We start from the raw sequence: 127,972 nt of genomic DNA on the forward strand, positions 1-127,972 counted from the left end.
CACATCGAGCTCACACAGACACGCGTTCGGGGCTTATTCCCCCCTCCTTACGCAGGAGAAAGAGCGCAGCCCTCTCCCACAAAGGGCGCGGGGTCCCCGGCACCGGGAGTTGGGGCGCGCTCCCCCCGGGCCGCCCCCGGCCGCGCTCCCGCCGCTCCCGCCGCCCCTTCCCGGCCCCGGCGGCGCTCACACACCGGCACGGATCCGCTCACTGCCTTCCCATTTCCTCCCGGCGGCGGTGGCACGGCGCGCTCGGCACCGGCGGGGTGCGAGTCTGCCTGTCTGGGTGCGTGTGTCTGCCGTGCGTGTGTGTGTGTGAGAGAGAGAGAGAGCGCGCCCAGCAGTCCGGGATCGCGTTCCTTTCTTCTTTCTTCCCTCCCAAACGATACAGACAGCGGAGACTTAGGTAGTTGTTTCCACTAGCCCCGATCGGACTGAACTGGATCTGCCTCCAGTCAAAACACTGCGAGACTAAGACAGAAAATTGGCTCCGGTTTCACGCCGTGAGTTGCGGTCCCACCGGAGCCAAGCACAACATCGGCGGAGCGGGCGGAATATTAAGCAGGAGCGGGGACTCCGGGGCCAGCGCCGGGCTGCGAGCTGCCTCCTGCCGCGCCAGCGGGCGGGAGGGGAGGGGAGCAGGGGGGGAAGGCGGCAAACTTTCTGCGAGGAGCGAAGGATGAGTTCATAGTCACCTACTTCTTGGCAGAGGAGCGCGGAACAATGCGCCCAGACACGGCGCGGCCCCTCCCTCTCCTTCCTCCTCCTCCTCTCTCTAAGAAAGCGGGATGCAGTTTCCCCTCGGCGCAGCCCTCCCGGAGGAAGGCGACGGCCCGAGCGGGCGGCGGGAAGGAGGGGCTGCAGGTGGGCAGGTGGAATTTCAGCAATTGTTTGTGTTAGCAGCTGAGCGCCCTCGAACAAGAGGAAAAAATAAACCGCAGCAGAAGAGGGAGGAAAAATAAATCGTTCACATCTGCCAGTTGTTTTCTTAAATCCTAGCACAAGGCTGCTACTTTATTAAGAAGCGGCTTCCAGCGTGCGCTGTTTGTGTCTTGGCTGCCTGCGTGCACGGATCTGCCTTGTCTCCTCGCCGGGGCAAGAACGGGAGCCGAAGGCACAGGCGGCTGAGGTCCCCAAGCAGTTTGCCTCAGTGAAGGCCACCAGCCTCGCTGCAGCCGGACTGACAGGTGCCTAAACCCCTCCTCAGAGCCAATTTACTGCTAATGCACTGCAGATAGCCCTCAGACATTTTTCTTGCCATCTTGCTTTTCTTGGACCAAGAAACAGCACAGGGAATGGCAAACCACTGCACTGGCCCCTTGAAAGTTATCCCTGACATGGACAATATATATTATTTATTCCCCACACCTTTTCTTACCAGCTGAGTACCAACACATGGAAGGAGTGGTCAAAACAAATAAGTCAGTCTGCTGATGTAACAGCAGGGCCAAGAAGTGACCCAAACACTAGCTAAAAAGTAATATATTTTGTATCTGAAAAGATTACACCGTCATTAGAAAGCAGCAATGGACTCTTCTCATTAATCCAGATGGAGGAATCATTCACAGGGGCACATCAATCTTCTCATATTGGCAAGACATCAACAGTCAGTGTTTGTCCTGAGAGAATAAAGGTTGGAAGAAACTCACTGCTGCTTCTGGAAGTCAGGCTTCCTTTGCTCGTAATGAATTCAGCACCTCTTTTTGCATTTACTTTTTTTAAATGAGAATCAGAGATTTCAAGTCTGCATCTTTTTCTTACCATATTTCCTCACAAACAGGTCTTTCTAAGCTCAAGCAGAAACATGCAGGAAGGAAGGAAGGAAACGTTGGGATGCCTTCTGCCCAGTGCTGCTAATTTATCTTGAAAAACTGAGTTCTCTGGACAGCCACAAAAGTAAATGAACTGTTTCTGCTATTTACAACATGCAAAATTAATAGAGGCAGGCCAGCTCACTTCCATAAACAGCCACTGTCCGCGCACATTCTCCATGTTTCCACACTGTATAAAAACAAGGCATAAATAATATCCCTTCCCTGAGAGAAAAAACCCCAATCACCAGAAAACCAAAGCCCCAAACAAAGCTTGTAAGTCCCAGTTTGTGTTATAAAGATTTAGAGGTGGCTCTCAGCTACTGAATGTCCTATTTTGTGGCAGAGGAATTGCTTCAGCACACAGAAGCTGAGAATGAGTCCTTTTGAAAGGCCTCGTGGCTCTGGGTGTGCTGTTTGTTCCCCTTGCACGTTCAGAAGCACGGATTTCCAGCTGCTGCAGGTGAGTGGGAAGAAGAGAGCTGCGAGCACCCAGCCCATGGTGGTGCCTCCTTGCAGGTAGAGCTGGACACAGCAGAGCTGTGAGCCAGTGTTTGCTGGGGAAGAGCTGCTGGACCCAGCTCTGCAAGCAGGACCTCTGGCTCTGCTCCCCAGGAGCCAGCCTGCTGCTTTTCCCATCAAGGGTGGCAAAATCCATTCCTGAGCATCTTGCCAGAAGTCACACAGCAGATCAGTGTCAGTGCCAGAAATAGAACCAGATCTCATCATGCTCCAGCCCAACCCATTTCTATTACATTATCTTATGCAATGGAGGGATTTCATCCAAAATCCCTTTGGTTTCAATGAGACTTTGCAGAGCAGCACACACATTGTTACAGTTCCATTAGCGCCTCTGGAAATAAAGGATGAAAGATGTACATTTGAACATACAATACATTTACCATATGAAATTACAGCAAAAGGTTGACACTTAGGGCTGGATTCAATTTTGAAAAATCCATTTGGGAGCCTTGTGTGGGCTTCAGTGGCAAGGAAGCCAGGCACAGTTTTTTATTGAACCCAGCCCTCCATCCTTAGGCTACCAGAATTTTTCCATTTTGTCAGCCAAATGCATTCAGAGTGAGGACACCCCGAGGCATCTGCAGCAGCCTGAAGGTTAAAATGTCAAAGTTTTTCCGTGTTCAGTTTCACACAGTAAGACGACTATACATTGCCACGCTGCTCCATTTGCTGGGGTTTTCACTCCCTATTCCTCCAGAGCCATTATGATGTTAATGAGAGAACTGTAATGATGCCATTCACATCACAAAAAGCCTGATGCGATGTCAGAGAAAAGGGCTTTTTATACAGTTCCAGAATGCCTCTAAAAACCCAAACTTAAATATAAAATGCCCATGACTATAAAGCTGCAAGTCTCACGGAGACCAATAAAAGCAAGGGAATAGACTTAAAATGGCTATCCCTTGTTTAGCCCTGGGTTTGTACCCGAGTAGTGCAGCAGGTTCAGTTTTTATCACAGAGTGTGGAGCTTTCCATTGCATAACAACATGGCTTGAGGAGAGAATAGCATTTCTGAGCTGTGCTGTATCATTGTTAACATCTGGATTGCAGTGCTTAGAAAACAAAATTGCCATCATTTTGGTAGCTGTTACCTTTCTGGTGTTTCAGAAAATTTCCAATGCAGAAGCAATAAGGAATCCCACTGCACACAGGCTGTGCAGACCCCCTGTCTAAGGAAGCAATGACAGCTGGCAAAAGGAAGGGGAAAGGCACAAACACATACCCAGACTGAAGTACCTCCCTTAAAAAACCCCGACTGTATCACCTGTAAACTAGTCCAGGCTGATCTCACTGTAAAGCACCTGCTCTTTATGGTTGATACAACAAACTTTGGTGTCACTAACTTAGCTGAGGGAGGCAGCATCCTGCGGACAGGAGCGTCATGGAAAAGGGCATAAAGGCTCCCCTGGGAGCAGCAGATAAAGGCATCAGGACGCCAGCATCACTGGCAAAGAGAGCAGAGCCATGCTGCAGAGACAATGGTGGAGTGATGACAGCTATGGCAGAACTGTGACAACCTCACATGGGGAAATAAAAGACTGGATAGAGGCAAATAAGGAGGACAGGCAGGAGGTGGCTTGGCTCTGACCACAGCAGCGGACAGGGAAGAGGATGTTGGGAGCTTGTGTTTAAATAGATCAAACTGGCTGATATGTCACAGGTTCAAGGAGGAGGAAGTTACAAACAGAGATGGGAGATAATAAGGGCCTGGAATAAAATGTTTATTGTTTGGATAGATATGTATGTAGCTGTAGTAATGTTATGAATGAAGCAGTGGAAATGCAAGGGACACCTGACCACAGCACACTGGGGCAGCACACTGGGGCAGCCCAGTCATAGGAAATTAAAGCAAAGGATCAAAGACAACCCCTGCACTCAGGACTTTGGAGACAAGCTGGGCAGCAAGGCTGCAAGAAGTGGAAAAGCCTCTGGAATTGGCCATGATGGATTTAAATTGAAAACTGGACTTCCAAGAGACAGCCCATGGCTGGGAGATTTCTTCCTTCCCTTACTGGTATAAGATAGCTGAGGAGACTGAAACTGAATATTGCTGAAACTGCATCATGCCAGTGCAGAGCAGTCCCTGGTCTGTGGTGAGGGAGAGTCACCAAAGAGGCAGCAGGGTGAAAGGGAATGAGGACAGGTGCAGTGAGATGGTCTGGGCCCAAGGCAATGATGATTTTCTGTTTCTTCAGCTGGACCTCTACCAGGAATGTGTAAAGCACCATCTAACAGAAGCAGGATCCAGGGGCAAAATGAAAGGGTTAAGGCTGGCTGAAATAGCTAGACTGGTAGAACAACAGGGTCTGTGTGCCAACAGGGTCAATTCAGCTTTTCATCCTTTGGAGGTATAGATAAACTATAGACCTGCCAAGTCTAGTGTTTATCCCTGTATTTCTTGGCCCTTATTTCAGGGAATTTCAAGGAATCCACTGGGTTTTTTCTTTTGCTTGCCTTTTTTTTTTTTTTTTTTTTTTTTTTTTTTTTTTTTTTTTTTGTCTCTCCATTTTCTAGAGCTGGACTTACTGTTTGGTAGAAAAGGAATTAACTTGAAATCAGAAATTGATTCAGTGTCAAGATACAGCCCTTTCATGGGAGTTTTTCAAAGGTATCTTCACTTAACTTCTACCCTAATTTAGATTATGCAGCTCCAGATGCTTAAGTGTCTCTTTCTCCGGACAGCATTTGAAACAAATATTTCTCTAATTTTTCTAATTCCCATATTCCATTTTTTTTTTTCTTTACATACTTTTCAGTTGAATTGTTCCCAGAAAGACTTTATGCAGTTAACCTGGACTGGTATGTCAGTGTCCCCTGGGTTTAATTGAAAAAAAAAACAAGATTTAAAAGAAAATGTCCTTTTGGATTCCTAACACTTGTAGTTTCTCCTGCTTTTGGTTTCTATGAGGCAGAACAAGAGAAAGTTTCTGTTCTGACAGAAAAGATGTTTCCTCTTTCATTTCTCTGTAGGTATATGTCACCTATGAGAACTCTTGGTAGCCAATATGCAGTGATCTCTTAAATGCTGGTTCTAACAGTTAAAGTTTCCCTCAGAATTTATGCAAATATATGAAAATGCAAGCAAAATTGCAATTTATTTTGCCACAGGGCTCTGGCAGACATGAGAAAAGGTGCCATCACATTTACTGCAGCCATCTCCCTAAGGCTGCTTTGCCTGCCTGGTCTGGGAGAACAATAAAGCCCCATGGCATTCATTTCAGTAAGCATAAATATTTTTTCCAGTGTTCTTAGCCAAAATGTCTCGTATGCTCTCTGCCTCCACCCCGCTGGTGGCTGCGTGGCCTTGCTCCACATGAAAGCTCTGTCCAGGATGCACTTAGCTCAGAGGGGATTTAGGTTTCAAAACGCTCCAGTGTCCCGAGGGCAGAGGGTGCTCCCCTTGCTGCCCCTGTAACCGAGAGCATTTCGGGTTAGTTAACCTTTGTGAGGGGTTCCACACTGAATAGGTGCTCCCCGTGCTTTATTGGGACTGAGGCAGGAGAGAAAAAGGCGTGCCGGTAGGCAGGCGGGGCTGGGGGAAAGCAAAGCCCTGCTCCTGCTGCACAAGGAGACTTCCCAAAGCACCAGGCAGTTCTCCTCACTTGCCCGGGAAGAGAGAGGTACCAATTAAAAGCGCTCCCCCACTTAACTTTCACTCCCGTGCACAGCACATGCATGTCACCGGCACCGTAAATGAGATGGTTTATGGAGTTAATTATATTGCATTCCTCACTTTTTGTCTGCTGAAGAAAGTAAACAAAACAAACACTAAAGTGTTTTGGAACAAAGAGCGAGTTGTCTCCCACTTTGCTCTGTGCTACTTTCCACGAAGAATGAGAGCTATTGTTATTCTTTTACAAGTTTCCTTCTAAGGGAAATAAACACCAAAGGTAGGATTCCAAGGAAATGACTCACAAATATTGGCAACAGGCTCTGAAAATTGGATCCAGTCTTCGCAAAAGCCTTTAGCAGAATACTAAACCCTCTCATTGCAAAATAAACTTTTCCCAGATGAGCTCCACATCAGCTCTGCGAGTGTGTGAGAGTGTGAGTGTGTGTTAGCACTCGTAGACAGGAGCAGAACCCATTTCTCACGTCTCCCCTTCTTCCCTCCGGGGCACCGCTGCCGATGCCATTTTTAGCTGGAAGCTGGAAATCTTTAATAACCGCCTGAGTCATCCCGGGGAGCGGGAGGGAAGGGATGTGCCTCACCTTGCCGAGCAGCCGCCTGCCCGCTGCCTCCCCACCCAGGCACCCCCGGCCGAGGGGGCCGCTCTCCTGCAAGCCCCTCTGCAGGAACATTTACCCTACAGCTGGAGAAATGAAGGGCGGAGCAGAGAAAGGACTGGTTTTCTCCTCAATCCCCTGACATTGAATCGAATTCAGGAGGGCAAGATCAGCCTCTAATAATCTGTTTTCAGTCACTGAGTTAGCCTTTCAGATGTGCAGAAGGTAACCATGCACCATGACTCATATTTTATTTCTTAATCAGGAATCCCAGGGACCAGGAATGCAGACACTGAAAAATCAGACAGCTGAGCAAAATCAGTGCGGCAGGATTACCATCTGCAAACAGAACAATCTACTTTGCATATTTATTTCTCAGCTGTTTAAAATTTTGAATCATAAATGCATATTCTGTATCACTTGTAATGCATACAGTCTAAATCGCTCGCACTCGCTCATGTTGGTTTGGGGGGTTTGTTTGTTTGTTTTGTTTTTGACTATTTAAATCTGGTTAGACAAGAGCAACAGAAATTGCAAACCTTACACAGAATTCCTTTGTTGCTTGCTTCTACTTAGACAAGCCTATTAAATGAAAGAAGCTGGTCCCCTCATTCATTTCCTTTGCAAATTCCTATTTAACCACTCCAAATCGAGATGAAACAAACTGTGATGCTGGTCCAGAGTCAGATTTTTTTTTCTTTTTTTTCAGAGAGTCCCTTTACAGTGTGCCTGAAAGCAACTGGCAGCCAAGTACCTACTTAAGACTCTAAAGGTTGCATTAGTGGAAGTTTTGTGTCTGGTTCAAGGCATTGCCAGGTAGTTTCTAAAGCCTGTAATTCACTAAGTGTCCAACAGAAACAGCTTCCAACAGGACCTCTAAGCAAGGAGCCGTGTTTATATAGACTGTCTGAGACATTTGAATTGTGCTGAACTCCAGCCATCGCTCAACCAGTTATAACCAGCTGTCAGGGCTGGGAAGGAAACCAGGATAAACCAGTGTGGTGTCGCCTTCCCGAATCTGCTGGCAGGGTGGCACAGCAGGCTGGGAGGTAGGAGCTGCTCAGACCCCACCTCGCTGCAGTGTTAGTGGGTGAATTTTAATATTCATCATTCCAAGGCTGCTCATTTTAGCGACAGAAAGGAGGGATCAGCTGGGAAGCGGCGGCCGCTGCGGGGAAGGCAATGCAGAAGGATAAAGCCGAGCACATGATAGAAAACATTCAGAGATCCACAAGTCAAAAATCACTGTAATCACTTTGGCTGCCCCCGTTCTCAGCCTTTTGTTGTGCTCAGCTTTTTCCACTTTCCGGAATCCTCCTGAAGCAGCCAGAGCAGCCACAGCCAGAAGAGGCCAGCCAGGATCCAATGCTGCTCAGGCACCACTGCTTCTCCCCCTCTGTGTCCTGTTTTTCTCTGGACAACAGAAAATATCCCTGATTGTCTGCCTGGGTTGAGGCATCTGCAGGGAGCACCTTCCAGGAATGACTCTCACACATTTTGTAAGATTAGGCACAAAAAGTTTAGTTACAGGATAAAAAGCTCCCAGCCACAACAACGTGGCACAGCTGCAATGAGGAGCTGGAAAGGAAAGAGAATGGAGAGAGCCCACCTTGCTATGGGACAAGGGGGGTTGATTTAAAAGCATATTTTAGAAAGTTTTCATTCCATAGTAAATACTTGCAATGCCCATGAAACGCCTTAGGAAAGGAGAAATGTCTAAGTAATGAGAAGATTATAAAATTATGGTACCTGTGCTGTTGAGTATCCATGCTTTATGCACAAAGTAGCTCGTGAGGCAAGCAGGCAGCACACATGACCTGTAATCAGCAGGAGATTAGTCATTCACCCCTGTGCTCTGGTGACATCTCCTCAGAGAAAGGTTTTTTGGGGAAGCCTCACAAGCTCCAATGCTAAGAGAACATAAAATTTTGATGCAGAACTTCATATTTGATTGAAATTTTATTTATTTTTTTTTTTTTTTTAGAATTTCAGCATTTGGGTAGATTCTTACTTACATGACTTTGCTTATTCATTTTTCAGTCTCCTTGCCAGCCTCCCTGTTTTCAGACTTCAACTTTTACAACCCATAAGAGCAAGCAAAAAAAAGATCAATTTAATCAAAATATAACAGTTTTTTTTTTATTTTCAATTTACACTGCAGACCCAAAAATACTAAGTTTTTTAAAAATTCAAGCATTTTAAATTCACTTTTGATTTTAAGCCCAATCTATTGATTTAATTGCTAAGGGAAAAAAATCTCTAAATATTTATATCATATGAAAAAATTATGCAACCACTGTCCTTGGACGGATAATATTCAGCTAAGATCTGCATTCAATTATTTAGCTGGTGCTACAGAAAGTGATTATTCCTTTTACTTGAGCAGTAGCTTACAAAAACTTGAAGTTGTTCTGAGAATTAATTTTCAACTAGAGAACTGTTTTGAGACGTGCGTCCTCATGGAGGCTGGGAATGCAGCTCAGTGATCCACACCAGTGGTTCTTCCTCCAGCACTCACAGTTGGTTTTATTTAAAACTTCATTTTTTAGGAGTGCTTTTACTGCCATGAGCAGGGTCTGTTTACAAGGGCAGTGCAGTCCAGTGTGGATGACACTCCCAGGGGGCAGGAAGGACCAGGTGTCCTGGCAGAGTCTCCAGTGCCTGCTCCGGGCAGGAAGCGCAGAGCCAGGCGTGTGTGGAGAAGGGGAACACATGGATGTGCTCCAGCTGGAGCAGCCCAGGATATTCCCCCTGCTCTGCAGGCGAAAGGGGTGCAGGAAACCAATGCTGGGCCCCTCACTGATGATGAGAATTTTCTTTCCTCTGTCCCAGACCAGAGTAGTCTCCAATGTCCAGAAAGGAAGACAGTGTGATGTGTGGGAGGGACAGCATTTTCAGAGCAGGATCTGGTGCAATGGCACTTACCCAAAGCTGTTCCTGCTTGGCTGCTCCAAAACCTCCTCACAGCTCCTGCACAGCTGTGTCAACCCTCTTGTTTATCCACATGGTGTGTCCTGGACTGTATCTAAGCTCCAGGGACTGGGAGATGCCTAAGCTAAGCCCTGTGAAGTTTTCTCACTGCTGTGAGTAATGGCTAGGGACAGGCAGTTGCTTTGGCTTAAGCAAACCTGTGCAGCAATACTCATGGTTTCAATCAAACGCACTACTCCCCAGATATAACAAAAAAAAAAAAAAAAAAAAAAAAAAAAGAACCACAAAAAACCCCCCCAAACCCCCCCCCCCAAAAAACCCCCCAACCAAACAAAACACCCACAAAACAAAAAACAAACATACAAAATACAATACAAAACAAAAACAGAAAAAAGAAGATATGGAGAAGCAGTTGTGTATTCCTTTATATTTTCAAGGGTTTAGAGTATATTGATACTCACTCCAGTGTCCATATCCACATTCACCTACATCTGCAGCAGCAAAGACATTGTATATCCAGTCCTTCTCATGCATGCACTCTGGAGCAGAACAGCGACTCTTTTTTTTTTTTTTTTTTTTTGCTAAAAGGAGAGAGATTTTTAAACTTCAGTATCAGTTCATCCATCAAACCACCAAGAAAAACGGAACAATTATCAGCTTCAGTTCAATTATTCAGTTGAACATTTTTGTCATTGCAATGAAATTGCAGCATGAACTCTAAAATAAAATTTAGATCTCATGTTAAATCTCTCAAGTATTTTTTGGCTTCAGCTTAGCTGCTGTTCCATGATAATGAATCAAAGACTCATTTCCTTCCCATGTCTACTTCTTCTTGACACATTCCTGCTCAGCACCCCTCTCAGTTACACATGCTCTCTGCTTTTCACAAAAGCAGGAAAAGACTTTCCTCTCTCTGCTTCCAAGGGCCAGGCAGTGCCAGCCCAGCTCCCATTGAGCAGCTCCTGGAGCTCACCTCTCTCCATGAATAGTTCCTCTGAGCTCAGCCCCAGTGGAGCTGGCACAACCTGGCCTCCAGGAGAAGATCCAATCAGCCCAAAGACAAAAACAAGCTCACAGCAACGGTGCAGGGCACAGCTCTGAGAGGCACCAGCCCAGCTTGGGGACAGCCAGAAGAAGGTGCCAAGTTTCTGTTACATCCCAGGAGAAGTTTGCACAAGGTTACTGGAGGATTACAAAAACTCTAAGGGAGATTTTTTGGCAGTTCTGTGCTTGGGCAACTTATTATTATGAGCTTGGGAAATATATCCTAGCTGTCTTTAATAGGAATGCATGGCAACCTCTGAAGGATTTATCATCTTAAAAGAGAAATCACAACAGCTAAAAATCTGGATGCTGAGAAATGTACCATTCAATTACAAAGCAAATTATATGGGTCTCCTGTGTGTGGTTCTGCTCTCAAAAAGCATCAGCAGCTTCATGCTACTTTACAGACATGTTATTCCTTTACTTAGAGAAGAACACTGTAAATCAGAAATAAGAGATCCTCAAGAAAAATATTTTGGCAGTAATTCCAGATCTGAGGGGCACAAAAGGAGTTAAAAACCAGCAGAGCATAGCCAACAGTTGAGAAATAAGTTGGTAAAAGTTATTCTGGGAGCAGTGGGTCACAGTAAGTTAAACTGTGTTTGTTGTCTGAAATTATTCCAAAAGCAAAATTATTCCAAGGGAGAAGGATAAATATCCTGGAATAATCCAAACCAAAAATCAAATATAAAGGGAAGAATAATATTTCATTGGATTCCAAGTCCATGTAATCTTGAAGGAATTAACCACTTGCCTAGGTTTTGCTGTCTATTTGTTTCTAAGGACTGAGACTGGAGGGGAAAGCATTAGGGGAATGCAGGGAATCTCAGACAGGGCACTAAAATTGAGTTACTCTGTTTACATACTGTGTATGCTTTTAAACAAAGTTGATTTTACCTTCCAAAATCTAATCCCAGTAATACAGAACACATACTGTGTTTCAAAGGATGCTTGTACAAAGGAAGTACTCTCTTTAATAGAAGCCCAAAGTTAAATATATAAATTTTAATGCAGATTTTGGAAAGGAGGTTCACTATACTCTGTAGCAGGGCGCTGGTTGGCCTAAGTATGATTCACCCAGTACCGCTTGAGCCATTACGCACACAGAGGTGTAAATGTTACAGCTGGTAATAATTCCAGAGTTTCTGGAGATAACTTGATATGTCAGATCCTTCTCTGTCAGTGTGCTGGGAACTACACACCTACTATGAGCTTTAAATGAAGAGTAAATGCATACTTAAAGAAGGCACAAATAAATCATTACCTCTGCTAGTTTAGCAAGAACTTCAACAGGTAGCATTACAAACCCAGCTGCTCTGGGGGGCTGTCCTGATGCAAGACAGCACAATGTATCCAGAATTTCAAGTCCCATATTGAAAAATTTAGGCACCCATATAAAGTTTGACTTGCATATTTTTTTAATCTCTGAAGTAAATACATTCCTAGGCATTTTAAAGGCTGTTTCTTTTAAAGGGACTTCTCTGATTCAGCTGATAAGGTATCCTGCACTAAATAGGGTTTAAAACAACAAAATGCAAGCCCCTCTGAACACACAGTAACTTATATTTGGGCTTCAGCTGGCTGACACAATTCTTTTTACTTGGAGAGCTTCAAAGGCAAACAATTCTAGTATCTGTAAGGCATCAATTTTCCCTCATGTTTAGGCTGTCAAGGACTTTTCCAGTCATGCCCCTTTTTCCAGCCTTTATCTATATTTAGAAATAAATATCCTGAAGAACTTATGGATATGGATATACCTATCTGTGGAAAATAGCAAGTCAGGAGACTGTCTGCTCACCCAGCCTAACTGAAGGGCTTAATAAATTTGTTTGGAGTTATTCTGCAAACCAGCAGATTGTTTGAGATTAAAAAGCAGGCAAAAAATCCCCAACTTAGTTGGTTCTAATGTAAGTCAATTCAAGTTAGTTAAGGATTTCTTTACTTGTTTAGTGGTTATTTCCCAGTACTGATGTGAGGGTTATTCCTAAAATACATGGGCCAGCTACTCCTCCTACAGGTCAACACACTGAGATCTTCAATGGTAAGAAAATGGTTCTGGTGTTTCAGAAGGTGGCTTTTTTTTTTTTTTCAATGCCCCAGCCTGATTACAGGCACCAAATTATTTCTGGAGGCAAAGCAGCATTTTCTGCTATCCCTTGCAGGAGAGAAAGAACCATGATCTCAACTGTTTGTATCATTAAAGATCCTCTAACACGTTTCATAACCGTACGTTCTTTAACCCCAAGGCTTTGGCCAAATTCCAACTCAATTACTGTCTACCTGAAAATTCTCCCGTTAAATTAGGATTGATGGATTTGTCTCCTCCCTTTAACTGGTGAGCAGCCATGGCTGTGAAGAGCTTTCTAGGCTTCATCTTCAAACTGATTTCAGGGTTAGGTTAGGAACATCAGTACACTCACGTGACCCAGGACTATACACCAAAATTAGTACTTGTTAACATTTCAAAAGGACAATTATTAATTAATTAATTAATGTGAAAAGCACAACTGCACACTGTATCAGGAAAACAAACGAGAAAAGATCACATGCAATAAACTTGCTGAGAAATCCACTGGCAAATGGAGTTAGTGTATACAAGTGAAGGCTGAAGATCTAACTGCAGACCAACACGATGTGTTAACATTGTTTCAGATCCACTCCTGGGATAAACAACAACATTCCCGGTTTTAGTAGAAGGCAGAAATGTTTGTCATCCCGTCGTTACATGGACTATAAATTCATTGAATCACTTTACAGCTTTTGTTCTTTGATGGCAGCATTTGCTGGGGATGCTTAATTTGGTTTGTCCAGAACGACAAAAACAGTTGAAGGCATGTCTGCCTACTGAGAAAGCTTTCAGTGAAATGTTCTGCTTAATTAGAGAGGGTGGGAGATGCACTCAGAGAACAACTCCTTCAAACATTTCTGGCAATGAAAGGCTTGCTTAAGTGTGGATCACCCCATTCCATGGAAAAGCCAAGAAGGGAGCAGTGCGTCAGGTCTGTGAGAGATGCAGGGGTTTGGGATACCAGCATCCTCGGAGCTTTCACAGGTTGTCTGGAAACACCTGCTCCTGATTTACCTTCAGTAATTACTCTGTCTCAGCTTCCTGATGCTCACACTCAACCCCACCTCCTCCCAAAAGGCTCCCCAAAGGGTGTCCAAGCACCAGCAGCTGCAATCCTCCTGCTCTCGTGTCAGATGGCAAGGGCAGCCTAGGACCTTGAAGGGAGTCCTGCTGTGGGATGAGTATTCTGGGAGTGGAAAATGAGGAAAAAGGGGAAGAAAAGAGGGAATGTTGTTGGAGGCTTAGGAGAATCCCCAAAATAACATCAACTGTATTAAAAGGACAGAATTTTAAAATATGACAATGCTATACATTTTCTAATTGATTTTTTAAAAGGATGAATTATTATACTAGAAACAAGTAGTGATTTCTGTCCCATCAAAATTACTCTCTGGTGTTCCAAAAATATTTAAATCTGCTTCTGCCTGCACCTATGGATTTAACTTTTAACAACTTTTACAAGATTTATTTTCAAAGTAAGATGAGAAGCATTTGGTTGTATTCCACTAGGCAACAGTCAGCAGTGTAAAATGCCTCCATGCTCGGCAGAGCTTCCTCAGGTAGTGATTTCCATGTCGTATTCAGCTGAGATAAGCATGGATTGGGGGGAAGGACAGCTCAGCTCCAGCTGTGCACTCCCACCCCCCTCCCTGTGCTGGCACTCATTTAGGCTCCAATTCAGTCACACTGGGGAACTGATCTCACTGAAAACTAAAGAAGTCTTTTTAGGTTTTATCATGGTCCTTCAGGGACTCTTGCTGATAGTAAGCATAACTGAAAGCCTGCAGAACTGAGGTATTCAGCAAATGTATTTGGCATGTTTAAGCACAAGCAGAAAAGCATTCCTCTGGATATAATACCACGGGCTGCAATTTCCATATAGTAATGCTTTACAAACTACTTCATGCTATGTTTCCAAGATGTGCATCAGTTTCACTGATTAATTTACTAGTCTGACAGGTCATTGACTGCCTGGATAAATCAATGATATGGCAGACAACAGGAATTTTAGCGATGAGAATAAGAAAGGCAGTGGTGTGGGTGACAGTACTTGGTGTTTGCTGGCAAGCCCCACGTGAAGAAGCTCAGTTGAAAACCCAGACGAGGAGACACAGAAGGACTCCATCAGAGGTGTCTGCTTGGCTGCACGGTGACAGATGGCAAAGGCTGAATGGTTAATGCCATTTCTCAGCCTACTGGCCTGGCTTGTGCTCCCAAGTGCTTTATGCGGTCTCAGGAAACTGCAGCAAGCGCGTGTGATGATTTGCCACTGAGGCTTACTAAGATCTAGCTACATATTCATGACCTTTAGCCTAGCTGACTGATTTGGAGCTTTATCAAACAGCTGATTATGTGGCTTTTCCTTTTCCTGCCTTTTTTTAAAAAATATAAATATGAATGAAGTCTGCATTCTGTATCTCCCTGATTTCCTAAGAATGCCAGACATTTTCTGGTGAAGGCATTAATTAGCAAAGGGTTGTGTGACTGACGTTTTAGTCTATTGGTACTTTAGGTCTCTACAGAAGAAAATGCTGTGGTGCCATGGGAAATGTGTACTTAACTCTAACAGCAAAGGGAGTACAACTCTGGTCTCCTTTGGCATGTTTAGGCTGCTCCTTTTCTGAACTGTTGAACCACTGCAACAAGAACCGATATGACAGGATATCAGTTTAGATTTGATTACTATTATCTCTTATACCCACACTCACTACATTTGTAAAGCTCAGTCAGCCTGGTATTCTGAATTTCTGTTTGCAGTTAACCTTTAAGCGCAAACAGTGGGCCACAGTGACTGGACTCTCTTCATTACAGTTCTTGAAACCAGGACTTTCTCAGACAGGAATAGAAGAAGAAGTTTTCTTATTTCACATAGCAAAATTAAAAGCAGAATATATTTTTTTGCATAATGCAATGAAATAATATGAAAGGCTAGGAGGGGAAATTTTATTCTGCCTCTAAAATATATATATTAGTTCAACATGATCTTACACAACTTGACAAGAGGATTTTCATTATTAATAAGATGAAATGTAAGGCTTCTAATTAAGTGGAAAACAAACCAGTGTAAACTACACTCAGAACACACAAACCAATTAGGTTTTAAATTTAATAATAAATCATTTATCTAAAACCCAGCTGACTTGTTGCATGATGTTACCTGATGAGGTTTTATTTAATTTCTGCAATTTTTCTTCCTTCTATCCTTACTATTCTTATGCCAAAACAACAGTAAGTTTGTTTTTGAATCCCTAAGCTGAAATGCTACTCAATAAAATTATCAGGTAACAAATGCCTTAGCAAGAGTATCATTCATTTGGGAGGGCTAATTTACAAGTAAAATGAAATGTCTAATATGAATAGAACATTAAATTAGAACTGCACAGTTGGACTGTAAAAACAAAAATACTAGAGAAAAAAATTACAAATTTCATCCAGAAAACTGCTAAATAGCCCTTGCCCACAGGAACCTTCAGAACCAAGTAAGTAGTTACTTGCAAATGATTTTAAATACTATCTAATGTGGAATTTGCCACATAAAGACAATTACTCAGTGAAAACCTTTGACAGGTAAAGTAGTATCTGCCTAAAAGTGGTGTAACTTGGCTCTACCTGTCTGAAGCAATTACTGTTTCATAACAAACTAATTACCAACTATGAGCATTACACATAATTCTGAGCATTACATTACATTACAAGTAATTCTCAGTTACTGGTATGAAGCATGGGCGACTGCAAGGTACCACACATGCAGCTGAAGCTGTTAGTGACTCTTTTTTCTGTGATCTTTGAGTAGAACATGGCCATTCATAATTGGTGACCAACTACCAATCAACAGCTTCTATTTCACTTATTCTGCCCTGTTCTCATAGCTTCATAAATCCTCATTTGAAAGTGAATATTTTTCATATTATCACCTATGAACGGGTCTTATATAATCCAGAGGCAGACACTCCTGGGCTGCTATTTTTTTCTGACAGACAAGGATACCGAAGGTCTTGGGACATCTTCTAGAGAATATGGTCACAAGTGCTCCAATCAAAGTTTCTCAAACACCAAGTATGTATCATCTGCATATGGAATGCCACGTTATTTTTTGCCGTACAGCCTTTGGAACATGCTAGCCTTAACAGCAGTAAGTACTGTTTTATCTTATTTGCAGGAGTCCTAAGATTTGCACAGATGGTGACGGTCCAGAGTCAGGATCATATGGCAAGGAAATGCATCCCTCTCTCCATTTTCATCTGATAAGAGTCACTGGGCTATGCTCCTTTCATCTGCAGAAAGGGGAAGAAGCAATAAAAGCTTTTTATACTAGGTGTTCCCACATTTAGGATAGGAAAAAATGCTTTAATTGTTCTAACAATTCTTTTTTCATGCATGCTAGTAGGTATTAAAACATACATATATTCATTCACCTCCTAAAGCTGAGCTTCCATGAAAGCCCAGAAACCTTTTTCCTAATAGGTATCACAAAAATCATCAGAGGAGAATACAGATGATCTAAGTTGGGTCACAGTAAAATTATCATTGTTACTTGTGGCAAGCGTTCTTTCATTTTAAATCAAGCCTCAATTATCTCATCCTACTTATTCTTTAGAAAACAGAAGTTAAGCATAAATATGCTGGATGAGATCTTTTCTGAGAAATGCATGTGGGACAAAGAAGCAAAGAACCACAGATGACCCCAGAAGGAAACTGTATGAAGTCAATCAGAATGATCACCTGAGTGTGTCTTTATTTGCCAGTATACACATCATATTTGTTAGAACATTGTCACACTGGTAAATTTAAAGTTCTCTAAGCAGAAGATTCATGACATCAACAAGGACTGTGGGGGACAGAAAGGGAATCAGGGAAACTTAGGAAATTTGTAAACAGAGCCAAAATGTGTGTGAGGGCTAGGATGCCCTTGCCAAAAACTAAAAAATATTTTTTCTTTAATGCAGACAGCAGTTCCAAAGGTTGACCAAATGTTACTATCATCTGAACAGTGAAGTCTGGTTTTGTTTACAAGGTAATGAAATCCAAAGGAAAGTGACAACAAAAGGTTTTAAAAGTGATTTTTCCTTTTTTTTTTCAAATACTTTCCAGTAATTAAATTCACATGCAAAAAGCTGATTTCACGTACAGAAAATACTTTGAAATATCCAAAGTCCTCAAACTGACAAAAATACATTTCACAGAGATAGAGTAAACAAAATACAAATCCACAGCTGCAAAGTTTCAGATATGCAAAATGACTATTTTAATGTTGTGACAGATCCAAGGTTGGAAAATATACTATAGCATGTTTCAATCAAACTAACATGGGACTGAAGTTACCTGTGCCGTACAGGTAAATACAACTAAAACCAGCTGGTGGCATTCTGGCTCTCCCCAGAAAAGGAATGGATGTGTATGCTGAAAGTCCAGGGTTTTTTTACAGAAAGAGAACTGACAACATTAAACTGATCTTGCACACTGGAAACCCTCAAGATTAATATACAGTAGCACAAAAATGATAAAAGTAGTTTTTTTGCTAGGTAATAAGAAAGAAACCAAACCAACAAGTATCTGACAACACTCAACTGGAGATACTGTAGATACAATGTGACACTTAATTATAAATCCCTCTGGGGACTGAGAGTCTGACACACCATGTGCAGATCGGCACACTCATCACCAGAGCTCCTGCTCTCACCTGATGTGGGCTGAAATGCCATGAAACGTATGTCTTCATCTGGATTGTAATGACAGCTTCAAACAAAGTTCTCAGGCTTTAATAAGCTGCATAAACAGCTGCAAACAGTCATTTGCTCTAATTATGTTACTGTCAAAATGTAAAAAAAAAAAAAAAAAAAAGGCAATTTTTAGGGGAATTTTAATTACGGCTTATTCAATTTTAAAAAGGAACAAAAAGAAAAGCAGTTCAAGGAATACTGAAAAATCTGTATGAATTCAGTCACAGGTATTAATTAAGGGCATCAAGGTTCTGTACAGAAATGAAATATGAAAACAAAAACAAATTCAAGAAAGGAAATAAGCACTGATACTTCACCTCTAAAACTTTTAGCAAAAATGCCTTTTTTTGTGTGTGTGCATATAATTAGGAGCATGGTTGATAACACAACTGCAATGTACCCATTTTCTACAATCTTTGACTGCTATATAAAAATAATTCTATGACTTCTGAGACAAACAGGACTTGCAAATATAACTTATTCCCGTTAAAACTGTGCTTGGTGTCTTAGATGTTTAAGGCTATACATGCATTGAAATTTAAGGAATTTCAGGTTGAAACAGTAGTCGAAAACTGTGTTATATTACAGAAATTGTACAATGAAGGGACACAGGTAGGAAGGGTACATATGATGCAGCATCAGCCTGTTCCTGTGAGACCAGCATACACCAGGTAATTATTGTACAACACCAGGACTTCAGACACAGGAAAGCCAAATCTGTTTTTAAAGCAGCACACTTCAGATATAGGTAGAACATGGTAAACCAAGCTAATCTGACAGCATTGACTGATATTTTTGTTTGTGATAGGATTTTGATTAAAATGCACCAAGAAACACAACCCAAACACTTTGCTACTGATACAACAATGCACATCCAGTCAGAAAAGAGGTATTTGGAATTCTCAGCTGGGAGTCACATTTACAGAAGCCTATTTTATATTTGTTAACAGAGATCCATCATATCATTTTTGTCTTTAAGTAACTGCAAGTCCAAACATTATTTGTCCAAATAATTAGAAACAGGCTTGGTTCTTTGGTTAACACCATGTGACTTACATCAGACACAGGAACCAATTAACAATAAACAGCCATATGAGGAAGTTTTTTGGATGGGGGGCGGGGTGGGGGAGAGGAAGGAAAGGGGAAAACTTCAAATTCAAAGAAATGCATTGTGTTAAACTGAACTGCCCTTCGAAACCTCCTGGACTAGGAATAATCAGTTTAAGACATCTCTTGGGTTGCAGTGACATTGCTTACACACCATAACTTCAGTTTCTCTACAGATTAAGTTTCATACAAAAGAAGGAAGGCACCGAGTGCATCGGTGACGTACAGGCAGTATAAAAGTATGCAAGAAAATGCTACATACTGTATATTTCATACCTTTTAGAAATGTGGTGAATGTGTGCTATCTCTATGCAATATAATGCTTTACAAATCCAACTCCTTATATCCCAATGAAAGAATGAATTAAAATGTGGAACACATTTTAATAATCTTGCTGGTAACAGCACAATTCAATATTTGTATTCACTAAGATCAGTTAATAGCTTATAGCCACCAGAAAAACAAGTTCAAAATCACTGAAGATCAAGGGAACTATAATCTAAAACTATATTTTGGGACAGAGCCAGCAGCCTTTACTCATGACAGATGTTCCACTAAGAATGGAGAGGAGGCTCAGTTTTACCACTGTTATTCATGTTAATAGTGCCTTTCTCTGAGACATCCCCAGGATTAGATGGAAGTGCTTACAGGGAAAGGTCCTACACAGCATGAAAGACATCTGGTTAAACCAGGACCTGAGAAAAAGGCAGAAGGTTCAGGCCCTTAGTCATTATATTAGCACTTTTGATCGCGTTAACAGTGATATAGCTTGCTCATAGAGCATTTAATTTCACATTGTTAAATCATCTTATATAAAAATAGGTAAGAAAGCTCTGTAAGAAAGTATATATACTATATAAGGAGAAATCTCTCCTTAAAAAAAGCAAATAAAGGGAAAAATTGAATAAAAGGTTTCACTAATTACACTTTGTCATGAAAATCACATTAAAAACATTTATCATAAACGAAACAGTACTGAGCACTAATGAACCTTGTGGTTTACTGGAAAGGACAGCAAACTAGCTGTATAGGAAAAAAAGGTCATTGCTCTATGTCCTTTTTTGTAAATATTCCTAATACATTCAACTGCTTAGAAATTTTCTTAAAATGTCATAACAAGCCATTTGCAAAATTGACCATCAAAATCGGTTCAAAGCCCTGCTCCTTGCTTGTACTATGGCCTAGACATTACATCTCAAAGCTATGAGAATGCTTCTAGTTAATTCTGCAAAAGCATTCAAATTCACACTCTGGAAATGAAAAGTTAAAAAGCAATCCACTTTAGACCCTCAGCATGCAGTCAGTGTCCACGGAGTTTGCAAAACACAGAAAAAAAATTAAATTGATACAATGGGCAAGACTCTTGTTCTCAGATACAAGAGAGAAAAGGATGACATAAATTACATCCCTGAATGTCCATGAGGTATTCCTTCAGTGGTATGGTATTACTGCTTCTGCTCTCCTGAGTAGGGCCTTTATGCCAGCTCGACCAGCAGATGCTTCCAAGGAAAAGAATTAATCCTTCTTGCTATAAGACAGCTTTGTCTGGGCAGAGCTGTCTCCTGATCTTCATTCCTACAGGAGCAGAACCAGCCACTTGCCTGACTCCTGGCCCATTTTCAGCACAAGGACCATGTATCTATATCCATCCAGCATAAGCCTGATCCAGCAAAACCTGATCCAGCATGTACCAGGCCCATCCATTACTTCAGTCACACCACAGAGGAACTCAGCTTGCCAGCACTAATAATTGTGCCATATTCAGGTAGACATAATATAAGCAGATACTCGTGCATAAGATTTCTGCATAGTCTGCAGAAAGGAAGAAACCCTGCTTGAATTTAAGGAGGGGCAGTGATAAGTTCTTAAGGCTAAACTAATCCATGTCACTGTAGGACAGCTGGCACTTGCCCTACACACCCAAGGCAAATAAAAAACCATCTACCCTCTGTAAAACACACTGGTTTAGAAGCCACACAATGTCCACAGAGACCAGCACTGCTGTGAATGCATGAACTCCACAACTCACACATCACAGTTTGTCTGAGCAGGGCCCTCCAAGGGCCACAGGGTCCAAGAGAGGAATATGAGTCACTGCTGCTGCCGCTGTAAGGAGCCATCTCTTATTTTAATGCTCTTGCTCCCAGATGACATCTCTTCAATGGGTGTTGGTGATTCACGGACAAGGAAATGCTCCTGTGACTCTTCCCTCAAGAACTACCATCAGAACAAAGTGGTCTGAAATCCAGCTGTGATGTGCTACAAAATCTAGCAGTTGAGTTAAAGACCAAAAAACCAGAACATTCTTGATGGCTCCTTCTAACAATAAACATTGCTGAATATTCCAGTTAAAATGATCAAGATGTTTAGGGACTGCTTTAACATTTTTAATAATAAGTTTAAAAAAAAATTCAAAAGCTGAGGAAAAGAACAAACAAAAATAAGAGATAATGATTAAATAACAAGTTTGTGACAGTACTGGATGATTGTTTTTTTGCCTCTATTCATAACTGAAATAATATTTGACTGTGTTGCAGGTGCCAGGCTGTATCACCCCTCTAACCCACCAATCCTATTGCTCCTCACACCTTCAGGGTGAGATCTGCTCCTCTCACTAACATTAATGGCAGGCAGGCATGCACAGCAGTGGGAAAATGAAAAGGATGTTTACCTGTTACTGAAAATTCAGCTTCAGAAGGAAGTCAGTCTGCCTTACAACCAAGTGACAAGCCAGAATTTTAAAGACTACTATAAACAGGACAGGTGTTTTTCCTCCAGAAAAATGTCATAAACAGAGAGCTAAACACAACTCTGAGTTCAGTGAAAGGGCATTCATGTTGTTAGTTTCAAGCTAGAACAGCTCAGGCCAGAAGGCCTGCACTCAAACCTCATTCCCTGACCTAAATCCACACTTTTTGTTAGGATTGGGATGTGTAAGAGTGATCTGTACTCAATTCCTACATGAAAATGTCTCCCTCAAAGAAGTTTTCTTCTTCTGGTTTGCCATATTAAAACTGATGGTTTGCATGTTAGAAATCTTTGGGAGTTGGAGAGGTGACGGAAGTTTTGCACCAGTACCTTAAAGTTCAGTATCCCTTACCTCTAAGGTCCAGTGACTGCCACAGGCAGTTTTTCAGAGACATGGGGAGTTTGCAGGAGTGAGCCATTGGGGAGAAAAGAGAATACATCAGGAACACTGTAAACACGAATTTTAGACAACAAAAGAATTGCTCCAAATGTGTGAAAATGGGAGGGTACTGATGCTGACACTGCTTTTGCCATCAAAAGTCTTTGAAAATTTAACAGGTAAAAGAATTTCCAATAGTAAATGCCATAAAATCTTGCTTTCAGCTCAAGTATTTTCTAAGTTGATAACAATGTTTAGCTCCCACAAAAGCACAAATGTTCATTCCAAGGGCTCCCCAAATTTCCAAATCTAATTTTTAATGAATTTAGTGGACTTCCATTTCATTTAGAAATTGTCATATTTCTCCTATAGTAGAGCTTACACCTTTCCTTGCTTCTGCCTTTGCAGTCAGACCTCACCGTGCAGCTACAGCGTGGACATCTCACATCCTGAGCCTGAGGCAGCAGCACAGGGACCAAGGTTTGCATCTTCCCAGTGCTCCCCTGGTTCCCTGTGCCCCTAGCTGAGCAGGAGCAGCAGGATGGCTCTGCTGCCCTCCTGCTCCACAGGATGGGAGGCAGCGATGTCCTGCAGGCGCTGCACAACCTCTCCGCCTTCGGTGCACTGATTCCCTGCTTGCCTGTCCTGCCCTTCACAGCCTTGCCCTTAACAGAAAGGAACTGAGCAACTTTTTGACATTTATAACACTTTAGGACGACTTGTATGAAATATTCTAAGCACTAAACCAAACAGATCATATACAGAAAGGATGCAATACTTCCAAGAAGAGAATCTGTACGAACGTCACTGTTCTACAATTATTTAAGGCTACACTGACAGGAAACAGATTCAATTCAAGATCTGCAATTTCTACATGGTTTGCTGGCACACAGAAAAGTAATTAATTTGATACATTTTTTTCAAGTACTTACTGCACTTTTGAACAAAGGCAAACAACAAAAAGCTATGAAAAAAACACAGCCAACTCTGGGGAAAATATAAGTGCCTCTAATTTGTTAGTGATACTTTGTTCTTCATCAATTCTGTTCCATGTTTAAGACCTAACCGAATGCACAAAACCACACTGTGTGTGCAAGCCCTTATGTACGGTTTAAAAAACCCACAATAGATGAAGGCAGATTTCAAATACAAAGGTGTAGGTTTGCATAAGCAATGAAAAACAAAATTACAAACAAATCAAATAATAAGAATAGGTTCTAGAAAGAAAGAAACATGAGAGCTATTGGTACTACAATTAACTCACAAAAATCCCAAGGTTGAATCCAATTATTGGTTTTGCACAGCAAATCAATGTTCTACTGTGTCAAAATTAAACATTCATTTCCATTCTTTAAACATTCAGTTTCTAGCCTCTTATAAATCCAAGTAAACCATCCTTCTCTGAAGCACAAACTGGTCCCGAATACTTTAGGAAAGTCCTAGAGAGAGATTCCTCTTCCCAAAGGAGCCCAACACAGAGTACCATAAATCTCTGTTGTGTCTAAATTAAGATTTCAGTGCCTTGGAAATCTAAATGGTGAAATGCAAAGCTGAAGCAATGCAACCTACGAACAGAAACCCACATCATGACACAGTTTCATTTAGTTTGGTTCTGTAAAAGGTTATTTGCTGCACCTTCCAAACTGACTTCTTCATTTGTTCAGGGATGATGTTAAGTATGTTCTCCACTGGAATTACCTGATCCAGTTCTTGCTGTTCAATATTGTACATTATTTTAAATAACAAAAGCTGTACAAAGAGACAACCATCAAGAGACAATTTTCAGTTTTAGGAAAGAGCATCTAAATATCCACAAACAGAATAGATAAAACCACCTCCACATCCCATGAAAAACTGCTTGACAACAGCTTCTACGTCATTGCTTCTATTATATGGAAAGCTGAAAAGATTGTGAAAATCTGAGCATTTTTCTTATGCATATTAAATTAATGCTGATTTTGTATTAAATTCTACAATCAACATTACATTTCTCAAACTGGACTAACAAAAGTGACTGAGAGAGACAACCTGCATTGTATAACTGCAAGACCATTTCTGTTTAAAGAAAGTTGTTGCATTATTTGTATTTAGTAAATAAAGCTTCTGTAAATGAAGCAGCAGTGCAATATTAGGAGGAAAAAACCCAAAACACAAAGGTCTGTAATAATGTTTAAGTCTTTAAATCAATAAAAACTGAAAGCCTGGCTCTGCAAATAAATCAGTCTAATGACACCAAATAAACCAAGTCATGGAATTACAAAATCCTTTATAAAGGACTTAATGAAATTGTTAAATAGTGTGAGAATTTGAGAACCATGTGAAATATCTTTATTACAGCATACTCACCATCCCCAGTCCCACTGTACTTGACTGTCTGTATACCCCAAAGTCAGGACTGTTCAAAGGTATTATGAAGGAATTCAAGAGGAACACATCGGTCCTAATGAGAACACTTGAGACTAACACTAATTGTCTCAACAAAATCCAACACTTTTCTACCCACCAAGTGCTACAACAGTCAGTGAGGTCTCATATTAGTAAGACATTATCATCATTTATAATAAAAAAGAAATTGCTTGTTTTCTTTACAGGAACAATTCAACAAAACTTGTAATTACAAGCAGAAAGAATGTTTAAATTGGGAAGCTTTTTTAAAAACACATCTACTCAGTAACTCATAATTTTAGTAATATGAATTGGATTCAGCAGTCAATAAATTGGTGTGAGTCCAGCTAAAGGCTTTGGGACAAATAGGAACCTCAGAAGCACTGATATTTCCCCAATTTTGGTGGATGCCAGGAGTGTTTATCTGGTGATACTGCAGCTTCTCAACTGCATCATTAGCAAGCTGTGTTTCCCAACCTGAATACAAGCAAAGCAAACTTCTATTTTGTGTGTGAACATTCTTTCCGTTGCTGGAAAATCCCTAGAAAAATAACTTACTGATGTTCTCTTCTTCAAGAAGAAAGGTAAAAATCCCTGGTCTGCTCTCTACTTCCAACAAACAGCATATGGTAATGCCTAAAACAGCTCACAAGAGACCCGAATGGATACCTGTCTCAAGCAAAGCCACAGTACTTTGCATTCATCCAGAGTAGTTCAACTGCTGTTACTTCCTTCACAGTCCTTCAACCTAACTTCCAACTGCTGACATTTTAAAGAAACCTGTATCAATTTGTTTAATGAAAATATATTTTAGTAAAGTCGTGCTCTATGAGCTTCCTACATTGGAATACATGAGTAGAGGAAGTGCTTTCAACAGAAAGTTACACAGTTTTACAGTACAACCTGTCTAAGGAGTTTTGGAAGGGACCAAACGAATGGTCTGGTCTCTTTGGATTAGGCAGAAGTACAGGCAAGAGGGAAAAACCCAATTTTTGCCATATATAGAGCTTGTTCCTGTCACAGACTGAAGAAACATTAGTTTGATGTCAAAGTTCACCTGATGCCCAAATGCCAGTATTTTTCAAACCAACTGCATATCAAAAAATGAAAACTTACTTTACCAAGCTCCTGGAAAGAAACTCAGTGCAAAACAACAGTATATTTCTATTTGCTGTATTATTAAGTGTTCTTTCACCAGTGGTTTTTCTTTTTTTTTTTGCTTTTGCTTTACAGACCATTAACATTTTCTGAAAGTGCAAACTATTGACCTTTAATCTGAATGCAGGCAGGTCAGCAGCTACAGTATTAAAGCAATACAAAAGGTACACAAGGAGGAGCTTACATTAATTTGGAGAACCTCGCACAAAATGTTTCTGAATTGAAGACCACAAAACAAACCCAAACAAATACAGCATCAGGTGGATGGGAAAGGGACCGCTATCGTATCTGTGTACAGCAAGGATCCTCTGACACCAAGGAAGTTCATGACACCAAGTGAAGATTCTGTATTAAATCCCACCATTTTGCAGGTTGCGCATCCTTTCCGATGGAATGTTGACTGCAATTTCCTTTTTTTACTCCCCCAACGAATCTGCTGATTGCGACCAGGGATGATCGTCTTCCCGGGAGAACAAGCTCCCTTAGAACCACGGCTGCACCTTCTACCATCCATTAGGATTCCAGTAGAGTATGCCATCTACAGACTTGCTGTCCTTTAGACTCCTTCATTTCAGTCCAGTGGTTGAGTTCGTCTTCTCCTGAGCTGTTGAGACCTAAGGAAATCCAGCCTATCATCTCTTTCCGCTTCATGCTGCGCTTGTTGTAGACGGAGAGAATGAGCGTCACGTCCGAGAGCTGGAACAGCGCCACCTGGAAAACGAACGTCTCCTTGTACACCGGGTTCGGCTGCCCTCGGCGGATGGAAGTCTTGCACTTGGACATCTCCTGCCCCATCGAGTTCAGCAGTGTTAACTTAACATATGTATCTACAAAAGAAGTCACACGGTGGAACGTCAGAGAGCTTGGAGCCAGAGATTTGGAGAAGGAGGTGACTACAGAGAACGAGGATATGGTGTATACCAGGATGGCCGAAGGCATGGAGACATGACAAGTAAACAAAACATTACAAACACACTAACAAATGAACTAGCTCCAGCACTATGGACATGGGTTAAGTTAAAGGTATACCTCATAATCCTCTTCCCATTGACCCCTCCCACCCTGTTTAGTCTAAAAAAACTTAAATCGCATTAACACTTAGCAAGCTCCAACTAGCCACAACACTGTAAAGCATACCACTGAAATTTCAAAGAATATGGATAAACAAAGTGGAATAAAGCCAATTAATAAAGAGGAAAACAAAATTATGTCAAAATGCAGCAATGATATCAAAACAGCCAGGATAAAATGCTTAAGAATAATCTCTGCATGGATGTGGTTCTCATTTTGGGCTTTTCAGTTTTATTTATCTTGAAAACCAAAATGTAGCAAAGTGCATTCAAAGATGGAAGTTTACACAATTAAAAAACCCCTATTTTTTCCTAGATTCATGAAGGAATACATTTACTGTGTGTTTTAAGAAAAGCAAGATTTTGCATAATTCAAGATGATTGTTCAAAACGTAGCTTGTACGGTGCTTTTAAGCATACATTTTAAGAAGCTGATGCAAGTAATGCAGTAAGTGCACATTATGTGTTAGCATTTGGGTATAAACCCTTATTTTTAAATATCTATTTTCATTGGACCAAAAGCACCAAATCATGCTCCTGCAGAAGGATGCACATTTCATGAAGTTAACTAATGATAGGAAATACAAAATTGTATAAAACAATCTCATATTTAGTTTTTATTCCTATCTTTTCATATTAATGGATAATATCAATTAAAGGTTGGAGTTTATCCTAAAAAAAACACATTGAGTATTTTCACTTTGCAAGTACACTGAAACCCCAACATCCATAATCAGAGATAAATGCAACTTTTGCATTAAAGAGTGCCACAAAAAATAAACATATACTTTTATAAACTGGCATGGTAGGCAGCTGTGGATATTTTACTGCTGGCAGGTTTCTTTTGCATGAAAAAGACAACATCCAATTAGTTTCTACAGGAACTCACCTCGGATTATATAAACCTGTCCACCTATCAAGTGTTTTAGACAACAGAACAGTCCGTCTGACAATGGGGTGGAAAGCAGTAAAAGAAATAATGACCAGATGTCAATAGTTGGGTGAGAGAGGATCAAAGGTTAAAGTTTAAGAGGAAACACTACTCACTGCAGTGGAAGAACATGAAAGCTTAGCAGCACAGATCAGAAAAAGGACTGAACAAAAGGATTGTTAGGTAAAATTTAATGAAACGGAAATTTTGTGCAGTTTTTGTGTAATCTTTAACAAAAATTACATTACTTACATAATAGGTTATCTTAAGACTAATAGACACTGGATTCTAAGCCACACTTACCATAGCAAGAATTGTGCAAATTATTAAATCACAGCAGATTGGGTAAAGATCACTATATCCTTATCAAACCTTATGCTTTTTCATGCAAACTCCAGCATATTTAGAAAAACTGCACATTAATGTAATTTAACTTCATATATTAAGCAATAAAATGAAAAATAATTGAACTGAAAATCAAGCTGGTTTTGCCTTTAGCTTTTCTAATTACAGATATTTGATTGTAATACTTCAGCTCTTGAGTAGTGATGAACTGGGGCACAAGAATGACTCTGATGTTATCATGAAAAGAGCTGAGGGTCACTTATATCTAAAATTCAGCAATGGGTCTCTGTTTAGGATTTAAAGACCTTGCTTATTAAAATCCACATATTTATGGATTTAATGTGTGTGTGCATGCATATACACACATGCATTTAATATGCAACATATTTTCAACTGAACCTCAAGGAAAACTGAGAAGCCTCTTTTTCTCAGGCAAAATATCAACTGTCGCACAGAGAAACAAAGAAGACACATCCACTGTTACTGCCTGCAGGATCTGGACCATTTGCCTGTACTCAACTGCTAAATGAGTTACTATGTAATATAAATATGCGGTAGTGGAGCATGTACTAGTAAGAAGTAAAAATTTAGTATTCAGTTCATATTTTCTGCAGAGGCACTTCACAAAAATTACCAAGTTCCCAAGCCCTAGACTACAGAAATATGGGAAAGAGTAATTGCTTCCATTTCTATAACAGTTCCTCAATGCATGAAAGAAAACTGAACTGTGCATATACTTTCCAGAACTTCTCAGGATTCTGGAGCACTGATAGTCCAAACAACAATTGTGAACAGGACATTTCTTCATCATCATCATCATCATCATCATCCCTACAGGCCTTAGTTTTCATTTTGTGGAAATGCTGGCACAGATTGAGGCTGGCAGACGTCCATGATGTATGGGATTAGGATATGGCAGTGGCACGGATCTGTGTCCAGGAGTTTAAAAGGTTCCACCACTGCTGGAGGCAGGGGAGGGGGATGGCACAAAACAGCCCAAAGGGGAAATCTGGATTCCAAAATATTCTGTGCATGGTTTTACCAGACCCAGAAAGTTCATTAGTTTCGAGCTTTCTAGAAACAACAGAACTCGGAACCCACATTTGCCCTAACAGGACTGGACCACTGCTATTATCAAATCCTCCCCCTATCCTTCACAGGGACAAAAGGTAGCATGGAAGCTCTTCCCTCTGAAAAGGTTAGACAGACCATGATTTTACAGGGCTACGTGCCATGTTCTCTGCTCCTTTCTTGCAATCTGAAACAAATTTTTGACCTCAGTGACACTCACAACTGTTAGCTACATAGCATGAGCCCATTGAGCACATTTTGGGAATTAACATACTGGGGAATAACATCTCTGTTTTCAAAACAAGTACTAAACCTCTCCTACCTTGCATATTCTAAATATTAAAAAAAACTGGCCATCTCTGAGATTCCAGAAAGAAAAGCATCTGGTTTTGCTTTAAGGGAACAGGAGATCTCTTCTCTCCCTTTAATTTCTTCTAATACTCCAGTGTCCTCTTTGGCTTTCCCCATCTGTTTCTACACTTCGTCTCCAAACAGGTGACTCTGGGGCAGCTGCCCAATTATATAGAAGTATTAGATTCATCTATTGCCTTCCTTCTCTGGCTGTGCTAGCAAAGTCTGGCTCCATCAGTGTGAAAAGTATAGAGAAAGCAGAGCAGAGTAAGGTGAGCCAACTATGAATAGAACAAACATGGGTCAAGAAAATGAGGAAGAGGAGAGAGCATCAGTATCAACTCTGGCTTACTTCCTAAACTCTGAAGACAAAGTGAGATGTGCAAACCACTTACAAAATGTTGGCAGCCTAATACATAATCCAGTAGCAGATAATCTGCTAGTGCCATACTGATCTGGGGCTTAAAGCCAGAAAGAGTAGCTAAAACCTGAGCCTCCTGACAAAATCAAAAGGAACAGGTAGGTATTTCTTATTAACATTTACATAAATCAGACCCACCATCTTAAAAAACAATAAAAATAAAAAAAAAAAAAAGAAAAGAAAAAGAAGAAAAAAAGATAAGCTTGTTATTGAACTTTCTCAAGCTATATCAAAGAGCTACAGACAGTAAGTAATAACATTCTCTCCCTGTGACATTCCATCTGGCTCCACTTAAGAAGTATATAAAGTTCACAGATATTTCAGACATATATTTTTGAACAAATGCTTGAAGACACAATTCAAGTCCTTTCTGATGGTGAACATTCCTCCTGTACAGTAAATATGCCAAAGGCCTCAAGTGGTTGCTCCTTGCTTTACTGACATTCCCAAATTACATATATTACCACAGATATACAGGCACATAGGCAATTAAAGACTGCAGCATCAACCCCTCCAGGAACAGCAATAACTGTTCAGAATGTTTATATTAATATTAACTGGCATGTACTTTCTCTTTAAACACTGACTTTTTTATTCTTGGCCTGTGATGTGAGGCATTAGTAATTTAGCAATTAATCATTATGATAAAGGTAATTTATTAGTCAGTCATCATGAAAAATTAAAACAGGCTTGTCAACTTACAATTAATATTTTGAATTTTAGATTTTTTGCTATTTCCCAACTGACTAGAAATATAAAACATGAAACAGATTAGTTGATGATTGCTCTATTTCATTTTGATTGGGTAAGACTAAGTGATAAGATTGAAGTCCTTGCTACTGAGAGCCCCACCAGTACAGAAGCATTAGGATGAAAAAAGATTTTCACTCACTGGGTGGTCTGTTCGCTGCCAAGTTTTTGAAGTGGCTGCCTTTTATCACTTCTGCTGATAATCTTCCAGTTGTAGCATTATAGAGGAGGCCAATGAGGATTTCTGGAGCTGAGCCATGTACCAGAGACTGACAAGAGGAGGTACTTTCACTGCAGGACATTTCTGACATGCTCATTTGAGAGTCACAACCCTATAAAAGAGATTAAAAGTTCTGTGTGTCTTATGGAACGATGTTACTGGGAAGTCAATTTTTAGAATAATGCATAGAAAATTCTGAAAGCAACTTAGTCACAATAACAAGTTCCATTCAACCACTCAATATGATATGTACATTCTTAATATATGCTTAATTTGCACATGTTAGAGGTAACAATAAAATGGTATGAAATTAAAACAATTATTAGGTGTTTTATGATTAAGGAGAAATAACAGCAGAAGATGAAGAACAGCCTTTATGAACCCTATTTATTTCAATTTCTAAGGTAAGACCTGTAACATAATTTGTCAGCATCCTGGAAAACATTAAACCTTGGATATTTTACTTTCCAAAAAATGAAGAACACCAGTGGAACCTTGAAGATAATAAAACACAGAAAATTCTTATTCATCCTTTATAAAGATTATTCTCTAGCCTGAGAATTTATGAGTAGCAAAGTAACAGAACACATGCAATTAGAAAAGTGCACTCTGTCTAGCATAAATTAGCTTACAAGGAATTCAACTGGATCCAGGGACACAGAACTGCAATACTCTCATTGTCATGGGCGGGAAAGGAAGAATGCCACCCAAAGCTCGGGAAGCAATGCTTTCATTTCCACCCTGAAAGCTTCCAAAAAATTTAGATCTTTCATGCATTCTCACTATATCACATCTTTAATGGGAGTTTCTATTACTAATTTTTATCATTTTAACTCCTCATTATTGGCATAAAACAAAGGGAAAAATACACTTTCTTTATGCTGCCATAGTAATCACACCATTGTTGTTCCTATTCTAATTTGCACTAGCACATAAGAGTGGTACCACAGAAAACAAAAACTGGATGGCAAGTAGCCAATGGAATGACAATGTACTTGGTAACTGAGGAGAGACTTTTTAATTATCAGCACATCCCTTTATGATTCTCTCACAAAAAGTGTAAATTGGATCCACAGATTTTTCAAATATGGCTTGACTCATTTGGGAACCTGGCATCACTCTTCCAAGGAGTCATGATGATTTTGTGAAGCTGATTCTTCCAGATTCCAAATGTCTCTATCATTTCCAACAACAGCTGACATGGGCATAAGATCAGACCTAAAACCTGAATAGCACAAATCATCATCAAGATAAATGTTAACTTTGTAAGCTACTTTATAAGTAACTTCAGCTGACATACAAATCCCACATGCACTACAGAATCTCAAATTATAGAAGACATGATACCTACAATAATATCCCTTTTACTGACAGTTTAACTGTTTCTTTTCAAGAGAACATTTTCCAAAAGTCTAGCAGAAGTTTCAAGCAGCAATCCAGTTCCTCATTAATAAACATTAACTGTTGTTAGCAAATGCATTCTTACTACTGAAGAAGGACTTCAACAAATTTCTTTGACTTCCCTCTCCCAAGCTGCAGATTCAGAATTTTAAGTCTTTGGTTATTTCTCCAAAAGCTCTTTATTCAGTGGCAAGAATAAATTTCAAACTGCTGGCAAACTGTTAATTGCTGAAAATTAATTACAAGTATACATTCATTCTCTGATTCTTGTCATTCATAGAACAGGAAACTTTTGATTCCTAACTTCAACAGAAGGAACAAAATAGAAAGTTTAAAAGAAAGATGACTTGATTCAGCAGTCACAGTATACACTGCACGCTTGAAAGCCTCAGCCTATCACAACTGTAGCTATTACTTAAGTTTTCTGGTCTTTTAAAATTGTAACACATTATCCCCATGGTACTTATTCACCTTATCATTTTTTGAGTCAGGAATTTTAGCACAGTCCACCTGACACTGTTCAAAGCTTAGATCTCAAATTTGACTGAGATCATGCTGCAAGCCCACAAAAAAAAGAGATTTAACACAAAGAAGGCAGCTGGGTAACATTGTCCCCAAGTCCTCCAAGGGCTTTGACATGCTGAGAGAAGGTGATGATAATGCCTTTTCCTAACTGGGATTTATTTGTACAGTTTACTGATGACCTAAGAGGGACTTAGAAACCAATTTATGACAGAGTCAAACTCACTACAATGGGTATCAGAGTAAGGTTTAGCCTGTTGGAAACAGTGAATAATAAATGAGTGACTACTGAGTGGAAATGAGTCCTGAAGTACCAGGAAAGAGAAGACAAGAAGCTTCTGTGGTAAAATAGAGAAGGAGGAAAACAACTGGAAAATTCAATGTGTGGTGTTCCAAAGCTACATAAGCATGGGCTACAAATATCTTTTCTTTACAGCAGAATCCCGAGTAGACAGGAGAAGGACAAGACTGCCTTTTTCAAGGCCAAGTAAAAGGATCTCACCAGCTGAAAAGTGGGGTGAGAAGATGAAGGTGATGCTTCAGAACTCTAAGTGGATGGAAACGCAACTAAACTACTGTACCTTAGAAGTGTTGCACAGAAAGAACTGGTAGATGTAAGCTTCATGAAAATCTGGAGAGCATTTAAATTAAATATTCTACTACAATATTTTCTAAACCAAAATATTTTTACAGGTTTGAGAAAAACAAATGAATGTGTTTAATCCTTATTTTATAATAAACTTACGGATCTCCTTCCTACAAAACTGTGGGGACATGGACAAGACATTAAAATAAAGCAATCAAATTCACAAAATTAAAAATCTAAACAGCATTTTGTTTTCCCTTTCACTCTAAAAGTACCTCAATTTCAATTCATTTTGTTTCATGCTGACCCAAATGAATTTAAAAAATACTCTGCTTCTTAGTTATAAACTGGAAAATCCTAATACAAGAGAAAGTGAAATGTTAAGAAGGAAAATGAAGCAGATTAGAAGACAGAGTGATGTTACTGGGTAAAAAAAGATTAAACAACATTAACCAAAGTATACTTTCTGTGGCTATAACAAGGAAGAAAACAGAGGACTTAGGGACAAGTGTGTAAAAGACCTGAGGAAAAGGGGAGAGCAAGATCACATAATTTTCTTTTAAAAGAAAACAAAAATTTTATGAGGAAGAGAAGAAATCACAATCAGGAATTGTAAGAGACAGTTGAGATCAACTGGGCTCAGATCAACAACTAAAGAAAGACTTTCCCTTGCAGGGCAAAGTTAAAAGTAGAGATACTGAGTACTATTAGATGTCTTTTCAAAAGCATTTTCTCCAGCACATTGTTCACATTGTGGAAATCCAGACATTGTTTTAGGAAGATATTCCATGATAATGACTTCTGTGGGTAAGTAACCTGGCTTTGTGCTAAGTCAGATGCTGCACTAAAAGTGGAAATAACAGCTTTAATAAAGTTTCTGTTTAGAGGGTTTTTTTCTGTTTACACAAGTTGGAATTCTGGAAAAGCACCAACAAACTCATCAAGAAAAGAGCAAGACAAGAAGTTACACTTTCACCTGCTCAAAATATAACCTTCAAAGCCAAGTGCCAAATTGTAAAATATTAACATTGAAATTGCTCATTGGTGCAACATGAATATAGATGGAGCTCCAATGACATTACAGTGCAACCAGATGCTTTTCACCTCCATGCAGGTCGGCATTCAATCTGTCTGTAAAGCTATCCATAGCCCACTTTGCTACTGCTGCTTCCCTGTGGGAAACTTAAGATTCAGACCAAAAGTTACTATTTGATTGAAATCATGTCTTGGTAAGTTTATTTTCATAAAGCTTCCCTCTCATCCTCTATAAACACTGTGTGTAATTTAACAAGCAAGGAAAAGAAGGACTAAGGTTCCATAGGAGCAAAGGCTTTTCAAGGTCAGTGAAGCACCAGAAGAGCTAAGTGAGAACTGTCACAAAACCTTCTATGTGGATTTTAAAGAAATTAGATGAACAGTCAAAGTGTTACTGATCTGCCCACAGTGCAAGAAACAGTCTCTTGAGGCTGTCTCCAGGAAATTAATACTAAATCCTGACCCTTTTTTGTCAATTTGACCATAAATACATTATTAACAGTAAGCACTGCAAAAAAAAATCATGAAGTCTATACCAAATATTTGGTTCATGCAGTATATTAAAAGTGTTCAGCCTTTGAATTGTCTAACACAAAGCTGTGTGCAAAGGACCAAAACCTTTCCGATATACACCACAGGATAATACTTTGTAAAAAAGTTAGTCTGATTTTATTTGATCAACACTTACAAGAATCGCTGCTTTCTACTGGATTGTAAAAGTAGTATGTGTCATATTCTACAAAAGCTTAATTACTAATTCCTCAAGCTATTGTCCTTGATGACTTCTTTGCATATATTATCTGGGGAAGAGACATTATTTCTTAATAAACATATAACAAAAAACATTCCCGTTAAGCAGCCTTTGTATGGACTATGTTCACATTGTACAAAAGTTGGCAATCACAAAAAGAACACTCTTTTCTCCCCCTCATACCACATGAGGGGACATGGACACATAGAATGCACGATGTCAGACTTCAGACCCTGAGAAGCATTTTTAATAGTGTTTTTCTCTCCCCTCAAACAACATAGAGAATCCTCTATTTGCATCCATGGTAATGTATGTAAAACATATTTATTTGTCTTCCTTCCCCACAATTCCATGGAAACACAGTATTTGTTACTTACATATTCATTTCCTACTGTTATTTTTCTATACCCTGAAGTTCTGCTTATAAATTCTGCTCTTAAGCCAACTGGAGTTAATGACAGGGAATAATGTGGTCATGCTCTCAAGGCAGTTAAAAGTTCATTTTCCTCAATGCACAGGTTACAATGTAATCTCTGTGGGCTTATGAAACAAGAGCATCTGACTCTTTTGGCTTTTCAAAACATACACAGAAGAGATGAAACCTTGCTGACAATCCTTCAGCAACAAAAATCTGATTCACAGCATGTTACTTGTCTAAATGTCTCTCTCCAATTTTAAATGTTAATGTTATACCACTAATCTCTTAAAAAACTTTTTTGCACATTACTTTTTCTACTTCTAGATCAATACAACTGAGAGGTTAGGGAAGAAAATGTGAATTCTAGCAGGCAAAGGGGGGGCCTCAATCCAGGTCTCCAGCACTTTTTAGATGACAGCATTCATCTCTCTCAATCCCCACGCTAGGGCTGAACCCTGAAGCTCCCGTTCCCTTCTGAGCTTGCTGAGGTGAGGAGAGCACCCATGCCCCACAGGGGCTCCAGACCAGCTCCCAACAGGAGAAAACCAAACCTGGGGGCTCCACATCCTTCACGAGTGGCTTCAGCACCACAGACTTCACACATTCCAAACCTAAAATGCTGTTGAAAAAATTTTGAGATCGTTCCTAGGAAACAGAACTTAAACCACCTGATGAACTCAGCCCTGAAAATGGAGGGATGCAAAATAATTAGGAATCTCAAAGTTTACAGCCAGATGTCCTGTACTGTAAAATTAGGACAACACACAGTTATCAGTATTTTGCTTTAAATTTATAACCTGAACTTACAAACATTGAAACATATAGTTTTAAGCATCTCACAAAGATTCAAGTTTAGGAAAGTATCATTATCTATGACAGGTAATTATTTGGGTTTTTGCTTAATAGCTTCCTTGAAGCATGTTCCAATTAAGTATAATGTGCATTTTTATTCATGTACTTAACACTTTACAGCATTACTAAGTCAACTTAAATCACAAACATGAAACTAAATAGTCTAATAATCTTTCCATTATGCAACTTGATCTCAGGGAAAAAAACCCATTTATTTGGGTAAAATGGCATGCTTTAAATATTACCAGGACTTCCTAGTTAAAAATTCCAATTTTAGCAAATAAATCCACTCAACATCAGTGGTATTCACATCAAATATGGATTGTTTTGATTATTAAGTACTATTAATGTAGTTGAAAATCAGGTTATCTGAAATAATAATATTCCCATTTCTCATCAAAAGCTTCGGCTCTACCCCATTTTTCACTCCCAAGAGAGAAAAACTTCTGGATGCAGAATTCTAAAACCCACATCATTTTCACGCAGATCGAACACTGAAAAACTGAGATCAAATTAAAATTCTTTGATTCACTACATTCAAAGTTCTAAAACCTTAAAAATTCTATACAAAGCTTTAATTTACCATAGACACTACAACACACTTCCTAAGATACATTAGGATAATACAGAAATTTTAATTTCAAAATAATTTAAAATAATCAGTAAAAAAAATTAAAATCCAGTAAGAATACTGTACTGATAAAAAAAGAGGCTTGGTTTCAAATTTAAGATACTATAATTTAGCAGTAATATTAAAATAAAAAAATTAGATATACATATTCTTAATAATGACAAATCAACACTCAACTTTTCTGAAAGATTCTGAACAGGTTTGAGAGATTTCTGTGTTGTTTTTCCTCTCTCATGAGAATTTGCTGTTAGTACTTTGTGCCTAAATTTTTTTTTAAATTAGCAGCTCTGCAGAACAAAACATTAATTTTCCTACTGAAAGAGAAACACTTTAAGTTTTCTGTAAGTCTGTACTGAAATAACACCCTTGGCAGATGACAAAAGGTCACCTGGTTGTTCCACAGACATAATGGGCTTGAAATTTGCAGAGCAAACCCAAGCAGCAGTTGGAGAAGGCAGTTGGAAACGAACCTACAATGGAATCTACAGCATTTGCAAAAGTACTGTTTTTACACTGCAGAAGTCTAGCAGCTTTTTATACGGCCATGGGAGGTAAAAGAGGCAAGAGGCCTTTTATTATCCAATTCTGTTTTCTGTGATAAGACAGGTACATAAAGAAACATTCAAGCAGTAAAAGCTGTTAGGTATTTGTGTTAGCAATTTAGGTAAGAACATTTGACACAAAATGCAGACATTTTACCTGCATTCCTGATGAAGCTACACTAACAGCTCCCACCCAGATCCACTCACACATCCCCCCTCTCTTTACCCCCAGTCAAATATGTAAGAGCAAGGAGATGTTACTGTAGGATAGCTTGCAACACCACAGACTTCTTTAAATGACAATGCTCTGTCCAGCTGGATTGAGTCTATGCTCATTGGGGAGATCAATAGCAAATAATTTCATTTTTCTCTTGATTACACCCTTTCAGTCTGGGAAAAGAGAACGATTCAGCAATCAAACAGTACGTACAATTTATGAGTAGTCAATCTATGGATTAGTATTTGATTGCATAAACATATATGCAGTTATTTTTCACAATGAACAAACCCATATCATTAACTGTACATTTAGAATGTATTTGTCAGGTAAACTCTTTGTGATTAACAATTGCTAGTGGTGCCCTTTTGATTTGCTGAGGTTGCGTTTAATCTCATGATCAGAGGACCACCAGGTGTTTCCAGTCAGAAGGGATCTGCTTCAGTTCTTAGAGCTATCCTACACAAAAAAAAAGAAAGGGAAAAGATAAACTGGATTCTCCTGGGGCCAGCTGACAGCTGATTAAGCCCAACAGAAAGACAGGAGTTGTGAAAGATTCAGCTGAAGGTCAAATGATATAAAGGGCAAACCTGACAAGAGGCTGAAACACTTCGACTAAAAGGATCCCTTGCTAGGGGCACCCTGTGAACAGAAATGCTTATCTGATACCAAATACAGGCTGCTTGAATATACAAAAGAAATGATTACCTGAAGATCCTCAAGTCTGAAATGAATAATGATAATGAAGAAGATTTATGTTATACTGTAAAACCCACCAGAGTAATACGAAGAATCATCCAGCAAATAAATCAAAAACTAATTCAAAATTTCCACAACCACATGCATTATGAATTTGCAGACTAGGTGACTTCATCTGTTCTTGCAAAATCTCTGATTAGGACTTCCCTCAATGGAAATAAATTGAAGGAAAATGGTGCACATGCATTTGCTGAAGGGTGCTCAAAATGGCCAACAGAACCAATTCTGTGTTTTGATCCTTCCAAGTTTTCTTGACAGACACTAACAAATGTGAGAAGATATTTGTGTGTACATATATATGCAAACAAGAAGAGTCAAAATGATAGGAAAACAAAATATTTGGGAAATTCAGCATCTCTAAGGGGAACCAGAAATTTCACTTGGGTTGGCAAGTTAAAAAATGAACCTCCACTGAAAGAGTTGCTTGAGAAAGGTTAAGCAGCAGCTCATAGTCTTCAAAAGTGAAAATGTCATACAAGGGACAACCCTGACAATCTTTACTTTTACGTTCTAAACTTTCACTTCTGGGAAATGTACAGTATGATTATTTTCTTTACTGCTCTTAGAAATCACAGTCCAGGTTGGGAGACCATACTTTTACAACAGAGAATGAAATAATCTCACAGTTACCTCACTTTTTTAGCTTTATGTATTGATAAGGTTTCTCTATTTTATTTTTTTAAAGATGATCAAAACGAGACATAGAATCCTGGACAATATGTTTGCCAGTGATGGACTGGCTTTTCTGATTAACTCACAATAATCCTCTTGAGCAATACTCTTAATCTAGAACAGTCATTCACAGACTGGAGGCACTTTAGAGGCCGAAAAGCATCATCGTACGTTCAGAATAGTAACACCACACCTGAAATATAGCTTCCATAATTTGCAAATATCAAAAACTACAGGGACCAAACTGAGTAAGTAACTTCTTTGAAGCAACTCATTAATTGAAGGCAAAGCATGCCTGTTTTTAAATTGTTATTTTACTCTGTGTGACCAAGTGATGATTTTGACGTCTAGAGGAAATTCTTTACATTGCTGACTTCCAAAAATTCTGTCAGTATCCTGCATTCAGGGTTATGGCAATAGACCTGGCTACCCATGGAGGAACTTGCTTCCCATCTGTATCAGCAAGGGAGATGAAAGTCAATGTTTGTTTCCCCCAGCCACAACACCATGAAGACAATGACTGCTGCTTGCTGGTACTGCCATGTAATGTTACACGAGCAGCCAAACACAGGGAGAATGCTTTGTTTGCCAAGTACTGCCAAGTTCTCCTGCAGCCTCACTAACATTATCACCATCCTCCAATCACCTTGTAACTTTCTCAAACTTACAGCAAGAGTCATCTTCCATATTGCATCAAAGGAACAATTCTGATTTTCTGCGTATTACTACCACTAACTCAGATGAATTGAGTAAGTTATTCCTGAGATAAAATGTGCTCAGGGTTGAATATAATTGCCCCTCACTTTGATGGATATAATTTATACAAGCTGATCAAGAGCATTTATATATTATCACGAGGAAGTCTTCATTTTAGGTAGAATTCCAGTTAAAATACTAAGAACAAAGTATTTTGTCTTTTTGTTTCTTCCCTAGACAAGTGTTAGTAATTTTTCTTTTTAGCAGCCTAAAGTATCATGCTGGTATCTAATAAAGCTCTGTTTATACATATGAATTTTAGTATTTAGCCTTCCAAATACAATCCTGGATACATCATGCTGTAAGAACACAGTAGTAAGGTGAATAGTAGTGACTCTTCTACTTCATTTGCACAAAACCTGACAGCTTGACTCTAAAATGGACAAGAAGACCCAAAAAGGAAATGCCACTCTGAAAGCCTTTATTTATGCAAAGTTTATGAACTGATAAACATACAAGGAATACTCAAGACATGCCACACCTAAAGACCAACATGAAATCAAAGGCCTTTATTTCATGTTGGCCTTTAGGTGTGGCGTGTCAGTGCACACTAAATGATTAACCACTCTCCTCATAGTGGAGTGCATGTGTGTGTAAGAGTGAGCATTTTTATACACTGCATACACAATTGCCATCACTAATTAAAATAATTATCCAGACACTCTGGATCTTTATAGTAAAGATGTACAAAATAATATTTTAAACACTTATGACTGCCTTCACCATTGGTTCTTTCTTATGGGGATCACACTGGGAGTTCAAGATGTTAGAAATTGAGAATGCTACAGAAAGAAAGAAAAATAAATTTAATTCTTCCCAGCAAACACCTTGTAATTTGATGATACATAATGAATGATTACTAGATTTTCTTAGCAGCAAGAGGTATGTTTTGGTCACCCAAAACAGTACTTCCCAAATCAATCACAAAATAAAAACCATGACTGATTGATTGTTGTTATTCTACACCAAAAAGCAACCTATGGGATGGTGAAGTGGATTACCATGTTACTTTGATCTTTTCCAAACAGATTTCACTCAATAAACTGCTTATATGTTTTTATAATCACATCGTACTAGAGGCTGTTTTTCACTGTCAGGAAAATTTCTCTGGGTGAGAACGAAGAGTAACTAAAAACAGGTCCACAGGGATTTCCTGAAGAGGAATAAACAGCTTTTCTGAACTCCAAGATGGGTGAAGAAAAATTTGTCTTCTGCTGTACTAAAGGGAAAATTTCTCTGAAAGCATTGACAAATATCTTCCTACACAAACTATACTCTGACAAAACCATAATTTTGTCACCACTGAATTACACCCCTGAATATTAAACATTTGATGCAATGGACCATTTCTATTAAATCTGAAAGGGACACAGTCTCAGATAACAGTGACAACTGCATTCTGCCCAACTCATTGGTTTCACTGCTTCCTCCTCATTTGCCCTGAACTTGGGAGAAAATGTGTGATAAATAAGGAGGCTGATGAGGATTTCCCTGTTACGTGGGAGAACTGCAGCAGCACAGGGCTGTTAAAGACAAATGGCAACGGGACTGGGGATAATAGCTGCTAATGCAAGGCATTATACACAATGTGGGAAGGAGAGAAACGGGGTGAAATCTTGAGTGAAAATGATATTTTTGAATATATTTGTAAATTTGAAGCCATGAAACCTATTTAAGGAACATACTAGTATCATGTCTTCACCATGGCATTCATTTGTTAACACTAACAATAACCTGAGACTTGCAGGCCCCACTCATGTCAAACTGTCACTATGTTTGAAAGGCACTGGACTTGCTGATCTACTTTTAGCCAGATTCCTTATGCACAGCTTTAAGGTATCACTGAAAAAATACTGAACTTCACAGGATAAAAACTGTTCTTATACAATCAGAAGGCATATGATTAGCTAATAAAATACATTAATAAAATATCAGGCCCAGACAGAAGGAAATAAAATACATTTCTGCAGAAGAGATTAACATAGATATTCCAATGGATCAGGAAGTTTCAGTGACAGAAGGTATATTTAATATATAAAATCCATATAATGAGAAGCAGTTGAAAAAATAGGACACCTGTCATGTGTCCAAGAAATATCTTCATAAAAAAGCTGTCACATATAAACACTTCTCAGCAACAAAACCCTCTGCAACTGAACAAGGCAAATTTAATTCTGAATGTAGAATGTGCCTCAGCATGGATCTTATAATTACTAATATCCTTGAGCAACTGGATATCTCCAAATTCAAACAGCACTTACCTTTTCCTGTTAAGTAACTCCTTCCTGACATTTATGATTAATTGTACATAAAGGCTGTTGGTTTATCCTAGCAAAAGGACAGTTAAAAAGGAATACAATCAATGTGTATAAATATACCCAGAGGCAAACACCTGAGAAGGATAGGAACCAATTAAGCTCAAGGCCAATGCTGGCAGAAGAACAAATGGTAATAACTTGGCCATGAAGAAATTCAGGTTGCAAACAAAACAACCAAATGTTTTCAGATGAAAATTCACAATTTTGTGATCAAGATGACCTGGCTCTTTTCAGTAACCAGGGCTTGAGCTCAAGAGCCCAAGGATGCCTCTTACTTCCAGTCACACATCCTAAAAACAAAATGAATTTTAACACTCTTGCAAAATAAATAGATGTTAAATCCTGCAATAAATCTGCTTACTGAAAAAATATTATAATGGCTATAAATTATAAGATAAAAATACCTATAAACTCAGAAGTTAATCAATTCCCAAAGGTGTAAAACCTGATTTGCGTAGTTCCAGAAGACTATGGCTCCTCATTCAAGCTGTCATGACTCTGAAGGATCCTTTCCAGCAACAGTTAGAGCTGCTTAAATCCTGTTACAATAACGAACTCTGAAAAATCCCTTCACTTTCTAACAATATTCCTTACTCTTGCTCCAGCCCCCAAACACTGAGGGGCAAAAAATGCTGACACACCAGGCCTTACCATACCAGAACATAAGGAATAAGCTATAATTTTTCATGCCTTATGGAACTTGTTTCTATTCTGCCTATCACAAAACCTCAAGAAAATAATACTGAAGAATAACCAGTGTGCATGTGGGATACACCAATCAATCACATGCACGGTCCATTCACTGCCCTTTTCCACTTATTTTAGTAAATTTTATACACAAACCTATGGAAAACACGCAAATTAAGCAAGTACCTTTAGAATATTCAGTGTTTTGGGTCATGGGGTGCTTTTTTCCAAGCTGTGAAATTAGCAAACTTTTCACTAAGAAAGTTTGTTCTAGAGAGGTGAACCATTTCATCCTTAGATTAGATCGATTTGTGCTTCTTAAGGAACCATGAGGAATTTGCTCTATTGTCACTTGATCCTCCACCAGATCCATGATTTAACTTCAGCTTTTACTAATAAATATATTTTCAGTCATTAAATACAACAGCCTTTTATTTTGAGTCTTTGGCAATACTCATGTTCACCAGAAATGCCATTTCAATCAATCCCAACTTTTTTTTCAAAATGCAGAACAAATTAATTGCTTTGCTTCACCTAAAAAATATTTTCCTTTCTTTCCCTTTTTCCCCCTCTTATTCTTTTATTGATTGTTAAAAAACCCCCAAACCACAAAATACATACAATGACCAAATATGGATCGTCCTTGATAATCATAATTTTTTTCTCCCCAAAATATATCTGTAATATATCACACATGCAATTCTTAAGCAAGGAACACCAAAGCACTCCTAGTCCAGGATGCCCAGACCACAACATGACAAAATTCTTCTTCTGAACAAAAGCATAGTTAAATTCTTAAAAAAGAAGATGGTGATCACTGCCAATTTAGTGATCTTCTGTGTTTATTGATAATGATACCTATGTTCATCCTTAATTATTGTTGCTTTGCTTTATTAGAAATATTATTTGGGGGACAAATAATTTTGTTCATCAGATAGGTAGGGTTGTTTTTTTTTTTCAGAAAAAATCCTTTTCTATTTCAACTACTTTTCACTTCAGACTGAATCAGAAATCAATTCTTTACAAGGTTCTAAAGTGAAGTTATTAAAAATTGCTTTATACACTCAAAATTCTTCTTTCCTATCTTTCTTTCTTTCAAGGAAAATACCTATTTTCAACCAAGACTTAATAGCAACAGATGGAGGACATTTGCTAGTATAGCTTCTTTTTTTTCCACTCTGGTGTGTTTTTCTTCTTAAATTGAAGTGCTGCAAGTGATAAATATAATATTATTACATACATATACATATCTATATGCAAGGAAACATACATTCACCGCTATATCATTATTTATGTACTGGAAATTTCTAAGTAATTAAAAAGAAAAACAGGGCCAGCTTTTGCAGGTGGAAAGTGAATGTACTTACAGAAGCTCTAAGGAAATTTTCATTGTGCTAATGCAGCGCTATGATTGTTCAAAAAACTGAGTGGATGTGATGACTCTATAAATACACGCACTATTCTTATTCAGAATTCAGGACACTGTATCTCACTGCATTCTTATTCTGCCTCATTTAATACTTACAGGCATACTGTAAGAGGGTTCCAGTATCACTGGCACTGACATCTTCCCTTGAAGATTCAATTTTGTCAAGTAAAAAATCTTTTCTCCCACAATCCTCTCCTTTTTCATGCGCCGTACGCTGTACAGTCGAAAGCGAACCGCATAATTCCCAATCATCTCCGACTCGACGTGATTAAATTTGAATGTCTCTGTGAAGACAGGGCACGGTCCCCGCTGGATGCTGGTTTTTGCTCTCTGCTTCTTTATAGGGAGAAGAACTAGGTGTACTTGCCACGAGCTTCCACCTGTCCTGCTGTATGTTGGAATGTCTGTGACAGCTGTCACTGTCACCAAAAGCTTCTGTTCCTGTGAGTCATAGTCAAAAGTCACATCCAGTGTGCCATATTTAGCTACTGGCTCAGGATCAAAAGGTTTAGGAAGCTGTGAAGATGATCCTCGAGCTGACATATCCTGAAGAAGAAGAGAAAAAAAAGACATTTATTTATTTATTTATTGTATTCTATTATTAAATCTGGCATGGAAATTATGGTATACTCCAGACAATATGAAGCCACTATGATCTTTTTGTTCATTTCCTAAACAAGGTTATTAAGCACTGAAAGCCCAAGGAAGTGGCTGACTGGCAGTCAAGATGAAATCAAGATTTTACCTGGCCAATACCACCAAAAGCCAGGAGCCAATCAGTCTGAACTGATTGAGTTAAGCTGTAGTGACCTCTCCTTCTGTGCCTCACATGTTAAAAAGTATATACATTGGTTACAAGATAAAATCACCTTATTTCACCTACTTCACACATACATTTTAAAGTTCACCTATTACACTGCTTGAAGAGACAGCGAATGATTGAGAGCACAGTGAGATGCCAGCAAAGAACACAGGAATTACAAACCTTACACACACAGCTCCTGTTGCAGTCCGCAAGAGTTATATGAATATGCCAAAAATTATCATAGAAACATAAAATCACAGAAAATTTTGAGTTGGAAGGGACCTTAAGTATCTTTTAGTTCCAACCCCTCTGCTATGGCCAAGAATGTCACTCTCAAGGCTTCATTCATGTAATTTTACCAGAACTGTACAAGATGTATCTGTTTTGAATTCATTTTCTGAGCTCTCTGTAAACCATGTTCAATCCCAAAATTGTATTTTAAACTTAAAATTCAGATGGTTTATTGTCACTTCAAATTTTGAATAAAATACTGATCCCCTATAAAATTACAACAGCCAGTTTGATAGGGATACTGAAAGAGAAAATATTTAGAAGTACAGGTCAACCCACTGCTCATACAATAAATTATTCTGAGTATGTAAAACAATGGTATTTCAAGTGTGTCTTCACATTATCAAAGATAAGCTTGTTTACATGAACAAACAGATGCCAAAACAAAGCCTTCTGGGCTAAGAAATGTTCTTATTTTAACCTGGCTGCCAGATAGCTGTGGGAATACATTCCTGTAAAGGCTTCACTCCTGAAGCTTTGAGTGGCCATAAAAAAACATTGGCAGCATTCTCAGTTCTTACTGAATATGCTTACATTAACGTCTGGAGTAACACAAGATGGGAAGGGCTTGCAGCTGGGCCTTCCAGACCTTGCACCAACACCCCAGGTACACATCATCAACTACCAACAGGGCTGCTTAGACAGAAACATCAGGGCTGCGCTCTAACACGTACTCCAAAACTTCTGGTAGCAACAAAAGACAAATTTGTAGCAAAAGAGCTTCTTCTGCACATGGCATCACTAATTAGACTTCACCCATAGATGTCAGTGCAGTAACTGGTTGCTAAAGGCATTTCAATGAAATACGCGTCAAAAAAGTTGATTTCTTCATATAAAAAATTACATATATATGATTACAATCTATAGCACAAAAATAGGAACATTAAGTGGCCCAAATCACAAGAACAGCATCAAAAAAAACCTTTGCAAATTTTTTTTTTCATAAAACTTATTTTACATTATGGGGTGTTCAGTTTGAAAAAGTGCTGGGATTCATAAAATTAGAGGGTTTTTAGAAAAGTGGTTAAAAAGGGCATTAACAGTAGTTTATTTATGTTGTCTGAAAAACCACGTGGAAGAATTTTGACTACAGTCTTTACAGTGTGATGAAATTTTCTGACTGGTTTAAAATGGTTTAAAAAATAATTCACTCTTACTGGGAGCTGGTTTGAAAGCTAAGATGCCACAAAGGTAACTACAGCAATCTGAAATACTAGGGTCCTATTTTCCGACAAACTACTTTTTTTTTTTAAATTAAATGAGCAGGAGTATTACTGCCTGTATAACTGTGCATTGATCTTTAGATTAAAGAAGTGTTTCACCACGCTCAGCTATTTCCATTTACCTCTGGACTAAGAACCGCTGTGCTGTCACTGGGAACATCCTCTTCGTACCCTTTGTTATGAAAGCTTTCTATTTCGTGTCCCGTGCTTCCCTCACTTGGGCACTTATATGAACACCTTGGGCTGTTGCTGCACTGGGAATATTCACATTTGCTGTCTCCAACTTCAGAAGGTGTACAGGAAAGATGAGGGGAGCCACTGTCATCCTGGTATGGAGGCGGCTGCAGTTCATCCAGCGGAGGTGTTCTTCTCATCCTCTGAATGCAGTTTGCTGAGAATAAGTGAAAATGCTTTGCTTACTTTCTGATTGTTCACTGTTCAAACAGTTCTGTGGAAAATGTAAATCTAAATGCCTGGACAGAGAATTTAAAAATCTATGTATGGCTTTTTTTTTTAAACTTTACATTTCAAATCTGATGAAAAATACTACTGAAAAAAAAATGTTCAAAACTGAAATGAATGATCTCTCAGATGAAAGAAATTTAGATAAAAGCAAAGTTTTAAGTGTATAGTCAGAATAGATTGTGCAAACCACATGGAAATAAATATAGCACGGATATGACATGACAAAAATTCAAGGCTTGAATTTCAGGGATGCTTACCTTGCAAAAACCTTTGGATATCTTAATTCAGATTCCGTGCAGATGGAATGTAGGCCAATTATGGAAACAAAATGCACTCCCTAAAGCCATGATATCAAGCTGATTACCTCCCATGCAGTTGCCCACCAGGGAGATACTAAATTAAACTCTGAAGACAAGTAAGGTACTAAAAAAGACAACCTTTCACACAAATGAACTCTGCTCACCAGTGAATTTAAAATGTGAAGCAGTGTCTCAGATTCCTTATTACTTGTTAAGGACAACTAAAGGGTACATATCCAGTGTCTGGAAGTTACACACTACCTCTAGTCACTAAAGACAGTGGAAAAAGGATCAAGTATTCATCCCAATCTTGTGTTTGGGATGAATACTTGATGCTGACCATCTTTGCTTTTCACACGATAGATAGATAGATAGATAGATAGATAGATAGATAGATAGATAGATAGATAGATAGATAGATACAAATGTGGTTATACATCTCAGAAATTAAACCTGATGCATGGCTACAGACACTGAAAGTTAATTCAAAAAAATTACATTTCAATTTTTTATCTCATATTTTACTATGCAGCATTACACAGTTGAATAGAATAGGGAAAAGACAGAAAGGTGTGCAGCAGCTGAAATGAAAGGAATATCAAGGACAGGTAAAGAACTGTCTCAGATTTTGTTTACATTTTCTGTAGAGGTTTCTATGAAGATTTCAATGCCCCTGACATAAAGAATTACCTTATACATAAAAATTTCAAAGCAAAAATGCTTTCTGGTGTCAAACATACCATTTCACACACAGAAAAACCTACCAAACAAGCAAGTTAAAGAAAGTATTAACTGGGGAATGCAGGGCTCTTCTCTATTTCAACAGCTCCTAAAAGAACCATAGCAAAAAAGTAATTAAAACACTCCCACAAGATGAAACCACTGTCAGGAACCCTCTCATCTCTGATAAACCCATCAGAGCCAGCCTGCCATTCAGAATGATTCCAAAATACTGTTCCAGCACTCCTGCAAAAGGTTTTCTGCTGTTAGTGAGCCAGTGCTACTAGCTCTTGAAATTCCAGTCCCTCAGGGCTGGAAAACAAAACAGACAGCAGGGAATTCTATACTTGAATTGTAGTCATCTGTCTAGCAGAAAAACATGAAACCTCACCTATGAATATTAGACAACTCATGCCCATGAAACTGGATACACATAGAATCTAAACTGATATTTTAATCATAATAAAATAAAGATGTGCATCATTTGACTGCCTATACCATGAAAACTTTGTCATAATCTATATCATTAAATATTCTAGAAAATTCAGAAAAATAGCATTTCTTCTCATTGTTGCCAAAAGGCAACAAACAGCATTAAATGAGACGGTAACAATCCGGCAGCCCTGAGTTTCTTTCTGTTCACTTGTCATCAAGTCTGGTAAGAATTTTTAACACACAGCTTTTCCATAATCTAATGAAATGAAAATGTGTCCAGGTAGTTATCAACACCATTATTGTCTTACTTGAGTAAATAAATGACTGTGTGACTCACTTTTTTCACTTTGATGAACTCCATTATATGTCCCTATGGGAAAACTGTACAGGCTGTGTGACAGAAAAGGTGCTTTTAATGCAGGCATGGGAGAAGTGAAAACAAAATTCTTATTAACCAACTATGACTCAAAAATCTCAGAAAAAGCTAAAACACTGGGGCAGGTTTTAACTACATATTTTTCAAATTTCAGTTTAACAAAGTGAAATAGCATGTAAATTCTTAAAACAAGTATCTGGGATCAAAAATCTAGAGACACCTCTGTCTAGATTATAAACTGGTTTTGAACAACAGCCTTCTGTAAAAAGAAAGATATGAAAGTTTTCAAATTAATTCTCAAGGTGAAACTGTCTCATTTTAATTTCCCCCTCCCCACAGTAAATGATGCAATAAAATGAAATTTTTTTGCTACGGTTCTTTGAAAACCATGAAGATTTGAATTCCATCGAGACATTCTAATGACAGATTATATCAAAGACAAGTGATATCACAGACAGTAGTGAATACAGCAATACTAAATATCTGATCCTGGGTATTTTCCTTAAAAATTACTTAGAAGTAGTGACAACCTGTCTAAAAAAATTTTGCATATGTATCTAAGTTTAAAGTACAAAACCACTGCTAGGGCTTGCTGGCTTATCACGAATTGTATTGGAGAACATTTGGAGCTGAAAGGCAAGATGATCTGAAATGTGTGCATATTTACACGTGAAACCCCTGTGTGTTATATACCTCATACCTTTTATTTAAGGTGCAAGTTTTGGACACAGCTATGTATACTTCTGTACTGTGACAAAGACAAGGAATACCTCCCAAAGACCACTGAATGTGACTAATAACAGCTGCTAAAGAGTTACAAGCAAATGGGTACACTGAAAATCTAAAATTAATCATTGCATTGCTTCTATGCAATTTTCAAATCACATAGAAAATACCTTTTGTAAATTCATTTGTAAATTAAATAATCATATTAAATAACCACATCGCCTTGGACTAGATAGGGTAAAAAACAAGCCAGCATATGTCCCAAAATTGGAAGTAAGATACAATCACGGAGAAATCAAATCAGGTTTAGTCTGAGCTTCCTACCAGCCAGAAAATGGCATAACAGAGAAAAGACAAATAGAAAGAAAGAAGAATAGAAAGACAGAACCTTACATTCAGTTCTCCACCCAAAGTATGTGAAAATACTTGGTATTCTCATGATATGAGTGAAACTAAATTTGTTTAGTAATGAGTATTTGGTAAACTCTAAATTGAGAGTACAGTGTATTAGTGTCAATAGCAAGATTTGAATAAACACTTTTTAAAGGGGTAACTGCTTTAATAAACGTTTTCATCCTCCCTCAGTCAGCTGGGAAAATAGTCACTTCATGGTGATAGTAAGGACCTTGCTTAATAGCTGAAGAAACCAGAAATAAACAAAATACCTGACAAACCTGAGCAATTAGCATTTTGCTGGTAGACTCAGAGATTACAGCATGTAAACTGTCATCAGCACATTTAAGTCAGAAGTAAATAAATATCTTCTTTTTAGTATTGCTTGTTAAGCAGTGAAGGGTCATCTGTTTTCCTAAGGTCCTGTAGGACAGGTTGCAAGGGAAAGGGGCTGATACATACCTTGCCATCAACCTCAAAAGACTCACAAGCTAAATCTGACAGAGCAACCTAGGCCAAACTGAGCATTCCTGGAACATACAATTGGTAACTATGAGAAAATTCAGAAAAATTTCAGTCATTTTGCTGGGAGGGAATCAAAGTTTAAAGATGCAGAAGTTTATCATAAGAAATGCTTTAGGTTTTCAGTTACTACTTGAAATTGCTTCTTCCAAAGCTGCTCATTTCTCCTCTCTGTTCTGGTCTCTCATGGACCAAGCCAGGCTGCACATCCCACTGTGCAGCTGGTGATGTCCTTTTCCCATGTTTACAGCATTAATACTTTCCTATTGTAATTATGTTTCCCAAAGGTTCACAGCAGCAGCACCAACCCAGTCCCCCTTAGCCCTTATTTCCTGAGTAATTCCAAGAACACCCATCTCTTAACATGGAAAAAGAAACTGCCCTTGTGCCTTTAATTCCCCTGTCTCATAAGCCATAATTAACTACACTTCTGCAGCTTCAAGTTCCTCATGTACAGTACGTCTTTAAAAATTCACATTGTTGTGGGAGGCAACAGTATCACAACACCCCTATTGGAAGCTGGCTTCCAGTTCCTTTAAAATAAATAATCACTTCATAAATCAGTAATTTTTGCAAGTCACATTTTGTAATTGTCAGAATATCTTCATACTCCAATGGTACCTTTCCTTTCTCTAATATATCTCTGCTCATACTCTGCTACATAATTATTTATTTTTTAAATCAAACGTAAATTTCAAGTTTTCAAGCCTTCAAGGGGTTCTATGTAAATGCTAAGACAATTTAAATAAAACATAAAATGAAATACATGTTTAAAAATTAAACAAACCTTTCTTATTCTGAATGATTAAATACCCTTAGAGATTTCTGATAGGCAGCACAGACAGTCCAAATGGAATTTTCATGTTTGAACTTTTCTACCATCCAAAAATATTATGTTGACTGAATTACCCCACATTACAGGGAGTATAAATATAAACATTAAATATTGAATGAAACCTCAGGCCTCTCCTTCCTTTAAAATTAAAAGCTTACATGCATTTTTGTGAGGACAAAACCCAAATTATTTCACAGAATAACAAATTACCTTGGCATTATTCTATTTCTTTTCCAAAAGAGTTGTGGCATGAGTCATGCTTAATGAAAAAAGGGGAATATAGGAGGGGTATGAGGTTATTGTGGACAACAGAAAAAAAATTATTTCTTTTGCATCTGCTTTTCTCTTGCATTTGCCACATTTTAGACTTGTATTCACAGCTATCTTCTACATTAGACAATTCACTGTAAACAAGAAAAAGTATAGTATCTGTGCGACTGGGTTTTTTTTCTCCATTAATAGATATCTCTGCTTCCTAAACTTTAAAAATTCCATACACTAAGAACTTACTTCCAGATCTGTGGAAATCAAAACAGCATTGCTGTCATTTACACCTGATGTCACGTGAAGCTTTTAGCACTGCATTTTCCTCATTCTCTCAAGCTAATGCTACTGGTCATTCATGTAATATAAATGTTCTCTTTTGCTTTTTAAATAACGAAAATCAAAATTTTAGAATTATCTTTATGTCCAGTTCTTAAAACTTCAATTTTCTTCCACAGGAAAGGTCTAAGACCAACTGAAACACACATAGTATTTTTTTTTACTGTGTCTGTTTACATCTTGAGCTTGGAGAATTACAGCAGTGTTTTGTTTTCCTAAAAAAGAAATTTACTCTTTGCTCTCTGTACTTACTAAAGCACTTCTTATTTGTAAGAATTTATGGTCTGTTTTACGGAGCAATACAGAAAAGCCCAGCACTAGTGAAAAAAAAGTCTCTTTCCAAAATTAGTGCCATTTATAACATTTTAAGTACAAATACATTATTAAAAGCATTATCGTGAACTAGCTGTCAAAGACATTCTTTTGTTTCCTTCCCAAATATTTTGGTTGTCTTTCAATGAAAATTATACATTGCCATCTATTGAATTAATTTGTTTTCAATTGAAGTATCATTCTCTGGTTCCTTATAGAGCATTGATATTAATTGGAATAGGAAGGATTTCTGCTACCTGGCTCTATATTTCTACTTTTCAGTTGTCCAGAATACATCTAAATAATACTTAAATCTAATGGTTCAATATTTTTAATTTTTTATTGACGTGAATATCAATATATCAAGCTCCAGAATACTTTTGTTTTTAATTTTAAAATCTCTTGTTTTCTGAGACCCATTCAGCTCTAAAGCTTTTTGAAAGCTGTGATCTTTAAGAAGTGAAATTGTTTGCCTCCCCTTCCATAATTTTATTTCCTCAGATAAAGCATATGCCCATTCAGGTAGAAAAATGTATTTTCCTTTCCATTTAGATGCTGGTTACACTTTTACTATTTTTATAAGCAGCCAAATTTCCTTTACAATACTTTTCAGATCACTATGTTGACTAACTTAGTAAATGAACAGGTATTCTTATGCAGCTCTGCTCACTGTTTTTTCCAAGTTATCAAAATTGTTAGAAAAATATCACTTCCAAAAAGGTAATAAGTTAAATGAATCCACAGAATCTTCCTTTTATTTATTCTTCCCTCTTTTAAAATATGCTAGAAGTCCTGCTTGCTGAGGGTGATTGACAACCAGCCTTGAAATCTTAGGAGTATCTTGGTGACAAGGAAATGCCTTTTATCATCTCTGTGAAAATTCTCCCAAATTCGGCTCTCTCACCAGCATTTATGGATGCTTTAGGGAAATTCAGAGCTTAACAGCTAAAAGCTTTGAAAACTCCCCCCACTATAAAGCATCCTAGGCCTATGAGAACCCCATTTTCTCACCAGTATGTGCACAGCAGCACCTCCCTCATACCTCCAAACAGTAGCAGCAGGATATGGGCATAGGAAATATTTTCCTGTCATTGCTATACTTCTTTTGAGTACAGTTATCACCTTAAATTAAAGCTCAAATTCCAGTCCAGTTTAATTCTACTACAGCTGTGGTATTAAGCACAGGAGCTGAGCAGCAATGAAGTACTGAAAAGGTGAAAAAGATCCCACAGAGGTCTAAAATCAATTCTCAGTGAAGTATTGTAACACACAGCTAATATTCCTGTAATGTTCCTGCTCTCACTCTATTCAGTCTCAAATGAGGAAACAAAGCATGATTAGAAAGCAAGATTAACGTGTTGTGTGGATAATTTTCTCAAGCATTTTAAAGTTTTTGCATCTTATTTCAGGCACATTTGGTTTTATTTGACAAAAACCAAAAAAATACAAAGTTTTCAAAGTGACACAAAATTCCCCTTTCAAGAACTTAATTCATTTACTGATATACACAAGATGTGTTCAGCAGTATATACAATACTTACAGTATTTAACTATCAGAATTCCATCACTCTTTTTTCCATACTTTTATTATAGGTAAAATAAAACTGCTCTCTTATTGAGAACTCCTTCTGCAACTTAAAATGCAGTAACTTCATGGTTTCTTAAAAATACCTCTACCCTGGTAGCTGCATTTTGCAATTTAAAAAAAGGACGTAAAATTCCTTACCATTTAAGCTTTCTAATAAATAGAAACAGGTGAAAATGAACAATAAAAGGTACTTTGCATCAAGAATTGCTTACAGAATAGGAACACAATGCTTGATTCCTTTGCCTTGTTTTCACAGCATTTTTGACTGCAAAGGATTCTCTCTTGGAGTGGGTTACTAACAAAGCAGCACTACAAGGATTATGCATAAAACCTTTCAGTTAGATTTAAATTTTCTGCCCATCTACTTCAGCTAGCTATATGATCACAATTTGGCTATCTCACAGCTGGTAACACAGATATAAGTGAAATATATATTATGGTGGATTATGGTAGTGTTATAATAGTAGAAGTTAACAGGTTTGGCATTTTATGGATGGAGAACTGAAGTACAGGGTGAAAACAAGACAATAAAGATTGCTGCGAATCTAGCTCAGAAGTGCCCCTCATCACAGAAAGCTTTCAGAGAACTGTGGAACAGAAAAACAGAAACCAAGTATTTTACAACTAGTACTCTAGCCACTTCTTCTGTTGGTTTTTGAGGGTTTGGTTTTGTTTGTTTGTTTTAATTTTTATTTTTTATACTTCAGGTTTTAAAATTGTTAATCTAAAATACACTTGAAATTAATACCACAACCAAAATGAAAAATTCCCATAAATATAACACCATCAACATGAAAACCTCTCATATATATACACCCCCACAGAATTTTCCAATACCATCAGCTTTGCAGTGGAAGAGAAGGAACAGAAAATAAAAATTAAATCATGCAGGTGGGGAAAAAAGGTACAGGGAATAAGGGAAAAAAAGGCAAAAGGAGAAAGTAGTGCAATGATTCAGGGAAAAAAGAGTGGTTTGTTGTCAAATAAGCAAAGAAAAGAAATAAAGAGAGAAAAGTTTAGTAGATCTGCATAGAAAATGAGAATGTGCAAAGAGAGAAATAAAGAACAGACAAGATGCAAGCAGGAATGAAAATTTACAAACAGGTAAAATAACAAAGCAAAAATGACAGAGGAAGAAAGGTGGAGGAATGGGAAAATAAAACAACATATGACATGCAAAAAAGTAGTTCAGATCTGAGAAAAAAGCAATGTCAACAGAGCAAAGAGATAAAAGAGAAAACAGTGATGTCTGATGAATGGAAATATCCATATTTGTAGGTGAAAATCTGCACAACCTTGAGAACACAGCTAGTTACATTCCAGGAGAGGCAAGACACTTCCCACAATTAGCATTTATTTCTGCATTTATATTTTATATTTATTGTTATTCTTCCTTTAGGTGGAAAGACAGTGGTAATTATTTATTCAGATCCTAGAATTGCAAAGGACCTTGATTTCTCTTATCTCTTCAGGCACTTTCCTTGACACACTGGCTCAGTGACTTGCTCTAGCAAAATGGACTGCCTTCCCTGCAGTATATTAAAGTATTTCTGGTAAAAACATTCTAGAAAAATCAGATTTTGTTTTGTTTTGAAACAGTTCTCATAACTTTACTAAATAAAAAAGCAGCTAGAACCCAGAAAAAAAAATCTACTATGATCTCAGTTTGCAGGAGCACCTAACAGGTCAACAATAGAAGAAAATTGTCTGTGTAGGGTCAAGAACTCCTCTTAAACCTTTCAGACATTAGCATCTGTAGAAAGTTCGCTTAGGAATGGTTCTGGTATCATTTACAGAGCCAACTCTACAGAAAAAGAAAGGCAAAATAGACACTGAAAAATCACAGGAAATGGATATGCTTCGAAACCAACGTATCTTTCCTTCACACACCCAGTAAGAGGGCTAAGAATTCACAGAAAAGGCACAGATTAACCAGCAGGGAGCATGTCAGTCTGTTCTGCTCACTCCAGCAAGGCCTCAAACAAGTTTCTCCAGGCATAAAGAAACACAATTATTCAAAACTAAATTTCTTGCACTTCTTTGCGGCGCTTCTGAGACCTCCTACGGTCACAGACGAGCTGCTTTACTAGGCTTACATGCAATGTATGAGGTAGGTGTTGCTATGTTTCCACAGTTGTCATACAACTCACAAAATAGGTAACTTTCTGCATTTTGACAAGACCAAATGAATATGAGTCTGGCTGGTAAAGATATTTTCACTCAGCCACAGCAGCAGCCGTAAGAGCTAAGCAAGAGCTTATGAGGATGAGAAAGCAGTGGTCCAGCTGCATAAGGGCTCCTGAGAGCTACAGCACGGTGCTTCAGCCCACAGCAAACAGCAGGAGAGGAGCTGCTCTCCCATGTCATCCACCCAAACAAACAGCACTGAACAATCGAGGAACAGTCACTCTCAACACACTGAACTTCCCAAACAGCATCTGGAAAATGGTGTTGTCATGGTCTCATACTCACAATAACAAACCTACTGGCCATTGGCACAGAGTGAAAATATGCCTATCCATGAAATTTTTTTTCTCATAGACCTTTCTTACACTAGGAAAAATTTATATATCTAATTTAAAATTAAAGTTTGATGCTGCTTGCTGAATAAGAAACTTAAAGGTGGTGCAGAGCAGTTAATTAGTAATCAAAGTCTGACAGCTACAGCTGCAAAATGTTTGTATGATAATTTCAAAATTGAAAATTATTTATTTCACTCTACATGAAATTAGTGTACGCTCATTAGAAAGTCAGTGATTATCCTGAAAAGTACTGCAGGAACATTTTGGTAGCTGTGCTACAGCAGCAGAAATACACAACACATGACTCCAGGCCAATTACCATCACATCCTTGCTCATAATTTGGTGTCAGTGAAGTTTTTAGGTCTTAGTTTTACAGTTGAAAACATATTCAGCAGAATGATGTTTAACATGGTTCAAAATCAGAACGTTGCTGCATCCTGCATTAAATACATATGACCTACCAGTGTAGCACTTCCATTGTTAGAAACAAGCAGACAAACAAAACCACCAACCAGCCAAAAAAAACCACAAAAATTCCCCGAAATCCACTACTACTGACACTAAAAAAAAAAAACCCCAAACCTAATTGCAAATAAACAAATAATACAAGAAGCAAAAGAGATCCAGAATATTTTGCTAACTGGTGGCATTCTACTATAGTATCATTGAAAATTTTATTTCAACAAAATGGAAACATCAACACATATACTTTATGTTAAAAACATCTTAAAAATAGTTTACACACACATATATGTAAACACACATATATACACACATACACACACACAGCCCCATGGCCATGTACCAGTAACCATTTAAGGTTGATGTAATATTAAATATAATTGAGATTACAGTGAGGAAGTAATGTGCATTACCAAATGCTGATGTTAGACAGCAAATATTGACCTTTGAAATTTAACAAGTGAAAAGAGCCTTAATTTGCTTGTTATTCCAACTTTCTTTAACAATAAGTATGATAGCTTAGATAGCAAAAAGAAAAAAAAAAAAAAACCAAACCACAACCCCACAGCATTTGCCATCACTTTGCATTAACATTTTGACCAGTCAACAATTCAGCAGTGATGAAATGTGCAGTTTGATTCAAAGTAAGACAAGGCTATTTAAATAACTCAAAATAAGAAATGGTTATTGAAACATTAGAATTTTGATAAGCGATCACAGCTGCACTAGAATTAGTTTCTATAGCAACAGAGGAAATAATGTGGAGAATTGCACTGCAATACAAGATGGATTCCTTACAAACACTGATGTTCAAATAGAAAACTTCAAAATTATTCACTGTGTTAAAATATTTTTATTAAAATAGATTTTCAAATATCCTCTATCTTGTACTTCATATATTGCACTATTTTTGTTCTCTGGTATTCCATTCTAGTCTATCCATTCAAGTTTTCACACTTTATCCCAATGTTTACCTTCCTATTTTAAAATTAATTAAAGTGCCTTATTCTGAAAAACACTGGATCTTTAACCTCAAATTAATCTTCATTTTCAATTACTTGTTTGTTATCCCTACATAGAAGCCCACACTACATTTATTTTTCAAGCAGAGCTCTTGTGAGACAGCAGAGAATGCCTTGCACATCTATTCATAAGAAGATGCATCACAGCCATGAGAATTAACATCACCATGGAACTTCAGAAACTTACACTCATGTGAGACTTGCAGGAGCTTTTATCAGTGTGCACTCTCATGTCCTAAGCATGATTAAGAAACCAGTGCAGACCTATTAGTATTCATGGACTGAATACCCATAAGATGGTAAGATAAAGCCTTTCATCTGAGCACATCTTTTAGATTTCAAGTGTTGCTCATTTCTAACACCAAGAATTATTGTTTCATTGCATCATCCCTGATTCTGGCTATTTTTGGCAACTAATTAAAAGCATATGCCTGAACCTTTTATGTATTTTGCCCTTATAATGAGACCTATTACTCTGGCTTATTCCATCCTTTTGAGTTCCAAAGTATCTTTCGAGTTACCATGGATACAAGTGATATGCTTTCTCCCACAACTGCTTTGTGTGCCTTATCGAACACCAGAAAACTGGCACAGTAGGAATCTAAGCCATCTATACAGGATGAATATCTAACCCCTTCAAGTGTTTGTCTTCGTCTTCCCACCCAAAAAAATAAAAATCAAACATGCCTACAGTACCATTTGTAATGAAATAAACAAGCAGGGGGTTTTTTTGTCTGAAATCCAGGACTTTTGCTCAAGGAAAACAAAAGAAAAAAAGATCCAGACATAAATTAATTTAATCTGACCAACACTGAAACAGTGTTGAAATGAAAAATGGGAATCATTCTGAGTTTGCTGCTTATTTTGAGTTGACAGAGTTTAAGTGTTTCTACATCAATATATCCACAGAAGATGGAAAACACGGCAAATCTCAATGAGCATTTCTAAAAGGAGTCGCAGAAACATTACTTGCAACTCTGAGATTATGCATAAACTAGAGTAAATAGAACTCCCATAAACTCCCTCTTTATACCAATTTCTTATGGACATTTTCAAATGCAGATTGCTTTCCAACAAGCTGGGAATAATTTGTACTTATTCAGTGGAGAAGAGGGCAGTTAAACAGATTTTCCCATTATGCTTTTTGTATTCTGACCTCTTCTCAAAAACAAAAGACTCTCACTGAGACAGCAAAATTTAACAGTATTCAAAAACCAAGTGCTGATAGCATAATCTGAATTTATGTGTGAAAAGTAAAGGGGAATAACCAGAAGGAAAAACAAATTATTGTAATACAAACTTGACAGAAACTCAGAACTGTCTCCCAACTTTCAATGCATTAAATCATTGGAAAGACACCAACTGCATAAATGAGTGTCATGGTGGCAACTAAGAGCAAGAAAGACAGTAAAGGCTGAGTAGACAAATGCTGCTCTTACCTCTTTTCCTCAGTTATCTTAACTTGTCTAAGTATTACAACAAAACACTTAACAAAAAAAATACTTGGCTTCTTCACATCCACAGGCTCAACCCTGCTTTAAAATACAGAGAATTTGAAGTATAATATCTGAGCCAGAGCCATACATAAGCCCCAGACTCTTACCCTTGATAGTATTATGAAATAACTGTACCATTCTGCAAGTTTTCCACAAGTTTTCTATAAATTTCTTTACTTTATGAAGTAAAGAAACATTAAATATTTTCATTTTTCTAACACTGTCAATGTAGGCTAGACTTGTATTTCCCTGGATTTCTTTTAACCTTTAAATTCAACTTCTAACTGTCTCAAACTTCCTTTTGGGAACAAAAAAATCCACACAGTGCTTTTACTGTGAACTTTCAACTAGAATTAAATCTCACTTCTTTTTTTGTCCTCTGAAAATTTCTTTTAAAAGAAAAAAAGCTAGAAAAGCAAGAGAACAAGGAAAAGGAACTCAAAATTGACATTGCTACATTGTGGCATTTATGCTAAGTGGTCTGTGCTACCAAAATACTACAGTTTTATGTCAGTGCCACTTACAAAAAAAAAAAAAAAAAAAAAAAAAAAAAAAAAAAAAAAAAAAAGAGCATCTGGAACAGTGGAGATATTTACAGAATGGCTCAATACCCGGACTATTACATTCACTGCTACAAATACTATTATTTCTCCTCTGTATAATATTCTCCTGGACTATCTCCACTAGGCACAAAAACACACAAGAGATTCCCCCAGTCCTCTTGGAGAAGAATTAAAGAGCAAAGTACTCCTTTTTTGAGAAATAACCACTATTGTTACTATCCCTCTAAAGTTCCTCCTTTTCAAAATGTTGAAGTTCTCTGGAAATTGCCACAGTAGCTCCCAAGACTTATGCGGCCAACGGATTTCCTTTAACATTTATAACAACTACTGTTGCTGTTTCAAAATATTTTCTTCTTCTAAAGTGCCTTTTCTTTAACAGGAAAGAAATGGCACCAGGAGAAGCAGATGATTGCTTCTTATTGCCAGTGAAGGGATTTCACTCTGAAAACAGTCAAGAGAGCAGCCAGTATCAAACAGCAGGATGATGAGTTTCTCTGAAGGAGAGCATTAGATGCCCATCTCTTAACAGATTAACTGTTCCTCAATTAAGAGGGAGAATGACCACCAGCACAAAGCGCCTCTTCAAACTTTACCAGTGCTACCCAAGAATTATCTGCTGGCCACATTTTTGTGTGGATATACAATTCCTGAACCAAGAGTTGAGAGAAAAGAAAATAATAGAGCAATATTATCATAAAGATAGAGCAAAACATCATAAAGAACAGCTTTTAAGTCATACATACACTTGCAAATTTACATGGGATTATTGCTATATTAAGATGTAAGTAAATGAAAATTGTAAAGTCCAAGGAAAAGACATCATTACTCTCTCTCATTCTTATAATCTAAAGCTAGTTCCATTCTGGCATTGTGTATAGCATTTATTAAAGCCAAATACAAAGGATTCTAGGCAAAATAGTTTTGAGAAGGTGGGTAAAAAATAGTGCAAAATTAGTCTAGTTTTCTGGTTTGTATCAATCAGATGTTGAAAATAAGTGCAGTAGTATTTTTTAAAATTTTCATTTAACTCATCAAATTGCCACAAATGCTACAGATGCAACAGAAACACTTCAAAATATAATAAATCTTTAAAGAATGCAACATAGATGACATTGTAGTTTTCACTCCAGAGTAGTGGGTTTTTTCTATTAAAATTCACAGGAAGAACTTAGGCAAAATTCTAAAAAGATACTATTTTTAAATCTTACTAGCACAGTGCTGAGGATTTAAAAGCAAAGTTCAGAAGTCATTATTTCTGCTACCAAACTACAGACTGAGCAGAACACAGGGATAACCAAAAAACTTATTAGATTAACCATGAAGAGAAAGGCACAGAAATTTTGAGCAAAATCAAACACCATTACAAATCATATCTTCCTAGAAGATGTGAAGAAATTGGCCTGATCCGCAGAGTAAATCTTGACCAATCTGAACCAGAACAGACACAATCTCTCTTTTTTGGCCAAAAGCCACAGGGTTGGTCCAGGCCTTTTGGTTGTGAGTGTGTTTTCTGGTACAGATGTCAATGCTTTGCAGCAGCCAACAGCAATCGTGTCACCTGTTCAAATCACACACATCAGCTGTATTTGTTCGGGCTGAGCAGTTTCAAAGGAAAGAAATTCACACCTGAAGTCAGCCTCTTGAAGACATGATCCTTTTGTAGTTTCATTCTCCAAGATTTGGATTTTTCAGATACACATGCTCTTATCAGCTCTATTTTTAACCTGCTGCTCATATAGGATACTTAAAATTCTGAACATGTTTACATTATCCATCCAGCAGGCTAATGGAACTGCATACCAGACAGTCATGCATAATTCAAATCAATATCCTCAGGCTTGCAACTCTAAGTCAAAGCTGCCTTTAAATAAGCTGGGTGTGACTTTAACATGAATAAAATGTATCTAATTTTTAACCTTTATCTGACAAATTGATATATTTGCAAAGGAATGTGATAAAACTTCTTTAAAAATTAAAATAATTAGGAAATCATGATAATTGAAAATCTTTTACAAAATACTTTGAAGGATAAAATTAAGAATGGTTCAACAAGACTGAAACCAAAGGTCAAAATGGAGAGCTGGGTCAATTTTTTCAAGCAAACTGTACAAATATATACACAAAAACACATGCTGCTGAACTACAAAGTGGTGAGAGGGTGAATGCAGCAAGATTTTCTATTTACAAATTTAAAGACCAAGGTTTAATTGAATTGGGCATAGGTGACCACGCAGAAAATCTTATACCCAGTTAACCATGTCTGCTAGCTTCTCTCAAAGGACCAGAATCAGATTTTCCATAATAAAATAATTTTCCCTTTAAGGTTTCCTGTGTGATTTCATGAGACTATGATTCCTTCATAGCAGATAATCTTCAGCTGCACCAAAATGACCAGAAGCATGGCAATGACATTAGCTAAGGATCCATTTCCAGCTTCTAAATACAGTGGAGGAAAGGTAATTGCAAAAAACCAATCCCACCCCCAAAAAACCCAAAAGCTTGCCTCAAACTAAAAGGACAGAAACCAAAAAACTGCTTCAAGTTGTATAACATATCATGCTTACCCTTTCCCCAAGGAAAATATTCCAACAAATCCTAAAATTTAGGATAACTTCATAAGACAAGTGTTTCAAATAGGAAATAACTCCTTTTGCAAGAAAACAAATTACGTATCTTTGCCTCCACAGAAGCTACAGACCCAATTTTATACTGTTTACTCAGATACAATATAGTCTCCAATAATATACTCAAAGTAGCCATGAAAATAGTTATCCTAACAATAAAATTCATGTTATCAGATTAAAATGGTAACACCGTTCAAGTTGTGTAAGGGCAAAATATTCATTAAACCATTCCAACAGAATACTTACAAGATAGTTATAGCATGTCTATGAAACTTATACATATGCATAAGGAAAATAACCTACATTAGGTAACCAAAGAGAAAAAGAGTTCAGTTACAAAAAACCCCTAATGTATTTTTACAAAAGAGAAGGTTAAAATGTAATGTGCTTAGAATATAAACAAACAGTCCTAATGGTAACCTCTCCTTAACCTACAGGGAAAATGCACAACTGGGAGGCAAACTTTAGCTTCAGACTAGAGTTAAAAATCCTCTGGTTTTAACCTTTAAAGGTGAGAAGAATGCTCCATTTATCCACAGCTGCTATGGAGGAAGAACTGGTAAGCCATTCTTTTGTAATATTCTTATGTAAAATTCAAGATCAGGCTGGATGGGGCCTGGATCAGGACAACCTGATCTAGTGGGTGGAATCCCTGCCCATGGCAGGGGTTTGAAACTAGATGATCTTTAAGGTCCCTTCCAACCCAAAACATTCTATTATTCCATGTTGTGAAATCTGTTCTAGTTTTTAGTTCTCATATTTGCCTAAATTGCTCCATTGTGCTAATCAAGCAGCATGACTATTCTCAGGAGGTAAGCAAAGTACTGGGTAAAATTTCTTTTCCCAAGGTACCTAAGAATGTCTACACAGAGATTTACAGTCTACTGTTCAATCTCCTTTCTTAGTCACTCCTTCCATGATAGAGCCATGAACTCTCAGAATCAGCAAAAGCACTTGGTTCATCAAGGAAATGGTCTTTACAGCTGATACAGTACTATCTGTTGTGATAACAAAACAGTTCTACATTTTATGAATGTAGAGCATCTATTTTAAATATAAACTATTTCAGTCACTATTTCAGTCTGTTAACTTTTCCAAATCAATGATCTTTAAATTCCAGATTCAAATAGGAAGAGAGGTATTAAAAGAGTAAGTTTACCATAAAATGAAAACTTTCCTGTTATCATTAATGTATGATTTACATCACTTCAGAGATGTCACATTGCTAAGGGTGACTTTCTTCAAAGCCCTCACATCAATGCAAGGAAATTTCTTCAAAGAACTCAAGATGCTGGCAGGAGGAACCTAATCTGAGAGATTGCTTTGCTTACTTGTACACATCATGAGAAAAAGCCCATTCCCATTCGAAGACAGCTTTTCCTCCTCTTTGGAGCTGGTCCAGCTGGAAAAGGAATTTTTTTCTATGGAAAATCTTGTCATCATCCCTAACTCTGAGTTTTGTTACTAGGGTTTCTTCTCTCAGCAGTAGATGACATGCACACTTTAAACAGCATCTTTTTCTCCCCAGCATGTCTGCTGCTCTTCACAGGGTAAACTCATGATTTCAGAATTACCCAAATTCATGCTATCAAGCACTTTCATGCGCTTCCTTTGGCTGAAAAGATTGCACAGCTTTGATACTACCTATCTGGCTTCTAAACTCACAAGTCCTCTAAGTAAATCCTTTCTCTTCCAAACTGTGTTTCAACTCAGACATGGATCTCCTTTGCATTTCAATCCCTGTTTATGTCTTGCCTCTTCCATAAGATTCCTCAAGAAAATGCCATGAGTAATACTGAATTGCACACATACTTTCTACCCCCATCTGTGAATTCAGCCTATTCCAGGACTCAAGAATTTGTAAGCATTATGCATACACATAAAGAAGCTAACCTCAACATGATCATACCCCAGTTGCTTACAAGAAAAGTTCCTTTCTATCAGGAACTTCTCACAAGACAAGCAGTTATACTTTCTTGGGAAGGAAAAAAATATTTTAATTCTGTAACACTGAATAAAAGACAGAGCAAGAGTTAATCTTTAAATCACCTTAGTCTCTGCAATGCTCAGTTGAGTATATTTTGTGGAAACACGCATCGTAATTTCAAGCACTTAAGAGAACTGTCTTCCACTATTACAGAAGAACAATAGAGATCTGTCATAATGCACTAGGAAGCTACTGTGGAACTCAGAAAAATCCCACTAAACCCCAAGCAAAAACCTGGGTAAATAAAAAACACAAGAAAACCCAAACCCACAACATCACAGTCACTAAGTAGAAAGCATTGCAAATCAGGTTAGACACGATTCTGCGTGTCCTTGAATTACAAAAGTATCTTTTCTACAAAACTACCCTTAAATATTCCCTTGATATGGCAATGGATTCAACAGCCACACTCCCCAGAAACTTCAAAGTCACAAGATACCATCATTCCCCAATTTTTAAGGGCTAGGAGCCAATGAAAATTTGTTTCAATTAACCAGAGGAGGCAGACACACATGTTCAGGAATCAGAACTTTGTATCATTTGCATCACTGCACTCTCCTGTACACTACAGGAAGATTTTTAATTACTCCTAGAATAAAAAATGTCAGGGCTATATGCCCACATTAAAAAAAAACAAAAAAAAAAACAAAAAAAAAAAAAAAAAAAACAAAAAAAAACAAGAACGAAGAAGCTGGACCAATTAAAGAAATACTGTAACTAAAAAATCCCCCAAAATCTCCAAAAAGTACATCAGTAATATGAATTGATGGTACGCAAGTACTATCACATAAGATACACAAGTAGGAATATCAGGAGTATTCACAGCTGCAACATGACTCAGCCTTCAAAATACACTCTGAAGCATTTAGAAATACAGCTCTGAAGGTGTCTTAAGACTTATTTTAAATCTCTTCACTAAAGAACCTTTTAAAGTACCTTGAATGTACTATTTGAAGCCCTAAGCCTATCCAAAGTTGCAGAACAAAATGAGTACTTCCTTCCAATAGGTGTTACACCAGAGAAATCTCACAGGTAATTTGATAAAGACACCTAAGAAAAAAGTGGGTGGCCACCTTTTTCCTAAATACTCTTTTCACTGAATTTATTTATTTCTTTAACACCTCTTAGAGGAAAAAGAAGATAAATAACTATTTATGACTGAGTATTCAAATGAGCTTTCAGTCCTTCAGTGTGACTACTACTACACAATTCTTTGCCACGGCAGACATATTTTTTGCCTGTAATTCTTATTATCTGAACTTTACTGAGATCAATTTTGACAGAACTTCCTTATTTTGCTGAACACAATACAGCCATACAGAGGCCCTCACTCTATAATTTCAAAACAGTCAGTTTTCATTCACACTTGGCTTGAAAAGAGATCTACTTACGTGCAAGGAATAATGATAGAAACTAAACTGCAAAACGTAGAGTTATCATGGAATTCACTGAATTCCTCTCTGAGTCTGTCCAAAGACTTTCACCTCAGCTTGGTAAGTCTGAACAAGTAGGATCCTGCTTCACAGAATGTATTTACTAATGAAAACTCGTCAGGTTGCTTGAACAGACTGGGGAGATTCACCTCTATACTGCTTCTGAGATGCTTGTGAAAGAGCTTTTAGTGTTTACATTGGAAAGATACTATGAGGAAATCTCTATATATACTTTAAGTAATTCAGTGAGGAGACTTTTCCTGAGACATGAAAACTAACAAGACAGAAAAAAAAAGGCAAAAAGCCGCATAAAGAATTAGATCCAAGAGATTCCAGAAGAACAGTCGCCTTCACGTGCAAAGATTGACACTGAGGAACAAGGCAAACATATGTCCACAGACACATCAACATAAAGTGCCGAAAGCCTAGAGAAGAATAGAAGGGGAGAAGACATACTACAAAAATAACCATATTCTACCTTCACAATATGGAAAAGATGGATAAAATCCAGTAGCATATGCCTGCTAGAGCAGCAGATTCTCATTTAAGAGAACTTATGTTTTCTCGCTGCCGTCTTTTAGTGCTTCCATATGTTTCAAAAAAACCTTGTGAAATCTAAGGCACTTGGGCCAATCTCAGAAATAACATGTCTTCAGCCAGGGGGCTTTACCAATTGAGAAGTTGGAAAAAGATTTTAAAACAGGCTGGAGATGGAACCTGTGGTTGTACTGAACTGGTAAACTATAGCTAAATAAAGTATATCTAAGTATGCTAAATAAGCAAGTGAGCTTACTCCTTTTTTCTTCATAATGTGACTTATTTTGCCTCAAAATGAGATCAATTCTCCTTGCTAGCTCCTAATTAGTAATTTTGCACAGTTTTTAAAAGGTAATGCTTTAAGCACATCACAAATTTACTATGAAAAAAACCAAATTGTTTTCTTCTCCTCTTCTACCTTTCTCATCTCAGGGGATTCAGACAATCTTGATTTCAGAAACAAAGACCTGTCAAATGCCTGCAAAACTGTGATTTCAATATATTTCAAAATATAATCAATACATTTCAAAATACAATCAATAGGATATATTGAAATGTAATTTCAATATATCCTAACATATCTAAGTTTCAAAACTTCAATTTTTAGGAATTTAGATGACACCTTCCTTAGAAAAAATACATTGCCTATGAAGCTTATGGAGATACTAAAAACACAACAACTTGTCAGTATAATGCTTGGCTATTCAAAGTTGAGGAAGCAGCCACTACTGGAGACAAAGAGGCCAATTCAATATAATACTGTATGTATTTTTGAAATTCAAATTATTAAGAAGGTATGGTCCATTTAAGATCCCAATATAGATAGTAAAAAATATTTCTATAATGAAATACAAAGTTTGCCAATTTTAAATATAAAATTTTTACACTTCCTTATCCCTTAGACTCCTTTTTCAATTCATAAACTCTTTGTCAACAGAAATATCTTATGGTGCTGTTTTTCCTTGCCTTTTTCCCCCTTTATTTTTATTCTTTATTTTCTGAAACAAATGTATAAATATTACAGTCTATATTAATCCCCTCTTCCAAAATATTACAAACAGTTCGAACACATAACGACAATACTACATATTCAACACTGAAATGGTAGGAAATAATATAAGAAGCAGAATACACATTATAAAAACCTAAAAGGAAGTTATGTCAGGAAAAGCGGAAAAATAGGTCACTTCAGCAAGTATCCATACCTGACTGGATAATATTAGAAAATACGAACCCAACATTATTGGCAAAATTAAGATTTCAAATTTCAAGCTGACCCTGGAATTTTGGACTTAAGCACAGAGATTGAGCCACACATTCTGTAGTTGCACAGGTTTTTCTTTTCTTAGATTAAAAACTTTTGGTCTTTTGTGCAAGAGTTGAAAATTTCAGGTGTAAACCTCTGTACCATTTTAAATGTTGACATTTCTCATCAACTTGATTTTCCATTGAATTAGATTTTCCTTTAATACTCTGGAATTAAGCCTGTCCATGAGGAGTTCACTGCAAATGTTTTATATTTACAATGGCCTACAGTCTGTAGAAATACTTGCATCCAAGAACAGTAGTAATTTATTTTTCATTTTGTGCATCTATATATAAACATGTAAAAGTCTAAATGCATCAAATGTGCAGTACAATATATTAATTAGGTCAGACACTGGCCAAAAGCAGGTATTTGTGAATGAAAATTCAAACCCCTGTATTGCAGAGAATCATCAAAAGTGCTACTAGAACATTCCATCATGAAAATACACCAACAAAACCTGCAGAACATATAGCTTTCTTCATTTCAGTATGAAAAACATTATACAAAACGCCATGCGGGTTCGATACAAATATGCTGAAAAGAAAGATTAATATGGCCATCTAGAGGAGAAAAGAATGCTATGAAAACATACAACACAATTTTTCAGACTTCAGAATATGATGCTTTTAGAGGCATGCAGCCAGAAAAAGGATGTAATAAACAAATTGCAGAATTGATAACAAGCAAACCTTAAAACAATACGTTCAGACATTCTGGTGGTCTGAATGATGCAAACATATTAATATTAAACACGTTGTTAGCAGGACAAGCAAAACATAGAGGGTGTATTAATAAAGACAAGATTATGTTCCTGTCTCTGTTAAATTTTGTGAATGCAGAGTTAAGTACACACACATCTAAACAAATGAATTTTAAAAGGCAGAAGTTCAGAGTAAACAGTTATCAGTAAAACTGTTTATTGACTCCTTTAAAAACACACAGCTCACTACTGCAACATAGAACATGTCAGAGAGATTAGCTGCTGAAGAGAAAATTCAGCAGAAAAATACTAAATTTTCTGAAAACTAAGTATCATTTCCATTACTCATACTACTCTATCTTTGATGGAATTCATAGAGTCATGGAATCATGGAATGGTTTGTGTTGGAAGGGACCTTACAGACTACCTCATTCCAACCTCTCTGCCCTGGACAGGGACACCTTCCACTAGACCAGGTTGCTCAGAAATCCATCCAACCTGGCCTGGAACACTGCTAGATGTGCAGCACCCACAGCTTCTCTGGGTGATCTGTTCCAGTGTCTTGCTACCCTCACAGAAAATATTTTTTTCCTAATATCTAATCTAAATCTACTATCTTTCAGCAGATCTTCCAGATCTCCTTAAAACAACCACTCCCCCTTGGTCCTTATTCTTAATGATCAGGGGCTGCTTTACTGGCAACGAGCAGGAGGAAAACAGAGATGAGACAAAAATTAATTCTGTCCTCTCATCACTTCACTTTAACACTATCAAGTGTTATATGCTCAACATATGGACTGATCAGTGCCTTACTATGGAAGCACAGCCAAAATGTTAAAGACTTAGAAGTAGAAATGATAAAGCACATATGAGAAAAAAGAAGCACACAAAGTCAAATGCACTGACAATTTTTTCTCATATTAAACAAAGTGCATAGGAACACACTGCTTGTTCCACAAAAGAGTCAATAAATGGTTCAATCATCTGTCTTTACACTTCTTATAAAAATAATTCAATACCCCTAAAAGCCGAGTATTTAATAAAAAAAACTCAGTGTTCCTGTGGCATTAAGTCTTCTACAGATTTTCTTCCAAGTTTAAGGAACAGTAAAGCTTTGTATTTTTAAAAATCACACTGAAACATCTGGAATGCTGATGCTTCCCCCTTGGAATCAAATTTTTAATGTCTTCTGTTAAGTGAACTGTTTCTCTGAACACAAATGAACAGCTTGGTAGTAATAATCTCTCCTTTATTTCTGATTGCAGGCCTTCATGAAGTTGTCACCTCTTTTTATCAAAGTTCTAGGTTGGGCAGCTTTCCCTCTGTAATGATCATCACATAAGGCATACGCTGTCTCTTCCTCTATTCTAAAACATTTTTATCATTGTGCAAATATTCTTTGAAGTAATTTAGGAAGAACATAAAAAGTACTAACACTAATTATTCCAGCATGCAACCTTCAGGTCACTGAGAAGTGAAAAATGTTAGGTTGTTAATCTGCTACCACGCCCAAAACTTTTTTTTTCATAGTATTGAACATAATTTTGTTGAGAATAATGGATTAATAAAATGAGACAAACTCCTCAGTCTAATTTGCAAGCATTCTGCCGAACATACGGTGTAGAATGATTGCAGGCTGTCAAAAAAATAACACTGTTTATTCTCCATTCCTTGTAAAATGTGGGAAGAGAATGCTCTCATAAGGAGCAGCAAAAGCAAAATACTGACATTATTAAAGTTTTGTGCAAGTAGAAGTATGTGGTTAAAAAAATCTAAGTTTTTAAGTTAGAATGTTGTGATAGCTTTTGTTTTAGAAGGTTTTTTTTGCTTCCAAACCCTGAATGCTCTTTTATTACAATAAATTTAAAAATGGCATTTATATTCAGCCTGCTTCCAGAATGGACAGAGCATTGAAAAAGAATAGCACCTGGTGACAGATATATTTAGCAATAGAAGAACAACAAAAAACAAGGAGGGGGTAACAACTGTAACTTTCTGGATGCAATATTTGGAGTTGCCAAAAAAGTTATTTTGTCTTAGGTTGTAATCCTGATACAGATTTCCAGACTGGAAATTATCACTCCCCAGGATAAAAATCAGTAAATATAAATTCTGATGACTTAAAAGGATGATAAAGAACACAATTATTTAAAAAAAAATTGGATACAGGCTAGCACAATGCCTTTGAAGCTTAAATCCTATAGGGCCAAAGTAAAAGGCTCAGATGAACTCAGGACTTTTCACTGAGAAGATGAACTAGATTGGATTTAAAAAATCAGAGCAATTAAAAAATTGAAATAGGGATGTCGTATAACTACGGCTATTTTAACAACTAGCCTCAGCAGTCTGCAGAGAGAGAAACACCTTATTCTAGATATCTGAAAAGAGTCTGCCTGTGTAATTCTCTTATAATTCATATCTGGTATTATTTGCTAATCATTTTTCCATCTCCTGTTAATATACATCATCACTCTTTCCCAACAGCGACAGAAGCCATAAAAAAACCTTTCACATTCCCTCCACCAACACTGTTGAGAGATCTCAGTAGATATCAAAACCAAACACACTTTTAATATCGCTATTCCTTCTCCATCACAGTGTTCAAGAATCAGTTTTTACCACCTGACCTCACCTCTGCATCTCCTTCACTGTTTGTTGGAACTCAGACTACCTGTCTTCCTGCAATTTAACAGCAAAGGAAAAAAATGAATTTTCTCATGATCAGAAGAGAATCCTTTTACTCTGCAACTTACTTGAAATATGGTTTTCACGTCCTTCAAGTTTTAGCTTAGAATCATGAATGACTGTATACTAATTTCAAATTTCAAGGGCAAACAGACTTTTATATAATTTAATTATATCAAATTGTAGAAATTGTAAATTTTTTCAAGCCCTTCTGGACTGTATAGAATATTTAAGGTGAAATATCTTGTAATTACATATACCCACTTTTTATTAGAAAACATCAAACACCAAAAAACTTTTGCATTTTAACATACTAAAGAAAGACCAAAAATACCTTACTATAATATAGTACCTGTATCAGAATGTGACTTTTTCCTAGCTCCAGGAAAAACTCACTTTTCATGCTTGAAACTGGCTAGGGACGCAGTTCTCACACAACTACTTTCAAATACAAAAAGCACATTGACAAAATATCGACAGCAGAATTCTCAGCCTCTACATCAAGCTGTCACCCCAAGTGAAAATCAAGAAATATATAGCATGTAAGAAAACATTCACTGTTTAAATCCAACTTTTACCAACATGGAAAAATACATTAACCTAATCTTTGTAGTAATTTCCTTGTGTCATTTCAGGAGAAGAAAAGATACAGAACATTCCAGCAATGCACACTGCAATGACCATATGCACTGTAGCCAATAACCAATTCCATTCACTTTTTTGTTAGAATAACTTATCAATACAGAAATAACATGTCTTCTTTGTATTTATAATACCACAAATTCAACAAGAGTTGCCATGTTTCCTTCCTAAATAAAAACAGCTTAAATTGCCCCAAAAATGAAATGAATAATGATAAAATTAAATGAAACTTAATATAACAAGATATTGTATCATTTGTAGCATCTCTGGAAGAATGTATACAAGTGTGTGCTTTTCTTATTTTTTTTTTTTGGGCATGCACTAATAGAAGAGGTGTCTGGATATTTCTTGCAGACATTGACTATTTGCTAGCCAAGCTGCTCTCATCTTGGACTTACTTATCCAGAACACAATTGTGAAATTTGGAATAAAAGGAAGGCTTTTAAATAGCTCTTACCTTCATCTATTGAGGCTTCACTACTGTATCCATCATATTCTGCAGACAGGGGACTATATTTTTGTCTGGTTTCCCATATATAGTTTTTTTGCTGTCTGCCATCCACCACTGGCAGCCTGGAACTCTGGGTTCTAGACAGGGCCTCATGATATTTACCCAGTGCTTCATCTTCACTCTCAGATGATGAACCATGCTGGTCTTTACTCATATAAGAATTGTCTGTTTGAATAAAATAGAGCAAATCGACTACAGCTCAAAATAGAATACAAGAAAATAACCATAAGAGGTTATCATTGAAGATATTTAAGCCATTTCAATTAAAATTTCTGTAATATTTTAAAAATACCTTGTTGTAATTACAAGCATTGTGATTTTGTAATTGGTGAGAGCTGTTCTCATTTTCTAGAAGACCTGAAAGATTATTAAGCCCAAAAAACCACACTAGCCCTTATTCAACAAAAAACAGATCAATTCATGTAAGGTGGCACATGGACATTCTTGAAACCCTTCATGAAGTAGGAAAATGCTTAAAATAATTTATGTCAAGGAAATCCAACACTGCTGCAACATTACATTTGGATACCTTACATATCAAGCAAGCAGCTCCTGATCCTAGCTGATTCCCAGCTGATTTTTGCTGTGAGCATGTAGCATAGCATAGAAATGAAACTGATTCACAAAAAGAAGCCTACAACAAAATAATCTTTAGGATAGTTATGCCAGTAGTGCTTAAACTCACAATAACAAATGGGAAAATGCTAGTGAAAGATGTTTGCATGCACAATTTTATTTAACTTACAATAAACAGCTCCTTGTTCAATAACTGAAATTAATGCAGATTTTTACTGCAGACATCTGGCAACAGCAAAAATTACATGGGAAAAAAAAAATCTATCTAGTTAATTCTTTTATAGCAGTTCTGCAGTGCCTACTCCTGTGGCCAACGTTTTCCAACTACATCTCAAGCATGACTTCCTCCCAAAAATCCAAGATTTGCTGTATTTTTATTTCTGTAAAGGGAAGATTTCCTCCTCCCTTCTTCCAAAGTTCAATTGGATTCTATCCACATTTAACATGCCTTGCAGAGGTTCTGTAGATCTCAGACTCTAATAGGCATTAAGAGTTCATGTGAGCTCAGAAGTTAGCATTACCTCCACTCTGAGAGCAAACCTATGGTATATGATTTGCCACTGCATTTCCATTACCAGCAGAGCTTTGAGGTGCCCATAATGCTGTTTCTCAGCTCCTGAATCTGAGGGAATGTTGTCTAACATGCTACCCAGCCACACTCAACTGCTTCTCCCCTCCCTGCTTTTATGCCCTCAGCTCCAGATCTGTGTTTCCACTCCCATTAGTGTCTGTCTTCATGCCCAGTCAGTCTCACTCATCTGGCTGAGTATTCCTGCTGAAAGAGAGATTCAGCTTATTCAAAAGCTAGCCAGTTAAAATTAAATTAACTCAATGTATGCCAGCCATCTAGATCTCTTTTACTGTCAAGTGTTTGCCTCTTAGTACTACAGAGGTCTGTCCTTCCTACTTTTAGGAATCACTTCCCATAGAGGTCTTTTTCTCCCTGGTACTCATACAGAAAAAACTCTGCTGTAAGTTTAGGTAAGGAATCTTTTGGAAAGCTACATTTATACAAGCAGAATCCTATGCCAAGTTCCTGTCTCCCAGCCACACACTCCAAGTTCTTGCTCCAAGCACCCACATTTGGTTTCTTATGGTGATTTCCTCTGTTCTCTTTGGCTGTTCAATCCCAATGTCTTTACTTGCACCTAATCATCTACTCATGTAACCTTGGTCTTTGACCTTTAGTCTCTCCACCTTCATATGAAGTTCTCAGTTCTCTCCATAGCTGTCACCTTTCCTAGTTTAAATCCCAATCTACCACGTGCATCAGGTCCTATTGTTCATAAGTTTCTGTCCTCACATAGAATATGTTTATTCTCAATTCTTCGGTTCAAACTCCCAGAGTCCATCAGTAACCATAAGCATCAAAGACAGGGTAAAACCTGCTCTGCTCTTCAATCCCTACAATGAAGCATATGAGTGCAAATGGGATGGTCAGTGAATTTCACAAGCAAAGTATAAGAAGTGTTTACCATGTCTTTTCAAAAAGCAAACTTTCCAAAAATTTACAACTTTGTCAGACTTAGGTGTTTTTCATAGAAGAACATGGGCATCTCTGACATGGGAGAAGTGCTCTCCCACATCTCAAGCACATATTCCAATACACAAAAGTGCCACAGCATCTTTGTAGACCTGAGGTGAAATCTAATTTTTTTTTTTTTGCACAAATACCCAGCATGTTTTTTTCCCATAACCTATTTTTTGGAAACAGTTAAAGATTTTAAACTATAACTTAGGAAAAAACAAAAAAAAAAATAGGATTTCGGACAGAAAGAATGCCTAATTTCCTCAAAATTCTTTCAAATTTGGCACATGATTTAGGAAATTCGTAATTAGATCTTGCAATGGAAATTGTCAGAAAACCTTATCTGGATGTGGGGCTACCAGCTCTACACACAATGTGTACAACAACTTATTTTACTAATTATAGGAAAAATGGTGCCTTAAAAGACCTCTAAGGAGAAACTAGATCTTTCAGCTCTAGACTATTAATTCAAGTCTAGCAGATATGGTTCTTCCCATTTATGGATGGCTATAAAGCAAGTTCAATTTCAGTGATCATTTACTGAAAATATCACACCAAGTAGGATATATTCTGGCTAACATGTTCACTGCAAGAGGCTGCCCAGAAAAAGGAATCTCCAAGTGTTTTGCTGTAACACAAGGTAAAATTTTGTATTTCATATAGCCCTCCAAGGGTTGAAACCTGCCACATTGGAACTTCTACAGATTCACACAACTATAATTAAAGTAGAGCATACCAGGCCTAAAATACAGTGTCAGACATCAGTATTAGGTGCCTCCTTTAACATTACAAGAAATGTATTCACAAATAGGAAATCAGGTTCATTAATCAGCCTGCATAAAGAACGGAATAGTATAAAACATGGCAGCAACATGTTTGACAGAAGAGTTGAAAGTTATGTCTCTAATAATACACTGATTTTTCTAAGCATCCAGAAGTTCTCAGTGATAGCTGGTTTTTATTTTTTCTCCAGTTCCTATCATAAAAGAATGAGAATGTATACCATTATTAGAAATCATGAAGCAAGACCTCCTCAGAGGACTTAAACACCTCCTCAAAGTTTAAACATAAGCTATTCATGCAAATACTTTTTTTTTTTAATTACAAAGCAGATAAGTTTCAGTTTCTTGGGAAAAAGTAGCTTCCTGTACATTAAGAAAAAAAAAAAAAAAACCACAAAAAACTCAGTTTAATGCCTTTGCTTGCCACTTCTCATTTGATTTTTACACCTTATTTGGAAACTTGGCTAAGACAATTTATGTTCTTAGCAAAACCTTTCCTTTATTTGGCTGACACAGGTCATGAGCAATTATTAATCTATTGAAAGCTACTAATTTGTTTATTATGGACCCTAAAAGCCATTTTTGAGAGAATATACTTTACAAATCTATTATTATGTAATGAAATAGATAAGATCATAGTTTATCATACAAACATGGAAAACACTCCTAATTCAAACTTAAGAAAACCAAACAAACAAAACCAAACCAAAACTCAACAAAGCAGATAACTGAAATTTTCTGATAAGGAAAACAGACACAACTGAAGGAAAAAAATGGGTTTCTATTAGGAAATCATTCATTTCTGTACAGAATCAGCACCTGGAAACATGGAAAAGCATGTGTTGCTTTCTAAAATTTTAGTATGCAACTTGCAAACATATGTAAAATTGCAAGGTTTTACTTCTTCCTTACAAACTGCTATTGCAACTCCCTTATCACACTAAGACTGGATGTTGAAGACGGCACAAAAAGTATCCATAACAACAACACACAGGTTTTCTTAAAAGAACAACTTTAAGACAACTTTAAGACAAGCCTCATTCACTTCTTCCTATACTTAAAATCACTTAATTGCCATTTCTTATTGAGTTTCTCATTTCTCATTGTGTCTTGAAATCATTATCTCACATATCCCAGAAATATTCTGAAGATCTACTGTAATGTAAATGCAAAAGAAGTTATTCCTTTTACTGTCATAGCACATTTCATGCAATGCTTTTAAAAGAAATGAAATAAAAATAACTTTCACAGAACAAGTATTAACTTCCAGTATTAATTAATTCATAGTTTTCAGCAGAAACCACACAAGGCAGAGAAGGCAAGAAAAACTGTATAAAGAAAGAGTAGAGTTAGAACATAGAAAAGGCATTTATTAATCAGTTCCTTTAAGTTATACTGTGGAAAGTAATTAACTTCCAAGAAACATCAACATAATTAGAAAATGAAGCACTGAAACAAACCTGGCCCTTTCACTGACAGGAAACACTATTATTAAATGTGTAAATTAGGTGAAAAAAGCAGGAAATATCATAAGTTTCAGGAAAGGCTGAAGAATGCAGTTTGCTGACAGACTCCTCACCTTTTCCTGCTGTCTTCTTATTACATAGCTCTCTTTCTAATTTCTTTGAGTTTTTCCTTTTGCCCTCATTTGCAAGTGTAGTTGACACATTGCCTTCATCCTTTGAGATGGGTTTTCTTTTTCTGTCAAAGAAGGCTTCAGATTTCTTTTCTTTGATTTCATTAAGGCAACTGGGATGGTCATTGTGCATCTTCTTCAAGCTGGAATCTGTTAATTTCTCCTTCTGTACACGCTTTGTTTCTACATCTTGGGGAACATTCATACTGTGCACTTTATCAGAATCTTTAAAATCAGCTCCAGGTGAATGTGGTTTGATTTTTTTATGCTCACGATTCTTAGAATTATCTGATACTGCATATAAACAATTATCTTGCTCCTCTATAGATTGATCCACTGTAAGTTTTTTACTTTTCAGGTTACTATCCTTCAAGAACTTATCATTTACAAAACACTCATTTCCCCCTACTACTTCCCTTTTAAAAGGTCCTCCTACAGTCTTCGAATCCTGATGTTCTTCTGTATCACTGAGAGGATTATTATGATCTGTGCCTCTTAACTGGCACTGGTTTTTGTTCAAGGCATGGTCAGATACTCCAACTTGACTTGTACCACTTTTTACAAAATCTAACGAATTAGAATTATGAGCCTCTTTATGTTCTGCAGCACCTCTCTTAGTTTTCATATTAATTTCCTGAGAATGAGTTAATGAGGGTGTGTGTTCCTCTCTGCCTTCCACAGGTTTCTCACTCTGCGTTTTGGAGCTCTCATCCTCTGCCCGCAGGCCATTGATCATGCTGGTCACTTGCTCTGTCACTGAGTCAGCTACAGAGTAGCCAACCTCGCCAACAACACTGGCCAGGTCATCCACAGCACTGCTGAGCGTGTCCACCAGGGAAGACACCGAGGGAAGGCTCAGATTTTGCTGAAGGTTTCTAAAAAACGCCATTTGCCCAGCCTATCCAGCAACAGATCTTAACACTGACAGGTCCTCTCTTTCACAAACTGACCACCTCTGTTTCTTCAATTTCAGAGCTATTTGCCTTCTCTGTTTCAAAAGCCAATATATTTACCAGGGGAAGTTGCAGCTTTTCTCTTTTCATTCAATTATCATTGCAAACAATAAGAAAACAGCTAAATAAAAATCTTGAAGACACAATCAACCAGCAAAACCATAGTCTTTCATCAACTGCAGCATCAACTAGCCATAATAAAATTCATTATTTTCAAAAACAAGACACCTGTGTGAAGTGGAATTTTTTTTAATTCTAACCTGTGAAGAAGAAGTTGTGAGACATTTAAATTTTCATCAGTGTCATGTCACACTAAAACAGGCTTTTAACATAACACAACACACATCGTAGAGACTTCTTCACCCCAAAATATCTGTTGTCTTTTGCATAAGCTAAGATGCTTTGGAATATCAAGACTTGTTTTGTAGCAAAAAAGAAAGCTAATATGACAGACAATTTCTGGGGAGAACATTTTTTTTTGCCTCCTGGAAAATTGAAAATTAAAATTTAGCTCCATCTTTTAGAGAGGTAGAAGGGAAGAAGGCCTCTTTGATTTCACATTCTGTTTTCTGGTGCCTGGCTCTTTCTCTCTAGTTAACTAACAAAGCCTGTTCAATTTTCACAGTACAAACGTTTTACCAACCCTCAGTATCTTTTTCAAGGTCTAATTTCTTTCGTTACACATGATCCCTAAAGACTTTGTATTAAAAAATATTCAATAATGTGTTAGTCAGATATAAGATATCACTAAAATTACTCTTTAAAATGATTTTCCGGGTGAATAAAATCAAGACCTTCTCCAAAAGTATGACGAAGGATTTTAACAGGCTGAGTGAAAATCCAATAATCCCATTCACAAATTTACCTGAAAAGATTTAATTATACAAAATTATGGATTGTTTAAAGTAAGTTCAAGAGTATTCTCAGAGTGCAAGAGAAGTATCTCTCCATAAGTAAATGCAAACTCTTTGGTTAGATAACTGTCGAATTTCTGTGGCTTGTGGATACAAAGGTTTGCTCCTTTCAAGTACTGCAGTCACAGGCAAAGCCAACATTGTTGTGTTGCTATATCCTTGTAAAAATATGCACTCTTATAATTAAGTTTAGTACACTGTATGTTGGATACTTACAAAGTTTATCTTGTGAATTCTTTCTTGTAGTGTATCCTGAATCAAGATCTGGGAAACCACTAACATTTTCAATACACATCTTCTTATTAATATATAGGAAAAGTAGCAGCATGAGAATAATGAACACCCCAACTGCAGACAGGAATCCAATTGCCTCCGGAGATACTAAAAGAAACAAAAAGAAATGAATTTTTTAAAACTTTGTAAAGGCTTGCAAAGTTGTAATATTACCAGAATTGATCATAAATAAATACCTCAGAAGATGCAAATATATATGCCATATATAATTAAAACCCCACCATTTAAATCTGAGTTAATGCTTAATCATCTTTTCAAAGAACAGAAAGCATGTGGTCCTAATCTGAGAGGGACAGACACTGTGAGCAAGAGGTTCTCATGGAGGACTGGACAGTCTCTGCAGAAGAACAGGGAGATTATCAGAAGCTGCCAAAACCAATGAATTCTAAAGGAACACCTGAGACAGCACTGGAAAGGAGCTAAGAGCTCCCCACCTACTGGAGGTTTGGCTGCCTCTGCTCAGGGCCAGCTCTGAGACAGTGCTGTTGAGGAGGGACTGAGCCTTGGCCCTGCCCACCTTGTCATGTTCAGCACCCGGCTCCTCTTCCCTCAGGGACCAGCTGGCTCACCCAGCCCTCTGACAAGCAGGATGCTTTATGAGCAAAAAACAGAGTGAGAAAAACCATGTATGGTCACTTGCATATGAACCAAGAAAGAGCTAATAGAAAATGAAATAGAGGTAAAGCACACTTAAACCCAGGTGGGGGAAAAAAAGGCCAAAGTAGACTGACATGTCATAGAGAATGTGTAAAATAAAGAATATGTAAATGCTATTAAGCAGATAACTGCAAGGCAGTATTGGGGATCTTTGAAAGGTTTAGCATCTTTGACATCCACCAGCATCTAACAACATCAATTACACCATTTAAGACTAAGATTGTCAAGGAGCACGTTTTAGAAATGTGAAATCTGCAAATGAATGTGGCAAATTGAAGCAATGGGAAAGAGTATTTAAATGGCCATTTGTTTATTTGAAAGGAGAGTGGGCAGGGAAAGGGATATAGAAGAGGAGCAAAAACAAGAATCTGGAAATGTGAGAAATAAGTACCAACTTATAAATGCAGTTCAAGACCAAGAGAGGGCAGATCTTTTGAAAGGAGTGCAGATGCCCACAGACTATAATGAAGCTGAGCTGCTTCTTTAATAAAGGTTGCCAGGATTTCACAGGGAAGGCCCTTAGGAAACCCAGTGGAGTCTCCACAAGCCTTATATTCAAAAAAACTTGAAGCAAGAAGTTAAAATAGTGACAGGATTGCAAATTTATTATGAAGTAGTGTGGGAGCTTAAAGTGAAGGGTTATAAAATTGCAACTCAATAGCATTTGGATGCAATTTATAGGCAAAAATGTAATAAAACTCAAACTACACGCAATTAAAAACCATGTAAAGCACTACAGAGCTGTGATTTCTAGTGATATGTAACAGATTAATTAATCTGTTAACTGGTTCATTACTAATGTACTGATAATTAAGAAACATTATGTCTCAAACCTCCATCCTAAACAGGAAGAGTAACACCTAACAGTGGATTTTATGGCCGTAACACACAGACAACACACATTTCAGAGCTGAACACAACTGCGTTAATCTGGATGAAAACTGGGATTTCACATATCACTTTTCTTCCTCCTGACTTTGCAAGACTACACTCAACTACATAAATCCCATTCTTGGGGGTTGATTTTTTTTTTTCTATTTAATAAAGATTTATGAAGCTTTATCAGATTGACAAATTCTGTTTGCCAAGATCTCGGCACTTCACTTTAGGACTACAATGCTACATGGTAACATCTTTCACTATTTAAAAAGGAGTGGAATTAAAGAACATCTGCCAACAGACTCAGCATTCAGAGATGCAATACAAAAGGACAAGATGCAAGAGTCCGAAATAACTACAAGAAGAGTTCCAATTGGAGATGAGGCAGGAAAAATCCAGAATGAGAGGAGTTTATCACTGGAACAGATTGCCTAGATCAGTTATAGAATCCAACTTCAATGTTATCCCTGCTTTGAGCAGGGGACTGAACTGTAAATTACTTTCCCAGGAGCCTTCCAAATGAAATCATTCTCTGATTCGACATATGCCCTTTGTAAATCTGGGCTCATGCATCTATGTAAAAGTACTGACTGAGAAACACATGCAATTCCACAACCTCAGTTAGTTTTGCAGGATGACAGGGAACATTTGTGTCCATGGTGCTGTTCCTAAATTACTATACAGGTGTCTTTCAAATCTGACAAAGAAAGAAAGATCCAAAGAAATGTGCCTTCACCGTGAAAAACAAATTGGACAGATTTGCACTTCTGTTTTGAGCTGGACATCCAGACCTATCTAAACCTGGAAATACTTTTTTTTTCACTTCTTACCTCTGACCAGAAGAGACCATGTAACATTTTGCCTAAACCACCCCTGAAAATTTTCCCATGAATAGGAGCTTGCCAACAACATCAAATGAGACATCCTGCTGCACCAAGAGGGGTAACAAGGTGAGAAAAGTGAATTTCTATTCTGGAACAGAGAAGAAAGTCAGCTAATTTTTTCTCAATTAATATTTTAATTGTCATGAACTTTGGCACGTGTTCAGGCATTTATTCATTTATTGTTTGTCAGGTGTCTATTTACCATTTTTCATGGAATCTTTCCACACAGGGGAACACTCTGAGTTTTGACAAAAGCCTCAGTTCATATATATTAATTTTTTACCTCAAAGCTTAACAGATGAAATCTCCCCAAGTTCTGCTGGCAGTAGGCATACTCCCATCCCTTCCAAGACTGCATATGGATAACTGAGAATATCTGAGGCTATTGAAACAAGAGCCAGTTTTCTCTGCATTATTGATCCTCACCCAAATGAAACCAAGGACTGGACCCAGGACAGAAAACCTTCATTTTCAGTAAGTTCCAGCTATAACATCTATCAAACACAGAGGCAGGGACTGCAATTCATGGGGGCCAGCAGAAGTGAAGGAGCAGCAGAAGGTGGCACAGGTTAATGATGTTCAGGGAGGAAATCAGTGTGAGACATGAAGAAGGTGTGACACCAACTTGGGGTACATGGAAAAAGTCAGAAAGTGAAGGGAAGGCAAAAAAGAAGACAGATCAGAGGGCAGATAAAGATCATGGGACCTTTGAATGAACTATGAGAATGATTGCTTTATTATTGGAGCAGGCTGTCCTGAGCAACTTCACCTGAATTCAGTGTCCACACTGCTTTGAGCAGGAGATTTAACTGAATTCCAGTCATGGAATGATTCTCAACAAAGAGCAGTGACGGTCTACTTTAAATAGGATATATTAACTGTACAGCATCTTCAGGGAAAAACACTCTCACATATGTCACATTTGATCTTTTCAAGCTGTAGGTTTAAATTGCATTTTTAAAATTTTTAGTTATGCTTATGTTGCTCAGCAATCATCTGCCTTGATCCATCAAAATATGTGTTTAAGGAAGTTAACCACAGCCTAAAAGGAACTGAAAGCTGAGTATTTTGGGGGTTTTTTTCTCCAGTACTTGCTGGATACTAAGTAGTTAAAAAAGGCACTATCTGAAAGCCTTATAGTTCTCTATGGAAACACAGTATCTGATGACATTTTTCTGGATGAAAAAAGAAACATTGGCTGATACCTTACAAAAGAAATGAAACTTTAGCTGTAGCAAAACTAATTAATTATTTATGTAATTCAGTGTGAACATAGGACTTGAAAATTATATTTCTGTATCAATTTGCACTCATGTAAAGAGTCTTAGAATACTTGTTCACAGATTAGGTAAATTATCAAGCTGAAATCCTGTAAAGTATTACCATTATAAAGCCAGGGGGAAAAAACCTACTTCAATTTTCCACATGAAATGTGCACAGATTCCCATCTATGAATTCAGGTTTTATACATCACATTAATCCTTCAGTTAGTTTCTCACAGCTTAAGTATCAAGCAGGTATACTTCATAGACAGAAAAAAATTAGAAGTTCTTTTTTACATAAAAAATTACATCTATGCCACATTCACCACCAGAATTACTTTGATTCAAAACATTTTGTAATAAATTCAGAGCTGTCTGGGAATTAATTGTACCATGAAAAGCATTTAAAAACTCTCAGAGGTTTCCAGTGCTTCTACTATCAGACAGCAGTAGGAAGGCAATGTTTTCTCAAAGTCATCCTTTAAATTCAAAGGTCCTACCTCTATAAACTTCATCATTATTTTTGCTTCTTAAGAAAAACACCAATGAAATTCTGAATTTATGTTTGAAACTCATTATAATATCAGGCTGTTTTAGAAATACTAAAAGAACAAACATCTTTCTACAAAGCTACCAAGACTAATTGAATTGCTGGCAATGGAAGTGGCATAGAAAGTCATAATCATTACAGAAGTATTACCTTAACATCACTTTAATTCCATTTTGTTGTTATCATCACTAGAATCAGAAGTACTAGAACATAGAAACTTACCATCTCTTCATCTTAAATATCAAATTAGCACCTCTTTCTCAAATAATAACTTCTTTGTTATGACATAATTTTTCATTTCAAAAAGTTGTTTCAAACTCTTCAGAAAATTACATCTTCCAATATCTACCACCAAACAACACAATGCCTCAGACATTTTAAAAAGATGAAATGTTTTTTATATGAAATTTAAAAGCATTTCATATTTTAGTATGTATCTAGCCCCAAACTTTATTTAATATAAATCAATTCTTTTTGGATCTTTCACACTCTACATCATACCAGTCACTTAGCTAGTAATGTACAAAGCCACACAGTTATCTTAGTGATGTTTCAATTATTCATTTACAAATGCAATACTATCTCTTCTGTACACAAATAAAGTAACCAGGGGGTATGACCTGAAAAATGCCAATTACCTTTAGGATCCTAGCATAAAAAACATTTGAAATGTAATATGTAAGCTTGGTTTTATTTATAACTTGGGTTTTGGGGTTTTTTTTTTGTTTGTTTTTTTACAACTTGATCTAAGATACTTTAGCCCTTTAAATTCTTTTAAATATACAGGACTGTTGTTTTGTATTTAGTCCTGAAGAAGAATGATTTACTGGTATTCATTTTTTACACCATTACACCTTGACATTCCATGAAAATAATTTGTGCTGTCCAGCTCAAAATATTTTCATCCAAATGCCATTCACTGTTGTTTGTCACTTCTTTCCAACTTTGCCACTATCACAAGAAATTAACATATTTTTAGAAAGCTGAGCAGGTTACTAAACAAAATAACAAGTGTGTGCCTTTATTGCTTTCCTCCATGCTTGAATTATTTACCTCCAAACAGGATTTATTTCTTTCTCACAGACTTGTCATGACAGGAAAAAAACCAAATGAATCCCTCTACACCTGAGTCTGCTCACAAGTGAAATACTTTGGTCTGATTACTCAACAGGAGTAGGGACTGTATTTTCATATGTGCCAATTTACATGTACATTTCTTTTACTAACTACATAGGGTTGTCTCTTCTTTAAAAGCAAGTAACTGAACTTGAAGGCTACCTAAGATTTCATGGTCTTTCTAAACAGCTTTTCTTTAACAATGGAAACTCATTACTCAACATTTCACAGCAATTTGTGAATTCCTATACAATTACGATCTTTCTGTTTGCTGGGGTAATTGAAGAAGCAACAAGTGAACAGAACCTTCTAAACAAAATGCTACACCTACATGGGTTTATCCACTGTTGAATTAGAATTCTGACTAAAAAAATTAAATTCTTGACTACCTGCACTGTTTCCAAAACATGAACTATATATGGCAGCATCACTATTAGAATACTTTCCCATATAAAAAACAAAAACAATTGGACCACAAAAATTGACTAGCTGGTATTTCTGCTAAAAAGTAGTGATAGACAATGAACTCTAAACATTTTATTGAACAAGTCAAAAGACAAAATTCCTATGACTCCTGTTCTATTCTTTCTTCTATCTCCCATATAAAACACTGGATTATGTAGTTCCCTTCTAAAAGTTTACCTATTTCTTCTCTTTTGCCAAAAAAAAAAAAAATCAGGAAGTCTTTTAGCTCAACTTAAAACACACAATTAGATCCCATATAGCAATGCTTTTATAGTTACATTTAGGTAACATTAAAACTGAAGTTTTTCTGTAGAAAGATGCTGCCCCCTCCAATTCCAAACTGCATTTTGCCTTTCCTGACACAGCACAGACTTCTTACCTTGGCCCACTACTGATGGCTGCACCTCTCAGCATGCTATGCTGAATACATTTTATTCTGCCAGTCCTCTGATGTTCCTCACTCTGGGTTTGTTGCTCCTGCATCTCACACTTTGTTGGACAGCAAGTTTACACGCTCTCCAGCACAAATTACAAGCCCTGCAACATGAGCTACCTGCACTTCAACACTTCCAGTATCAACATCCAGGACACAACCCTGAGCAACAGCAATTTCAAACGAGCACAAACTTGAAATGACAACTCAATTCAATTTCAAGGCAAAACTGAAAAGAGTGCTGCTTTTCCTCCAGAAGAGAATTAAAAACAATTCTAGCAACATGAACCTCTCAGAAGTTTTTCAAGACTGACAGAACGAGACAAGGATGGAAGTGGTTTTATTTGGAATAACAATGCCCTTTAAATGGACCTTTCAAAGAAATACTGAAGAAGACACAAAATTTATATTTTCTGAAGTAATACATGATGCCACTTTTGGGTTAATTTCAAAAACATGTCACATTAAGCAAAAAATAAATGTGTTTGTTCACACAAAAAGTCTACTGGAATTAGTGTATCATGAAAGTAGCACTGGTCTAACTCCACTGTCACTCCTATTCCAGTGGAAATTTATCAGAAATAATAATAATGTATTTAACATTCCACTTCTGTCACTTCACCCTGGCTGTGGGATACTATGCACTGCTACAGAGACAAAGCAGAACTTCTTTTTCCCTTTGTTTCCTTAATATCTAATTACAAGGACTAACAAGAAAAACACATTTTAACATCTGGATTCCAGGAATTCTTATACACAGGAAGAAATTCTAGAATGTATTTTAATTAACAAATTCAGTTTATTTGATTTTATTACAATCAATTAAATTACTTGACTAAATAATTACATCAAATAGAGTTCATTTACTTCATAAAATATTATTCTAGAACCACAGAATACCCTGAGTTGGAAGGGACCCAAAAGGATCAAAGTCCAATTCCCAGCCCCACACACACCATCCCAAAGAAGTGCATTGTCCAAATGCTCCTTGAGCTCTGCCAGGCTTGGTGCTGTGACCACTGACCTGGGAAACCTGAGCCAGTGTCCAACCACCCTCTGGGGGAAGAGCCTTGTCCTGATATCCATCCTAACCCTGCCCTGACACAGCTTCAGGCCATTCCCTCGGGTCCTGTCACTGTCACCACAGAGCACAGACCAGTGCCTGCCCCTGCCCTTCCCCTTCCCCTCGCAAGAAGTTGTAACTGCAGTGAGATCTCCCCTCAGTCTCCTCCAGGCTGAACAAACCAAGTGACCTCAGCCATTTCTAACTCACATTTTATGATAAAACCAGCTTGGTTCATTACATTAACCAATCACATCCATAAGTGCACAAAGTTGCTTGTGGCAGCTCTAGTACTGCCTCTACAGATTGTCTTTTCCAGGATTCTTTCCCCTTTCTTTAAAAATACCATGCTGAAACTGTCTTTTGCTGATAAATTTAATTACAGAAAAAGAGGACCCTTGGTTCCAAAATACCACTGATCGAATACAGAATTTAGGAGTAACTGAAGCCATACTCTGAGATGGAGATTTAAACTTTTGACAGAAATCTTTTAATTCCTAAATCCTTATGTGCTGGAAAAGTTGTCAGCCTGCCATCCCTGCTGATTTACCAGTCCCTCAATGCCTTTTCTCTCTTACATGGAATTCATCTCTGATTAAATAGTATCTCACAACAGAAATCTCTGAAAAGAAACAGCAAAGGAAGCATCACACTTGCCACTTGGAATAGACACTGATCATGGAATCATCTTGATTACCTCCAAATCCCAATAATCTGTTGCAATTACATAGCATATTACATGACTATTATCCACACAGTGGGAAAGAGAACAGCAGTGATTATAATTTTTAATGGTATTCTCAAATAATCCTCCCAAAGCAAAAGTATTAAAGACCCACAGGGGTCTAGAGACTTGCAGTTTAAAAGTTCATACCCATCACAAAGTAGCTGTCCACTATGAGGAAAGAAAAATAATCTATGTAATAAAAATACTTTAAAACCTCATTTTCCCCTATCAGACACTACAATTAACAACAAAGCATGAGACAGTCCATGTAATCCAACAGTAATTAACCAGGATATACAGCAAAGTACTGCATGGTAAAAATGATTATATGAACATGAGAACTTGAGTGAAGGAATGCCAGGGTTTGGATATAGCAAACTTCTTACATACAAAACTTGCCATGGAAGAAAAGATATTGCCATAGCTGAAATTAAGTCACCCCAGTAGCTGCTGCTTTCCAGAAGACTCCAAATACAGGAAAACACACAAAATAATATTCTGCTTCCTGTAAGGGCATGAGGAAGCTCAAAGAAAAGTATTTACTCTGTATTGAATTTTCTCCAATCCAACACATGTGCATAGAGATTACTTTTCCAACAGAGTGCAAATTCAGAATATATATTCTGCTGGCGTTAATTTTAATATTATTATTTTTTTAACATGTAGCAATATGTCTAAATATCTCTCAAGTGTATGAGGTTTAGTATCCATGGGATAAAAATTTTTTTCAAGCCTTGAAAAAAAAAGTACTAATTACTATTTTCTTTATATATTATAAAAGTAGCTTTAATTTTTAACAGTTTCTAAATGAAGAGTTTTTTATTCCTCTTTGTAAAAAGAGAAAGTGCACTTTATTTGGTACTGTCCAAATCTGAACCTCTAAATGAGTATAGAAACAACATATATTTGCATTTTACATTAATATGAGGGTATCTAATACAAAGAAATTTACTGCCATCTCTGACATCAACCTTCTCTTGATGAAGAACAAGTAGTTCTACCAACTGGATGACAGCAGCCAGAAAGGGGAAAATTATTTTAATTACTTAGTGTAGATTATCACTAATACTGTAAGATAACTTGAGTATCAGATGCAGTTGACTTTCAGCTTAATAATGTTTCTACTCTAAATTGAAACTAATGAATAAATGCTACTTTTTGCCATTTGGAATAAGTGTAGTTGGCAGCTTAACATTCAGACCCATGCAAATGGTGAGGATAGCTGACCAGAACATTAAAGAGGAATAGTTCTACTTAAAACATACTTCTGACAAAGCAAAAATTCACACCTTCTTATCTTTTCAAAATTATTATTACAAGTGACATTTTTCATTGTCAGACGAAGACATTGTCTTTTTGCAACTTCTCTTTTGCATATTAAAGAGAGCACTTCTGTTCCATTCTTAGTCACAAAGTCAGTTTGCTGAATAATTTCCTTTGTTTGCAAAATTGCCACAACAATAGAAAGGAAAGAACATCTTGCAAAAGAAAAAAAGTGCTTAAAAATAATTTTTAAACTTCTGTGCAACTCAGTCCTTACTTGGATACTCCATCTACATTTCCAAGAATTAAATACAAAACACACTGCTGAGTTAGAAATATCACTTTGCACTACTTCAAAAATAAACAAGTGAAAAATGTTGGGTGAAAGAAACCTAAAAATAATATCGCCATATATATTTTCTCATTTAATGTCACTTCCATGTCACACAATGAATACATAACAGAATATATTAAAGAGGAGTTTCTTCAGTTACAGTTCAATATCGTAAACACTCATCACAAATCTGTCTTGCTTGTACAAAGAGAACCTTAAACAGCCTTAATTAAAACATTACTAAATCTAACAACAGCTAATTCCAAGTTAGACTTGCATCTGCACTAGACAGCTAAAAAAGATACATTGTTCTCAAGTCGGATCTCAAGTTCCCTGAATTCTTTTATTTCCATAGCAAATAACCAAAGGAACAACTTACACAATTTTATATCCTGACTCTCTCAAAAACAGCTGGATACTAGGAAGATATCCAGCAAAAAGACAAACTGTTAAATGAGTCATTTCAGAGAAACTCTGTCACCTTCCACTGTCAAAAACTAAGCAGGACTCTTCTTTCCACAGCCAAGCCTTCAATTTGTATTGTCAGACACTAAAGAAATGTGTGAACACAAACTTGCATTAAATAACAGAAGTAAACAAGATGCTAATTTATAATAAAAGCAAGAATCTATTTTTTCATTTTTTCCAGTTTTCAGATTTCAATAATGTGTAAATATAAAACCACACAACACTTCAACTACTTGACTATGTTAAACATAGGAGACACATATTGCAGTGATTCCCTAATAGCTGACCATCCATAAAGTTCTTTTTACAAGCTGGAAAGTGACTAGTTCAGTATCATGTAGCTATTAGATGTTACATAACAGCCACAAAATACTCCCATTTTCAAGACACACACTCCCTATATTTATGCATTTAGAGGAAGCCTCTTTAAAAATACATAAGAATTAGTTTTTAAGACTTTTCTGGAAAGCCTATTAGTCTCCTTACTCCTGATCAGCTCTTTGCAAATTCTTCTCAAAAATGTATGAACTTGCTAAAAGGAAACCAAGTAAAAAACCCTATAAAAGTACTGCAATCCTTCTTGGGCAGCATAGAGGGGAACCCACCACAGCCTCTCTTGGGCAACTACAAAACTATAGCAGCATTAATATGACACAGGAGGAGGCCAGTGCCAGACAACTGCTACATCTTTGGGTAGCAAACCTGAGTCCTGTATCAATACCACACTGGGATCATATTTGCAATAGAACTGACATAATCTCAGATATTCAATGAACGTTATAACTGGTACTTGCACACCTCTGAGTCTATCATTTAAACTGATATAATCTGAGAAATACAAAACCTAAAAAACAGCAAAATTGAGGTTTCAAGATATTTCATTTTTACAGCTGAATAATCTTAGAGCAGATGTTTCCTTTTAAGGCTTAGGTTTTGCTTTTAAGCTATGCTTTCAACTACAGCTAAGAAGTTTTCATTATGTTATTTGAGCTAAATGGTGTAGTCACAGCTTTGAAGACCTTTCTGGTCCCTTTCCACATTTCACCATCTGATACTCCAAGGTTCCCATTTTCCTAGCAAAAAAAAAATGAAAGGGCAGGCAAGAAAAATACAATTTAGGAATGCATTACTTACACTGACTAGAAAGAAAAATTAACTACCAGCAATAGGTGTTCTTCAAGTCATATAATCCCCATATAAATTGTAATTACATTCCATCACTTGAAACCGGAAAGTTTTCCCATGCATTATTCATAGAAGACACATGCTTGCTTGCATGCTTACTTTCCCCTTTTCCCTATTCAGTGCAGGAAAAAATTGATGGAACATCACTGTTTATCCTATTAGTTGCTTCTCAACAGCCATGTACTTGGAAGCGCTGTAAGAAAGATGGACAGACAAGCAAAGCACAAATGTACAAACTGCAAAACTCCAGTTCCTTAATGCAGGTTATTTACTAATGTTTCCTTCAGAGGTTCCACACAGGCATTCCAACTCCAGTCACAGAGCAGTCACACTTACCCACCATCCCCTGGCTGAAAACATGAGAGGCTTTCAGGCAAACAGCAAATGGAGAACCATTTTGTCAAACACCACCAGCTCTCAACGCCTCACAGCCAGAAGTCGATGAAAATGAGGGAGTGGATGAATGCCAGGAGTGCTGCAATGTCCTCTCCTGGTGCCACAGTCACACAGACACCAGAGAAAAAGGAGAAGGGCACACTGCAACCTTACCCAGCACCAGACAAGACTGACACCTGTGTGTCAGTGTGAACACTTAATCTGCCCTTTCAACTTCTACTGTGAGCTCACAGACCAAAAAGCAGCTTAGCTTTCAGGGCACGGCCAAGAGATGGGAAACTCCATCCTGTATAAGCTTGACATGAGCCCTCAGTGACATTAAGGACAAAGCTGGAAGGTCTGATTTGACCAGCTCGAGACTGCTGGCAGCCAGGAACTCTCAGCTTGGAAATGCCTTCCTATTCTGAGGATATCAACAGAGATCTTCAGTCTGCAATCTCATCCTGGCAAGCAAGCAGGGCTGGACAACTGGCAAATAAAGTAACCTTAGGAGTCTTGATCAAAAAGCATCTTGAATGTGCATCAGAAGATGTAAAGTTTTAGGCAAAGTATCCAAAAGTCCACATGACCAGAAGATTGGCAGTACATGGCAATCTCCTCCTGCTTTAAAGGTACACATTGAGTAGGGAGTGAAAACAGACAGGAATCCACCAAATCCATGCACCACAAGGAGAAATTTGTCAGTAACACAGGGACACACAAGGTTAGAATGCACGTGGAAACTCACATGACCTAAAAAGGAACCCAACATAATGCAAGTATAAATGGCACTAAATGGATATTTCTCTTTTAATCACACTTATCTATCCCTAGCCTAATTTATAACCACCAATGCTAAAACACAAGTTCTTTGCTCTTTTTATTTAATTTATTGTATCAATGGCTAACAGAGCTTAGAATTCAATGCTCAAATATAACACAGAATCTTAAAAAAACAAACAACACATCTTTTCAATTTAAGTTCCCAGCAATTAACGTTAAAATCATACAGCACTGTCTCCAAGAACATGATAAATTTGTTTTTCTTAAAATCAGTACAGCATCCTAAAATAAATAAGGATAAGCAAGATTAACAGCTCTTGAAAGTTCATCAGAAGGCTTTCAGAAATTCCAATGAGTTTCCCAATTCAGAAAGATAAACAGCAGCTATTATAGAAGGAATACAGAGCACTGTGTGTACCACCTTATCTGTCAATGGAAAAAGAGAGACGGCAATAAAAAGAAAAAAATCACCTCCCCTCCAAAATGAGAAAGAATTTTATACAAGCAAGATCTAAATGATTCACAGTTTAGAGAAGCGGAGAAATGTTTTTAATTACAGTACTGCAACACATAGACACTCAAAAATCCTTTCAACAGATATTTGGAAAGGTTTACTTGTGACCATAAAACTATTCTGACCTTAACTGGTAGACTTAATTCTGACGTTAGGCATTGTTAAATATATGTTTCAACACACCCAAACAGTTTTACCAAAATGTCTCAGTGAATGCAATGGAAACAAAGAGGACAAACAAAATTTCTTCCCACAGAGCCTACTCTGTGGTTTGACAATACTACAGAGGCAGTCTGAGACTAAGTTGTCGTCAAAAGAGTCCTGCAGCTTTACTCCTCTCCCACCACGTTTTCTTACTCCTTCCTTTTGAAAGCACTGAGACTTTTCTGACCTAACCCAGACTCATTTCAAGGAACTAATCCTTGAAGAAATCCTTTTTTTTGGCTTAGCTTTCAGATGAGAAGACAGAAGTTCAACAGCAATGCTGCAGGAGGGAGCACAGGGCTGCCAGAAGGGACAGAAAAGTGTATCTGGCCTTTCCATCAGCTGAGCTGCTCTGTGGAGCTCCAACTTCAGCCTGTGCAGCTCAGCTCCAAGCTGTAAGAGCCCTCCCTGGAGCACAGCTCTGCTCTGTGCTCCGTCAGCTGCTGGTCTCACTATTGCTGCAGCTGATAGCAAGGAAGTTTGAGTCATTAGGATCTCACCTGAAATCAGTGGCAGAGATTGCCAGTTCATTACATCAGTTTTTCGGAAGATCCTCACAACTTTCCATTAATAATGAAAATCATATAATCACACAAATATCCGGATAAAGAGAAGATCAAAGTTTTCATGGTTACCCATCACAGCTGAACAGCATTAACAAATTCCATATAACTCAGGGAATTTTGGAAGAGCACATTTTTCCCTCTTGTGAAAAATCAAATTTTATTTTATAGTTTCACTATTTTTTCCTATTGACATGGTCAGCATCAAAAGATTCTGCAACACAAAGATGCAGCACTAAGATCCACAAAAAGTCAGAGCATAACACTGGGCAGTAGATTTCTTACCAGGAATATTCACAAGCTAAGGAGTTCACTTCCACAAATCATTGCTTACCTTTTCTGATGCAGATCAGTTCATGTACACCACAAGTTCGTTCTCCACCTGTGTGGAAATGCACCATTAGAACACAGTAACAAATAAAATGTATTTCATTTCTTTATAAGGCTTATAAGCAGTGAAAGTTCTAAAACTCTGTCAATTAATAAAAATGCAGAAGATTGGTTTAACAAATTTTCAAATTATACATTAAATCCTTTGGAAAAAACAATAAACATAAATTTGGCTTAATATTGCTAATGGTGGTACAGTTTGAAGAGCTTTATACTGAATTTATACAGATAAAATTATAAAAGCAAGATCCTTAACTGAAGCCACACTAATATTTCCCAAGTATAAACATAATTTCCTGGAGAGAATTACCCTATAGAATGGCATCTATGAAAGAATTGTGAAAATATTAAAAAAAATCCAATATAACAAAATGCCAAAATAATATTATGATTATCTTCCACATTAAAAAACAAACCAAAAAAAACCCCAAAAATAAAACCAACAAAAGCCTAAAAAACAACCCTATTAACAAATACTTGGTTTGCCCAGAACTTCTCCTTTAGATATTTTTTAAATTAAAAAATCATCTGTATAGACCTTGAGATATTTATTCAAGAATAATAAAATTGTTGCTAGAAATACTATGCTTTTTTCACATTTTTATAAAGACCATTTTAATTGGAATTACAGCTTGTAAACAAAACACCAACACATAATATCTAAAATAAAAATATTTTGGAGTAATATGCCCCATGATCAAACCTCAACATTCCAAACTACATCAAGCTATGGCTTCTCTTAAGTACACCCTACTGACAACAAGAGCGCATGGATACAAATACAGAACTGAGGGGAACTCTCTGGGATTTCATACCCAGCTCTCTGCAATCTCATGAAAATACAAAACAGAGTTTCAAAACCTGCCAAAACATTTATTTCATATCCATTAATCACTCCCTGGCTCCAGACACTTCAAAATGCACTAAAACAAGCTTTAGGTAACGAAATTCTCCCCATCTCAAAAATATGGAAATACATTATACAGCACTGATTACTCTCCTCCATTCCATAATAAATTAATTATGACATGCAATACAGCATGTAATGATATCAACCAATACTTCAAACTCTTAACTGGTAACACTAGCAGATGGTATTGTAAAGCTTTAGGAAAATATCTATATTTCTATTTAAATTTACACTTTAAAGAAATAACTGTAGGAAATCCATATATTGGAGTGAGAAAGGATAAAAGGGATCAAATAAATGGAATAAAATGTAACTCTACTAAAATAAAATTAAATGTCTGTGAAAGTAAAAAGAATCCTCATTTTATGTCAACATACTTAGAAATATGAAATACAAGCTTCAAATATACTCTTGAATGGGAAATTAGGTATCAGTGAGTCTGAGGATCCCAGGAGTTTTGTAGAGTCATCACCCTTACAAAATCCTGTGTGACAGCAATATAATTCCCTCTTTTCGGCGCTTCCTAGAAGCTAGGCAACATCATTTTCATTCAGAAAGGATTTTGACAGGAAAACATAAGAAAAACTAAATTAAAAATATAATCCGCTTTTATAATAACAAGGCATTAGAAAACACGCAAACAAACCCCAAAACCAGACAGAGGGAGGAGATTAAAATCTTCTTTAAAGTCATTGCAATCATCTTTAGGGGACAAAAGATAAAGCAGAAGAGTGACTGGATGTCTTCTCCCTAGAATTTCTGACCTGTTAGTTTTAAATTCGGCAGTGAAGAAAAAATAAAAATTATGGCAAAAAATAAAATTATTTTTCATTAGAGAGATGCCAGACAGTTAAAAACAAGAATTCACCTAAAACTCAGTGAAGGAAGAGAGCAGCAGTAGATTTTAATTATATTCACTGCTCTCAGTGAAATCAACCAGTTTGAAATTGTATCACAAAATACTAATTCTAGATTCAGATTCCACATTGCTACCTCTTGTTTTATAAAGCAAGAGGTCTTTACTCAAACATTCAGCTTCTAATATAAGATGGTGTTCCACCAAATAAAGCATTTACATTAATCAACATGTTGCTTTTTATTGACCACAAGGTTGCAAAATAAATTCATACCATTTAACAGGCATACAGTCAGGATTTTATTCCTTTTCATTTTCCTAGAAAAATGCTACAATGTTATTTCTTTTTTTAATAGGTGATTCATTTATTACTTTTTTTTCAAACTGCTTTTGGATGGAAATCAACCATTAAATAAAAATACATCAAATGATATAAAAGTTAAAGAAAGTATCTTTTATATTTTAAATTAACATATTAAAGATGTGAAATTTTATCCTCAATTGACTTGGACTGGTTCTTCTTTTTCTCTGTGGTCCTCAGAACTGTGAAGCTAATACATAATTCACACCTTGCTATTATTCATGGATTAACAAATAAACCCAAGTTTTTCCACCTTTCCAACTCCCAAGAATTCTCTCAGCTTTTAGTAAACTAGCTACTGAAAAAACCAAACTGAAAATATGGAAACATTTTGCATGACAGCAAGATGCCAACCATTAATTTAGCATTTCAGTCTGAAAATAGTGGGTTTGTGTTGGTTAGCCCACAAATCCCAAAGGTTCAGTGGCATGACACACTTAAATTTTATTCTTTAAATATTATTTTTAGGTAATTTATCATAGTATAGCATTAGTTCACCATACTGTTATGGTTAATTAAAATTTATGCTTGATTTAGACACAAATTATTATTAGTTCAATTCCATCTTGACTAGGAACACAATCTCCTATTTAAGATTTTAAGATTTTGAGTGAGTTTGCATATAAAACTACATAATACTCTGTCCAAATTGTAATCTGAGAAGAGAAACAAACCCACTTGGGTACAGAGAGCTTTTCATAATGTCAGACAGTGGAAGTAAAATGAAAAATAATGAAAGATCAAATAATTTTAAAACTCCACATTCAACAAAACATTTTCATTTTCTTGAGCAAGAAGATCCACCTAGTGGTCCTAAAAATCTAAATCATTCAAACATTTAACACAAAAGCATTTAAACATTTAACACATCAGCTGCCAGATGTTTTCCAGAGGCAGCTGATGAAGTTTAATTTTCTCAATTAAAGACAAAGGTTTTGTATACCAAGTCTCCATTTGCTAAAATGACTATGGCAGCAACAAGATGAAAAGATGTACATCAAAGATGAATACTGAACTTTGTATTAACTCAAAATTTTATGTCTTTCTAAACTAGCACAATTCAAGATTCAAAGGTCTGCTATGCTCAGAGTTTAGCTGGAATTTCACCACTAGATGCTGATAATAATGGTGAAGAAAATCTAGCACAGGCATTACCATAGAGGGCTGTGGGTTGGGAATGAATGACATCTGGTGTTCTCAAAGCCTTCAGCCCAGGACCAGCGTTAGAGAAAGTTCCTCTGAGCCTCAACAGCCATGCTCTGCAACAGCCACAGCTCCAGGAGCCCTGGGGTACCAGTGCTTCTCGGGGGGAAGGTGTCACCGCCGTCACTGTGAGCAGCTCTCCCTGGCAGCCACCAGGACTGCCCCGATGTAGCTCACAGCCCCTGCCCACAGGCTTTCACTGCCCATCTCTCAGACCCCCCTGCACAATGAAAGGCTGCAGGAGTGCCTGTCAGATCTCCCCAGGCTACACCAATGTGTTTCCTAAGCCTCTCCTCATGTGCCAGGTGCTCTAAGCTCCCTCCCAGCTTAGTGGCACTGCTGAGGTCTCCCAGTTTGCCAGCCTCTCATGCTGGATTAACACAGCTGGATCCAGGCCACAGACACGTGGCTGGCCCACGTTCAGCTCGCTGCTCACCGGGATCCCCAGGTCTCTGCTCAGAGGTGCTCAGCCAGCCTGCCCACAGCTGCTGGAGCAGGGCTTGGGCTTCACCCCTGCTTGTGGAAGCTTCTGAGCATCCTTCAGCCCACTCTGGGCTCGCTGAGTGCTTGCCAGCCCTGCCCTCCAGTTTATTAACTACTCCTTCCCTGGCATCATCCATAAACTCAGCCAGGGTACACTCCATCCCACCAACACAGAGCACAGTCCCAGTTCCAGCACCAAAACTGTGATGCAACTTAGGCTGCTGCATATAAAATTCATTATTCTTCAGGAAAAAATCCACATTGGTAGCTGCAGCAGAACATTGCACTGTATCACAAAAGCCTTTTGTCAGCAGGTGTAATTTTTCGGATGCACTTTTTACATGATAAATTACTTTCCTGCTGAGAATTGTTTTTTAATTAGCATTTTCATAAGTTTGGATCACATTCAACAAACGTTTACTTAACATTTTATTCAACAATAGACAACTATTTTTTCCCTTGGCAAACCCACGACATTCCAGCATTGAACGAGAACACTGAGCAGGTTGAGTAGCAGGAACAGGGTGCTACAGTGTAGAAACACAAAACAGGATCCATGTGAAAAAGTCCAACACAATGTTAATGCTCCTGTGTCTAAGCATGTGGAAACACTAATGCTTCTGCTAGGAATGCAAGAGACCCAGGAAAACCATTTTTGTGTTAAGGGTTTCATACAACATGCTGCAAATTTATTTAAAAAGACAATTATAATGAAAGACTTCTGGGTTGCATATACCAATAAATCTACTGAAAAACTGCTTCATGCCATGAGCTGAATTCTGGGTTTGGATGAACAGACAGCCAACTGTAATGGAAAATAAGCAAAGTGAAGACTTTTGCACAGGAACAACCCTGCAGCTGCCATCCGTGTTTTTCCTGAAAAGGTTACACACAATCATTAGCCCATCCTCACCCATGGTGTAAAATCACCTCTGCGTTCCTTTAGCATCCTTTTTCACAAGTTTAGTCTACAAATCATACTGCATACATAAAATAGAAATGTTTAAAGGTGAATGCTGAGAACTAGTCAAAAAGCAAACTAAAAAGCAAACAACATCTGAATTTATAAGGAGAGAGACAGCAAGGTAAAAAAAATTGCCATTATATATAGTTATTTACATGTTTACATCTTTTACGTTTTGTGCAGTTTTGGTCTCCTCTTGGTCCTACAACCTCAAAGAATAAAACAGAGCCATAAAAGACACAGAGAAAGACCAAAAAAAATAGTTACAAAACAAATGGTTTCCATATGAGGAGTGACTTAATAGACTAAGACTCTTGGACCTGAAAAAAACCCACAACAGATGGTGGGCTTAAACAGGTGAATACAGAACAATTACTCACTGTCTAACCCACTAATAAGAGAAATAACTATCAGACTAAATTAGCAGCAGACATGTTCAAGACCAGAAAAGCAAAACTCAGAAATCTATGTTCTGATTTTATGATTCAAACTCTAACTGTAAAGAATATTATTCTTTGCTTGCATGATTTAAAAAAATCCCTATCTAGTAATTTCTTAGCCTAAGGATAGGTTATCTACCTATCCTAAGAATATTTTGGGTTTTGTTATCCAACTATAAAAGTAATGGTAAACATCAAAACATTTTTTCCATGGGAAAAAAAGAAAATTTTAAATTATATTTGTAATCAACAGAACCAATGGCACTGACCAATGAATTAGCAATCAGTGACAATTGATCAAGAACAGCATAGCCATTTCTGTTTCTCAAACAAATGTTGCATCTACTCCTACCCACACTAAAATAAATAGAAGCATCTATATGGAAGCAGCTAAAAAGAGTCAGATTTTCTAAGCTAAGTCATAAAGTAGAGAGGTTATTTGGGACTTTCTCCTCTCATCATGAAAATAGTCTTATCTCTGCTTCCTTTCTATCCAAAATGACCACAAACTTCTATTTTCCTACTCTTCTGACAACTGAAATATAATTAGCACTAGAATAATATTAGTAAGTTCTTTATTTCACTTTGTTCTCAGTCAAGTATTTCTTCAGGTAAGTCTTACTGGTGGAAATGAAGAAATACAGTAAATAAAACTAGCAACAGAAACATCCAGTATAAATGGCTCAACTCTGACCTAAAACCTATAATTTTCTTTTTACTACAAATAGAAAGAAAACCTGAAAACAACTTCATTGAAAATGACAAAAAGATTAAACATACATTGAGAAGCAATGTACAATGCTATCAAATGTTCAGGAAATAAAAAAGAGGATGTCAGCAACAAAAGATGAAAAAAAAAGATGAAAAATTAGTATGACTTTTAGCAAATTCTTACAGTTTTTAATTAACAACACTAATCACTACTCTAGAGCAAAGTTTCACAGGAGAAAGTAAACAGAGAAACATTTCTTCTTTTAAAATGACTCTATGATCTATGGAGAAAAATATACTCCTGGAAATGGTTTCAAATATTTCAGATGATGCAGTAAGTTTGTGATACAAAAGGAAATTATTAAGAAGAATCTGTATTGCAAAAGATTCCACTTGGTAGGAAAACTGCTTATTTTAGCCTACAGAACAAAAGTACCCATAAGATGTGTCAGTCATACTGAATTTACCCCTTTTCACATCAAAGATTATTCTCCTCTGCAGAAGGGAACCAATTAGCTCACAAACTCAATACTCACTTGCTGTCTTAGAATTAACTTTCAAAATCCTCCCAAAATTTCCCCTTCTTATTCTACAAACAGATTTACACAGAAATCAGGAAACATCTCCCATCTCCAAGAGTGAAACGCACAAAAATTAGGAGGTTCAGTGATTAATTGCTGACTTGAAATCCACTCCAGCCTTTACATGCAACATGGAACCTTGGCCTTAAGCAGTTCAGAACCTGACAATATTCAGGAAAAGGTTCCAGAGTATCAGCTGTGAATCCCTTGCATCAGTCACTACAAAAGCTGGAAGGGGTATAACTGAATAAGCTGGATAAACTGAATAAGTTACAACAGTTGGAAGTTCTCTGGAAGAGAGCAAAACTCTTTCCTTTCTAAGAGGTTCCCAGTATTAGGATGGCAACATAGGCAAACATTCTTAATCAGGTAATGACTCCATGTTTACTCTCCTGCGTGCCTATCTTGAAAACCAAGAATTCCAATTTGCAGAAGTGCTAGGCATTAAAAATTAAGAGAATTCGAGAAAAATTTCACTCTGAACACATCAACTGTTCTTATATTAAGTATGATAGCTTCATCTCAGCCCACGGGGAACTTGTCAAAAAGAAGTCTGTAAAACATTAGAGATTAGGTGGGCTTTTTAAAAACGGTTGCCCCTTTGTTATCTGAAAGATAAGGGACCTGCCAGTTTTCTTTATTTCAATAGATTCAATACTGCAGCAATGATGGTGTAAGACAATCCAACCAGCAAACTGGTGATTTTGCCTGTGGCACAAGGTTTCACTGTCATCAGCACATAATGCAGGCAATCATCCTTACAATGACAACACCAGGCAACACTCACTGAATAGTTTGCAGTCACTGGATAAGCACAAGGCAGCATAAACCAATCCTGTGTGGCTGATCCAATATGATACCTTGACATGTGATCCACCACACAGTTGACAAATGTGTTTAAAAGTGGGCCTAAGTATAAAATATGTCTTCTTATATTCAGGCTTCATTAAATACTGATGCTGCTGCTCAACCCCTGCCCTGGCCACCCCAGCTTGGGTTCAGAAGCACTACTGACATTTCAGGTCAGCACTACCTTGAGGATGTCCCTGTCACCTTCCACCCTTCTAGTGCAGCCTGCAGTGACACCTGCACAGCCCAGGTAACTGGGAAGTCAAGATAAAACTGTTCCCCTGGCCAGATTCAACCTACAAGCTACACATGATACTCCTACTTAAGCTCTGTGAGCAGCTCATTGCTCTGTTGTTTCCTTTTCTAGATTCTGGAAATTTGCAACTAGGCATAGTGTTTTCATGTGACCTATATGAAGCAGTGTTCTAAATACTCTCTCTTTTTGTTTCCATAAACAAAAAGTAGGTTCATTCCATAATTTCTTTGTTTCCCAAGGAAATAAGGGTTATATAATTACACAGTTCACTTCCTGCCTCATCCTTGTATTGTTTACAAATTCTCTGGCTCACTTAAGACAAAACAGTCAGAAAGTTTTAATTTTAAACTAACATAATATTTCATAAAAATCAGCAGTCAAATACAACAGAAACACAAATCCCACTGAGCACAAGGACAGCCCACCAGCTAATAAATCCCTGCACAGCACACACAGGTGCAGCTGCCTGCTGCAAACCAAGCTGCTGGAAGGTGTGGAAAAAGGAGGAGACAATCTTCTCAGAAATCTCAGAGAGACCAGGACACTTCACAGACACTCAGGAACAAAATTATCAAAAAGGTATATATACTTGGTAAAGACCTTGACCATCAGGAAGGAGAAGTGTTAATCTGACAGGAGCACAGGGGGAAAATAGAGGAAGCCACGTCCATCAGTCTCATTACTCTATCAGTAACTTACTAGATGACAACACCACCACCACAATTCTTTCTTCTCTGCTAAATTCCTTTTATCTGTCCAGCTCATTATTGTCTTTAATGCTACTTCTCATTTGTTAGCACTAAACTCCTCACAATGGAAACCATATGAAAGAGTTTAAAATCAAAAAGATTTAGCTTGGTCTGACAAGGTTCATCTCCAGATGTTTTCCCCTCCTCGGGAAACATATAAATTTATATAGCCCGCACTAGATTCATGTTCAAGTGTGGCTCAAAAATCTGGTAAAAGTAGATTCATGGGGATATACAAGACACACAACTCTGCCTTAGGTTATAAAACATTCCACCTGTGACCTGTAACATTTCTTTGCCTCCCCCACTCCATGCAATGCAGTGTGGCTTTCATTGCTGGTTCCTCACCCAGACCTCAACTCAAAGGACTTCTCTTAAGGCAGCACCAAAGCTTTGCTATTGCTCAAAAGAGAAGCAGCAAAGAGCAGCCAAGTTGTTGCTGCCATGAGGAACATCACCACAGTGGTGCTGAAGGAGTCTCAGAAGTCACTCCTCAGCTTTTCTCCCCACTCCAAGCAAATTGCCACCAGACCCCAGGGCTGGGCAGCAATAGATTGGAAGATTTTAATCTCAGGCTGCCCACCAGTCTGGTTTTACTATTGCTTTCAGTTTGGCCTTACTCTCTACCACATTTAACAGCTCCCCGTTCTCATGCTCTTCATCTCAATCCTGCCCTATAAAAAGTGGAAATACTAAGCAGTAAATAACCCTGCATCATAAAGCAGAGCTCCCAGTAAATGCTAATTGTGTTTAGGAGGATAACTATACAGAAACTTAGAATTGCAAATACAATTCTTTAAACTCATTTGAGCCAGAATTTTTCCAATAGACCTGCTGTCTGTTGTTTCCTCACAAATCTGAGATTACCAGACCTATGCAAACTCTAACTGGATGTCTTTATAAAGATATACAAAAGCAACATGTTTTAACATGACATGAACTTTCTAAAGAAAAAGATGTCACAGTTCCTGCAATCACTAGATCAGGGCTATGAACTTGGTTACATGAAGATACTTGTGTTTTAAACATCTGTCAGTGAGCATAACAAACCACTAATATTGACCAAAAGGCCATGGCACCCTGCTTCCCTGTAACACGTCACACAAAATGCCTCACTTTTGCAAAAACTTTGGGGTTTAGTGCTAGAACCACTGGAAGCTGGCAAACTGAAAAAGTGACACTGGAAATGGTACTTGAAAAGATTTTTAAGAACAGGAAAAAGCAGCTAACAAATTCTATATTAATTTGAGCTCTTTTAATTTTGTGCACTCCTCACATCTGTGTCCTGCTTTGAAGAAGTTTTGAACTATTTTATGTTTATTCTTCAAAGAGAACTTTTCAATCTTGCTTATTTTCTTTGCTTCTACCAAAAACAAAGGAAAAAAATTAAAAATCTGGCCAAATGCAGTGTCCTTTAAACTGAGCAAAGTATTTTCTCCGTTTACTTAAATACATTTACAAATTTAGTTTGACACAATGCACATTCTGTATTTTGGCAGTTTATTCTAGAAATCCCATGGTTTGGTGCTGCCTTCAAGAGCTAATATTCAACCCAAACTCATATTTTTTAACTGCTGGCTAGAACACGGTACTGCTAAAAATTACAGTCAAGGCAAGGCACAGTTGCACTACAGGAGGGAGAGATCATCAAGGAAAGGAATAAAAATTGTAACACCTACCAACAGCCCTACAGCAACCAGCCAGTCAGCTGAAAACAAAGAGGAGGAGGCATGCCTGCTACAGGCTACAGCAGAAAAATACATTGCATTTGCTGTCTTCAGGAAGAACCTAGCAGACCACTTTCATGACTGGAATGGTTTTTAATCCCACCTCACATTTAAATGTTAACTATGCACCCAATTTTCTCAGGAGCTTAAGTCCCATTTTGGATATTCCAAATAAGCATCTACAGGACAGTTGAGCTGTTTCTGAAGTCTGGCCATAATAAGTGTTGCATTCTTTTCAAAGGCTAGATTGCTTTATTCATCCATGGCTATTTGCTTTATCTTTAAAGAAATAATACTCTAAATCCCCTGAAAATATTACACATGAATTTCACATATTATGAATATTTTCAGATCTAACAGATCCTCACAGATTTCTGGGATAATGCTGCCTAAAATGAAAACAGAGACAGATTTTGAAGGATAATTTTTTTTCTGAGCTCAAGTTATGTAAAACGTCCAGACCCAGCAGAATTTTTTTGCTATTTTCTTGATAATATTAAGAGGACTTTTCAGCAGGAAAGAACCCAGCCAACACAAAGCTGGCCAGCTCAGACTCCTGGTGTGCACAGCTTCCAAGACAGGGTGAACACGCAGCTTTGCTTGATCAGTGCAACTTCTCCTTACAGAGGCCTGAATTACTAATCCGGGGAAACTGACAGCAGAGAAGCATCCCACATGCGAAACAAACCAGAACAGTTTGTTTCCCCCACATACCCACTGTTTTCCTAAATCCTTTAAGCTATAACAACAGATGCTTTCAGAAAGAAACACCTCGGCCGAGGAAGCTGTGTACTTTAGGTCCTTGTCTGGCTAGAAATAAAGTTCTGTTTGGTTTTTTGGGGTTTTTTTAAGGATTTTTAACGAGGTGTAAAATTACTCTCAGAGTTGAGAGGAGAGGTTTCAAAGCAAAGCTCAGGAGCCCTGCCTTTGAAGACGAGCATCCCCAAACAAACCCAACAAGTGTCTAGTACATCTCGCTGCTTTGTTGTTGTTTCTAAGTGATGACTAGAAAGATCTGCGGACAGCAGCTCCCGTGGAGCCTGTTAGCGCCCAGCAACCGGCGGCGAGCAGGGAGCATCCCCCGCCTGGGGACTCAGTTTCCAGAGACTCCGGGGCCCGGAGAGTGACAACGACTTTTAGAGCAGTTGCCAAAGTCCCTGCGGGGAGGGCGGCCAGGGCTGCGCACCTCCGGTCCGGCACCGACCTTCCCGGCTGGGCGCGGGGGCCCGGGCAGCCCGGGACAGGGGCGGCAGAGCCCGGCCCGGGGCCGCGCCGCCCGCCCCCGCCTCAGCAAGGGCGGCTCACGGCACGGGGGACGGACGGCTCCGTCCTCCCCGGGTCCCCTCCGCGACGCCCACGGGCGCACGCCCGGCATCCCCAGGGCAGGCGGCGGCGGAGGAGGAGGAGGAGGAGAAGGAAGGATGCCGGCCACCGTGCCAGGGATTTATTCACCCCGCCCGGCTCCCGGGCACGGAGACGGGAGGAGGGAGCACCACGCTCACCTCTCCCCCATCATCAAAGAGCCCTTGACCCGTAGCCCCCGCAGCCGGGCCGAGGGGGACGGGGAGCAGAGGAAGCGCCCTCCCGCCGCCCTCCTCGGCTGGGGTCCCGCTCGGCTTCGGTGCGCCCCCACCTCCCGCCGCGGTGGGAGCCCTCCCTCCCCCCGGAGCCGCCCCTCTCCCCGTGCCCGGGGGAGGAGAGGGAGAGGAGGGGGCTGGGGGAGGGGAGCGGTTCGGGGCGAGAGAGAGGAGCCCGTTATTGGCCTACTTACCATCAATCGCCATGATCCCCGGCGGGGTGGGCCGTACCAAGCGGAGGGAGCGCACGCAGGAGAGGCGCTGCCGGGCGCCGCGGCTGCCAGGCGGGAGCGGCGGCAGGGGCGGGGCGGGAGGTGAGCGGGGCGGGGCCGGGGCGCGTCACTCCGCCCGCCGCCGCCGCCCGGCCCCGCCCGGCCCCGCCCGCCCTCAGCCGGCAGCCCTCAGCCCCCAGCCTTCAGCCCCTCAGCCCCCAGCCTTCAGCCCCTCAGCCCCCAGCCCCTCAGCCCCGCAGCCCCCAGCCTTCAGCCCCTCAGCCCCCAGCCTTCAGCCCCTCAGCCCCCAGCCCCTCAGCCCCGCAGCCCCCAGCCTTCAGCCCCTCAGCCCCCAGCCTTCAGCCCCTCAGCCCCCAGCCCCTCAGCCCCGCAGGCCCCAGCTCCTCAGCCGGCAGCCCTCAGCCCCTCACGGGCCCCGGGGCACAGGCGAGAAGGGAATCTCCGCCGCTTTCCAAGGTGCTGTTCCCTGGGTTTCCTTCTCAAAGCGAGTGGCTGAAATAAAACCCCAAGCTCTGAGGGCAATGCAATCAGCAAAGCCGTTCTTCACGCCTCTGCTTCACAGAATCACAGAATACCCTGAGCTGGAAGCGGCCCAAAAGGGTCATCGAGTCCAAGTCCTGGCCCTGCACAAGACACACCAAGAGTCACACCACGTGCCTGAGAGCATTGTCCAAAAGCTTTCTGAGCTCTGCCAGGCTTGGTGCTGTGACCACTGTCCTGGGGAACTTGAGCCAATGTCCAACCACCCTCTGGGGGAAGAGAATGCCCTTCCTGATTTCCCACCTAAACCTCCTCTGACACAGCTTCAGGCCATTCCCTTGGGTCCTGTCACTGTCACCACAGAGCACAGACCAGTGCCTGCCCTTCCCCTCGCAAGAAGTTGTAACTGCAGTGAGATCTCCCCTCAGTCTCCTCCAGGCTGAACAAACCAAGTGACCTCAGCCATTTCTAACTCACATTTTATGATAAAACCAGCTTGGTTCATTACATTAACTAATCACATCCATAAGTGCACAAAATTGCTTGTGGCAGCTCTAGTACTGCCTCTACAGATTGTCTTTTCCAGGATTCTTTCCCCTTTCTTTTAAAATATCATGCTGAAGCTGTCTTTTGGAAGTAATTTTAAAGGGAGTGGATTCTCCCCCTCTATTCCACTCTCATGAGAACACACCTAGAAGACCACATCCAGCTCTGGGGCCACCAATGTAAGAAGGCTGTGGACCTGTTGGAGCAGGTCAAGAGGTGTTGGAGCCTCTGTTGCTACCCCTTCCTCTATCCCACCGGCCACAGGTTCTTCCTCTCCCTTCCATGCCTTTCCTCAGCTCTCTTGCACTTGTACCAGCCTCTCATTCCCTGGAGTTCTGTAGTTGTTGTCCCAGGCAGGAAATTCTTTTTCTACACTCTCTCCCTCACCTCCCAGAAGTGGCAAAAGGATCATCACAGTGAGCAAAGAGGACAGGGTTTTGCGAGGCCCTGCAGAGTTTACCACCAGGATCCAGAAGGACATCTGGGCCAAACCATGCATGGCTCCTGCAACTAAGAGGGAAAACAGCCAAGCAGATAACTTGAATTATGGATTTTATGTTGTTATTTTGTACAGGATGTAGGATGTACATAAAATTCTGTTACTGTGACAGAAAGTCCTGGTAGCATTTGGAGCTGTAAAGAAACACATTGCTACATGCAAACAGGTTTTTCATACATAGGTAGACTGGCCAAACTTAGGAAAAATTTCACAAGACGATGAGGAGAAATACCTTTTGTACCACTGTCATCTTTCTGCCAAATGTTTAGTCACCGTTCAAATGCTGGAAGCATTAATCCCCTTCAGCCTCACAGCCTTCAGAAATCTTTTGTCATATAGAAAAATCAATGTGTTTTCTCAAATTTGTTCTTCACCTCAGGAGATAAAAACCCAAACTTTAAAGTGAGGCATTTAAAAGCACAGTCATCCTGAGCAAAATGGCTGTCTTGAAAAACACAAGTCCCAAATGACAGACATATGTCCAGACCAGAACCAACTGTAGAAAAGATCTTCAAAGAGAAAATGTCAGCAGAGCTTAATGGCAAATATATTTCTCTGTACCAGCACTGACATTTACCTCGAACACCCTAATGATTTGCTGTTCTTCCTCTTCCTTCCATGCCTTTTACTCAGCCCTCCTGCTCATAGAAAGCGTTCCAGCCCCAAAGCTTTTCTTACAGTTTGTGTAGTTGGCTATCCTTCTGATGATATTACTGTACTGAGTACAGGGATGAAGATTCCTGTGGGATCAAGTACACAGAGTTATTATTCTTCTCTGCTCTGTTTTTTACTTCTCCCCCTGCTTTTGGCAGCATCCCCAGTATGAAGGAACTACCAGTCAGATGTCATCAAATCTTTCCAGGGCACAGACATCCACTCATACAGAATCCAGCATAGAATTTTTGAGATGCTTAAAAAGTCATCCAAAATTTTTGGAGAGCCTCACATGTCATGACGATTTCATGATTCATAAATGCAATTACCATAGTGGGATGCAGAAGTTCATGTCATTGGACAGACCCTTTTTGGGGGCAAGATATGAACCTATGCTTGTGAATTAGTGACACTATGATTGTAACTCTTGGTCCAGGGGTTTGGTTTTCAAAACACAATAGAAACACATAACTTCTCCAAAAGTAATGAAAGCTCAGTTTGGAAAAAAACAGTTTCAGGATAAACATGATTCCACATCAACAAAAAGATGGTGTGAAATGTATGTGTAAGGAACCAAAACACGACTTTTCAGAGCTATGCTGAATCAAATCTGTTCTATTTGTGCTTAAGTTTCACAAGTACATGTTTAAAATTTCTTGCTTTATTGAAACAGCAGATACTCCTGCCCACCACCATAGCAGTCTCATTTTTTTTTAACGTTACCAGGAGGGACAAATCTTGAACAAACTTCCAAAGTTCAACTATTTTAGTTTTGTTCCTATGGTGTAATTGAGACTGTGTAAGCCATAGCTTCATCCATTCCCTGCACAAAAGGAGCTCAGCCAGTCAGTCTGGACATGTCAGAAATTGTCTACTGAATCCAGTGGGCAGTTCATTCTGCTGGAAGCATTTACATGTGATCCCACAAGTATGCCCTTGGCAGAATAGCACAGCTGCACAAAAACATGACTACAGCTCAACTCCAGACCTTAAGTAAAGTTGATAAATCCTTAATGTACAAACAATTTACAGGCTATCAAGAGTTCTCTGTCAAATGGAAGAATCTATTGTGACAAGAGATTTGCTGGCAGCAATGCAGATATCTGGCTGATGCATGATAAATTTAATCCCATAAACCCTAAACTTTTCAACAAACTACCTACGCAGGAGAAACTTCTCCCACTCCACTGATGTGAAGCCACCCTGGCAATTAAAACCAAAACTGCTGCTGGAAACTTTGGCATGAGTGCCCTAGGAGGAGAAATACATTAAAGATCCATTTAAGGCCTGATCCTTGTCAGATCGTTTTGATTTTCTTTTCTATGTTAGCCTTAATAATCTAGTATTAAACCAGATATAATTTAAGACTCTGTGCTTTATGAAAACTATATGTAATATTTGTAATATGATTATATGTATATATATGTAAACAATGGCTTGTGTGAAAATAAAAACTAACTGAAGTGTTAGAAAACACAGACTATCAGTAACCAGAAAGGTCGAAGCCCTGGATTAGCAATCTGCTAATTAAGATGCCAGACAGATAAGGTATCTATACTTGTCGTGATGTGAACACAGTGAGTTCATGATTGAACAAACAGTGGAAGAAAATTTCCACGTAATATTTTCAGTGGAATGTTGCCATTTCATTCAGCTGTAGGTACTCTGCAGTAACACAGTGATTTCACTGCAATACCATTGGGGAAGGGGGTGAAGGTATATCCAAAGTCTTGTATTTCAGGCAAAAACTTTTAATCTCAAGACTTTTTCCATCATATTATATTTTAACATAATAACGACATTAAAATGAAGCATCTTTATCTTATCTATATAAAATCTTTCAGTTAGAAAACTCAGTCTTTTGTTGAAATTTCACCTAATGGGGCTTTCCAAAACTGTGTGCATACAGCTACACCTTCCTGTGTATTTTCTCTCTGGTTGTATTTCAATCTGGAAAGAAAACAGATTTTTAAAGAAGGGATCAAAACTCCCACAAAACTGAAATTCTGGTTTTTTTACCAGGAGCCTTTAAAAAGTCCCATCAAGAAGCACAATGATATGCAGCTCCAGGGTGTTCTCTCCTTGCAGATTATTTATAGGAATGCAAAAAACCTGGTGCAGCAATGTTGAAGTGAAGAGACGAATAGGCAAAATCTCTAATCTATAATGTTGAAGTGAAAACACGACCTCTGAAACATCTTCAAGAAAGGTCTCCAAAGATATTATTACTCCAGATGAAAAGATGGCTAAGAATTATAATACAGTGCTGTGTCCTAATTGATTTGGAATATCAGCTTACAACTTCCCGTAAGGATTTTTGGCAGCAATTTTGTGAGCACTGCCAATCAGATTTGCAATCAGATTCGTTTTGCATGCACAGTGTTCTTTATTAGGATATTAAATACCTGACCTTTCAATATTAAGATTGGCATTATCAAGATTTTTGGCACTAAGTAAATTATCTGTGACTCTTATTTAGGTTCTCATAGTTTTTGAAAGCTATGAAAGACAACCTGAACCCTCTGCCCTCCAGAACTGCAGAGCTACATGTGGTAAGAGTGATACACCAGATACACTCAAGTCTCCACTCCTTGGAAAAGAAACATAGACCCGACTCTTGAAGCAAATGATTTGGCCAAATAATACTCAATGTATTATTTGGCCAAATCAAATGTATGTAACTTCATATTCAAGAATAAATGGTTGAGAAACTGGAAAACAGTGTTTCCAGCAACACCTTCATTCTGCCAAATTTGGGACTCCACAAGGCTGGATTTCCAACTGGGATACAGCTGGAAAAGGTCCTATGAGCTAAATCAAAATGGAAAGATTTTTATTCAGATTCACACTGTTAAACCATGGGTAATGTATCTGCTACAGAAATAAAAATTGAAAGCATGAACAAAAATGTGATTTTTGATGCCTATTCATTCTAGTGGATGTTCAGTTAGCCCTAAGTCACATGCAAATTTTAGGGCTGGATGAATAAAATAATGACTCTTACTGGTGCACTCGTAAAAACCTTAACTGGCTCAAGCAACCAAAGTTAATATTATTCCACTGTGTTGCCTTGCACTGCCCCAAAACAAAAACCTCCTGAAGATACAGCTAGGACTATTAAATGCAATTCCAAAGAAATGTGCCAATCACTGAGCACATATGCTCACACAAACTACAGAAATGGTAAACCAAAAGTGTGCAAAAAAAGGTCCTATGCCAAATTCATGCACAATCCATTCCGACGTGCCAGATGTTCCATGAGAAGCTGAACTAATGAAGTGGGTGTCCTGCAGATGTAGCTCTGTACCACTTATCTCCATCCCTCCCCAGTGGGACATCTCTAGGTTATCCCCATGTTATCCTCTGCTACATTCCCAGTGCTAACGGGATATGCTGCAATTATTCCAGAGCTTTGCACAGGCTGTTTGAAAGGTTGAGAAGCTGTCAAAAGAAAGGTTCAAATGATGAATCGTCATAATTGCTCAGTTCTCCTGACCTTTTATAAATGAGGGTACTACTTTCATTGTCTTGCTTCTACACAGAAGTTAGTTTCCCTGAAACTGGAAGGAACTGAAATATTTCTGGGATCTTGATGAATTTGACCAGCTGTTCCTAAGCCGAGGCTTCCCTCTGCTTTCCTAGGTAGAAGCATTTGAGAAAGAGAACATGTTCACATAAGCCTAATCTGCTTGGGAAATAACATTAGGAATCTCAAAGCCCAGCAAATGGGCTTCACAATTCCAGCAAAATATGAAAAATGAACCATTCAGCTACACTTAAAAAACAAAGCACACATTTTAATGCAAATTTCCAACAAAAAACCCTGTGTAGTTGCAAAGATAGGTAGAGCGTACAGATATCCCAATACACAAATGGATGGGGATTTCTGTGCTTTCTTACAGAAGAGCTGTGTAACATCTAATTAGAGAAGCCATAGTATAAAACAGTGATATGAAAACAGGCACATACATAGGATAAACAGCCAGCCATTCTGAAAGCCATGCCGAATTTTTTGATGGAAAAAATCATCTTCATCAAAAAGCCATCAAAGGTAATACTGTGGAACAAAATCAAATTCAATCTCCCTTATTCATACTTAAAATATTAAAAGAGGATTGGAAGTTATGATCCAGTTCTCCTGAAGGGCTATTTTTAGAGAGAACAAGGTCCTGGATGCTAACAGCCTATTGGCCTGGTTCATGCCAGCATAAAATAAATGACCTTGCTGTCACAACCTCATCTGATAGAGAGGAGAGACTGCAAATGGTGTGAACAGAGACTGAGCTGCCACAAGCTGTAAAACCACAGCACACATTGAGGCAGAGTTAAAGCTGTCACAGTGTTGGTTATTAAAACATTTAAATCTCAGATTGCTTGAACGGTACGGGAGTTTTCCTGTCAGAGTGTTCTCAAAGCTGGTTGCTCACCAACTGGCACTGTGAATCCAAGAGTGGGAGAGATTCTCTTCCCTGTGGCCCAGGCAGCTCGGAAAAGTGGTGCATGCATAGGTGGTGGTGTCAGCACAGGGAGTTAATCATGCTCCCTAGGCAGGGGAAGTGATAAGAGATTCACAAGGTGGTTTACAGCATTAGTTACCCACAGCATGTATGCCAGTCCTGGTTTATTGACTAGCCCTGGCCAAACCTACCCACAGTTGCTGTTCTTGGCTAACCTTGACAAAGTCACTCCTGTTGCCATGAAACAGCTTCCTTCACTCTCACTCTTCATCTCCCTCTAAAGAGTGCCTTTAGTGCACTCTCTGTTTCCATGCCTCACTTCTCTGCCCTCCCACCTGTAACCTGGTTCGCTCAAGCCGCCATCCCTGGATCGCATTGAGTACTTTTGTGTAGCTGCTCTGCATGTAAAGGAGGCGAAACTGATCCCTGTGGAGGAGGGCGACAGTGTCTAGCAACAAAAGAAAGTGCTTGACAAACACTGTCCCCTTAGCAACGTTAAGAATGTAGCTGCAGCCAGACCTCTTAGGGTCTCTCTGGAACAAACGGTACCCTTAACCATTCCTGCTGGGAGCCTTGTGCTAAGTATATAATCTGCATTTCATTTCCCTCTAACTGCAGCAACTTGTTTTGTACATGTTCCTGCACAGCTGAGAACTCGAGCCTGTGGAGTACTCTTTACATCCTTTCCCACTGAACTTAGTCCCCAGGAGCAGTATTGTAAAAATATTTTTAGAAGAAACAAGGGTTCAAAAGGCTGCATCCATCTAATTTCATGTTTCTTTTTACTGATAAAAGCTTTAGTCTGCCTTTTAATTGTTTAAAATATTTCCAAGTCATACAGCAACATATGATCTACTCTGATTTTTGGACTTAGCAGAGCTGTTCTTAATGCTGTTTCTGAACATACATTCTGTTCTTACATTTAAAATAACTACCAGGATATGTCATTCATTCTGATGGCACCATAAATATTCTATTGATGCATTAATGACATTTCTGAATCGAAAGAAAAAATTTTACTTGAAGTGCATGAGACCGGCAGAATTGTTAAAGTCATGTTAAATGCAGGAACCTATTTAAATGGATTTTTAATTTACATTTCTATTGCCCTATTAAAAGGCTTCCTTCCATGAAAAAATCAAATTACATGTAAACTGTAAGTATAAAGCTGGTTCTTTTAAAGGTTGCTCTTTATACAACTACATCAAGATTAAGAATTCTGCAGAAGAGCCGTAGAATCACAAAGTTAAAGTATTATGTATATGAAGTACTCAGGCTTAATCTACATTTTTAAGGTAATTAATAAAAAGCTACTGAATTAGTTCATTAAAAATATTTTATATTTGCTAGCTTAGGCATGTGCTTTTAAAAATTGCCCAAATTCCGGTCTGGAATTTAGCTGTAGTTTAGCAGAAACTTTCTCAAAGATTTCTGAAATACAAATACTTATAAATGGGGAACTTCACAGAGGCAGAAATGATTTAAGGAAAAAGAAGAAAACGTGGTAACAAACTAAATTGGAATTAGTTTGCCACTCAAGTATGTAAAACAAACTGTTTTAAAGGTGATCAACCTGCTTTCTCCTTCTCTAAGACCAAGCTTCTTCCATTAGAAGAAATAAAATTATACATATTCCAGTCTGACCTCCCTAATTTCCCTAATTATCCTACTGATCCCCCATGGTAATAAAGGATTTGAAAACTGAAAACTTACATTTAGATGAGGAGATGTCCATGGAGAAATATATTCTATCCCAGAAGGCAAGATAAGTAAACATGATTCCTCCAGGGCATGAAGGCTCTAGAGCAGGATTGGTCTGGTAGGGGAAGGATGAGTTGTGTTTGTAGAGTAGGGAACCATATGAAGGGGCAGTAATGTATTAGTCATATGGCTTTAAAACCTCTATTTCTGTTTGGTGTGAGTTTGACTTAGTCATAAACTTACTTCAGCTATCTAAATGTTCTTCCCAAAAAGATGTATCTTAATTTTTCTGCTTTTCAAAAATCTTGATGCAGACGTATTAAAATAAAAATGTTTAATTTCAGATGTGTTAAATGACCATCTAACATTCACTTCTTTTCTAAGAGATGTAGATACACAAGTACCTTTGGGAAAAAAATGTAATGGAAAATTCAAAGGATACGTGAAAAATATTCACAAACCCACCACAAAACTTCAAAAATATTTATGCTAAATCCCAAGTTACTGAGCTGGATTTATCATTATAATATTTTTAAAACTGTGAGGCAACAGCTGTCTAGAATGGTGCTTTCTAACTTTCTGCCTTCTTCATCCCTTTCCAATATTAAACTTATTTTTCATTATTTCCAGCTACATGTTACCCATGTCTGGAACCCCTCCCCTGCTGATTCCAATCTACACAATTACTTTGCCTTGGCAGTTCTTGTTGGCTCCCAAAAATGTTTTCAGTCCAAGTGAAAGCTGTGTTTTCTACCACCATTTTCTTTGCCAGTTCTACCAAAGTCATTGGTCCTTGTTGCTGGCTATTGTCTGTGTGCTCCTTTCCCTCTCCTCTGTATGCATTTTTACCCTTGGCAGGTCATTCCTTGGCTCTGTGTTTCATTTGAACCTGCTCCCAATATTCTTTCAACTGCAGCCTATGTGACTCTCCAAAAGAGAAAAGTACTCCACTGGAATTATGTCACTATACCTTAGGACAGGATCTGGCCCTCCTTGAAGTTATTTAATGAGACTAATCACTCATTGCATAATAGAACATTTTAGTCAAAGAGAAGTCCATTTCCTTCAGTTACACCTTCATTGTATCAATCTACACAATGCTATTGCAAGGTAAGGAAACAAATTTTCCCTTATTTTAAAGATAAATAACAATGGTGTAGAAGCTGTAACCACATTGCTCAATAAAACAGGACTGGAGATCATCCCATGTCTCTGGGGTCAGTTGGCACAGCCTGGATGTCTCAACACTGCACGGTCCTGGGTTTTTCTATTGTTTCACTAACTGCTTCTGTGGTCCTTCTGTGATGCTTCTGTGGTTCAGGGACATCATCCCTGTATCCATGATTTTTTTTCCTACTCATATGTCTCAAATAATGTAAGAGCTACATGCAGTCCACCAGAGTGTGTATTCATGACATTTATTGATATATGGGTAGGTGTTGCATGCCACTGGGCAGGTTATGATGGTACAAGAGGAAGTTAAAGGTGACAAGTCTGCTGGGAATGTCTTGGAGAACTATACAGGTTACAGAGACACGATACAGGTTTTCCTGTAACAATTATGGTGTAACAAATGTCTTACAAGCATTTTATGAGGCTAAGGATCAGTATTCCTTGAAGCAGGGCCATGTGCTTGTTGGGTGGCCTAGGTGCACTGTGCTCACTTTGCCCAGCCATGAACATCCAATGGAGTAGATTTTTCTCAGACTAACTGAGAAACTAAATGATGTAAAGTTACACATTAGAAGTTTTATTTCAGGGTATAGGTAACACAATGATGCTGATTCCAGGCAGTCAAGAACATCGAAGATGCCACTATTGTAAAACAATTTGCTTTTGTTAATTCTTTTTCTGGAAAAGTTGTTTCCATAAGCTATTTATTTTAGGGCATTTATTTTCAAATAGATGTCACATTCAGCAATGTTTTTTCTGGTGGCTGAGTTCCTAAGGGTTAGTATTTCTTTTAATAAAAAGTGTACTGGTATTTCTGTTACATGTCTCTAGCCTAAAGTATGGTTTGAAGCGAGTACTTACTCATTTAGCTGTAAAAGTCGATAAGATTCACAATTCATGAACCGAGAATTAATAAACAAACTGAATTAATGAACTTAGACAAATTCACAGACTTACATGAAATTAAGTACTGTGCAGGCTGTAAGAGGTGATGGCATATGGGGCATGGCACTGCATGGAAACCCTGTGCCACTGAACTCTAACTTAACACTGCTATCAGGCACTGACAAACAGAAATCCAGCATATTCCATCTAGCAGACCAGTGCCATCATTTAATCCATCCAAATGGCTGCTCCCACTGCACCTTTTCCCTGGCACAGAACACAGCTCTCTTAGGTGAGGCAAACATGCTCAAGGCCAGACAGCCAGCATTCGTGTGGAAGTTTTTGCTGCCATGACAGCACAGCCAACAGAGTTTGGAGTCATTCTGACAACGTGGTCAGCTACAAACCACAAAATAATCTTGGCTGATGAAAAGAATAGTATGTAGCTAGGGTACTTGATGATTATTGAACTATAAAAGCAGTGAGGGATTTTTGTCTTCTCATCCTCCCTCCCTTATAAAACATGCACCTTAGGATTATTTCCTCACATTGTCACCAGCTTTATTAATTTACCTTGCTTTGTTTTGTCAGCATACTAAAACTTCAGCTCACTGGAGGCAATGCTGTTGCACTAGATGAGAATTAAGAAACTGTCTTCTGCAATATTGACACAGTAGAGGAGGACAAACAGCCACAACAAAGTCACGACATAGCCTCCTGCGACTCATAATTAACTTTTCCTTGGAATGAGAGAAACATGCTGTCCTGTTTCAAAAATAAAAGTGTGCTTGGTTGTGAGCCAGTGTCAGTGATAAATACATTTCTGATTACAGTCAGCAACTTAATTTACAAGCATCTGATTAGAAGAAAAAGAAAAACAAACCACTAAAAAAACAACCTTTCAGAAAATATGGTGATAAAAACAAGACAACTGTGATTTAGTGCACTGAGCACAAGGCTGGAGTCATAAGACTTGGTGTTCCCACTGCTGCCACTAATCTGCTGTCTGACCATGAGCAACAAACTGGATGTCTCCATCTCAGGTTCTTTGAGCTGGTATTTAGCTATCTGTGGGCACACCTTAGAGATCAAGGATTCAATAATGATCAAGAATAAAGCATAAAAGAATAAAAACAATAAAATCCTGTTTAGATAGAAAAAGGGTCCAGAATTTTGAGGACAGGTTTCCACTATCAACAGTTGAAAGTCCTTTACTGCATTATACCCTGTCTGCAGATATTTATACTGGGGAATTTCAGCAGAATTATATGCTTACATGATATGATTGAGGTCACAGGAGTAGAGATAAACCACCTTTATGCCGAATAAGATCCATGCTGTACATGTCCCTCTCACAGGATTTGCCACAAACTATCCTGGTCTTCTAAAATTCTGCATTTGTTCCAAGCCAGCATATTAAAGCTCATATCAGATGAGCCAGATCAGAAAAATGGATATAATTTATCTTCCAGTTAATGATTAGGCATTTATATTTAAAGATAATATGCTGCTCTGTGTCCCAAATGAGCAGCAATATGTGATTGCTGAACAGAGAGTATGCAATTACAGGCTGATGTGCAGTAGGCAGAGAATAGTCCTGAGTGACTCCAGTGATAAATGCCTCTTTGTTTTAAAAAATGCACTGAGCTGCAACATCAAAGCTAACTGCTAACCCTCTAAAACTTTGTGCTTCTGGAAAGGAAACAAACGTTTGCCATTGCTGCCTGTGAATGACCATACAGCCGTTTTACCAATAACTCTAACAGGGTAAGCCTTTCAGCAGGGCATTATTTCAGTTGCTACATTTTATCATCTACTTTTCAACTGACTATACAGTTGTCACATTTAAAACCTTTGCCCGACATTTTCTATTTTTAGCCTTAGCTTGGACAGTTTAGACAAAACTTTTGCTTTGTGCTTAGGGTAAAAGATAATTTCAATTAAGTTTACTTATTAATGCTTACATTTCTGATGCTTATTGGCTGTATCACTTCCTTGAGTCAGTACTGGGATTCATAACAGGTCAAAGTCCAAATCCAATCCACTTTTGTGGTCCCCTGGAAGTCACTATTTTATTTTTTAGGTGCTTCTTATGCAGCTGATAAGAGAAAATTAAAAACAAAGCTCATGTTTTGTTTTAAAATTGTTTGCTGGAACAGTTTTTCATGAGTTATCTTTCCAAATTTTCTTGATTCTGAAATTTTTTAAGTGTTCTTGGAAAAGATTTTTTTTTTTTATGTTTTGGGTACTAAAGAGACAAGAAGAGAGAGAGAAAAAAAGCCACGCTTTGCTTTCATATGTGCATAAATTAAGATCATAAAGCAAAATAATTCAAAGGATCTGACTTTCAAGTTTTCAGATGCATTATCCCATCTGGCTTACATTTTGCCCAGAGAAAGAGATTGTGCTCTCTGGGGATAGGGAGAGAGCAGCACTCAGGAAGCACGTTCAGCAGAGTCTAAGCAGGCTGACCTGTGGAGCTGTGCTTCCACACCGATCCATGGTGACAGTACAAAAGAGTGCGTGGGAAGCAAGAGGAGGCGTATGGTTTGTGAATCCATGCCAATGCCATTCCACTGGCAAAATCCCCTCCTGGGGAAGGGAAGCTGTTGCAGGAGCTCCTGCACGCTGGAGGCTGCAGCTGTGTGCATGGAGTACTTATGCTAATTTTGCCCAACCTGGGAAAAGATCGGGGGTGGCTTCATCACCGGCTCAGAAGAACTCTGCTGAACACTCTCATTTGTGCTCAGGGCAGTGATCAGAATTAAGCTCTGAGAGCTGAATCTATTAATATGAGTGGGGAAATAATCAGTTTCTTTTCTATCACATGATTTGGAGATATATGAGTTTTTCCACTGTGTTTTAAGGTCCTGTTGCCATAGCAGGCATAGAAGTTCTGAACAATGAGCTGCTGCTCAAGGAAAGGACTGAGGAGTTGCAGAACAGTGGTTCAAAACAGGACACAAAGGCAATTACAGAAGCTGCAGGGAAAAGAAATAATTTTTCTTTTATCACAATGCTTGCCGTTTCTGTTTCCTCACTGGTAGCACAAGAATAAATGCCAGGAAAAGAAATTTAATCTGCATTCAAAGAAATGATTTTTAAAAATACAGATCAAACCATATTCTCAATACATGGTGACAGTGTTCTCAAAACCAAGGACTGCTTCATATAAAAATAGTCATGGATTAGACCTACCTACCTCCTGAATTTTATCTTAAGATCAATATACTACAACAACTGACATAATTTTCATGTAAAAAGGAAAAAAAATATTCTGGTTTTTATTTACCTGATACTCAGCTCTTTTGGAGGTAAATAATGCACATAACAGGATAATGCATCTTTAGATACTGCTTTCTTTTTAATCTTCTGTTACATAGTTTTCTAGAGTTCATTTCTGTGCCTGGCAAGCCAAGAGAAATTGCTATTATGGGACCCTTTTACAGCTTGGGAAGACAAAGTTAACAAACTTATAACTTCCAAGTCCTTTCACAGGGAGCCCAGTTGCCAAAGAATTATGTAATGCTTCGTTTGACTGCAGTGCCTCTTAACAACACATATTTTATAGACTGTAGTGCACTTCTAGGGCCCAGGCCAAAAGATCTTGTTCATCCATTGCTCATTAAAATGTTGAATCTCTAATAGAAACAGGATGGGATCATTGCTATAAAACAATGTCAAAATGTACAGAGGTTTGATTCTGGACATATTCCATTTTGCATCACTGAAGGTAAATCTGTTTTGCAAATGCAGGAGGATGAAAATGCCTTTATATTTCTGCCTACACCCACCTCAGCTTACTGCTGCTGATAGAGAGGCTATTGCAAATGCTGAGGTTGTCAGATAATAAGAAAAACCTCCTGGATCTCTGGGGTGGGAACTACAGTAACAATTATCATCTTCCAATCTGTGTTCTTGTGAATTGATGTGGTGACACATATTTGCATTTCTCTGATAGCAAATAATAGGGCATGCTAATAGCTATTTTAATAGCTTAACAATTATTTGAATTAAGGTTAACCCTAATTACATTTCCTATTAAATCCAGGCACTGATTTCCCCACCTCCAGTGGAAAGCACTACAGGGTGAGGCTTACATGCAAAGAAGGGTCTGTCAAGTTTTCTCACATCAGTTCCTGGTGGGGAAGACCTAGGGAAGGAAGCTCTGGCTCTTGAGCTCTTGCCTATTTCCCTTGAAAGAAAGAAAGCTGAAGAATCAGAAAGCATCAGGAGAGGAACTGTCCTGAAGCAATAATATTTAGCTTTGCTGACCCTCTTTGGCCTGAGAACCCACTGGATGTATCCACCCTGACACATCCGATAAAAACAACCCAGGGTCCAAACTCTGCCATAGAAACTGGATGCAGGCAATTAGCAGGGCTGCAGGAGATGGCACACCACTATCTCCTTTTTCTGGAAAAAAGCAGAGGGCTACACCACATCCACATGTGCAGAAGACACCTCAAGGAACATTATCTCCTAAATGGCATGAGGAAACCAAGAAACCCAGAGAATCTCTCTTGCTGAGTGCAGCTCAGGGGGATTTGCTCTTCAGACTTCCTTGCTTATTTTTGTTCAGCAAAGAAGAAACAAAAGCATATAAGTAGCCCCAAATTCTCCTCTCATTCCCCCAAAATATTAAGTAATTCCCTCACATTTTCTGGAATGTCTGCCCTTGTTCTTCTTTACCCTCTAATTAATTTATTGTTATTGGATGGCTATGGAAACACACACACAGCTGTCTCTATTACATGAGCAAAGGTTTTATTTTAGAAACCTTGAGACACTGAAATCAGAAGCACAGCCATTGTTCATTCTCACTGTTGACTGATTCAATTTAGCTTTAAATGTGTAATTAATTTTACTACTATGGGAAATTAATTATGTTTTTGTTATAATGATCAGTATTAACCTAATTAGTGACCATGAAATTCCCAAGCAAAACACTTAATTATATTAGAATTAGAAGGGTAAATATTTTCCTAATGGAAAACTTCCAGTAAAACACTAATGCGCTCAAAGGCTACAAGCCCAAGGAACATGAAGCATTTGTAAAATGCCATTCATAATGAGATTCTGATTGCTAACTCTGCTACAGAATGTAATAGTGTTTGTAATATGATGTTAGAAACATACCCATACATCATGAGTAACCCATGCAACACTTAAATTGATGCTTTTATGATTCAGTTCACCAGATATAGCAGAAATAATTTTCAATAATCTCTTTCTCTAGCTCCCAGACAGAATGGTGCCTTGTCCCTATCCCTATGGCCACAGAAAACTGTTTTGGGGACAGGAGAAAAATCCTTCCCTCAACTTCTTGCCCTTCATGTGTAATCTTTTTTCTGCTAATAACCTCTGGGTATCCACTTCCAGCCTTGCTCTTGCTCATTTCTGTTTTCCACTCTTCACATTTTCTGTAACATTTTTATGCACAGCATTTTCATAACTCAGAAAGGAGCTCCTGAACCCTGGAAAACACAGGCAAGAGATGCAGCTTGGGTGGGAAAGAATGCCACCACCAAATCACAAGACAACTGTCCTTGCAATTAAAGGACAATCTCTGAGGAAACAGCATTATCTTCTGTCCCCCAGGAAACATATGGCCCTCCTAGCTTAAGCAGAAGTCTCTTGTCAAGGATTTGCATTACAATGCCCACAGAAAACATCTGAACTCCATATTTTTTTAATTAAAGCAAAAGTTATACCTGGCTGCATTACCCCACGCAGTCTTTCTTGTAATTAAGGGACACCAAGTAACCAAAAGAATCATTTCAGCTCCCCTGGTATCATATAGTTATTCATAACTGAATCTGACACTCCTTATTGCAAAAAGCTCTCTTGTACATACATAACTTCTTGCAAGAACTGCCCCAGATTTAAGCCACTTTGTAACACAGGGAACAAATTTGTCAATGTGATCCCCACAGGCCACCTAACGTTACAATTAAAGTATTTATTTAAGATAAAAGCTTTGTATTGAATTAGAAATCGATCTTCCACTTGACCTGATAGTATTGGGTTATGTATTCATGTACAGGTCTCTTAGAAACCTCTTCCATTAGTGTGCTGGCCAGAGTGAGTCACTGAATCCTCCCTATACATGCAGAAATAATACTTGGAAATATAATTCCCTGCATTTATGGGACTCAAGGTGACTGGGACAGGCACCAATTCTTTTGTCACCTCCCAGCTCTTGGTTAAACAATTTCTCTCACCTACCAACTGTATACAAAGAGTACCAGGAATTTATCAGGTCAGTATTATACTCTATCCATTATGCATTGCTTACAACCATAATACAGTTCATGAAGTGTAAAACATAAACCAGAAAAATAGAGAATGTGTTCATCCAGAGCTGCATCATTCCATGTATGCACAAGATAAAAGATTTTCAGGTGAATTACTCTCTTTCCTTGCAACTTTTTCCCTTTTGATTTTATCCTATATTTTCTAATCCAAATCATGTGCTTAAACCACAGGAACAATGAATCCATGAAAGAATCAGTGGAGGTGAGATCCTACAAAGATGCTGGCTCCAATAAACTGATGGATAACCCAATGAAAGAATTTCTGAGAGAGATTTTTAGCTTCCTATTTCTTTACATCTACATTAGGTGTGTTACATATGCATTTGTGCCTGAGCTCCCATCACAGCTGCTTCTCCCAGTGCTATTGAAGGTATGCACACATATGTAAATATATATATATATTTATATATTTATGTGTGTGTGTGTTCATTAATGGATGGCTGCTTTCCAGCATAGGCCATGGGCTCTTTGCTGTTTTCTCTTTTTCACAATGTGACAGCATATCATGGATGGTAATATTAATGATAGAACTGTCCCAGGCTTACCAGATCTATAGTAAACTCTTTACAGGGAGAAGGAAATAAACAAGTCTTCAAATAATATTCTTGTATGGATTCTGGGGGATGTCTTAAAAATCTGTATTAGTTTTCAATATCCCAATTTGCCCTGCAAAAGATACCTTTTTCTGGAGACTTGTATTGCACTAATCTCTACATACATGGAGTATGTTTCAGTCATCTTTAGGTACTAATGGCTGAAATACATGCTCTGGAAATCAATTTACCCTGACACAGAAAGTCTGCCTTGATTTGTTTCAAACATGCAGAACACAAAAAGCTGCAGGCAATTCACTCACATAATAAATACATTTGCTATCCTGGTGGCTTTTTAAAAATCAGCAGGTTAGGTCTTTAATAATTTTTAAAGCTGATTATAGTGATGAGAAATACAGCAAAACCAACTTTTTTGATTGATGGAGGTTTATTAATGGAAAGCTTCTATTGTTATATGTTTAATTTTGAAGCTACTGACATGAAATGTTATAAGTACTATGTATGACTGAATTAAAATTTTATTTTAGATAGTGCCAATCCCCAAAACCTCAGCCTGTCTCCTTCGATCACACTCTACACGTTCAACCATCCATTTGGCACTGGCACAGCATTTATGTCAGGTCTCATACACTGATCTAAAAAAATCCTCTGAATTCACATAAGAAAATGGTTTTATGTTTGTGGCACAACTTATACAATTGATTGAGGCTGCACTGAAGATACCCACAATAAACTCATAATTACACCTTGAAAAAGTAACTATACATCATCAATTTTGGTATTATTTATCACTATGAAACACTCCTCACTTCATTTTTCACAGCCACAAAAAACCTTAACATCTAGTCTTTAATTATTTTGATTCAACGTATATGTCCAAAAAGGGATGAGCACCACAGGAATAATTAAAGCACAACAGAAAACTGGAGAGTTGAAGGCAGTACTGAGCAAAACAAACACAAAGCACAGCCATGATGTGGGACCTGACCTACCACCTTTCATCAAACAGGTTTTCCAGAAGGAAACAGGGTTAATACAATGAATGTAGCACGGCCTCAAAAGGGTCTATCCTTCTCTGGACAGAGGTGTGTCCACTCTGATGTCCTAAAATAGACCTCTGCTTGCTACTGAACACAGGCTGAGCATGAATATGCAAAGGGATCCTTCTGTTTCTCTGCTAGCAGAGAGGGAATGAATGGACACATGTAAAGGACACGGGCAGGATATTTTTGGGCTCTACCAGATCACTACTTGTTTCTCTTTTCAAGGCCATTTGTAATGAGAGTAACTTAAAACATCTCTAAATTATTCAGAGAGATTAGGCCTTCATGCAGCTGACAAACAACTAGGGAGCATTAAGTTTTCCTTTGGAGGCTTTCCATAACTCTCCAGTGGGTGTCTGGCAGGGCTGGATCACCAGGACCTGCTTCTCTTCTTGTGCAGTTCCTGGGCAAATTCAGAGAGGAAGCTGGATGCTTCTTTCCTGCACAGAGATAGTTTCAAAACTAGTTTTGTACAGCACAAACTAAACTACAATGAAGATTTATATTTTTAACTCTTAAAAAAAGTAGTGCTTGCTAACGCCAAAGAAAGGCAACAAGGTGAAGATGGTTTTGAATGTTTTTGTTCTTTCCTCCAGATAGGAAGAGCAGCTTTTAAAATCCATTCCAATGTTATTTGGAACAAACCCAAAGAAATATAATGGTATATATAAATTCACCTTTGAGTCAGCATCTCGTGTTTCAGCACTTCTAGTCGCAGCATCTTTCAGAACAGTACATCATCCATATGCTTCATGCACATCATTTACCTTCTCAGTAAATCAGAAGATGGATGCTAGAATCCACAAAGCAACCTTTAAAATTCCCCTGTTTTTTTAGCAGGTTTTATCGATGTCGATGGCTGAGCATATTTTGTAATGGCAGATGGCAACTTCTGCCTTATAATTCAGACAAACAAGCAACTGGAAATAAGAAAGGGGATATCTCACAAGGAACTTTTGCAGCAGTTAACAGTAATATTCCAAACTAATGTTGAAAAAATATATGCAGATACAATAAAGGAGAAAAAAATCCTTTTCACTATAATTTGAAGTATGGGAGAGATATAAAAGCATCACATGGGTCCCAATCTCACAAGAGCCTCAAAATTATGTCCTTGTTTTAAGGAAAATGGGTTGGGTTGGGTAGATTTTTTTGTTTGGTTGGGGATTTTTGCCACTGAGAAATAATCTCAGCATCAAGCTTCCAATAAAACAGATTTACTTAGCTAAAGGAAAACAGCCAGGAATCATTATGAGTGTACACAGTAACTGGTGTCTTTGTGAGCTTTCTTATTGACCTCATCCTTTGAACTTTTCTTTAGATAAATTCTTCAGATTAAGGGAGCATAACTGACACAGCTTGCTAAATGTCATATGGTGCATTATCATGCTTCTTTACTTCTGTACAATCAAATAGCAAATTTTTATGGGTTTTAGGCCTGCTGCTGCCATTTTACCTGTTTGGACTATGATCCACACATATCAATAATGTTTAATAATAGTTGTTCCTTCTCTTTGGGACCCTCCAAAGCAAGTAATGGCATTCAGTCCTAAACCACCATCACATCCCACTAGTATGGTGATCCCTCTCTCTTATTATAACAGCATGGTTAATAGAGCAAAATTAAGACAGCACAGAGATATTTACACCTAGAGATTGATAAGAATGTTTTGCAATGTAATTCTGTCTGGTTGGGGATTTGTTGCAAAATTGAGGTGAGCATCACCAGCCAACTGTGAGTGTGCTCATCCTGACACCACTCCCTCTGACTTTCAACTAGATTTGCATATCTGCTGCCCTCCCAGACCTTCAGAATCACAGCTTTAATACCATAAACATATTTTTCCAAAAGTATTCTCACTCAAAAATCATCTGCTTCATAATCACAGCCTGTCGTTTTCATTGTCTGCATCTAAGCACCCTGGATTAAGCCTGACCATTTCTCTTCATATTTTATGGATAGCAAAGTTTCAAACCTTCTAGAGGTCAAGAAGGAAAGAGAATTTGCTGTGTTTCTAAACAATCCCTCTGATGACAGTTGTAAATATTAATAACCAGGTGAAGAGCTATACTTGTTCTTGTTGAGGGTTCTGAATGTAATTGGATTTCTCCCTTCCATTAGTCTAGGGAGAAAATTAACCCCATAATTCATCTGGGGAATAAGAACTTTAGGAACACTGAGTTTGCTGCTTGTGACTGAGCTAAAGGGATGCCAGCTTTGAAACGTTTGTTCTTGTCCACTCCTGACTTCTTTATTTGACTTTGAGCTTCTACATTAAGCAAATATGTTTTTCAATGTGCATTTTATAAATTAAAAAAGTGAATGAATGTGAGGTATGTGATCAAAATCAATTTATCTTGCATCTTGAAATGTAGCTGTGGGTCTCAATACTTGAGTAAGGCAGTGTCTTCATCGTATCATTCCTTCAAGTTCAAGCACAAGGAGGGCATAAATTATCAATGATTCCAACTTCCTGGCCTGGTTATATTAAGAAGCTACATAAAAAACAATAATAGCAATAATTTCTCAAAAACCCTAAAATTGTGCATTTATTAAGCTATGTAGTATTTTGTAAGATAAACAGAAGTATACTGGAATAATTTCTCGCAGCAGTGGAACTTAGTAATTTAGGGCAGGAATCATAGAACATAATGTCTAAATAAATGTTCACCCAGAAATCTGGGAGGCAGAAGGTGTCTTCAGGAATAGCACCCAGTCTTTCCACCATGGTCCTGAGCAGCAAATGGTTCTGCAGATTTTAGGAGGAGGGAAATGAGCATCAAGCTCAAGAGTTGCAGAGCAGAAGGTGCCATCAATCCCCTGCATTAAGGGCAGAGGTTTCCTCCTTCCCAGTGCATATTTGCAAGCACATGATTTCTCTTTTTTTTTCTTTTTTTTACTTTTGGTTGACATTCTATTTCCTCACAATATAAATATTTTGTGTTTAGAAGTAACTGCAGTTAACTGTAGCATTTGTATGAAAATCCCTTCTAGAGAATTTAATATAAATACACTGGATAGTTTTACTATCACTTTTGTTCTCTAAAGAAGCAAAAGAACATCAAGAAATTTGATTTCCAAGTGCAGTCTCTGAGGGGACCTATTGACATTAGCAATTCTTTTACAGCTTGGGTTTGCACACATTAAACTCTTTTCTTCATATGGAGTGAGAGTGTACATCTTCTCCAGCTGCCCCAGGAGCACTACTGCTCTTCCTTCACTGTGTCAGCCCACCCAAGCAGAGGTTATGAACTGGTCAATTTTACCATAATGGTAAAACAAACATGAAATTTGAAAAATGTGAAATTTGAATCCTTACCTGACTGATTTCATGGCAAAATAAGAAAAGGAGATTTACCCATTTTGTGAGTTTCCTCCTGGATGTTTTAAGACAGTAGAGCTTGCAGCATAAGGGACACCCAGCAGACTACTCTGGAGACAGCAATAACACCTAGAAGGTAGCAGATACCTTCTTTTACACCTTATCTCGTTATTCCTAGTGGAGGTACCCCACCACCCAAAGCCTCAGACCCCCAAACCTGTGAGGTACTACAGCAGCTTCTCCCCTACACCCTGGCTCGTGGTTACACAGCAGCCAAAGATCTACAAGAGGGCCAAAGCTCTCTTTTTAGTCAGCACTAACATTTTAAAGAAAAGTGATTTGTTAGTGGGACAACTTCTTGCATTTTTATTCACAGAAAGTCTCCAAACCCCAGAATAGATAGCAGGACTTAGAGAGGAGGATGAGTAATTCAGTGGGTTGTGTTTAGTAAGTGAATAATGATATCCTTGCTTAGAGAAGCATGTTTCCTATGTTTGTTCCTCATCTGATGGCAAGCTGCCTGCAATTATTGTTACTGTACCATTGGAGAGCAGGGGGACAGGAAGCAGCAGAGTTGATGGGATTAACTAATTTGACTTCTGGTGGACATGCAAACAAATACTGAAGGCAAAGAGCTGTTCAGGCAGACGCGGTGACTGAGAACCAGGCTTCAGCCCTCCCACTGGTCCTGGCTTCCAAGACCACAGTGTTGGCCTGGAC

The 127,972-nt window shown here is 38.0% G+C and overlaps 2 protein-coding genes across 5 annotated transcripts in view; both read right to left on the reverse strand.

The window, feature by feature from the left end:
• SERTAD4 (SERTA domain containing 4) overlaps nucleotides 1-261 on the reverse strand; it is a 6,641-nt gene extending 6,380 nt beyond the window's left edge. Inside the window, exon 1 of the mRNA XM_058020642.1 lies at nucleotides 195-261. The gene's annotated coding sequence lies outside the window, so the exon portion shown is untranslated. The remainder of the gene's footprint in view (nucleotides 1-194) is intronic.
• Nucleotides 262-18,430: 18,169 nt separating this feature from the next.
• SYT14 (synaptotagmin 14) lies at nucleotides 18,431-105,665 on the reverse strand. Of its 4 annotated transcripts, XM_058020096.1 has the most exons (9): nucleotides 105,582-105,665; nucleotides 93,665-93,712; nucleotides 79,528-79,692; nucleotides 72,869-73,087; nucleotides 47,277-47,545; nucleotides 44,932-45,381; nucleotides 31,182-31,371; nucleotides 28,060-28,116; nucleotides 18,431-26,927 (listed from the first exon to the last, which is right to left on the reverse strand). In XM_058020096.1, the coding sequence occupies exons 1-9, from the start codon at nucleotides 105,592-105,594 to the stop codon at nucleotides 26,614-26,616; spliced, it is 1,725 nt and encodes a 574-aa protein (XP_057876079.1). In that variant the 5' UTR covers nucleotides 105,595-105,665; the 3' UTR covers nucleotides 18,431-26,613. The 4 variants fall into 4 exon arrangements, with proteins under 4 accessions (XP_057876079.1, XP_057876081.1, XP_057876080.1 ...); XM_058020098.1 differs by lacking the exon at nucleotides 72,869-73,087; XM_058020097.1 differs by lacking the exon at nucleotides 28,060-28,116.
• Nucleotides 105,666-127,972: the final 22,307 nt, after the last annotated feature.

Source organism: Melospiza georgiana, chromosome 3 (assembly GCF_028018845.1).
Source record: "Melospiza georgiana isolate bMelGeo1 chromosome 3, bMelGeo1.pri, whole genome shotgun sequence".
Classification (NCBI taxonomy): domain Eukaryota; kingdom Metazoa; phylum Chordata; class Aves; order Passeriformes; family Passerellidae; genus Melospiza; species Melospiza georgiana.

Excerpts from the sequence above, each read along its gene's own strand:
- SYT14 (XM_058020095.1), bottom strand. The coding sequence starts at position 78,333 with ATGGCGTTTTTTAGAAACCTTCAGCAAAATCTGAGCCTTCCCTCGGTG. Across the intron at positions 31,372-44,931 it reads AACCCTCTTACAGTATGCCT|GGTTGTGACTCTCAAATGAG; the intron begins GTAAGTATTAAA and ends TCTCTTTTATAG. Across the intron at positions 26,928-31,181 it reads GGCAGCGAACAGACCACCCA|ATACATATGTTAAGTTAACA; the intron begins GTGAGTGAAAAT and ends CTTCTTTTGTAG.